Genomic DNA, 144,179 nt, shown 5'->3' with positions numbered 1-144,179 from the left:
GAACTATTTAATATGACTATATTGGAGTAGGTGAGTCCTTCATGGGGGAGGTGTGTTGTAGGCATAAATTTTTCACAGCCTACTTTAACAATGGTTCAGTCTCCCCTCTAGCTCACTGCTCACAGATGTAGTGGGAAAGAAAGGTTATTAGGATATAGGGTAAGTAAACCTGTTTAGAAATAGTTCTTTGGGGAGATTCCAATCTTCGTTGATCTCAGTCCAGTCCACATGAGCAAACACCAAACACAAATAAGCAGCTGTAGTTCAGTCCACTTGGCAGACACCATACACAAACAAGCAGCTGCACTGCAGTCCACTCAGCACACCTCACAGGAATCATTAAAAGCAGGTCAGTCCGGAAGAAACTGTGAGGCTTTCCAACTGGCCTGAGTCCGAGGAAGTGGCAAGAAGCTGCAATTCTTTGGCAATATTCTCTTTATGAAGTTACCACAAGTGAAGCTCAGGAAAAAAATGTAAGGCAAACCAATACATTCACATTGTCCGCAAAGAATAGAGAGGAAGAGCAAAAGGACCAATGATCAAGCTTTCACTGTCTGTGGGGGTCACATTTGTAATCTTTCTAAACATCACAATCCTTTCACATGCCTGCTATAACAAACTATTCTTTCGCCTGCGTCTGCTTCAGGAAGACATTCTTTCACCTGTGTGCCCAGCAAAACATCATTTGATATAACTGACTTTCCAAAGGAACCAGAAGTTTCCACTTCACAGTGTCAATAAGAGTGGGCTTTGAAGTTTCAAAAGCCCAAGACAGTCCCAGTGTTTTCTTCCCTCACTGCTGACTGCTTGCAGATCAGGATGTAAAAATCTCAGTTACTGCTCCAGCACCATGCCTGCCTCAATAATCGTGGACCAACCCTCTAAAACTGTAAGCAAGCCTTCACTTGAATGCATTCTTTAATAAGAGTTGCCTTTGTCCTGCTGTCTTTTCATAGCAATAGAACAGTAACTATGACACTGGATATGTACTCTTTCTTCTAGATCCATTAACATGAATCATAGTTATTTTAAATTAACAATCTGAACACTCCAATTTCTCTGCCATATTCAAGGATACTTGTTCTGTTTCTCAAACTTTCCTTTTTGTCCTTTCCTATGCTTTGTAATTTTTTTTTTGTACTAAAATCCAGACATAAAATAAACTGTGTTGGGGTTAGGGATTTAGCTCAGCGGTAGAGCGCTTGCCTAGCAAGCACAAGCCCCTGGGTTCGGTCCCCAGTTCCGGAAAAAAAAAAACTGAGTTAGTGGGCATCTATGTATTTGATGGTGAGGTGGGGTGGGGCAGGGAAGCATCCTCTATTCTTATAATTAACTTTTAGTCTACCAGTGATTTCATCCCCCTGGGCTATAAATCTCACATTTCTCCCTCAATCTTGAGTGAGACAGATTGACTAGAGTTAAAGACAATCTGTATTTTTGTTTCCCAGATAATTCAACTGTAATAACAGTCTAATAGGCCATCCTCTGCTAATAGTTTCTCTTGAGGACAGTCCTTGCAAAGAGCAGAATAGTTTGGACCTTTTGAAAATGGCTGCTCTTCCCTTCCCCCTACAGTGTACTCAGGGTCCCCAAACCCCATCTTCACTGTGAGAACATAAGAATGCCTATGGAATCTTATGGAATACTCAGGACATACATATATTTCTCTCCATCAATTACAATTTAGATTTTTTTCTGTTCTATAACAATGCCTTTGGAGGTTTCTGGGCTAGTCTTTGCATACGTAAATTGCAGTTCTCTGCATCCTCCAGGCCCTACAGTTTTGGAAACAATGGCTTTCTTTGGACTGTGCATCTCTGGTATCCAACAAGTGCTATTGATGTTTTTCCTCCTGTTTGTATAGAGTTCTACTTATTAGGATTGAGTGCTAACTTCCACACTCTTTGCTTGGCAGAGTAACAGAAAATATGTTGGACTTTGTGATAAAATGAGTACAGACATCTTTGCAACTCTTAGTCAAAATTCAGGAAAGTAGTGATCTATATTGAAGAGTAAAATATAGACAGACTAGAAAAGTTGACTATTCTTTTTTTTTTATTAAGATGAGTATTTCTTATATACATTTCGAGTGTTATTCCCTTTCCCAGTTTCCGGGCAAACATCCCCCTCCCCCATCCCCTTCCTTATGGGTGTTCCCCTCCCAACCCTCCCCCCATTGCCGCCCTCCCCACCACAGTCTAGTTCACTGGGGGTTCAGTCTTAGCAGGACCCAGGGCTTCCCCTTCCACTGGTGCTCTTACTAGGATACTCATTGCTACCTAGGAGGTCAGAGTCCAAGGTCAGTCCATGTATAGTCTTTAGGTAGTGGCTTAGTCCCTGGAAGCTCTGGTTGCTTGGCATTGTTGTTCATAAGGGGTCTCGAGCCCCTTCAAGTTCTTCCAGTTCTTTCTCTGATTCCTTCAACGGGGGTCCTATTCTCAGTTCAGTGGTTTGCTGCTGGCATTCGCCTCTGTATTTGCTGTATTCTGGCTGTGTCTCTCAGGAGCGATCTACATCTGGCTCCTGTCGGTCTGTACTTCTTTGCTTCATCCATCTTGTCTAATTGGGTGGCTGTATATGTATGGGCCACATGTGGGGCAGGCTCTGAATGGGTGTTCCTTCAGTCTCTGTTTTAATCTTTGCCTCTCTATTCCCTGCCAAGGGTATTCTTGTTCCCTTTTTAAAGAAGGAGTAAAGCATTCACATTTTGATCATCCGTCTTCAGTTTCATGTGTTCTAGGCATCTAGGGTAATTCAAGCATTTGGGCTAATAGCCACTTATCAATGAGTGCATACCATATGTGTCTTTCTGTGATTGGGTTAGCTCACTCAGGATGATATTTTCCAGTTCCAACCATTTGCCTATGAATTTCATAGTCATTGTTTTTGATAGCTGAGTAATATTCCATTGTGTAGATGTACCACATTTTCTGTATCCATTCCTCTGTTGAAGGGCATCTGGGTTCTTTCCAGCTTCTGGCTATTATAAATAAGGCTGCGATGAACATAGTGGAGCACGTGTCTTTTTTATATGTTGGGGCATCTTTTGGGTATATGCCCAAGAGAGCTATAGCTGGATCCTCAGGCAGTTCAATGTCCAATTTTCTGAGGAACCTCCAGACTGATTTCCAGAATGGTTGTATCAGTCTGCAACCCCACCAACAATGGAAGAGTGTTCCTCTTTCTCCACATCCTCTCCAGCATCTGCTGTCACCTGAGTTTTTGATCTTAGCCATTCTCACTGGTATGAGGTGAAATCTCAGGGTTGTTTTGGTTTGCATTTCCCTTATGACTAAAGATGTTGAACATTTCTTTAGGTGTTTCTCAGCCATTTGGCATTCCTCAGCTGTGAATTCTTTCTTTAGCTCTGAACCCCATTTTTTAATAGGGTTATTTGTTTCCCTGCGGTCTAACTTCTTGAGTTCTTTGTATATTTTGGATAGAAGGCCTCTATCTGTTGTAGGATTGGTAAAGATCTTTTCCCAATCTGTTGGTTGCCGTTTTGTCCTAACCACCGTGTCCTTTGCCTTACAGAAGCTTTGCAGTTTTATGAGATCCCATTTATCGATTCTTGATCTTAGAGCATAAGCCATTGGTGTTTTGTTCAGGAAATTTTTTCCAGTGCCCATGTGTTCCAGATGCTTCCCTAGTTTTTCTTCTATTAGTTTGAGTGTGTCTGGTTTGATGTGGAGGTCCTTGATCCACTTGGACTTAAGCTTTGTACAGGGTGATAAGAATGGATCGATCTGCATTCTTCTACATGTTGCCCTCCAGTTGAACCAGCACCATTTGCTGAAAATGCTATCTTTTTTCCATTGGATGGCTTTGGCTCCTTTATCAAAAATCAAGTGACCATAGGTGTGTGGGTTCATTTCTGGGTCTTCAATTCTATTCCATTGGTCTATCTGTCTGTCTCTGTACCAATACCATGCAGTTTTTATCACTATTGCTCTGTAATACTGCTTGAGTTCAGGGATAGTGATTCCCCCTGAAGTCCTTTTATTGTTGAGGATAGTTTTAGCTATCCTGGGTTTTTTGTTATTCCAGATGAATTTGCAAATTGTTCTGTCTAACTCTTTGAAGAATTGGATTGGTATTTTGATGGGGATTGCATTGAATCTGTAGATTGCTTTTGGTAAAATGGCCATTTTTACTAAATTAATCCTGCCAATCCATGAGCATGGGAGATCTTTCCATCTTCTGAGGTCTTCTTCAATTTCTTTCCTCAGTGTCTTGAAGTTCTTATTGTACAGATCTTTTACTTGCTTGGTTAAAGTCACACCGAGGTACTTTATATTATTTGGGTCTATTATGAAGGGTGTCGTTTCCCTAATTTCTTTCTCGGCTTGTTTCTCTTTTGTGTAGAGGAAGGCTACTGATTTATTTGAGTTAATTTTATACCCAATCACGTTGCTGAAGTTGTTTATCAGCTTTAGTAGTTCTCTGGTGGAACTTTTGGGATCACTTAAATATACTATCATGTCATCTGCAAATAGTGATATTTTGACCTCTTCTTTTCCGATCTGTATCCCCTTGATCTCCTTTTGTTGTCTGATTGCTCTGGATAGAACTTCAAGAATTATATTGAATAAGTAGGGAGAGAGTGGGCAGCCTTGTCTAGTCCCTGATTTTAGTGGGATTGCTTCAAGTTTCTCTCCATTTAGTTTAATGTTAGCAACTGGTTTGCTGTATATGGCTTTTACTATGTTTAGGTATGGGCCTTGAATTCCTATTCTTTCCAGGACTTTTATCATGAAGGGGTGTTGAATTTTGTCAAATGCTTTCTCAGCATCTAATGAAATGATCATGTGGTTCTGTTCTTTCAGTTTGTTTATATAATGGATCACGTTGATGGTTTTCCGTATATTAAACCATCCCTGCATGCCTGGGATGAAGCCTACTTGATCATGGTGGATGATTGTTTTGATGTGCTCTTGAATTCGGTTTGCCAGAATTTTATTGAGTATTTTTGCGTCGATATTCATAAGGGAAATTGGTCTGAAGTTCTCTTTCTTTGTTGGGTCTTGTGTGGTTTAGGTATAAGAGTAATTGTGGCTTCATAGAAGGAATTCGGGAGTGATCCATCTGTTTCAATTTTGTGGAATAGTTTGGATAATATTGGTATGAGGTCTTCTATGAAGGTCTGATAGAATTCTGCACTAAACCCGTCTGGACCTGGGCTCTTTTTGGTTGGGAGACCTTTAATGACTGCTTCTATTTCCTTAGGAGTTATGGGGTTGTTTAACTGGTTTATCTGTTCCTGATTTAACTTCGATACCTGGTATCTGTCTAGGAAATTGTCCATTTCCTGAAGATTTTCAAGTTTTGTTGAATATAGGTTTTTATAGTAAGATCTGATGATTTTTTGAATTTCCTCTGAATCTGTAGTTATGTCTCCCTTTTCATTTCTGATTTTGTTAATTTGGACGCACTCTCTGTGTCCTCTCGTTAGTCTGGCTAAGGGTTTATCTATCTTGTTGATTTTCTCAAAGAACCAACTTTTGGTTCTGTTGATTCTTTCTATGGTCCTTTTTGTTTCTACTTGGTTGATTTCGGCTCTGAGTTTGACTATTTCCTGCCTTCTACTCCTCCTGGGTGTATTTGCTTCTTTTTGTTCTAGAGCTTTTAGGTGTCCTGTCAAGCTGCTGACATATGCTCTTTCCTGTTTCTTTCTGCAGGCACTCAGTGCTATGAGTTTTCCTCTTAGCACAGCTTTCATTGTGTCCCATAAGTTTGGGTATGTTGTACCTTCATTTTCATTAAATTCTAAAAAGTCTTTAATTTCTTTCTTTATTTCTTCCTTGACTAGGTTATCATTGAGTAGAGCATTGTTCAATTTCCACGTATATGTGGGCATTCTTCCCTTATTGTTATTGAAGACCAGTTTTAGGCCGTGGTGGTCTGATAGCACGCATGGGATTATTTCTATCTTTCTGTACCTGTTGAGGCCCGTTTTTTGACCAATTATATGGTCAATTTTGGAGAAAGTACCATGAGGAGCTGAGAAGAAGGTATATCCTTTTGCTTTAGGATAGAATGTTCTATAAATATCTGTTAAGTCCATTTGGCTCATGACTTCTCTTAGTCTGTCTACGTCTCTGTTTAATTTCTGTTTCCATGATCTGTCCATTGATGAGAGTGGGGTGTTGAAATCTCCTACTATTATTGTGTGAGGTGCAATGTGTGTTTTGAGCTTTAGTAAGGTTCCTTTTACGTATGTAGGTGCCCTTGTATTTGGGGCATAGATATTTAGGATTGAGAGTTCATCTTGGTGGATTTTTCCTTTGATGAATATGAAGTGTCCTTCCTTATCTTTTTTGATGACTTTTTGTTGAAAATTGATTTTATTTGATATTAGAATGGCTACTCCAGCTTGCTTCTTCTGACCATTTGCTTGGAAAGTTGTTTTCCAGCCTTTCACTCTGAGGTAGTGTCTGTCTTTGTCTCTGAGGTGTGTTTCCTCTAGGCAGCAGAATGCAGGGTCCTCGTTGCGTATCCAGTTTGTTAATCTATGTCGTTTTATTGGGAGTTGAGGCCATTGACGTTGAGAGATATTAAGGAATATTGATTATTGCTTCCTGTTATATTCATATTTGGATGTGAGGTTATGTTTGTGTGCTTTTCTTCTATTTGTTTTGTTGCCAAGACGATTAGTTTCTTGCTTCTTCTAGGGTATAACTTGCCTCCTTATGTTGGGCTTTACCATTTATTATCCTTTGTAGTGCTGGATTTGTAGAAAGATATTGTGTAAATTTGGTTTTGTCATGGAATATCTTGGTTTCTCCATCTATGTTAATTGAGAGTTTTGCAGGATACAGTAACCTGGGCTGGCATTTGTGCTCTCTTAGGGTCTGTATGACATCAGTCCAGGATCTTCTGGCCTTCATAGTTTCTGGCGAAAAGTCTGGTGTGATTCTGATAGGTCTGCCTTTATATGTTACTTGACCTTTTTCCCTTACTGCTTTTAATATTCTTTCTTTATTTTGTGTGTTTGGTGTTTTGACTATTATGTGACAGGAGGTGTTTCTTTTCTGGTCCAATCTATTTGGAGTTCTGTAGGCTTCTTGTATGCCTATGGGTATCTCTTTTTTTAGGTTAGGGAAGTTTTCTTCTATGATTTTGTTGAAGATATTTACTGGTCCTTTGAGCTGGGAGTCTTCACTCTCTTCTATACCTATTATTCTTAGGTTTGATCTTCTCATTGAGTCCTGGATTTCCTGTATGTTTTGGACCAGTAGCTTTTTCTGCTTTACATTATCTTTGACAGTTGAGTCAATGATTTCTATGGAATCTTCTGCTCCTGAGATTCTCTCTTCCATCTCTTGTATTCTGTTGGTGAGGCTTGTATCTACCGCTCCTTGTCCCTTCTTTTGGTTTTCTATATCCAGGGTTGTTTCCATGTGTTCTTTCTTGATTGCTTCTATTTCCATTTTTAATTCCTTCAACTGTTTGATTGTGTTTTCCTGGAATTCTTTCAGTGATTTTTGCGATTCCTCTCTGTAGGCTTCTACTTGTTTATTAATGTTTTCCTGTGTTTCTCTAAGGGAGTTCTTCGCGTCTTTCTTGAAGTGTTCCAGCATCATGATCAAATATGATTTTGAAACTAGATCTTGCTTTTCTGGTGTGTTTGGATATTCCATGTTTGTTTTGATGGGAGAATTGGGCTCTGATGATGCCATGTAGTCTTGGTTTCTGTTGCTTGGGTTCCTGCGCTTGCCTCTCGCCATCAGATTATCTCTAGTGTTACTTTGTTCTGCTATTTCTGACAGTGGCTAGACTGTCCTATAAGCCTGTGTGTCAGGAGTGCTGTAGACCTGTTTTCCTGTTTTCTTTCAGCCAATTATGGGGACATAGTGTTCTGTTTTCGGGGGTCTAGTTTTTCCTATCTACAGGTCTTCAGCTGTTCCTGTGGGCCTGTGTCTGGAGTTCACCAGTCAGGTCACTTGCAGCAGAAAAGTTGGCCTTACCTGTGGTCCCGAGGCTCAAGTTCGCTCGCGGGGTGCTGCCCACGAGCTCTCTGCGGCGGCAGCAACCAGGAAGATCTGCGCTGCCGTTTCCGGGACCTTCCGTGCACCAGGGTTCCTGATGGCGTTTGGTGTTTTCCTCTGGAGTCAGAGATGTGTGCATCGTGCAGTCTCTTCTGGTTTCCCAGGCGTGTCTGCCTCTCTGAAGGTTTAGCTCTCCCTCCCACGGGATTTGGGTGCAGAGAACTGTTTATCCAGTAGATCCCTTCAGGTTCTGGCGGTGTCTCAGACTCAGCGGTCCTGCTGTTCTTGGGCCCTCCTCCATGGGAACCCAGAGGCCTTATACAGTTTCCTCTTGGGCCAGGGATGTGGGCAGGGGTGGGCAGTGTTGGTGGTGTCTTCCGCTCTCCAGCCTCAGGAGTGCCCACCTGACTGGGCGGTGAGGTCTCTTTCCCACGGGGTCTGGGAGCAGAGAGCTGCTGGGGGCCGGGATCCATGGGTTTAGGACTCCTGGTCTAGTTGACTTTTCATTATGTGTTAATTGTACAACTGAACAAAGTTCTTATGTTTTCTTGGCAGTGTTAAAGTGGTCCCTAAGCAAAGAATATCAAAATCAGGGTGAGGCAACAATAATTGTTTGCTTTCAGAATACAGAAGCTACATCCCAAGCCACACTTCATTTATTTATACTTTGTTCAATTTCTACATCATCATTTCTTCTCCTTGTGCTATTAAAATGCAACATTCTTTTCTTTTCTTTTTCCTTTCTTTTTTCTTTTTTTTTTTTTTTTTCGGAGCTGGTGACTGAACCCAGGGCCTTGAACTTGCTAGACATAAAAGGCAATATTTTTGCTTGGGTCCTCTACATGACAATGAGTGGATGGAAACTCCCTTAATGATACAATATCCATGCTCAGATATATAAGAAAATCTAGTGACCTTTTTATCTCCTCTTTCATTGTTTACATTTCTAAGGTTCTGTTCTAATTGTAACTACTGAAGTCTGAAAATATCTTATCACTCTTATTCAGTATATTTTGCTCCTGTGAAGGCAACTTAAGTTTCCTTCTCCACACACTCTGTTCACTCCCAGTATCTAGTCTTGTTCATACTGTCTCTTCTGCCAAATGATTGTCCTGTCATCCTTTCTAGAGTTCAGCTAAAATTCAGGGGTTTTTTTTTTTCTTTTTTTTTTTTTTTTCGGAGCTGGGGACTGAACCCAGGGCCTTGTACTTGCTAAGCAAGCGCTCTACTACTGAGCTAATCCCCAACCCCTAAATTCGGGGTTTTTTAATGAAGCTCCCTAACACTGTAGCCTTTAGGGGCTACATTCTGGTGTTTCTAGTCTGCTCCTCAGCACCTCCCCATCTCCTCTGCACACATGCACACACATGCTTCCTTTGCATTATGTATTATGTAATGTAAGAGACACAAATACCATATGTATGTGACCCACACGAACTGGTACAGAAGAAGGTCCATGGCAGTTTGTGCATGTTCCCAGCACATTTAATTGTTGTCCGTCATGCAGGAGAATTACTTGCTGTGAATGGGAAAGCCTGTCATCAGAGAGGAGTCTTAAGGTTTTACTTTACCTTGACTGCACTGTACCTCTCTAGATAGAGGTTACCTGCTTGGGCTTGCTATGTAGAAACCACTGGAACATATATCAGGTCTAGTATAAATTCACTTTCTTTTATTTAAGACTTCTTTTTAGAAGGATCCTGGGTTCCATTTGATTTCATGAATTTCTTAGAGGCAATGGCAATTTAGTAAAGAAACTCAGGTCTCAACTCTGATGACCTTTATGTTTGTCTTAGTCAATGTTCTATTGATGTGAAGAGAAACCATGACCACAGCAACTCTTATAAAAGAAAACATTTAATTTGAGCTTACTTTTAGTTTCAGAGGTTTAGTCCATTATCATCATGGCAGGAATCATGATCACACATAGGTAGGCATGTAGCTGAGAATTAAATATACAGATCCACAGGCAATAGAGAGAGACACTGATCATGGCTTGAGGTTTTGAGTTCCTGAAGCCCATACCGGTAACACACTTTCTCTAACAAGGCCACACCTACTCTAACAAGGCCACACCTACTCTAACAAGGCCATACCTCCAAACCCCTGTCAAATAGTGGCACTCCCTAAAGATCAAGCATTCAACTATATGAACCTGAGGGGGACATCCCTATTCAAACCACCACAGGATTAATGTTGCTTTAATACCATATCTGTTTACTCAAATCCCCTGAAACATCCTTTTTATGATACAGTTTTCTGCTTTATCACAATCAAAATTGGCACTAGTGTTCGTTCCCTTGCCCATGTCCACAAATATCTTAGAATGATGTGTTAAATTCTATGGCATATACTGGTAACTCATCTTAGGATGTAGTACATCTGCACAACGTAATACTAGTCAGCCATTAAAAAAAGACATCATGAATTTTGCAAGCAAATGGATGGATCTTGAGAATATCACCCTGAGTGAATTAACCTATTCCCAAAAGGACATGCATATTAATTTGTAAGTAGATATTGGCCATAAATTACAGGTATCGTGCTACACTCCACAGACCCAAAGAAGCTAAACAAGGAGGAGGGCACAAGTGAGAAAGCTTTTAATCTCACTTGTGAATAAAATAGTCATGAAGCCAATGGAAGGAAATAACTGGATGAGAGAGGGGATGGGGAGAGGAATGGAGGTTGTCTCTCTCTATTGCCTGTAGTTCAAGATCAGGTTTCAGGAGAGACAGGAGGGACAGCCAGATGGCCATGAGAATGAATGGCAACTGATGGAGGTGGGGAGTTAGGGGGCATCTTCAGGAAGAAACAGAGACCTGGGACAAGGGAGGCACCCAAGAATGACTGGGGGCGACCTCAGCTGTGACTCACAGCACTGGGGATATGAAACCTGATGAGACCAGCTCCTGTAGCCAGGCAGAAACCCCAATGGAACAATAGGGATACCAATCCACCCACAAAAACCTTCGACCCAAAATTTATCCTGTCTACAAGAAATGTAGGCACAGGGTATAGAGCAGAGATGGAGGAAATGGCCAACTAATAACCAGCCCAACTTTAGACCCATCCCATGGACAAGTACCATTCCCTAACACTATTAATGATACTCTGTTATGCTTGCAGACAGGAGCAGGTGGTCCTCTGAGAGGCTCGACCCAGCAGCTGACTCAGACAGATGTAGACACCCACAGCCAAACAGTGGATGGAGCCTGGGTACTCTTATGGAAGAACAGGATGAAGGATTGTGGTCTAAGCTAACTCCACAGGAAGACCAACAGAGTCAACTAATCTGTACCATTGGGGTTCTGACAGACTGAACCATCAACCAAAGAACATACATGGGCTGGACCTAGGCCTCCATACACATAAGTAGCAGATGTGCAGCTTGGTCTTCATGTGGGTTCCAAACAAGTGGGGTGGGTGCTCTCCCAAAAGCTGTTGCCTGTACGGTATATGTTCTTCTAGCTGGGTTGCCTTGTCTGGTGTCAGGAGGAGAGGAAGTGCCTAGCCTCACAGACCCTCAAAGTGCCAGGGTTGGGGGATACCCAGTAGACCCTACACACTCAGAGGAGAAGGGGGTGGGGAAAGGATTGTGGGCAGGGATGACTGGGAGGGGACAGTGAGCAGAATATAAAGGGAATAGTAAAAATAAATAATAAATATATAATTGAGTCCTTGGTTTTCTGTATTAGATAAACAAGCCAAAAAGTGAGATGTAAAGCTATTGTTATCTAAAAGTAGTGAATGTCTGGGTTCTCAGATACCAACTCTCACAAAAGAAATACTATTAACTGAGAGAAGCAAAGGGGCTCACTGCACAATGTGTTTGTAGAAGAATAGTCAGCTTATGAAGAGGGACAAAGGGAATATAAGATAGAGGACTTTTCTGAAGGCAGAATATCCCTATTGATTTAGGAGACTATGTGGCAAACACTAATGGAGTGGTATTTACAGAGGATTAGAACAGTAGCCAGTTATTATGCTGTTGGGCAAGATAGCGTGAAGGGCCTTCAGAGATGGTAATGGCTCAAGAGCCACATGGTATTTCTTTCCTTTTCTTTCTTCCACTTTCTCCTCCTCCTTCCTCCTCTTCTTCCTTCTTTTGAAGAAAGGGTCTCACTATATAACTTTGGCTGGCCTAGAATTATGTAGACTGAACTGTCCTCGAACTCATAGGGATCTACCTGCCTTTGTCTCTCAAGTGCTAGGATTATCAATGTGCACTACCATGCCTGACCAATATTTTTCTAAGCTCAAGCTAGATTGTAGAAGTCTCTGTTGTTTTTAAGGCCTAGAAAACAAGACTCATATGACGACCTAAATATCCCAGATTTTTCTAGATGTCAAAATGGGATCATATGGAACCTAGATTATATCAGTTGCAAGCTTCCATCCAGTCACAAAAGAAATAGAGCATCATCCAAACAGACTCCAGTTGTACTTTTTTTCCTGGCTCTCTTCAGCTGGCTAGTTTAACCACATGTGTTGCAACAGGCTTACTTAGATGCTCAAGTAGAGTCTGCTAGCTGTCACTACTTCTGTTCCTGATGCCCCTGGTGTAAACATTATTGTCTGTGTCCAGGGCACTGGCTTCCAAATTCCACACAGTTCCTAGCTTCTGAGGTACTGTAATCTGGGGGTTGCTCATCCAACTGTATCATTTTTTTATTATGAACATGATTATTTGATCCCGGCATCATGGAAAGTTCCTCATAAAAATGGTTTGTAGTGAGAATTCTGGAATTTTGGTTTCTTTTAAAAACACAGAAATATTTTAAGAATATATTTTAATTTTAATCCCTGGCGTGGGTATATGACACTGCTTCAAATTGTAGCAGCTGACTATGATTTGCCTCGTGCTCTAGCAGAAGCATGGTTTTGTGCAGATAGTTTCTGTGATTGTGTGATCACTTAGAATTCTGAGTACTTTTCAGATGGTATATAAATGCTAGGGCCACAAGAGGTAGGATGGGTGGTTGTTGGTCATTGGTGGTGGTGGTGGTATGGTTTCAGTTTGTTAGTAGTTCTCAAAGAAAAACCAAGAAGAACAATTAGTTTCCTAGATCTCTGTCTCTCTCCCCTCTATCCTTCTTCCTTTCCTATCTAGTGACAGGGGGTGAAACTGTGGGGGTAAAGGGTAGGGAAAAAGAAAAACTCACAAAGAAGAAAGACCAGTTATAATGGTTCCCTCAGCATTTGGTTATATGAAGTTCTTTTGGGGACTCAAGATGAAAGAATCAGCCAAAATATGAACCTCTTGCTCCCCCAGTTTGCTTTCTAATTTCCTTTCATTTTGCATAGTCAGCAAAGAGAAACACTAAGCAAAATTCCTCTTATCAGTCTTTCTCTAGCCTAGTCCCCAAAGTCTTATTTTAGAGTCTTATGGGTAAAGAAAGGCATAGAGGAAGCTTCATTGATTTAAGACGAGCTTTCATTTCAGTACTGGCCTCAGCTTAATAGATACTGCACTACACAGAAGGAAGAATAGGCTTTTTGTACTGGAGAGAGGAAGGGCAAATCAAAGAGGGAAACTGTAATATAAAAGGAGAAATCACTCCACAAAGATCACCAAACCTTAATTTAAAGCTTATCTACTAGTTAAGATGGCTTTCTCTGCACAAATACTATAGAAAAGGACTGAAAAATCGCTGGATTTGGCAGACATCATTGATTTGAAAGAATCCTATTTCATTCCTGTAGTTGAAGCCTTCTTATCCACAAATGAGTGGACTGTCTTTCTGCAACAAAGAAGCCTTAACAGAAAGACAGCATTATTCTTAAATTGCACTTATTGCAATGCCAACAAAATATAAAAAGTTCTTTGTAATCTGTAATATAAGTATGTAGACTCCCCAAATTGAAAAAAAAAAGTTGAACTATTAATTTACACTTTATAGTAGACAAATTTGCAAACTTGTTCTGTTAGTGTTCTGGTTAGTTTTTGTGAAATTGACACAAACTAGAGTCCCCTAGGAAAAAGTATATCAATTGAAGAATTGTCTTTATCAGACTGGTCTATGAGGCCTGTCTGTAGAACCATTCCCAGGCAAGTTGGCCTGGCCTTTAGAAGAATGGTAGCCGTGCAAGACATGGAGAACAAGTGTTCCCCTCTGGTTTATGTTTCAGTTCTTGCCTCCAAGTTCCTGCCAGGAGTTTCTGTTTTAGCTTCCCTGATGATGGACTGTAACCTGTAAGGCTTTCCTCCTCACACTGCAACAGATAGTGAACTAAGACAGATATTATTACCCAGGAGGAAAATGACATTGAATCACTGACTTCAATTGTTGTGAAGGGCTAGACAAAATTGAAAACTGAGGATGATCTTGAAACTGTTGGTGAAGGAGTCACAGAAAGTTGGAAGAACAATCCTTGAACATTGACCATCAAGAGGTTTTTTGTTTTGTTTTGTTTTGTTTTGTTTTTTTGACAACAGGGAAAAGCTGAAGTTAGTAAAAATATTGTCAAGGTTACTATAATGAAAAAGACAATAACATAATGTAGCGAGTCTAAACAGAGTGGGATTTATTTTCACCCCAGGGAGGACATTTGGCATTAATTGAAATGTTTTCATTCTGTCTCTCTCTGTCTCTGTGTGTCTGTGTCTGTGTCTGTCTCTCTGTCTCTCTGTTTCTCTGTCTCTGTTTCTCTCTGTCTCTGTCTGTTGCTCTCTCTCTCTCTTTGTGTGTGTGTGTGTGTCTATGTCAGGGGGTGTTTGTGTTATCAAAGGGCGCCTTGCAGAATTCAGTTCTCTCCTTCCATCATTTAAGTCCTGGGGGATCAATCAAACTCAGGTCATCAGGCTTGGTGACAATTAAAACAAAAGATCTGTAAGTAAATTTGATTATCTTTTTCAAAGTAATTTATGAGTGTTGAGGTAAATAATTTAAGAGAATAATATATAATGTGCAATTATGTCACATCTCAAAATACTCGTATTTGACATTATATGTGAGTGAAGAACTCACTGAAGTGTTTATAAATTCAGTGTTGTGCGGCTGCAAACATGAATCAGTGGCTAAGACTGATTGCTGCCCCCGCTGTTCCTGTCTCCACTTGCTGCAGCTATCGTCAACTGCATCATGTTCTTCAACATCACAACTGATGGTGACCCCTTGCGCTGAGTCCCCTATGAGCTGTTTGCAGACAAAATTCCAAAAGACAGCAGAAAACTTTTGGGCTCTGAGCACTGGGGAGAAAGGATTTGGTTAGAAGGGTTCCTCCTTTCACAGCATTATTCCAGGATTCATGGACCAGGGTGGTGATGTCACATACCATTACCATAATGGCACTGGCGAAGGTTTAGCTACAGAGAGAAATTTGAGGCTGAGGACTTCATCCTGATGTAACTGGTCCTGGCATCTTGTCCATGGCAAATGTTGAACCATTCCATGTTTTGTGTTGTTGTTGTTGTTGTTGTTGTTGTTGTTGTTGTTGTTGCTGTTTTCCAAATCTGGACTGTGTAGTGGGTGGATGGCACATAGACTTTGGGAAGGTGAATGAAGCTGTGAGCATTGTGGAAGCGTTTTTTGTTCAGGAATGACAAGATCAGTAAGAAGATCACCATTTTCATCAGTGGACAACTCTAATTCCAATTCTTTTTATTAACTGGTATCTTACCTACTGGATCATTTTTTCTGTAGCTCTCAGGAGAGCACCCCCACCCCATCTACTCGTAATATTCTCTATTCTCTATTCATAGTGATATTCTTTAGGTTCCACATTTTCCTCATTTCAAGTCTAGTTAGATTGCAGAATTAAGTTTATGTATATAAATAAAAACAAAATAAATGATATACATGTGCATATCCACATTTACACACATCCACATCCACAAATGCATACATATACAGATGCAGATATAAGTGAAAAACAAGCCAAGGTCAATGAGCTAGACAATCATTCTAGATCTTAGCGAGCACAATTTCATCCCAAGAAAGTTACTCTTCTAAGTTTTATTATCTGAAGGATTATTATCCATAATATCTTCTTGGACATCTTTCAGTAACTATTGGTTTTTGAGACAGGGGTTTCACTTTGTAGACAGCACTGGCTTGGACCTTTCTATGTAATCAGGCTGACCTTAAGCTCACGGCAGTGCTCCTGCCTGAGCCTCTTGTGTGCTGGGATTATAGGTCATGTGCTATATATTCAGATTTTTGAGAGCTAATAAAAGTTATAAATCCAATGCAATTCTTTTCGTAACTCATTATACAGGTGAAGTTCAAATAGTATAAAATTAAATATTTTCAGAGTAAACAGTATCGTGACTTTGTAAGTCACCAGATCTCTCATTCTAAAACCTCCCCAAAAGCCCAAAGCAAAAATCCTTGCTTATTATGCAATCTTGAATTTACGATTTCCCATTGTTATTATGAATGTATTTTAGATGTTCTACAAATGGAATCATACTACATGACCCTTTGTTCCTGGCTTCTTCTGCTTACTACAATACTTTCAAGGCTCATCTATTTCCTCGCATAGATCAGCATTTCATTTTATTTCATTTCTATGGATGAAAATATTCCATTGAATAGGTACAACACATCTGGCTGTTCACTCACCTGCTGATAGATATTTGAGTTAAAAAAATATTTGATTTAGTTTTGCATTTGTGCTCTTATAAATAGTGTTGCTATGAACATATGTGTACATTTGTTTTCATATTCATTTTCAGTTAGTTTGGGTAAACATTTGGAAATGAGGTTGTTCGGTTATTCAGTAATTCTAGGTTTAACTTTTTTGAGGAGTGGATGAACTACTTTCTCAAGCAGCTGCACCATTTTGCTTTCCTGGCAGCAATGTAGGAAGATTCCATTTTTAAAATAGTCTTGCCAATTCTTGTTATTTTTGAGGTAATATTTCTCAATATTTTTTAGCCATCCATGTGTATATGAAATGATATCTTCCCCTGTTGTCCTTTTGATATATTTTTCTCTGATGGATAATGAAGTAGAATAATCCTTTTTGCATGATTCCTTTTCTTTTCCATTTCAATGTAGCTAACTCCCTATTTTGGAGTGTTGCTGAAACTTCACAAGTTCTTTTATATAGTTCAGAAGATGAAAAGATGAGAAGAAAACAAGAATGAGAAAGCCTGTGCGAGGAAATTATATTTACAGAAGCACAACAAATGTCCTCCTGTCCCTAACTCCCAAGAATTCTATTTTTTAATCAACATTAAAAAGTCTCTTCTTGCGGCTGGGGATTTAGCTCAGTGGTAGAGCGCTTACCTAGGAAGCGCAAGTCCCTGGGTTCGGTCCCCAGCTCCGAAAAAAAGAACCAAAAAAAAAAAAAGTCTCTTCTTGATATTAAGCATACACCAAGAATACGATGACACATGAGAGATAATAGAGGCAGTAGCAGTTGGGACAAATTGACTATGGAGAAGATTAATCGATTGCACACAAAGGCTTCTGAAACATGGAATGAACCTTTGTTGCGCTTGTGCAGATAGAACGAGAACAAACCGGGAAATTTCGGGACATTCCTAAAATTATTTGATTTCAGGTGGGTATGGTGGCCCAAGCCTTTAATCTCAGCACTCAAGACAGAGGCAATCAGATCATTCTGAGTTCAAGGCTGGCTTGGTTTCAAAGAAAACCCTGGTTACAAAATAGAGACCCTGTGTCAATGCAAACAAATAATTTATTTGCTTCCTTAGACGCATTTCACATAAAGCGAAGAGACTGTATTTTCCTTAGCTTTTACCCATTTAAAAAATCTAGGCAAGCTTAATATAGAAATGACCTTGTAGAGATTTTGCTCATGGTTAAATTGTGAAGGCTCTTGGACACTAGTAGGAGGTAGGCAATGTCGTCCAGTAGGTTGAACCTTGAGCCTAGAGTGCAGAGTGCTTCCTTTTCCTCTTCTGAAATAAGCACCGTGTAACCTTGCATATATTACGTACTTTCGTGAACTCTCTTTCTAAAGGAATAAAGAACTTGAACTGTAAACAATATTTCAAAGTATTTCAGCCCGAAATTTCCACTTGAGAAGTTTACTGTTAGTTAGTTCACATAGCAAAGGCAAATGAGTATTGTTTCTTACTCATAATCGTAAGAAGTTTAAACTTGTTTAGGTCAAACCTGTACCAACAAAGCCCAAGCCTAGAAACACAGACTTGGAAGTACCGTGACCTTCTTTTGTTTCGTATACTAGCAGAGTGACTTGATACAATTGTATTGGTGATGATCTGCCCTTTGTCCTGAGGTTCCTAATCTGTGTTTTGCAATGTGACATATTTGTTGGTTTATCAAACATAAAGCAACTGGTTATGACAGGACATACTTCTATATTCTAGTCAGTTGATAAAGTATTTTGCATCTTCTAGAACTTTCCCAGTCTTTGAATTCCATAACTTCTATGACATTAAGTGATGTCACATTGATTTTCATGTAATCTGAGGGTGTGCTTTTGTTCTTTACCGCGAGATACTGGGTTTTTTAATGCTTTCTTCCCTTCTTGCTTGTAGGAGAAAAAATAAAAAATGCTATATGTGGTTCCCCCCTACACACTAACAATCACCCCAATGAGGCCTCTCTATACACCTTCTAATGCCAGTCTCACAGATCAGGGTCATTACCATTAGCTCTCTGTTACAATACGAAGACTATGCTTTTCTTCCACTGTACCTGAATGTAACACAGTCCTTCCTTTGTAGTTCCTATGTAGTCCTCCAGACTGCTTGCTCACCAGAGGCTCGAATTGCCAATGGAAAAGACCATCTCAGTGGGATGTAATTGGCATGGTTGCCACATGAGGTAGAATGGTTTCCCAATTTTCTTAGGTTTCCATATCTTTGTTTTGAAATTAAACACATTTTCCATACAATATATTTTGATTGTGTCATTTCCCCTACCCCAACTCCCAGTGTATCAGATAAAGGAGCCATTAAAAGCCACAATCAGGTATGTGTACGGGGAAATTGATTTCCTTTAAGTTATTTGTAGACTGTATCAGTTCTCAATACTTTTATTACTTCTTGGCTATTCGTCTATGTTCATTTCCAGACATGCTTTCTATCAGTACTTTTCTTGTGTTTCTACAAAGTCTTTCTTTCAGCCCTTGGTCAGTGTCTGCTTATGTCCCCAAACATAAGCTTTCTGAAGCCGATGAAAACAGGGTGTAGGAGAGGAAAACATAATTGTAGCTGACCTGTCATTTGAGGACAGTGACTTCTGTGTAAGATCTCCATCCTCACAGTTTCCTCCATATAATGCTAAAATATATTGTGCCCCTAGGAGGGAAAGCCAACACTCCCAAACTCAAATATAAACAAGAAAAATTACTTTTCTTTGCTCTGAAAACAAATACTATTTTTTCACTGATTTTCTTTTTGGAGACAAGGTTTCTCTATGCAGCCCTGTCTTGGAACTCACTGTGTTAGACCAGGCTGGCTTTGAATTGATAGAGATCTGCCTACCTCTGCCCCCTAAGTGCTGAGATTAAAGGCATGCACCACCAGGCTGGCTGATGGAATTTTTGTTGTTTTTCGTTTTATTCTTTAGTCCTTACAGTCCAGACTTCATCCCTCTCTAGGTCTGCCCCACCCTCCCACCGCTCCTCATTCCCATACCCTACCCCCCACTTCTCCACAAGGATGTCCCAACCCCACCCCCATCCTACCAGACCTCTAAACTCCCTGGACGCTCAAGTCTTGAGGGTTAGGTTCATCTTTGAGTCCAGACTAGGCAGTCCTCTGCTGTATATGTGTTGGGGGCTTCGTATCATCTGGTGTACGCTGCCTGGTTGGTGGCTCAGTGTCTGAGAGATCTTCGGGGTCCAGGGCAGTTGAGACTGCTGGTCTTTCCATGGGCTAATAGAGTTTTTTAAAGTTGATGTTTAGTTTGAAAATTGCATATGAAACTTTATAGCATCACAGTGTAAATCTGTTTTCTTATTGGCCATTTACTTATTAAGATTGGAATGAAGAGTATCAGTTCAGGATCCCCAAGAACAAGTTCTCAGCAAAATGGAGATTTATTTGCCCCAGAGAGACAATGGGCAGGGAATTAGAGACAAAGACAGGAGATAGAGGTGGAGGGAGAAGGGACAAGGGAGAAAAGGGGGAAGGAGGAGAGGGTAAGGACTATTTGTGTCAGAGTGAGACAAGAGATTGCCTCTGGATAGAGAGGAGACAACAGACAGACATGGCACATAGGAAAATGGTAGTTTATAAATGTACAAGGGGAAATCCCTTGTTAGGATGAGATGTTTAATTTTAATTGGGTACGTTAATTAGGTGATCAAAGGAGGCTTTTGATCGTGGGCTCCAATACTTTTGATAGTATTTGGTAGTTGGCCTCAGGAGGAAGAAATGGCCAAATATGGGACTGGACCTTGGAGGCTAGCTTCAGAAATGTAATCTAACATTTTTTTTTAAAACAAGCCAGAGGGAATGGGGGAGAAGGGCAAAGCCTGCCAGGGTCATGCTTGCCACCTCAAGCTGGCCAGAGTCTTTTCGAAAACGATTCCGAATTATTTTTCAATTTCTTTTGAAAATTAGAGGAAGAATTTTTATTTTTGTTATTCTTAAAGGCAGGGTGCACTGAAGTGCTAGGTGTACTGGAACACTCTTTAGATGAGGCCTACCTCTGCCTCCCCAGCACTGAGATTAAAGGCAGGCACCACTACACCCAACCAAGTGCTCTGATAATGTGTCAATTATCTTAAAACCTCTTATTTTATTCAGTGAGTTTTAAATATTCCAAAAGTAAAGAGTCATAAATTTATTAACAAAGATAGACATAACTTACAGTTTATAAGTTGTGCACATTTTAGAGACAAACTCAAATATCCCACAAATGAAGCGGTACGGGAATAAACAGATCGTGTGACAATACGTGTTAGAGAATTATGAAATGCTAATGTTACATACAAAAATTTTAGCATTATTTAAAGAGCACCTTGAGCTGAGTTTAGTGAAGGGTGTAGTAGCATATGCCTTTAATCCCAGCACTCGGGAAGCAGAGGCAGGCAGATCTCTGTGAGTTTGTGTGGTTTAGTTTGGTCTACATACTTAATTCCAGAGTTGGGAAATAAACAAAAGACACTTACTCTAAGTACTACCATTTTGTTTTCAGACTCCATTTAATCATAGGGAGAAGCTAAATTCGAGGTCCCAGGGCCGCTGGGGACTTCCCTACACCTGAACAGCTTCTGTTGCAAACAGTTGTCTGAGTCCCGCCATCTAGAGGACAATGTCTACAACTTGCTGGCAGGGTCAAACAAGTTCATGTTCCCAGGCTTAGGAATGAACACCTACCCCACTTCTCCAAATGTTTTGTGATTGTCTGTTAACTAGTAAAGATTATGGAAATTGCTGTTATCTAAACCGAGGTGCATAAATTACAAAAAATAAATAACCAATTGCCTGCTATGCCCTAATTCACTACGCGTGCAGCTGACCTCCTCTGTCCCCTTATCACTCTGAGTTCCCGAGCTACTACCCCTTATCACTAGACCAAAAGTCTAGGAGAACTAATTAAGGACCTTGACCCAGGGTCCCTGGATAAGGCTCAGCCTCCAACGTCTACTTCCTTAGATAACAACTCTCCTATCGCTTTTTGTTACCATCTTTTAAAAATGTTGCACAATCTCCTTTCTGTGACCAGGTTCAGATCCCGGGCTGGCTGCCTCCCTGAGCACTCAGAAAATAAAGCTTTCCTTTTTAAGCTTCTGTATCAAAAGTGAGTTGGTTTTTTTTTTCTGGGTCAAACTAACTTCTACCCAGAACCGTCCAACACTAGGATAGCCAGAGCTACACAGTGGGACTATGTCTCCAAACAAACAAAATAAACAAACAGGACAACTATTTGCAGGGCGGTGGTGCTCCCCCCGTTTTTTGCATGCCCTTAATCCCAGCACTTGGGAGGCAGTGGCAAGTGGATCTCTTGAGTTTGAGGCCAGCCTGGGCCTCCAGAACAGCCAGGGGCTACACAGAGAAACCTTGTCTTAAAAAATCAAAATAGAAAAGAAAAGAAAAATCCTTGTTCCTCTGTCTCTGGACTTCTAGTATAAGCATGTGAAAGCCCCTTAGACAACAAGGAACATTTTTCTGTCTATCAGAGGAGCAAACCTTTCTGATAGATATCTTTCAATTTTGTAAAGGATATGAAGAAATGGTCTCTCACACACTCTGGCTGAAGCTTTTTTCCCCAGACAGTCTGACAAGATCTTTAAAATGTAGCATGCACATCCTCTCTGACATCATTTCCACTTACTGAGGTCTCCTAACAAAGAAGTTTTGTTTTCTGATATCGAAGTGGTGGTGATTAAATCTTGGCGTTATTGTGTAGGCTGGACAAGCCTTACCATTAAGCTATATCCAAAGCATAAATAAAGAAGCCTAACCAGATAACAAAAAGATACTCGTGCAAGGATATTAATTGGAGCATTATTTCTAAGGTTGAAAAACTAAGCAAAAATATTTTATTGGTTTTTTAAAATTTCAGTTTTTGGGTGACTGTTTTGGCTGCTGTACATGTGTACATGTGCGCCATATGTGTGCATGTGTACCACATGCGTGCTTGGTGCCTGCACAGGTAAGAAGGCAGCATCAGATCCCCCAGAACTGGAGTTGTGGTAGGTTGTGTCTCATCCCTTGGACGTTGGGGATTAAATCACGGTTCTCTGCAAGACCAACGTTATTATAAATGACTGGGCCATGTTTGCAAGCCTCAGACCAAACGCTTAAATGTTTTTTTTTTTTTTGTTTTTTTGTTTTTATTGAAATAAGCCTCTCAGGTTGAGGTTCTCTACAGAGTCTAAAGCTATCTCCCTAGCCAGCCTGGAATGGAAATGACTCTCTTACAATGTATAGGTTCACCTTCAAAATACTTGTTTTAAATGTCCTTTCATGAAAAAGGTCTAATATAGAAGTAGGATGGTAGGGGCTGGAGAGATGTCTTAGCCATTAAGATTGCTTCTGCTCCTGCATATGACCTAGGCTCAGTTCCTGGATGTAGGCTGTTTGTAAAGAGGCATTGCTTCTCTTTTAGGTGCGTTTATGTGATAATGATCTTTTTTTTTTTGGTTCTTTTTTTTTTTCGGAGCTGGGGACCGAACCCAGGGCCTTGCGCTTCCTAGGTAAGCACTCTACCACTGAGCTAAATCCCCAGCCCGTGATAATGATCTTTTAAAACATACTTATTCATTCCCATTCATGTTTTCTTAAATTGATGAGTATCCAAGATTTTTGTCCCATTTTTTTTTTTTTACTTTTAGAAATAGATATGTCCTAGTTTGCTTTTTGTTTCTATGATAAAACACTGAAAGCAGCTTAGGGGATGCAAGGGTTTCTTTCAACTTCACATAATCACGGGAAGCCAAGGAGTGCACCTACAGACAGGGACTGAAGCAGAGGCCATGGAGGAATATTATGTTCTGGCTTGTTCCCTATGGCTTGCTCAGCCTGCTTTCTTTTTTTTTTTTCTTTTTTTTTTTTTTGTTGTTCTTTTTTTTCGGAGCTGGGGACCGAACCCAGGGCCTTGCGCTTCCTAGGTAAGCGCTCTACCACTGAGCTAAATCCCCAGCCCCCTCAGCCTGCTTTCTTATACCACCCAGAACCATGTGCACATAGGTGCACCATCCACAGTGAGCTGGGCCCTCCCAAACCAATCATGAGAATGGAGTTGAAAAGATAGTTCTGTGAGTAGAGGCTGTCAAGTTTGACAACCCAAATTCAAACCCCAGGCCCACATGATGGAAGGTTGTCCTCTGACTTGTACACCCACTCAAATAAATAAACAAACAAACAAACAAACAAACAAACAAGTCCTGAAGCCTCTGATGGGGGCATTTTCTCAGTTAAGGTTCCATCTTCTCAGATGACCCTAGCTTGTGTCAAGTTTACAACAACAACGAGCCTTAAAACCTAACCAGAAGAACATGATCTACCTTATAGGCCTGTGTAAGCGTTACAGGAAGTAATGTGCGTAATGCGTTTGCTTTTGTGGCTGGCACATAGTATATGGTCAATAAATGGCAGTTTTTACGATTTACGTTTACGATTTACGATTTATATTGCTAAATGTTCTCTATTTGAATAGCAGACACTTTCGTTATGTCATGTGTCTTATAGGGCCAAGGTAAAGCAGACAGTTTTTTAATCATAGTATTTTAATTTGAAGAATTGTACAGTGACAGTTTAGACATACTTTATATAATTCATAAGCTAAGGGAATATTTGGACATTGTAGGAGATTGGGGCCTTTATGGTCAGACAAAATCTTGTGAAGAAAGTGGCTCAAGGATTTTAGACTTCAGATATATCAAAAGGCCAGATGGTAACTAAGAACCTGAAGAATGGCTGTTCTTGGTGTAGAGTCTTTCATTTGTTTCTTTTTAAATTCTGCTGTGTAAATGAGGCAGTTGCATCTGATAATTGTCTCAGACTTTTCCTCACTGTGTAAAAGTACCTGACAAACAAGTTGGGAGGAACGACTTGTTGTTGTTTCTGGATTCTGTTCATAGCCCTAGGCTTTGTTGATTCTATGTGGAGAAGGAGAACATCACTGAGGTGGGAGCGTGTGGCAGCACCTCACAGCAGCCAGAAATCAGAGAAAGAAAGGAAAAGCTCAAGGAGCCAGGATGACCAATGGCAAGCCCCTCTGTGAGCTACTTCCTCTAGCTAGCCCCTATGGCCTAAAGTTCCTACTGCTTCCCTAAATAATGGCACCAACCAAGGGACACGGTTGGACACTTGACCCGGGGTGGTACATTTCATATTAAAATCACACCAGTAATCCCTAGCTGCCATTTCTACACAAATGCTACCAGTAGATATTTCATTACATCTTTATTTTGTTTTCCTTCTGATGGGTCTTGTAAGTGAGGTACATTATTACCTCCACTTTGCACGTGAAGAGGTTGAGATTGAGAAACAGGTTGCATGACTTGCTGTAGGATGGTTGGGTTGGCCCAAGTCCATATCCCAGGTGCTTTCCCCTCCTACTTTGTTGCCTCTGTCACTGACCTACCAGCTATAATAGTGGGTGATTCTGAAGAAAACACACTTAAAGGTCTTAATGTATTAGCCACTTAAGAATATGACTTATAGGACCTTCTTGTATGTTAGAGGAAAAGGATAGAGGGTTTGAGTGAAGGGCAAGATTGGTGGTCTTTCTATCTAATATGACCAGACTGGAAACACAAAATAACTTTGTTATATATTTAATGACTTCTAGTATCTGTCCCTCACCTCTTCCTCCTGGCTTTATGAACAATATATTTTTTCCTTCTTTGGAAAGTTGCTAAAGCATTTTTGTTTCAAGGAACACTGCCAATATTTATTTAGGGAACTTTGGAGTTAGCTTTAAAAAGGATTGGAAGAGGGGACAGGGAGTGGATGGGTAAATTCAGGAGGGTTTGTGGCTAAGAGTGTGTGTGTGTGTGTGTGTGTGTGTGTGTGTGTGTGTGTGTGTGAATATTTTCAAACTCTCTGTTTGAAATGCTCCAGAAATTAATTACAATGTTATATTTTTTTAAAACCTAGTGTCTTTATAGATTAACTTGGGAATACCCAAGTCATTATACAAATAAACATCAATAAAGTTCCTAGTTTAAGGCATTAGATGGCTTTCCATTTGCTTAGATTTGTTCAATGAGTTTGAAGACTAATGAAGTATATCAGAATAAAAATAAATGACTACGGGCAGGGCTGGAGAGATGGCTCAGTGGTTAAGAGCACTGACTGCTCTTCCAGAGGACCTGAGTTCAATTCCCAGCAACCACATGGTGGCTCACAACCATCTGTAATGAAATCTGATGCCCTCTTCTGGTGTGTCTGAAGACAGCTACAGTGTAATTATATATAATAAATAAATAAATCTTTAGAAAAAATAAAAAAACTACAAGAAAAGATAAAACAATGTTCAAAATAACACTTATATCTAACCAGTATACCTTTGGTCATTTTTTTGTGTTTTTCATTTGATAGAGGGGACCAAACCCAGCAGCTTACACCTACTAGGCAAGGGCAGCATCACTGGACTGTGCCTTGAGCCCTGATTTTGACCGCTTTTGAAAAGTCACTTAGTTTATTATTTTGTTCACAGTGAGATCACCTCCTGAGGTTTCTGGTTTCACTCGTTGCATCATACACAGCACTAAAGAAAAATATTTTGCCTGGTTATCAGGTCTGTAAAAATAAAGTTTGTTAATGGCAAAGTCTCATATAATTTGTATATTCAAATATTATTACAAAGTCCTGCTGCTTGTATTTGGGCTCCAGGAGGAAAATTATTATTCTAGTAACTCAAGAAGGAAGTTTAAGATGCAGACTTGGTTCATAGTCAGTGAAGAACAGTTGTTTTCTGTCTTTCCATAAATAACTAATGCCAAGAGCAGCCTGGCTATCTATTTCGGCTTCTTATTACACGAGACCAAAGCTAGCAGGCACTAAATAACCGTGTCTGCTAAGAGAGTGGCCCTGTTCAATTCCATTTAGCTTCTAGAAGCTTTATTTTTCTATACCTTTTTAAAAGGGGGCTTTGAAATGAACTTTTAACATCAGCATACTTAGAAGTAGGTTTCTTTAGGACATTTTTATACATATCTGTATATGTATAAAATATGTAGCTGCACTTATTTGTCCTTCTACCCTACTCTCCTCACTCCTCCTCACTGGTGTCCCCTCCCTCCCAGTACCGCTTCTGAGTTTTTTGTTTTTTTTTAATGTGTATGCCTTTTTTGTGTGTGTTGTATTTGAAATCTTGACAGTTGCACCTTATATCCTTATATTTTCCTCCCTTTTCCTTTGTCTCGAACTTGCTTTGGGTGGGATGTTACTGAGTGTACTTCACAGCAAGCCCCTGGGAGTGGCAGGGATTCCAAGCTCTATTCCTAGTTAGCTGTGTGACTGGACTCGTTGTTTCATTTGCATCTGTTTCTTCATCTTTCAAACACAGTAATCTTCCATCCTCAAAAGGCATAAAAAAATCTGTAACCGCTCTAAAACGTCAGACAGCTCCTTGGGGAAGGAGGAATGTTTTGCTCCAGGGTCAGAGGTCTTAGATGACTTTTCTTGCTTCCCTCCTGCCCTTCCCTCCTTTGCTCCCTCCCTCCAGTCTTTCCTTCCTTCCTTTCATTGTTAAGAGATATAGTGTGATCTTGAGATAGGCTTTTATTTTGTAGCTCAGGCTGGCCTCAAACTTAGATCTACAAACTTAATCTACCAAGCTGGAATCATGGGCCTGCACCACTATTCCCTGCTCTTGGTTTCGCTCTTGGAAAAAAAAGAGCAGGTCCAGAAGTACTATGGAACATAGTCAGTGAGTGTTTTCAGTTTGGGGATTTTTCTTTCCGTTTGTTGGTTTGTTTATTTATTTAAGATGGTGTCCCCCCTGCATTGGTTTTCAAGACAGGGTTTCTCTGTGTAGCCCTGGCTGTCCTGCATCTCACTTTATAAACCAGGTTTGGCCTTGAACTCATGGAGCTCCACCTGCCTCTGCCTCCCAAGGACCAGGATTAAAGGAGTCTGCTCCCACGTCTGGCTGTTTTTTCTCTTGTTGGAGTAGTTTTTTTTTTTTCCTTCTTTCTTCTGGGTGTGGTTAAGTGTGAAGGAAAAGATCTGGTAGATGATAAAGGTGACTAGAACCAGAACCGTGGGCACTAATTAATAGTTTAAGTGGTAAAGATTTTGAAAATATAAATAACTTCATATATTATGTGTGATGTATACACACACACACACACACACACACACACACACACACACACGCAAACATTCAACCTGATAGCTTTTTCTCCTTTATGTCTTGTAAATTTTGAGGGACTTCTGTAAGCTGAGGACTATTGTGTTCAGAAGAGTTCATCAAAAATACTGGGCTACGTGATGGATGATGAAGGAAAGTAGAAAAAGTATTTAGATTACAAGTTCTTTTTCTGCTTGGGTTACAGGTTGACTTCTATGGAATACTGGGTCTGTGTGGTACTTTTGTTTCAATTCCATAACTAAATTAAACTAAGTTTGTTGGAGAAGTGGATGGTTCATTCCTTCAATTTTTTTTTTTGTATTAACTCTAGGATAAATGACAGGTCTCTGTACACTGTAGGTACCTAGTGGAATATATAGCCAACTAATAATTATGTTTCTGGCATTACTACAAGATCTCATAAAAATAAAGATGACAATTATGTTTGTTGTTTGAAGTCCTGAACTTTCTAGGTCAATCTTGAGAAAGGAAAAGTACACGAGTGTGTAAGCAATGTTTATAGGCACATTATATACAAGTTGGTGGGCCTATTGGAAATAAAATGACCACTACAGCTTTAGGATAACATTAAAAAAAAAAAACCCTGAAAGTCTCTGCTCTCAGCCAGGCACACTAACAGTGTTATTTGGGGGGCTTCTTAAAAATCCAAAACTAAAACATTTCACCAAATTAATATCAAAACATCTGAGGATTATTTCTCTGGGTGTTCACATTGGAACAAACATCCCAGATGATCAGGATACACGAAAGCTAAAGCATTACTGTAGCCAGCAATCTGAGGCGAGCAATTGTATGTGTGAACATCACATACAGTCATTCTATAAGGAAGATGAAAAGTAGCTAGTAAAACAGCCATAAATAGGCCGAAAAAAGCAGCCAATCCACTCTGATGTATCACGGAACTGGAAGAATAGATTACATTTCTTTTAGAAACTTCTTGGCAGTTTGTTGTAGCTTATTATTCGCTATTGCAGTCTTGTTTTGAAGTCCTGAGATAGCCTCTGGAATTTATTTACAACAATAATTTCTCAACTCTTGGGGGGTAAAAAGGCCTTTATCAAGAAGTCTCAGAAGCAGTAGAATCTCTCAGTACTACCCTGACTTTTTGCTTATCAGTTGTGGGCTCTTTGGCTTAGACTGAGTGACGCGCAAAACATTGCCTTCAGGAGACATTTCCAGAGCCTGAGGGAGCAGGGATCTTAATACAGCTCAAGGCAAGAGATAAAAGAATGGCTTTCAGGAGCTAGAAGCCAGCTGACTCGGCTAAGAGTTCTCCTATAGGAAGCACGAGGTAGTCCAAAGATAGGTATCTAACTAAGAGCAGCTGAAAGATGACCCCCGGGGGAACTTTCATCCTGGGTGGAGTCCCGGGTAGCCCGCTAGGGCGTGGGCCTGTTCTGCAGCTCTGGGATACAAGGCGCCAAGCCCTCGCGGGCTGTTCTGCCCAGCACTGCGGGAGCAGCATGGTGGCTGTGGGCTCTAGGCGCCTTTAGCGACCTGCGACCCCTCGGGAGCAGCCCTCCTCCTTTGCAGCAGCTGCTAGCTCCGCTGGGCTCCGCCTCTTTGGTGGTGACGTCCTTAGCGAGCGGAGGCGGGCGTGTGGGTGGGCCGAGCCGGCGGCCGCCTGCGATTCGGCAGGCTCAGCCACACCACTGTGCTCCCCCTCTCCGCCCGCCCCTCCGGGCTCGTCTTTTCCGGGCTCGCGCTGGGCCACGCCTCTTCTGGCTGTCCGGGCTGCGCGCGCGTCGCTGCGGCTCTCTTTTTTTCCACTGGTCGCCGAGGCTCGCCCCTCCTTGCAAGGCTGCTCCAGAGCTAGCGGGCACGCGAGCTCCTCTCCGGGAGCTTCCTTCCCCGAAAGGCCGGGACCCAGTGGCGGACTCGTGGTGAGCGAGGCAGCACCTTCGGTGAGTGATCCTAGGCTGGGGAGGATGCGGCTGCTGCGCCCATACCCGGGAGAGCCCCCGATTCCTGTCGGGAGCCGCGATCCTCACCTGAGCCGGTTGGAGGGAGGTGGGGGGGGGGGCGCTCGGCTTTCTGGCCGCAGCCGTTGGCTCGTGGAGAGAACCACTGTCACTATGTCCTCTTTGGATGCTCTCTGGGATCCTCTAGAACCCTACCTGGGTTTTCCCTGTATCCCGCTGTACCCTGAGAGCCCTGAGAACTCTTCCTCCCGGGGGTACCAGGCTTTGCCACGACTCAGTTGACTTAAGCACATCAAGTGCCTGCTAGACCTCCAAACGACCTTTAGGTCGCCCCTAGACCTCCACTCCATTTTGTCCCCTCCCCGTCACTCTCTAACAGGGTCGGGGCGCCCGCGGGTGGTGGTGGTGGTTGGTGGTGGTGGTGGTTGGTGGTGGTGGTGGTTGGTGGTGTTTGGCTCTAGAAACATCTGCCTTCTCGAATTTGAGGAGGGTGCCTTCGCTTTCGATAGATACCCTCGCAGCATCCATACCTTTACGTATGTTAGCAAACATCTGGATCGTAGCTGAAGCTTGTACCCAGTGTTCTTCCCGTCTTTATCTCCGCGATCAGTAGGTGCAGTATATTTAATATTGGGTTTATTCACTTCCTCTTCCTCTCATTCGAATACCAAAAAGAACTGTGGCTGATGTCTATAGACAGAAAAACCTAGGAGAATGTGATTCATTGCCTAACCGGTTACATATTTGAAATCAGACGTCATTTCTCCTTTTTACTCTAGCATCTCCTTCTAAGACATGTTTTCCCCCCATCCTCTTGAAAATTAATTTGCTCATTCGTACTTTTCATCTTTAAAACAAAAGTCAATCCTCATTCAACAGAAACGACAGCAAGGATGGGAATAAGGGGAAATGAACCTTGCTGAAGAAGTCAGCAGTTTGCTTTACTGGTTCATGGTTTAATCAACCACTCAGTTTCCTCTTCTGTGGAAATATGCCCTGCTGTCATGCAGTTGGATTCAAACATAACCGAGGTTCTTTCTCATGTTTTGTCTCTTGAACCTGTAAATTCATGCTTGGTAACATGTCGTTACAGATATTTAAGCCAAGAGAGTCGTTTCCTGTACTTACTTGTAACTTTAGGTTTTTCTTTTTTGTGCTTGCAGCAAGCAAGGCTTTCCGATATTCTCAATGCGTGAAGCAGCAAGTGGATAGCAGTTACAGTGGTGCTACTGAGCAGGTCAAGCAAAATTTGAAATGGAAGGCCTCTTCCCTTAAATCGCAAACATAGCTCATCTTTTCAGCCGAGTCCGAGAAAGCGGTAGATTGCTGTTCACATTTACGCTTTCTGTCATTTCCAATGGAGGAACCAGTATGATCTTGTCAATATGTGTGCAAATTGGGATATAAAGATTTTTACTGTATTGGGTACCGATGTGGGCAGAGGAAGAACAAAATTTTACCCATTTAGGTGGCAAGAGACCTGAATCCAGACTCCGGAGATGCTCCAACTCCAGTTCTAGCCTCTCAGCTATACTAGCTGTGTACTCCTAGAACAAGGCACTTTTCTTAGTTTTCACATACATAAATTAAGTGACTTTATGGTTGGCAGGATGATCCATAAACCCCCTCATTTTGGCTTCCGTTTTTTAAAAAAATACAGGTTTTTATGAATATATATGAATTTAGTGCACTTTACATTAAGGACGCAGCTGCATCAGTTTAAAACATCTTCTCAACGTTTTCATAAAGTAACTTTAATCAATAGAGTATTCTTAGCTAGGGTAGTGGCCCAGGACTTTAATCCCAGCACTTGGGAGGTGTAGGTGTGGGTTTAGGCAAAGTTATAGGTGTAGGCCGAAGCAGAGGAGGAGGAGGCCAAGGAGGAAGAGGCCAGGGCCAAGAAGGCCAAGGCTAAGGCTAAGGCAGAGGAGGCGGAGGACTAGGCCTAGGCCAAGGTGGTGGGGGAGGCAGAAGTGGAGTCTTAGGCGGATATGGAGGGAGCAGAGGCAGGGAAATCTCTGAGTTTGAGGCAAATAACTAGCCAGCCTGCTTTACACAGTGAGTTCTAGGAGAGCCAAGCCTACACAGAGAACCATTGTCTCAAAAACAAAACAAAATAATAAAAACAACAAAAGCCAAAGCAAGATGATTAATTCTTAAATTCATTCTGACTGTTCAAGTGCATACATTTAGAAGCAGTTTTACAAATGTTAGGTTTATTTACACTTGCAAATGAAAGGTGTGGGTACCACCCTGAGTTGTAGATATGACCAGAAGTGGTTAAGAGCAGTGACTGCTCTTCCAGAGGTCCTGAGTTCAATTCCCAGCAACTGCATAATGCCTGACAACCATCCGTAATAGGATCAGATGCCCTCTTCTGGTGTGTCTGAAGACAGCTACAGTGTACTGAATTGTAAGGGTGTGAATAAATTGCCTTGAACTTTAAAAGTGTCTACAGAGGGCCTGGAGCAATGGCTGCTCTTCAGAGGAACCAGGTTCAATTCTCAGGACCCACATGGTGGCTCACTTCCCCCTGTCTCAAGGGATCCAGCACCCTCTTCTGGCCTCTGAGCCCTAGACATGCCCGTGATCCATAGGTAAACATGTAGACCAAACCCTATATACATAAAATAAAAATGTTGGTTATGGTGGTACATGCCAGCACTTTTTTGGGAGGCAGAAGCAGGCAGATTTGTGCTGCAAAGCCAGGCCAGTCTATGTAGAGAGTGCCAGAATAGCCAGAACAACATAGACCCTGTGTCAAACAACCATAATAATATATGTAAAAATCATGCAGACATCTCAGTAATTCTATTTATAATTCATTCCACTCTCCTGTTCTTAATGGCTCACATATTTAGTGGTAAATATTCAGGATGTGATGGCTAAGAGGACAGCATTCTATGAAATTGTAGCCTGAGAGGATGGTGTGGTTTTAGTGAGACAAATGGACATATAGTTTATTATATTAACATAGTAAGGCTCAAGGTCTCCTTGAAGTTAAGCCTCAATAGGGTAAGAGTGTTTGTGATGGAGTGTTTGGTTTCTCTGTGTAACAGCCTTGGGTGCCCAGGAGATCCACCTGCCTTTGCCTCCTAAGTGCTGGGATTAAAGGTGTGTGCCACCACACCTGGGCTCTCCTGTTGGTCCTTTGTGGCTCGTGGCATTTCTTGTTCTCCTTCCCTTGACTTTCCTTAGGAATAAAAATAAGCTTTCCCACTCCGACTGGCAGATGTCAGATATTTTATCCATTTTTCTTTTTTGATTATGGATTCTGGTATTGTTATAGGTTGTCATACAGTTATAAGGCTTAGTAATACCCCACATCTGATTTCAACCAATGTTAATATTATAAATTAGTATATAACAGGACAACTAAGAAGTCGAAATGAATACAGTGTGTCCATGTTCACAGTCTACCATTTTTCTCTTATTTTTAAAATTTTATTTTTCTTCTTGATTTCTATGCATGCGAGCATGCTCTAAGCCAGAAGAGGGCCTAGATGCCTTGGAGTCAGGCATTGTGAGGTGCCCAATACAGGGACAAGGAACTAACCTGTACTGTGCAGGAACAGCAAGCTCTCTTACCTACTAAGCCATCTTCTAGCCTCCCTATTTCAGCACTTGTAGCATGCACTTTGTGAGTATTTAGTTCTGCACACTGGTAGCATGTGTAGGTCTCTGTCGGCAAAGTCATAGAACAGTTCTATCTCCAAGGGCTTTCTATGTTGCCCTTTTATATTTACAGCCATCTATCTCTCTGTCTCTTGTCATTTCAAGAATGCTAAGTAAATGGGGACAGAGACTGTAATCCTTTTAGACTACCTCCTACCACTAGCATAATTCTTGGAGGTTCGTGAGATTTATATCCTTAATCAATAACCTGTTTCTCTTCATTAGTGACTAGGATGGCATGTCATAGATGTATGCTTAACCATGTACCTATCAAAGAACCTCTGGTTCTTTCCATGTATGGGCATAACTTTTCACTAACAATGCAATTGCCAGGTTCTATAGTGCTTGCATGTTTAGATTTCAAAGTAAATGATTTCCACAAGGGCTGCCATTTTACATTCCCATTAGGAACTATCTTTTCCCTTAGCTACTGATTCTTTGAGGTGATATCTCCTTGTAGTTTTAATTTGCAATACCTTAATGGTTCACAATCTACATTTGCTTTTTTTTTGTTTATTCTCTGTATGCTTTTTTTCTTCCCCAAGTGCTGGGGACAAAGGCATGGTAAGGTTGTACTCTTTTAATTTAAATGAGTGCACTGTCGCTGACTTCAGACTCACCAGAAGAGGGCATCGGATGCCCATTACAGATGGTTGTGAGCCACCATGTGGTTGCTGGGAATTGAACTCAGGACCTCTGGAAGAGCAGTCAGTGCTCCTAACTGCTGAGCCATCTCTCCAGCCACCCCCACCTCCCAAACCACTCTTCTTTCTTTTAAAGATTATTTATTTACTTATTTATTCATTTATTTATATGAGTACACTGTAGCTGTTTTCAGACACACCAGATGAGGGTATCAGATCCTATTACAGATGGTTGTGAGCCACCATGTGATTTCTGGGACTTGAACTATTAGGACCTCTAGAAGAGCAGTCAGTGCTCTTAACCACTGAGCCATTTCTCTGGTCCCCAAGGTTGTACTTTTAATTATAATGTTTTTCCCTTCCCTTTTCTCTAAATGTGCTCATCTACTCAACCTTATTCTCCTTAAAATATGTGGCCTCTTTTTATCATTGTTTTATATTTCTATATTTGTGCTTGCGTGCACACACATACACTTAACTATAATCTGTTGAGTCCATATGTTACTTTGCTTATGTTTCTGTCCCAATACACACAACACTCCCCAACCTAAGGCTCAGAGACTATTGCCAGAGGAGGGCAGAAAGTTTGTATGAGCCAGAGGATCATGGACTTTGCTAAGTGATTGTGTCTCCTAGTAGCAACAGAAGCTCTATCCATAAAGTCACCATCATGACCACCTGAATGTGAACTGAGTAAGGAGGACACTAATGAAAATACCAGCGTGGGCAGGGACTCAGCCCTGCACACAATTATAGGCCACTGAGCAGGAAAGGTAGTCAGTCCTTCCCCGGGAGGAACACACCAACTGGTTTTCTAGTACCTAATGGTCAGTCCTGAGAATACACTACTAAGTCTTTTAAAGTATAGCCACCCCACTTACCCACTCCCTCCTCCTCTATCTCACCCCACAAACCATATAGCCCTCCCACTTTGTGTCCACTCCCCCTCCCTTTTTATAATCCACTGAGTGCCATGAATGTGTGTGTGGTGCCATCCACTGGTGCTTAGACAACCTACCAGGCTGCTGCTGGGTCTTGAGTATAATATCAGTTATCCTTTTGTCTGCTTTTGTGTTGGGTTCTTTGAAATTGTCAAGTTTTAAAAGTTCCTTGTATATTTCAAATACTGATGTTTGTCGTTATATGGCTCGCAACTATATTCTTTCGGTTTGTGGCTCGAATCTCCTCACAGGGAGTTTGTAGAACTTCACTTTTGACTGCTGAGACAGCGACTACATTGATTGCAGGAAAAATTAATTAAATTATATATATATTTATATATATATATATTTATATATATACTATATATATAATATATATAAAACCTGTGCTTCTGCTCTCAAGGGGTCTTATTTAATTGTACTCCTTTGTGTTCTGCCTTGCATCCCTTATTTATATATTTTTACTGTAAGCAGTGTGTTCACTGTTTGAGTTCTGGAGCTGGGAGGTGTTCTGTGGCAAGTGGCTTTGTGACTCTGGTTACACATGGTCTTACCATACTAAGATGGCTGCTATCCTTAAAATAGAGTGCCTTATAACTTTACCAATTGTTGAATGCAACATCGAATTGACAGACACACAGTGGGTTTCACTCTCCAAATTCAGATTGTTTTGTCAAAAGTATAGTTTCTTCTTAGCAAAGATTTTTTAATTATACAAAGCATAGAAGTTCTCATTTAAACAGTTTGAAAGTATATTTCTGCATTTTGAGTAGTGAAGTTATCTCAACCATATACTTAGTAGGCTTTTTAATTTACTCTTCGAGAGTAAAACACGATTAAATTTGTCTACACTATATTTTTCTTCTATAGTCACTACTTGTTATTTCTTTTAAATATTATTTATCTTGTATGCTGCGGGGACAGAGCTCAGAATATGGTACGTGCTGAGCAAGTGACCACTGAGCCAGCAGCCCCAACCCTTAACTTTTTTACAGCGAATATTAATTTTAGGTGATGCTTGCACTACCTCTATTTAAAAGTTGTGTGTGTCTGTATTATGATAAGAACTTGTTGGACTAGTGATTATTTTTAAGAATACTCATTTTTATGGTGGTGTGGCAGCGGTCACGTGTGTCTTTGCTGCTACCATATTTGTGCCAGTAAGTGTGCAGTTAGGGTATCAAATTCCTACGAGAAAAAAAGAGCAAACTGGTATAAGTCAGGGGACAGAAAAACACTCCCTGTGGCCAAATCCTGTCCACCACCTGTTTCTGTAAATAAACTTGAGTTGGAACACAGCCATATGGCTCCATTTATGTATTGTCTGGCTGTATTCACAGAGACCCTGTGGTCTCCCGAGTCTATTTACTCTCTGGACCATTAGAGAAAAATTCTAATGAACTCCCAGATAAGGCGACCTCAACTAGGATCAATCTCTTTTATTTTGTAAAGGACATTTTACAGCCTTGGGTTGTATTTTGGTTCAGAAGACTGCATTGAGTTTCTTTACTGGCAGTAGAATTAAGGCGTAGTTAAGAACGGTGAGGTTGGTTTTCGTTGTTGAGGTGTGGTTATTCCAGCACGAACGTCCACTTACAGGTATGGTTAACTAGTGTGGTTCCGATAGAGGCTTACACAGTTGGGTTATTCCTAGCCAGACTGGTAATGAGAGAACTGGGCATGGCTGCTGTTTTTGTACCAGAAACTGCTTTGTGATCTTTAAAGTGCATACTAGGAGCCTACCAATTTGAACTTCCACTGGGGTTTATTATTTTGTTTGCACAACTTCCTTCTTTTGTTAGCTTGACACTTCAGTTCTTTTAAATGTCCTAAGCATCAGACTGAAGATGGAAACGAAGTTGGGACAGACACTTGGCCGTACACTTAGAAGGAAGTGGATGTCATCATGCGCAGAAGCATATGCGATATATTTTAAAAATATAACTGCATATTAAAAAAAAGTCTTGTGAAAAACATAAAAAGCATAACAAAGCCAAAAAGGAAAGTAGCAGATTTTGGCAGGGGTAGCATCTAAGTATGCTGTAGAAACGTAGGTTTGCCTGATTCAGTGTATTAGCTGATGGTCTTCGTTTCTTTGGTAGAAGACACTATAAACCAAAGAATTGCTCTTCGTCCAGTGTGCTTGCACTGCCACCTTTCCAGTAGTGTTTTTAAAATATATGGTGTATTACTTTTTTTTCTTTTTTTCGGAGCTGGGGACCGAACCCAGGGCCTTGCGCTTGCTAGGCAAGCGCTCTACCACTGAGCTAAATCCCCAATCCTGGTGTATTACTTTTTTAAATGGATAAAATACAGATGGGCAGAATTGGCAATTTTCCTGAAACAAGTGAAATGAAACAGGGTGTGGGATTTGCTTCGCATCATCCAGCCAGGAGGCAATGGAGGTGGGGCGTGGACATCAAAGCAAACAGTTCAACACCTAGGTTAAACCGGTGACGATCATATTGGGTTCGTTGTAGTGAATGTCAATGAGTTGTTTTTTTAAGAAGAGTCAATGAGTGAAAATTGCTAAAAATAATAGCTTAGTTAGGTATAGGTTAGACATTTTATGTAAATACAGGAGTTTGGAAGTTGTCTACATGCTCATGGCTTTGCAGGTATCTTCAGTTCCTTGACATTTTTATCCCAGGACGTCAGGTTAAATTTGTTTGCAATCACGAGGAACATCTTGGCTTTTTGGCCCAATGTCAGGAGTTTGGCCAATGAGTGTACCTTTGCCTCTGATAAAATGGAATGAAGATAACCCGAAATGTTTGCTCTGTGACTCGACACATTAAGAATAGTTTTTTAGTTGAATTACCCAATTATATTAACTGTTGTAATTCAAATTAGATAAAAGGATTTCTGCATAAGAAGCATAATATGTAGTGAGCCTATTGATCCATGAGAAAGGTGTGCAGGAAATGTATTTTTTTAAGTATGGATGTACATTTAAGAAAAGCAGTGGAGGGGCGTGAATTGGAATTTTCCTGACAGATAAAAGAGTGATGAACACAAAAAAGATCTAATTGTTTAGATCTTTTAATTGTTTAGATTTTTAAAAGATCTAAGTTTATCTAATTAACTAGGGAAATACAAACCATTTTGCAAAAGATACATTGCTAGAAATTAAATATAATACTTTGAGCAAATGGACAGTACCTGAACCTCTCAGTTAAAAACGCACACACATTTTGCTAGGTGTAGTGGCGCATGCCTTTAATCCTAGCATTTGGCCGCAAGGTTGGCAGATCTCCGTGAATGGAGTTGCAGGCGGACTGACTAACTACATAGTGAGCTTCAGGCCACTCAAGGTTACGTAGTGTTTCAGAAAACCAATAAATAATTTGAACAAATATTTTTCTGTGCTATAGAGTACCATAGAACAAAGAGCGAAAGAAAAAGATTCCCATCAGAGAGACCTAGATGAACTGACAGTCATTCTAGAGTATTATAAAGGAGTCGTGGAGCATTTATACATCATCATTCCACTTATCTAAAGGCAAACAAAGCTTATCATGTGCAGATAATAAAAAAGGTACGATAACATGCTGCAGAACAGTTATCCCTAGAGGAAAAGGGAGTGGCTTTAGAGGAAACGTGTTATTCTGTATAAATCTATAGTGTATTTAACACTTTAAATTGCTGTTTTCTAGGTAGTTGTGTAAGTTAATAAGAAACATCTTCCCACTGGAGGATACTTACGACTATTGTATGGCAAATGCAATAGCTTGTACTGAGTAAATATTCATGTTTTGATAAAACATAACTTTTTCCCATGGAGATCTTCTGCATTTTTCTACTTTGAAAATATACATACAAGAATATAAAATACCATACTCAGAGCTGTTAACTTTCTAATGTAGATGCTTGCTTATACACAGTTGCATGCATATAGACATTTGGCATTCATAGATACAAGCAGGTATACTGTCTTTCTACAAAATTTCTTACTATACGTACTGATTTTATAACTTTCTTTTAATTTTACACCCTATTGTAGGAATCTTTGAGGATCCTATGTTTTTGAAAAAGATGAGGAAAAAAGCCAGTGCTGTGTAAATATAATATTTTTATACAAAGAGCTGGGTTTTTTTTTTTTTGACAAATTGTAATCTTGGGAAAAGCCATAGTCAACAAAAGGACATGGCCAGTGAAGTTTTATGTCCTCAACTTCAAAGCAGTTCAAGTGGTTTTGGATTAAAGTCTGAACAAGTGGCAGAAGTGTGGCACTTTTTACATGTTCTGAGAAATTATGTCAGTTGGTTTTATCATTGTGTGAACATCACAAGTTGGATTTATGCAGAACCAGGTGGTCAAGCCTACTGTATACATAGTACCCATAATTCTTTGCATTTTGTCATTCAGATATGACTGGAGCACAATGGGCTTGCTTTTACACCAACATCCTCACAAATGTAACTAACAGATTTTGCAGCAACCTTTCTAGGCAATAGGAATTTGTGAAATTCATTATAGCCGTATAAGACCACCATCATATATACATTCTTTTCATGGTTTTTCTTTTTTTTTTGTTGTTTTGTTTGTTCCTTTAATCATTTTCTACAAATTCAGTAGGACCTTTTACTTAAAAATTCTGTGTGGACAAGGTTCTTCATGTGAATATTTGTTATACTTATATTTTTGGTTGTGATCGAAACAGCCCATTTTCCAAGGCTGTCTGCATCTTAGTCTTTTGGAGTTGGATTTCATATCAGGTGGATTTTCCACTCATAGGTGTGGTTAATAGGGTCACAGATTTAGGAGAATAAGAAGGTGACAGGTATAGGAGAATTAACGTAAAGGTTCTGTAGTTGTTACTTGACTAATGAGAAAAGGTGTTGAAAAGTTTCTGGTGATCTCCAGTGGTTGTGGATGAGGCTGATGCGGGGTGGAGGCATACTGAAGCACCTGCTTTCTTTTAGTTTTTCTTCTTTCCTTTACTGTATGGTTACATTATCGCAGTGCTATGAAAAAGTCAGGACAGACTTCTGCAGGATCACTCATCTAAGGCAACCTGGAGAAGTGAACGGAGCTGTTACTGTGGAGAGGAGGGTGGGTGGGCATTACTTTTGCTTAGGCTATGGTAGTCATTGCTGCTTCAAGGTTGACCAGAAAGCTTCAACGATCTCTCAGAAACAGGAACTTGGTGAGTGAACTTAAAAACCTGTTATGGCTTAGAAGACAAGAAAGAAGGCACAGTAATGTAGCGCTGGAAAGAATCTAAGTAAAAGGTAACTGCATTCTACCTGGCCACAGCAACTATGAAGTCAAGAAGGAAGTTAAAAGAGAAGTTGAAAAACCAAAGCTTTACTGAAGGATAGACCTGAAGGGTAGTCATGGGCTGGTCAGGTAAAGATGTTTCAGAAAAGTAGAGAAAAGTAGGCCAAGCATAATGGTGTTCTTAGAGTTGGAACCAGAGACTTTCCAGTTTGAAAGTTCAGTCTAGGGCTGGAGAGATGGTTCAGTGGTTAAGAGCACTGACTGCTCTTCCAGAGGTCCTGAGTTCAAATCCCAGCAACCACATGGTGGCTCACAGCATTTTATATAGGGATCAGATGTCCTCTTCTGATGTGTAAGAAGACAGCTACACTGTACTCATATAAATAAAAGCAAAAGATTAAAAAAAAAGTTCAGTCTAGGATGGTTTTAAAGTCTTTTGGTGGAATATTTGGGGTATGGAGAGTACAGGTACCAAAACAAGACCAAAAAGTTTTCAGAAATTATTTGGATTTGCTAGGCCCAGACAATTTTTTTTACAAGATGTATTCGTTGCTTTTTCTGTTGCTGTGATAATGTGCCATGATCAAAAGCAACTTACTGAAAAAAAAGTTCCCCTCTAGAGGGGTAGGATCCCATCATGGAAGGCAGCAGGGAAGCAGACACGGGAAGCAGACACGGCAGCAGGAGCAGGGAACTCAGATTCTTACATCTTCAACCTTGAACATGAAGCAGAAAGAGTGACTTGCCTCTCAGAGCCCACCCCAGTGCTATAATTCCAGTAGGGCTGTATCACTTTCTCAAACCAACTGGGGGGCCAAATGTTCAACTTTCTGACCCTCTCATTCAAAGCATCACACAAAGGTAGGTTAGAATTATTTTGGAGACAAGCTGTTTCCAGATTTGGAACCTAGAAAAGGCAAGACTCAGGTGCACCTTTTGTGAGTTATGCAACCCTTAATTGGGAAGCCATGTGGGGTTTATTTCTACAAATAGAAATGTCGATCGGCACTAACATCTTCATTTAAACACAATTATACATTCTATACTTTTTATAAAAACAAAATGACTGATCTGAGGATGTTGTAGTTTTCATTTTTAGTGTCAAGTATATAAGGCCAGGATTTTCATAAGCAACTAACTTTTAAAAATTATATGGGTTAGGGTTAGGGTTATGTTATATAATCTATAAATAAATGTATATTACTTTTATTACATTATATTATACATTATATTATATATAATATATTTTATATTATAATAAATATATGTATTACTTTTTAATATTTTGTTGATTACCAAGAGATAACTATTAATTTTTATATGGAGTATCTTTCTTTTCCAAAGAATTCCTCTTATCTGTAGTTTCACTTTTGAGTTTTCAGTTACCCACATCCAGCTAGAAAATCTTAAATGGAAACTTCCAGAAATGAACAATTCATGGGTTTTAAATACATTTTACCGCAGTATTTTTTGTTATAATTACTTTACTAGTCCCTATTGCTGTTAATCTTTCTCTGCCAAAATCCCAAACTAAATTTTATTATAGGGATGTTCCACAAGGAAACACGAGCATGGATAAAGTGTGGTACTGTCCACAGCTGCAGGCATTTAAGGAATGTCTTCTATTTTCCTCCCTGGATAACAGGGGTGAGCACTATACCTCCTTACAGGTGGTAACACCTTAAAGTACAGACTGTTTCAGAAGAGATGACTGAAAAACGGACACCTTTGCAGTGACTTTCCTACATTCTTTTTAATCCCTGATTGAGTCATTTATGTTTTGAGACCGAATCTCAATATGTACCTGAAGTTATCCTGGAGATAACACTCGGCTTGTTATTTGTGTGCATGCGCCTTTGCACACATGGAGGTCTGAGGACAGTATTTGAGAACAGGCTCTCTCCTGCAGCCTTGTGGACTCCGGGGTTCAGACACAGTCAGGTCTGCACATGGTGCCTCTACCCACCGAACCCTCCTGTTGGTCCTGTTGCTGTATGTAAGCCACATGACTTTTGTAGCTTAGCCATCTCTTTACAGTTTTTTTGGGGACTTGCCTAGGTAGAACTCAATGAATAATAGTGGGATTAAAAAGATATTTGTCCCCAGCACAGTAGGGGTTTAATAGTGGGGGAGAAATAGAAAAAAGGCCCCACGGATAGATGGCGCTAGCTGTAGTATTTCTGAGAAAAATTCTTTTGTTTCAGGATAGCTGCCCACTTCCTGTCTTCTGTGCCACCCTACATTTCTACCATGTTCTTTGGCTATATGAACTCTTTTCTCTTTAGTGGGTAGCCTAGTGCTGAAATGATTAACATTTAGTAAAATGGGGGATTATTTGTAAGTAACAACTTTTGGGTAGCTGGTACATTTCTCAAAACAACATTAACTGTAAGGACCATATTATTTTGGTTTTATCTTTAGAGGGAGAAACTTTCCAACTATATGTCTTGAACATGGGTGGGGGGCTTGTGATTGTGCCTGTCTTTAATTGAAGGACCACATTGCTCAAGACACTTGCCACAGGAAGGGGGAGGTAGATGATGTACAAGGTCATTACCAAAGATAAGGGGGAAGTGACAGGGAAGGTCTGGACTCTGGGTGTACTTTGAATTGTGAAAAGCATACATTTGCAATTCAGTTTGTTCTAAGATATTTAGAGAACAAGTTGAGTCAACCTAACACAAGCTGGAGTCATCTGGGAAAAAGGAAACTCAATTGAGAAAATGCCTTAGTTAGATTGCCCACTGGCAAGTTAGTTGGGTATTGTTTTGATTAATGATGGATGTGAGAGGGCCCAGCCCATTGGTAGGTGGTCCTGGATTGTTTCAAAAAGCAGGCTGTGCAAGCCATGAGGAGCAAGCCAGTGAACAGCGTTCCTTTATTTTTATTATTGTACTTCAGTTCATTGAGTTCCTGCTCTGACTTCCTTGAGTGATAGACTATAAGCTATAGATGAAACAAACCCTTTCCTCCTCTAGTTGCTTTTGGTCACGGTATTTATCAAGGCAATTGGAAGCAAAGTAGGGCAGCTTTCTTATGCTAACTAGAATGTGAAGCTCTGCAGTGTTAAACTTGATGAACGTAGTCTCCAGCAAATATTCGCTACCGTAACTATAAAATGAGTATTGTGTAAGATTCATAATGGAACTGAGATGACTTGGACGTAGTGACTTTGATTACAGTTTTTTTTTTCTCAGCTGACGTTTATTTCTCTAGTTTTGCATCATTCCTAGCTCAGCTCAGAAAACAAACCATTTAAAATATTTTCTGGATGACGTAACACATTATTACGAAAAATCATGGGAATTATTTGTTTTGTTTAGGAGGAGAGACTATAAATTTAAGATGGAAAATTTTTAGGCTTGTCAGCTGATTTTGGGGAGAGGAGGTTGGAGAGATAGTTCAGCAGTTAAGAGCACTGGGCAGCTCTTCCAGAGAACCCAGGTTCAATTCCCAGCACCTACGTCAGCTCACAACTGTAACTCCACTTCCATGCGATCTGTCAGCCTTACACAGATGTACACACAGGCATAATTCTACTGCACATCAAAATAAACAGATCTTATAAAAAAAGAAAAATGGCAGTTCAAAGTTGGTCTGAGGGTATGCAGATTCTCTACCACATGCCCACCTTTTGGACCATGGAACAAGATGTTGTCATTGACAGAGTTTATGTTTGAGAACTGGACAATTGAGAGTCGCAGTAACAAATTGTAAAATCGGTTCATAATGTGTATGACTTTATGTTGGACCAGATTTCCAACTCTGCTTGCCCACATCCAGCCCAGAGGCTGCAGGCTGTTACTCTGTTCATAGTTTAGTTCTCAGTCAGGTCTGAGGGTACTCCTTCCCTGTGGTTTCACTGACACTGCCTCAGTGCTGAGGAAAGATGTGGATTTTACCTGGACTGGGCTCTTGGCTCTCAACCTCAGTTCTCCTTTCAGGCACGTTTGTCCTGGAAATTGTAAGATAATGGCATCAAAAAGTACCTTTCTCCTCTTTTAAAAGATCATCGGTCTGGAGAGAGAGCCTTGGTAGTTAGGAACCCTTGTTGCTCTTGCGTGGGACTCCTGTTTAGTTCCCAGAGGCCACATAGAAGCTCACAAAACTCCAGTTCTGGGGACCCAGTGCTCTCTTCTGTCCTTCATGGGTACTGGGCATGCATATGGCGTACAGCTATATGTGCAGGCAAAACACAAACATAAGAAAAATAAATATAAATCTAAATAGTTATAACTGCAAGTCACTCTGACAGACAGCAGAGCTTAAGGGGTTAGTTACGTAGTTAAGAGGTAAGAGAACATTTCACAACATCCTATCAAGCTGCTGACCTTGGCCTTGCTTTTGAAGAAGGGTAAGCAGCAGATTGCTCCACACACATGAAAAGGCAAAGTACTTTTCTTTGCTGCTGTTGACATTGGTTACAGATGCTGCAAGGAGGATTGGATTACTGCCTACTTTCAAGATGACATTTGACATTAAATGATCATAGGCATAAATGCAGAGGGGCATCTTAAAGGCACTTTGAATTTCCGATCCAGCAGAAGCTAAATGTATTTGGGTTTATGGACAGTATTTATCAGCACTGAATACCCCTTTTAAGTCTGGCAGGTTTTGTTTCTTAGCTGACCACTGTATGTGAATTCATAGATCACTTTCCTTTTTAAAAAGGTCATTCATTGAGATGAAAGAAGGCTGTGCCTCTGCTTGGTATCTTCTAGTACTCTGACACTTCATTTCGAACTGGTTCTTATGTAGTTTTTACTTTATTTTTCAATGCCTGAGAGTATGCTATGAAAATGCTATACCCCCAGCTGTGTACACCCAGCCCTAAGCTTTTATTTTAGCAGTCTGCATATGTGTCATGTAGTAAATACCTAGGTAATAAAATCTCCCTTGGCTATGTTCCACCATGTATCTAAATTATTCCAGATTTTACACTTCCTAAAATAATATAACCAGGTGGGGGCGTTGTTTGTAATGGTTGACTGGTCAATATATGAGATGGGTCAGGACCTTTAAGCTTGTTTGTATCTTTTTAAAAAAGATTTATTTATTTTATGTATGTGAGTATACTGGCACTGTCTTCAGATACACCAGAAGAGGGCATCAGATCCCATTACAGATGGTTGTGAGCCACCTTGTGGGTGCTAGGGATTGAACTCAGGATCTCTGGAAGAGTGGTCAGTGCTCTTAACTGCTGAGCCATCTCTCTGAGCTCCTTATTTGTGCTTTTTGGCATGACATTTTTCATTCCTCTGTGCTCTTTTAGAGCCTCATTCACTCTTTATTGTGCACATGTTTTCATGGCCTGACATTTCAATGAACTTTTAAAATAAAATTGGTTTTAAGTAAGCAAGCCAGATAATCCTCCTTTTTTAACAGTAGCAGGTATAACTGGATATTCAGTAGCTGCTATTAATAATTAAAAAGTCTGTAACCATCTAGTTGGCTGAGAGGATTGCCTTGTTTGTGACCTTCTCTTGGTGTACCTCTTTATCTATATCAGGCTGCTGTCCTAAAATGTTGTTTATTGAACACCAAGTTCCATTAGGGCAGAGTACAGTTTATGAAATATTTCTTGAACAAATGCTTGCACATGCATTTGTAACTACTAAGGATTTGGGAAACTAGATTTTTTTTTAATGTGAAAGAAAAGAGTTTTCACTGACTGTATTTTAACTTTAATTCCTCTCCCACTCAATTCTCCATGTTGTGGTAGTTACAAACCCATCAGGAAATCCTTAAGGATTTGTCTCCTGCTTCAGTAAACTTGGTCCAGCAGAATCACATCATGTATATTTAAGGGAAACCAACAATATCATCGTCTCTACAATTTTGTGTTGTAATGTTACAAGGTGTGATGGCTCAGTGATCAAGGGTTTGGTTTATGTGTTGTTAGCATCCTTAGGGATGGTTTAATCAAATGACTTCTTTCTTAACCACTGAGCCATCTCTCCAGCCCTGTAGTGAATGTTTAACTGTTTTCTGTGGTTCACCTTGAATTTTGCAAATGCTCTCCAGGTTTTTCTGATCCGCCTTTCTCTACTGAGAATCTCCATATTTAGAAGAGTAGGCTGACAAATCTTTAGGCCGAAGTGCTAACTTCCACAAATCTCTGATAAAAATAACATACTTAAGACACATGATTAGAGAACCTGAACTTCAATGCCTGTCAGTATGGAAATTGACTGGGGCTTTCAGCTTAAGCCCTGTAAACCAACCTGATAGTTCTGTCTCTAGGGTTCCTTTTTGTGTTGTGTAGATAGTGACAATGCTGCCACCCAGTGGCAGTTTATAGACACTGCTGTTACTGATTCACTGTTTCCCACCATTTCAAATACTTTTTCTTATAGGTTCTTCTGTGTTCATGGTTTCATGTTCTGCTTTTGTTCTCTCCTCATGCCACTGATACTGAAACTCAGGGTTTCAGCTGATACTCAGGGAGCTGAACACGAGCTGCATAATGTGGTTCTGATAGTTTAGTTAAATAAAGACTTTGGAATATGGGACACGATAATAATACGAAGCGTAAACATATCGGAGTGGATTCTTGTTTGCTCCGCTTTATGAAGTTATGGCCCTTTGCACAAAAGGGCACATGCTTGGGATTTGTAAGAACATGACACTTCCTCTTTTGATATTTAGTGAAAAGCTTATTATATAAGCAGAAACACTCCTATAAATATATGAAGATGCTCACACTTCAGCGTAGCAGGAAAGATATAACTTAGAAATTCTTCTCCCTATATTTCTCCTTGCCGTTGTCTGCCTGGTCACTCGCATTCAATAGTCACTCAAGGAATACTTACTAAGCAATCTACTTGGAGCCTGCTCTGCACCTGTATGATGCTTTCCAGTGTAGAACGGTGATCAAGACAAGCAGGGGCTCCATCTTCAATGAGAGCGAAAGCAGAACACGAGCAGAAGCTTAAGTGCGGACAGAACTCAAGGGCCAGTGTCAATTGCATGTGATGGAGATGGACAGTCAGGGAGGGCTTTCTACCAGTACTGCTTAAATGAAGACTCAAAGGAAGCCAGAAAAAAGAATAGAGTGTTCATGGCAGAAGAAAACATATGTGGTAGGAAAGAAGGTAAAAGACAAAAGTTAATCCTTTTGAGAAAGTGTAAGTTCATCATGGCTAAAGTGATGGGCACTAGTTGTGGTCTCTCCATTTTATAGTTGTGGTCATGAGCTAGGAGATCACCAACCTCCAGTAAGTGTCCGAGCCAGCAATTGAAGATAGGCTGTCTAGTTGTGGCATACTGACCCGCTCGCTGTGCAGGCTGCCTTTCAGCTGGGCTGCAGTGTCATATTGGAGACTTAGGCTTGGGTGAAACACTGCCTGCGAGCCAGCGCTTTCCGCTCTCGCTCTCCTCCGCTCTCCGCTCTCGCTCTCCTCCGCTCTCCTCCGCTCTCCGCTCTCCGCTCTCCGCTCTCATTTCATAGCATGCTGTTAGGCTGCATTGCAGACACAGTTTATTCTATTTCAGCTGGCATTTATAGGATCTGCATTAGTTTACAGACATTCAGATTTGCTTTAGTCTTTTCGTCTTTGGCTGGCAGTCAAACAAGCTTTGTTTGACATGCATCCTAAGGTTTCCAGAAAATTGTAGATGGGAAATTATAACCAGTCATGTATTTTTTTTTACCACTACCCCTCCCTCACACAAGATGTTCATTATTTGCAAAGGTAGAAATTTTAAAGGTTGATTTCCGAAGTTAACTTACCAACATTTTGTCGTTGATTTTTAAAGTTAAATTGGAACTCGGTTTCAATATTTTGAACTATTGTCTTTTAAGCGTGTACGAATGTAAAAATCAAAACGACATGGAGACATTTCTTCCAGTGCGCCTGTTTTTTTTTTTTTATTTCATCTTAAAATATAAACCTTTAAGATGAAGAATTTAATTTGGAATCAACAAGGCGTTATTCTAGGTTTTGGCTAGATTGTAAATGTTTACTTATATATAAACTAATATTGTAGATTTTGGAAGATGCGAGCGTATGTGCACACGTGCGTGAAGGAGGAAGAAGTCGGGGGCGAGAGGCAGACGTGCCAGTGTGTGTAATGCTATATAGCTAGTGTTCTCACTCTTTACATAGCATACATGGATTCAAAGAGGAGTTGGAACCTGTAAGTGGCTTTTGTATAGTGAAGGCTGGCTTTGCTTACTATGGCCATATATCTATATTTGCTGTATGTGCAGCTAGGCCCTGTTGGGGTTATTGCAGGACACTTTCATAGACGCCTTGACCTTACAGGAAGTGAGATTACTTAATGGTATTTTACCGCTGCCTGAAACATTGTGAAATGAAAACTTTGAGGGAGTTGAAATGATTCAGCCTTTTCTGCATCCTACTTTGAGAAGTCAGCCAGGACACATTTGTAAGGTATCACATTTCCTTGCAAGGTCTAAAGCAAGACTGTTTGGTAAAGCGATAGTGTCCAAAGTTTTGAGTATCTGTTACCAGAGGCCCGAGATTAAGCACTAAGAAAGGGTTCACTACTGAAATCCCTTCAAAGACCCTCTGATTACTCTGTAGCGATACTCTGTATTCTACACACAGACATTAGAAGGGTTAGCCAGTTATTATGGAGTCGTCTTCTATTTTTTGTATTCTTGTTTGGTTTAATAGGAAAGGTAAGTGGAGCTGTGAGGTCCACAGACATTAACACTTTTGTTTGTGTGTGGAATGTTTCATACTTGGTGGCTTTTTAATGCCATTTATTTATTTAGTTGTAGTTGAAATGTTTCTGGGGTGACTCACGTGGGACCGCAACAGTAATATTTTTTTCCTAGTATTTATTTACTTATTTGTGCTGAGGAATGGAAGTAAGGCACTTGGCCTACTAGGTAAGCACTCTTCCACTGACCTGCACTTTCCACTGACCTGTAGTAACACAGTGATTCTGTTAGCCTCATTTTAACATAGGAAATGGCTAAGATACTTAGTTTTAGCAAAAAGCATTGTAGTTACAATAAGGAGAAAGGTTTCACTTTGAATCTGGTTTAAAAATGGAAATACCGGGTGGTGGTGGTGGTGGTGCACAATTAACTTTAATCCCAGCACTCAGGAGGCAAAGGCAGGCAGATCTCTGAGTTTGAGGCCAGCCTGGTCTACAGAGTTCTAGGACATTCAGAGCTATAGGGAGATATTCGATCTTGAACCCCCCCCCCAAAAAAAAAGAAAGAAAAAACAAGGAAGTATTCAATATACTTGTATGAATATTTGAAATCTGTTTTGGCTTTTAAGTTTCACTTATTCTGAGTTGGTTCAAATACTTTGGGGACATAATAATTGTCACTTATCAACACACAGAAATCTATTAGCATACATTAGAAATAACTGAAAGACCTCCTTATTATTAGTGAAACGTGGAACATGTTCTCTGTGGAAAAATCTAGGACAAATCTAAGGATAAAATTTTAAAAAAGCCACCTATCATTCTACAATCTGGACATTTTGACGTGTTGCATAGATGAGTTTCAGAAAGTTGCCTTTGTCCTTGATTTTCTATCTATAAACACCATTTTTTAACCATTCTGCATTTGGTGATTGTATAGTATTTGATACCATGAACACGTTATTTTACTAGTCTCCATTCAAAGTCTTTCCTAGTTTACCTCTTATCTCTGTCACAGTGGCTATATTTCACTTTCTTGTGTGTGTGTGTGTCTGTGTGTGTGCGTGCGTATCATTTCCAAAAGACATTCCTATAGGAAGGTCATGAAATGAATTAATAACAATGTGTGTGAAGGCCTCTTTTTTTTTTTCTTTTTTTCGGAGCTGGGGACCGAACCCAGGGCCTTGCTAGGGCCTTGCTCTTTCTAGGCAAGCGCTCTACCACTGAGCTAAATCCCCAACCCCGTGAAGGCCTCTTAATACACATCGCCAAATTCTTTTTTATAAAACATATTTAAGTTTATACCTCACTCCTCTTTTTTGAGACAGGGTTTCTCTATAGCCCTGGTTGTCCTGGAACTCACTCTGCAGACCAGGCTGGCCTCGACTGGAGGGCTCTGCCTCTTTGAGTGCTGGGATTAAAGCAGGTACCACCACACCTGGCCACTCTCTATTCTCTTTAACATCATATTTAACAAAAGCTCCTTTTTATCTGACTCGGGTATCAATTTTTGTTGTCCTTATATTTGATGAAACTGTCTTACCTGTTTTATCAAATAAAAATTGTTCATGCAGAACTGGAAGTAGGTGCATGGGAATGGAAATACTAGACTGTAAAGCGCCGGGGACACTTTCAGGAATAGGCTGTGTTTTAAGACCTTGTTTCTAAAGATTTTCTTTAATAATTTACACAGGAAGTCAGAAATATTTTCCTAAAATTCCAATCACTTATTGCTCATTGTATTAGTCATTTTTATGTGACTTTTTATAACTTCCTGGATAATTTTTTTTTTTACAAGTTTTGTGGAAAAACATGACTGTAGTATTTTCTCACCAAGTAACAAGCATTTCCTGGAAGTATTAATCAGGTTTTTACTATTTTAAGTGAAAGCTTGGGAAACCTGGACTCATCCCCGGGGTTAGCACACTTCTTGAGTCACCTTACCAGGCAGCAACTTCATTCAGTGGCTACCGTCCTGCAGTTTATTCTCTAGGATATTTGAGGCGGTGTGATGTAATAGCAGTGTTCATCTATGAAAAGCTTCTCCCACCTAGTGCCTGTTTCAAAACAGTCAAGCTGGATCTGCCACAGGTAGTAGAACAAGTCAGGCTCCTTCAAGTAAACCGACTTAAGAAATGTGTGCTCAAAAGCCTTCTGGTAAAGAAAGGAGTAGACTTGTTTTGCATACTCATTGCTACACATACTCATTTTGATTCATTATAAGTTGGAGAGCCATCATAGCTACACACACAATTATTCTACAAATAGACAGGAATTAATATTCTATCTTTTAAGGGTTCTGAGGCATGATTGACATATATAAGTTGAATGTGTGTGTGTGTGTGTGTGTGTGTGTGTGTGTGTGTGTGTGCATTGGCACTTGTATGGTATGTGTGTGTGTTTTAAGACAGGGTTTCTTTGTATCTTGGCCATCCTAAAACTAGCTCTCTCTAGATCAGGCTGGCTTCAAACTCAGCGGTTCACCTGTCTTTGCCTTCCTGGCTGGGATTAAAAGCATGAACCACCACTGCCCAGCAGAAGTTAAATATATTTAATGTGCACAGCTTGATAAGTTTACTGATAAGTGTACACTACAAAATCATCAGCACAGTCTGTACAATAAACCAATCCATCACCCTCTGAATTTTCTAATCTAATTATTGCATATAGCTGACATCAGTACTTTGCAGCTCTCTCTTTTAAGTGTACAAGACAGTATTGTTATCTATAGTCACCATATTGCAGAATAGATCTTTAGGAAATATCTTGCATAACTGAAACTTTGTTCTTTGACGGCTGCAACCTTATTTTCCCCTCAGATCCTGGCAAACTACTGTTCTATCCTTTCTCTGTCTCTGTCTCTGTCTCTCTGTCTCTCTGTCTCTCTGTCTCTCTGTCTCTCTGTCTCTCTGTCTCTCTGTCTCTCTGTCTCTCTGTCTCTCTCTCTCTCTCTCTGAATTTCGCTCATTTTGATTCTGTGACACTTCTATGTCTGGCTTATTTCCGTTAGCTTAATGCCCCGCTGGTGTATCTATTTCCTTTTAAACTGAGTTTACGTCTATCCTGGTATTTTTTTTCTGGTGTTGTGTGGTCTGTAATCGTAGCACTGAGGAGGATGGGTATTAGGATTGCCAAGTCTGAGGCCAGCCTGGGCTACACAGAAAGGTTATACTTAAAATACCTGCTTCTTTGGTCTCTGAATCCCCTAATGTTGCTAATAAGGAGAGGAATTTGTCTACAATTTGTCTCAGTTGAAACCTGGAACTCATCTTGTAGCTTAGACACTAAAGCTGTATCGTGCTGTGTACTAATTGCCTGGGGGAGGAGTTACATAAAATAATAGGTAGTAATTGGCTTACTAGCTTGGATGAGTTTCTCTTGGCATTAAAACTAGATTGTCAGTAGAGCTTAGATAAATATATGGTTCTAGTATATAACCAAATATGGCTTCAAAGTAAATAATTATAAATGTCATGAGTATACTACAAATTTAGCCCTGCAAAGAAATATTTACTGCCATGATATGCAATCCATATATAGTTTTACATAAAAAATAACATTTGTGAGTCAACACTAAAGATCTAAAGATTGCTTAGCTAAAATGAATTTTCATCTTCCTAAACTATAGCAAACAGCTTTTGTCTTAAGTGTGTTTTCAAAATGCCCATTGAAAAGAATGGGAAAAGCACCTAAAAAAATAGTTTCGAACAAATGAAGAATGATGTGAGCTGTAGGGAAAAAATAATGGCTCCTGCCAGGAGGTAGTTTCTGTTATCCATCTTATGAAATATTTGATGCTTTTTACGAGACTGTCAGGTACAGACATAATTCGACCTGGTCCTTGCTCTTAAGATAACACCAGATAATATCATTCAACTATTTGGAGAGCTTTAGGAGTTCAAAGAGGAGTAGGCATTTTAGCCTAGCGAAGCTTTGGGACACAATTCTGTGTAGGGCATGAATTAAAATCCCTCAAACAAGAGCACTTCCAAGAACCAGAATTTTTCAGGTAGTTAATGATAGATACTTTTGCTTTTAAAGTAACAAAATATTACATCTCTAAATTGTTTGTTTGTTGGAAACAGGGTCTCACCACGTAACCCTGGCTGACTTGGAACTTGCCATATAGAATAGACTTGTCTTATACTCACGGAGATCTACCTGGCACCTCTTCTTTAAGGTGTATGCCACCATACCTGGCTTTTGTTTTACTATTTGTAATAAATATTAACATTTTATCAATACATATTTGAGGCCATGCAATATCCAGTTTTTTTTTAGACTTATTGTATGTATATGAGTACACCGTCACTCTCTTCAGACGCACCAGAAGAGGGCATTAGATCCCATGAGCCACCATGTGGTTGCAGGGAATTGAACTCAGAACCTCTGGAAGAGCAGTCAGTGCTCTCAACCACTGAGCCAGCAATAGCCAATTTCAACTCCCCTTCCCCGCCCCCTTGGTTCTGGCATTCACAGATTTGTGGGTTCAGGCAGTGTACATGGAGTCCAGAGGAGGACATTGTGAGACAGACCCCCACAACTATAGTTACAGGTAGTTGTAACCTACCCAGTTTAGGTGCTGGGAACTGCACTCTGCAAGAGCAGTAAGAACTTTTAGCCACCCCTAGGCCTTCTATCCAGTATATATTTCTTATTTTATGGAAAAATTGGAAGATACTGAATTTGCATGAAAATGTGAAAATCATACAAATATTAAAACAGCTAGACTTAATATTGTGGCATAAATGTTGTGAATATGTAAAACTAAAACATGCACGTATTTCATGATGGAGATTTTTTTTTCATTCACAAGTTTTTATCAACATAGGATTATCTATTTCCTTAATAATATGTATAAAACACCACTATTGCTAAGGAATGTGTTTTGGATTGGCCTGGTGTGAGTTTACCTTTAGGTTTGAACACAATGTGCTGCTTTCTGTAATATTTTCCCACTTGTCTCTGAAACATCTTATTTTCAACCTAACATTGATGCGTGAGATATGAAATCCAGGAGACCAGCTCATACCTGGACCATGTCCAGTAGATGCTATCACGTGTTTAGTATTTACTTGACTTTTCAAAGAATGTTTTTAAATTATTGGTTAACAGACTGATTTACTTACAGAGAGGGTCCAAACCAAACACTGTAATGGTTTGTTTGTTAAGTCTGTTTCCAACTATGAGGTTATCTGAAGTTTAATAGCACTGCTGTGTATTAGTAACACTTTGGGATCATGTTTGGAAAAAAAATCATTTGTTAACCTCTCTTGTTAGCTTTATGGATGTGGTTTTTCTCCCTTGTATTTGGTGGATTAAAATTTCTCAGTTCTTTCTCTTGTGTAATCGTACACATTTGGCACGAAGTTTCCATACTACCAAGCTATTATTCAGTAGAAACAAACCATATTCTATGCTTTCAGTGTGTGAAAATTTTGCTAGGCTAAGCCATTTCAACTTCCTTATTAAAAACACTTGTGTATTCATGAAAAATTCTGAGTAAGGTTTACTTCAGAATGCCCCTTGCTTGAACTCCTGTAATTATTCCTTTGAATCAGGCACTCATCTTAGTAGTTAGTAGTTTATCCTTGGTAACTGGCGTATCCTGAGCTAAGGGGAAAAGAAAGTGTGGGCTCTCACCTGGTTTTGTTTGGCAAAGATGGATGTCCCATGTCACTGTACCAATAAATGTTTCTCACTGCAGATCCCAGGAGATTGACCTGTTCTTAAAAGTGAAAGAAGAAATCTGTAAGTATGACACATACTCATTCTTCAGGACTTATAATTGTATCCACATTTTGAGGCTATTAAGGGAAGAAGTTACCAATATCTATAATGTTAAAAAAAGACAATATTGGGGAAAGAAAAATGAGAAAATATACTTACTTTATGTAATTTCTAGAGTTTCACCCATATGTCACTCAAGGGGAACAGTAATTAAATCCTTTCTTTGAGTCTTATTCCAAAGTGGAGTTGTACATCAGAGTTTCAATTTTGAGTACTAATGTGGCCAAGCTAGTTTTGGCAGCCTGCATGGCTTTCTTGTCTGTAAAATGGGCTGAATAGAAAGCGCACAACTGCCGATGGATTGTAGCCATTTTTGCGCATCTCAGAGATTGACGCTTCTTGTACCTTAGTGGTTATTTGTCAAATGGATGTAAATATCTCTCTGGTGTACATACGCTTACATCTCAGCATTGTCTTTAAGGTGTTTATTTCTGGACCATGATGTGGAGAGTCAGATGCAACAGAGCAGAACACTGGAAGTCATACTGTTTGAGATTTAGAACTTGAGAATAACCTGGTTCAGTGGTTCCCAAATAAGAGATTTTTAGGCTAGTGTTACCCAATGGAGAAGTTTTTACTAGTCTGCTCGGAAGCAGGGCCCAAAGGAACAGTAGGTGTGAATTCTCTTTTTAATACTGGCCATCTGCAGTGTAAAGGCTATACAGGTCTCAGTTCGAAGGGGTAAGCATTTACTTTTATAAAATGACGGTGAAAGTAAGTGGTAGGGGGTATTTTTAACACCCACACCTGACAACAAAAAAACTCTGTCATTCATTGCCCTTTAAAAGCAAAACTAGACTTTGTGTTGAAATCTCAACCCAACTTTCTAATTTTATAGATGAGAAATGACTGGCTCATTTGTTTCTGACAGCTCAGCAGCTCTGACGTTGCCTGTCTAGTATTTCTGGTCTTTTGAGAATCAGTTTCATTGTTCATAAGCTATGAACTTGAAACAGAAGATGAAGTAGTTCTTCTTCTCTCCTAATGACTGATTTCCAAGCCTGAAGAAATTCAGCAGATTGAGGGTTCTTACATGTTTAAATCAATGGCCACTCGTTAGTTTGCTTTAGAAGGATCTTAAACATGGCCACAGAGGAAGCCAGAACTAGCTAGCTGTTTCCTAAGGTTCTGTGCTGCTGCTTGTTTGACAAAGTAGGTTAGCGTATCAGTAAGCTTAGCATTTCCCTTGGGAAAGAAGATAGGGGTAGGGGGTGGTCAGTATATCAAGCCTCTATAGTTATCTCTCAGAGAGGACTACCTTCTTTTTTTCTTGTTGTACCCCTATCTAAGCACACAGGTGCACATTTATAGCAACCGACACACAGTGATTGATCTAGGCTGCAGGAGAAATGCTCTCAAGGTGAGGAGTAGGAGTTTTCAGCAAGTTGGCAGAACTCCTGACCAGTTAATGCTCAGACGTTTTCAGACCCTGCTCTGTAGCACTTTGGAGGCTGTCCATCATTCATCATAACTTTGCTCCAGCTATCTCAAAATAGGTTTCAAAATAAAAATAATTTCCTTATTGCCTTTGCCTTACTCACCTTGGTGAGACATGGGCCAGGTAAGCAACATGAATGTAAGAAGAAAGAACCAAGTTGTCTGGAGTCCTGACCTTAATGTGGACATGCTAGTAGTTTCTTTTCCCATGGCTATTTTTCTTTTTGTATGTGACTTTGTGTAATTTTTTTTTTCAGTCAAGAACTCATTTTTTTTAATGTCCAAAGCACTTGTAATGAATAGTTAAAGTGGCATCCAGAGGTTATCTCTTGTACCCTTTTCTCCTTTACTCCCATTGACTGGCCATGTTTTTCTGGTTAATCAACTTGGGTTGTAATAGCACGCTTTGCTAAGTCGGTGCCACCTTCTAGTACATTTCTCCTCCACATTCTCCTCCTTAACTATGTCTTAAATTATCCACAGTCAATTACCAACTGAAGAAATAGACATATTTAAAAATCAATTCTGTCTCATCACTTAAAATGAGTACCAGACATCTAGTCCCACACAGTATAGCTGTGCAGTGTGTAGGCAGTAACATTGTCTCCTAAATCTCCACGTTTCAACATACAGATAGGATCCCGATAATATCAACCTATGACCTAGATGAAACATCTGATGCCTGCTGGGGATCTTTTTAAGGCATTATGGGAGGGAGGGAGCTCACACTAGATCATGAGCAAGCATCTTCACCATGGCTGCTGGGTTGCTTTCTTTCCTGGGAAAAGCTGGGAAGAGACTGGCAGGATGGCGACTTCAGGAGTTAACGCTTCTCCAGGTGATAAAGGAAATAGGTTTGGTTAATCTTGTGAGGGATGTGCTCAAAGATCAATTGTGATCATAAAGTACTTTAAAGCAAAACAGTAACTAATTATCTGTATATGTTGGTGAAGGGCATTGTATGCTTGTGCACACACCCATTCTCCAAGGTTTTAATTTGTTGTGCTTTCTTCAGTTTTTCAAGAGTTTCAAATTTGAAAAAAATTATTTTTATTTTTTAATAATGGTCATCGTAGCATAGCAATTTGAGTTTGGTGAGACTGACCTGGGAGTCTGAAATAGATGTAGATAGATGATAGATATTTTTTCATAGAATGATTTGGGGTTGCAGATGATCCGATTGCAAGAGATCTTGCTAGCTAATCTCAATTCATTTATTGTCTTAAAGTATTAACATTTTCTAAGGTTTAATCTAAAGCTCTGAAGCAAGTTAGATTGTAATGTATCGCCATAAATCTGATGTTATTTGCCCAATGTCGGTAGGTATTCATTCTGTAAGGTAGTGTGTGAACATTCGCATGTCTCAAAGTTACAGTGTAATAGTGTATGAAATTTTCTATAAAGCACTCCACCCTTTTATAAAAATCTTGGTGATGCAACATCATTATTTAGAAATATGATCTTTTAAAGTACAGCAGGTGCTCTTATCTGTTTAATCTGTATCGAATGTTGAGTCTGTTTAACACGATTTAGTGTTGAGTAGATGTAACTGTGGGCAAATTTTCTCTAGTTGATGTTTGACTTACTTATAAATATGTCACTTGAACATGTGAGCAAAGTAATATTTGTACAGTTGACTGTTGATTTTTCAAGTTGACTTATTTAACCATTTTATACAACCTCAGCGCAATGGTTTTCAACCTTCTGAATGCTGCAACGCTTTATACAGTTCCTCATGCCTTGGTGACCTCAGCCATTAAATTGCTTTTATTGCTACTTCATAACTGTGATTTTGCTACTGTTATGAATCAAAATATTAACATCTGTGTTTTCCAATGACCATTAGGCAACCGTTGTGAAAAGGTTGTTCAGCCCCCAAAGCTTGCGACCCACAGGTTGAAAACCACTGCTTTAGTGTAAACGGTCCACACCGTGGCTAGTTTCTTTCTCTGGTGGCAGATGCATTCATTGATCCCTGCTTGGTTTGGTTCATTTTCTAAAACTTTTTTTTTAAAAAAAGTATCTTGGCATTAATCATTGTAAGTTGGTATTGTGTGACATGCTTCTGGTGGAGAAATTTCTTCTTTTAAATTCAGATTTTAATTAGTATGGAGTGTTTACTTTGGGCCCTGGAGCTGAATGTACGGCTAATGCTTTTTGCGTTTAACCTGTTTCGGGGTTTTTGAAGTAACTGGAATGAAATAACTAAATTTGACATGGAACAAAAGTAAATAAAAGTGTATTTGATTCTTCCCTAAATCTTCTGGGATTTGCTAGATATCTAAAGGGCTGGTTTTTTTTTTTGTTTTTGTTTTTTTTTTTTGTTTTTTTGTTGCTGTTGTTGTCTTGGTTTGGTTTTTGCTTCATACAATGCCTTTGGATGAAAGGACAAATCAGTGCTCAAAATGGCTGCCCAGTATTTCTTCCTATACAAGATTTGTCACTCTTAGCAGTATGAACAGATGATAGAGATATAGCATACAGACTTGGATTTTATAAACCTAGAGTTTAATCACTGCTCAGGTGGGCTTGGCAAACTCTGTACTTAAAGTCTCTGAGTTTCTTTGTCTGTAAAGATACAACCTTAAAGAGCTTCTCAATAACTATTTATGGAACGGCTTTTCACCTCAAACAGCAAAACTTCAAAAGCACAATTAATTGTCCCATAAGTGGACGCTATCCCGAAGCAGAAGTCCATTCATCACCTGACTTCAAGGAAATGCAACTCAGTTTGCACCCTAATAATATAGAGGAGCAATATGCTTTTCATATGGAAAAGGACAGCGTACTTTTCTAAGTCATTTTAAATTACCAAGGCTTTTAAGAACACTTGTTTCCTAGAACTTTGACCCATTTTTCTAAAAAGTTAAATATATTCAGGTTATTTTGTTTATGCATATTCAGTTTCTAATTCAGACCAGTTCCGTATACGTTCTTCTTCAATACATTTATTAAGCAGCTGAGGTGCTGTTCTGGTTGGTGAGTTTTCAGCACCAAGCCCCCTCACAAATCTTTTATTCTAATGGAGACACAGACAATAAACATGAAAAAAATACAACCCAATACTATATTAGTGAAAGGTGGTAAAGAGAAAAGGGGGTATTGGAAGAGTAGTTTTAAAATAGCTGGCTGAGAAGGTCTGGCTAGAATGTTGTTACTTGTTTAAAGATGGAAAATAGGCAAAGAAGTAACATATAGGGAGAATAATTGAGGCAGAAAGATTAAGTGCGAGAACCCTGAGTCACTGTTTCATATGTCCCAGAGACAGTAATGAAGTTGTGGGAGTACCGCAGTGTGCCAGAGGAGGGCATAGTAGGATGTAAGCTCAGAAATCCAAGGAGCAGGGCATATACCCAAAGAGGCAAGACTAGGTAAAATACAGTTGCAGAAGGATCAGTGACTATGCTCTCAACATGCTCACCTTGAGCTATTTTAATTGGCTTCTATATATAACCATTGAGGAAGCCATTGATTATACAAATTTGGAGTTTCAGGTAGATATTTGGGAGTCAACACCATATGAGATATTTCAATCTGTGAGACACCATGAGATCAGCACAGGTGCAAGTGGAAGGAACTAGGGAAGCAACTAGAGGATTGGAAACTGTAGTACTGAGGGATCTGGGAAATGAGGACAAAAGAAGGAAGACTGACAGTGCCAGAGAATAGGAAGACAGTTTTAGTCTGGTGTCTTAGGAGTGAAGAGAGAAAGAAAACTGCTGTATTAAAGGAGCATGGCCACCGAGCTTTTCTGGTCCAATGGTGTGGGCTTCTGTGGGGGGCACTGATCAGAGCACTTTAGATGTGTAGTAGGGGACAAAGCCATTGAGTATAGTGAGGACCTGAGCAAACAAGTGGTGGGAACTGGGTGACAGACTATACAGAGAGCTCTTTTTAAGGATTTCTCACGAGAAGAAGAAATGGGATAAGCCCAGAGTTAGGTACAAGAGAAGGAATGCTTTTTGTTTGTTTGGTTTTTGGCTTTTTGGGTTTTTTTTTTTTGAGGCAGGGTAGCACTGGCTGTCCTGGAACTTTTGTCTATAGACCAGACTGGCCTTAACTCAGAGATCCATCTGCCTCTGCCTCCCAGATACTGGAATTAAAGGTGTGTGCCTTCAATTCCAGAATAAAGGAATGATTTTTAGGATGAAATGAATGCTAGACTGTTAGAGAAATGTGGATGCGAATGATTTAGTAGAGCAGCACAGCTTCAAGAATGGTCAGAAAAGCACACAGCCTACAAAGCCGTGATGTCCCTGGTAAAGAGGGAGGAACATTAATAGTTCATCCAGTCACAGAGGACACATGAGCATGTGGCCATAGATAGTTGTGGGGTCCTATGGAGTTGATTCTGCATCATTCTTGATTTATCTACAAAGTAATAAGTAAGGACAGCACTCAGTAAGCACCTAGCGGAGTGAAGGTCTGAAGATGAGGCAGGAAACTTAGAAGAGTAACATAGTGGGTACACTAGTTCAGTATGCTGTGCGTGGACACAGGGGCAGATTAGGTAGAGACTTGGGTTGACCCAGCATGTGATTGAGCTGGGGCAGTAAAGCAACAGGAGACTAGAGCAGAGGCTGATTCCGATTACCCATGGATTTTAGTAAGGAAGACAAAAGGTTGCTCTCCGAAAACTCTAAAGTAGGCAATTCAGATGGCATTTGCGTTTTACAGGCGAAGCTGCCGATACAGAGCTTTTCAAGTCCACACTGAGGTTAGACCTGAGATCTCCTGGCTCCATCCAGCTCATTGCCTGCGATATGAGCTTTATAGAGGATAGTTCACTTTAGCACAGTTGCAGAGTATTTATCTGTATCTCTGAATCAAGCACTAGAGATTATGTAGAAGGTATTTTCTTCTACCAAGACTTATATCTGTATTTAGCATATATAAGTATAGGTCTGTATCTTGCGACTGCCACCTGGCTCCATGGAGTGATTTTAGGAGAAGCAGGGGTTTATGATACCCTAGGAACTCAGAACTCCCTGGAACTATACTCAGAAAGCACTATCACTTAGTGTGGTGAAATGAGTAAGAAACTTAAGTCCCTGGGTTTCAGTCTGTACCTCTGCCACTACCTCACTATGTAACCTTGAACAGTCTTGTGATCAGACTAAATCAGCAGGCCTTAGTTTCCTTTAAGGAATTAATCCTTTGAAAACCCAGTGAAACTTATGAACTCTACTCACAGATTCAGGAGTTGATATACATGATTTCAAGATAATCCCCAAACCATCTCAAGAACCCAAATGGATGACATCATCCTTTACCCACAAATCTTACATCTACATGATTGATTTGGGACTTTTCCAAGTTTAAATTCTGACTTACACTAAACAGAGAAATTCCCTTCTTGGCCTTCGGACAAGTCTGTCTAGTCACTTCTTCAAATAAGTTGTCAAGGGTCTTTTGCAAATCACAGCCTTCAAACATCCAAGATCACTTTTCCACCAGAAATTTAATTGCCTAAGTCTATAATAATCTTTCTTTATCTACTTTCCTATATTACTAAAGATATCTACCCTTTACTCTATTTGGACACATCTCCTCTCTCTCTCTCTCTCTCTCTCTCTCACACACACACACACACACACACACACACACACACACACACACACACACACACACACATCCTGGCTAACCCAGAACTCACTATATAGACCATACACCAGGTTAGCTTTAATCTTGGAGATCTACATGCCTCTAGTTCCCAACTGCTGGGACTATTAGGTATATGTCACCAGCCTTCTTTCAACATTTCTTTCTTATAACAAAAGGTGCTTGGTTACTCCTTTATAAGCCAGTCACAGGCAAGCTATCCACATTCATAATTTTTAAAAATACATTCTTAATGTGTGGAGGTTTGAAAGAAAATGGCCCCCATAGGCTCAGAGAGAGTAGCATTTTAGGAGGTGGGGTCTTGATGGAGTAGGCTGTTTGGGGGAAATGTGGCACCGGGAAGGCTTTTAGGTTTCAGATGCTCAAGCCAGGCCCAGTGTGACATTCCCTTAGAACTTTCAGAGACCTCTCCAGCACCATGTCTGCCTGTGTCCTGCTGCAATACTTCCCCCCCCCCCCGATGATAACAATGGATTAAATCCCTGAACTGTAAGGCAACCCTAATTAATTTCTTTATAAGAGTTTCTGTGGTTATGGTGTTTCTCCACAGCAGTGGAAACTCTAAAGACATAATGGACGTATTTTAAAAGTACAAATTGAAAAGAGTTTTTTTTTTTTAAGATTTATTTATTTAATGTATATGAGTACACTGTCGCTGTCTTCAGACACTCCAGAAGAGGGCACCAGATCCCATTTCAGATGGCTGTGAGCCACCATGTGGTTGCTGGGAATTGAACTCAGGACCTCTGGAAGAGCAGTCAGTGCTCTTAACTGCTGAGCCATCTCTCCAGCCTGAAAAGAGAGATTTTTAAATAGTCCTTGAGTATGTCCCTTTCCTAGGGAAAATTGTTGAAGACAAAGCATGTCTTCACATGTATACAGTATTCCTAAAGAACAGTACCGCCCCATTCTCAAATTACACATTGTGGAACTTAGGCCAGCAAATACAAAGAAATAGAAAGTGACCACTGGCAGTTTTTGGCCATGAATTGATTGTATGCTTTTAATCATTTATGAGATGTACTTATAGATATATCTATAATATAATAGGCCAGGGCTAGGACTTAACGCTGTTTCAGATTGATAGTCCTTCCAGGCAGCTGACACATTTTTGAGCACGTGTAGTCACTAAGAAATACCTATAATTGTATTGTTTCCATTTAGAGAAGATGGTGATCAGTACTTTAGAAAGTTATCGTAACAAGGATAATACTTTTTTTTTTTGCATCCTCATGCATTGATGAGAGCATGAAATTGCTATTACAGGCCTGTTATAACTCAACCCAGAACAAGTGAAATTCAGAAGTCTTTGCACTAAAACTTGTTGCTATTATCAATAATGACCAAACTTGAACATGTTAGCATTTCATGCCAGTTACTTCATCTTTCCATATTGAATCAATTATATACACTAATAAAAAGGTCTGAGTATTTTAATTAATTGTGCTATCAACTTGCTAATATTCTTTTGTTTTTGTTTTTTTTCCTATTCTCTGCCTGGTTCATTGTCTTTATCTACAGGTGTACTTTATTGTCGGCTTCCAAAGATTACTAACTTTTATCTGTATCACTAAAATTAAATTACCTTGGCTATACTGCTACTCTTACTGCTGCTTCCGTTACTGCCTTCTCCAGAAACCTAAGGCTTTAAGAAGCCAAAGAATAACAGCATATAAGCACCATAGTAGAAGCCTTGCCACTATGAAACTTAAGCTAAATGTGCTCACCATTGTATTGCTGCCTGTCCACTTGTTAATAACAATATACAGTGCCCTTATATTTATTCCATGGTATTTTCTTACCAATGCCAAGAAGAAAAACGCTATGGCAAAGAGAATAAAAGCTAAGCCCACTTCAGACAAACCCGGAAGTCCATATCGCTCTGTCACGCACTTCGACTCACTAGCTGTCATAGACATCCCTGGAGCAGATACTCTGGATAAATTATTTGACCATGCTGTAGCCAAGTTTGGGAAGAAGGACAGCCTGGGGACCCGGGAGATCCTGAGCGAAGAAAATGAAATGCAGCCAAATGGAAAGGTTTTTAAGAAGGTAAGGCCTTTGTGTCCTTTTTATTGTTTTAATGACAGAGGTGCCGTTTACTTAAATCAAATGCATTTTAAGAATGCTGGCACTATATCCTGGTGCTTGGTAACAGAATCTCAGAGGTCTCATAGCTGCACATCCTGCGATTTTTGAGAGTTCTATGTTTTGAATAGTATTTTAATTGCTTATTTGAATAAATATTCTGATAGTGGAAAACTTCTCCCTCTTAACAGTTAATTCTTGGGAATTATAAATGGATAAACTATCTTGAAGTGAACTGCCGAGTGAATAACTTTGGAAGTGGCCTCACTGCACTGGGACTGAAACCAAAGAACACCATTGCCATTTTCTGTGAGACCAGGGCGGAGTGGATGATTGCAGCGCAGACCTGCTTTAAGTACAACTTTCCGCGTAAGTACCTTGGGCTTTTTGCAGGGCAGAGGGAGTGTTTTGCTGATATGCAGAGTGTTAGCGCGCGCGCGCGCACACACACACACACACACACACACACACACACACACACACACACACTATTAGCTCCAATTAAGTAAAGATGGCAACACCTTAGAGTTGGTTTAGGAGCTAAGACCTTAGTAGGTATAATTCATAGTTTTATTTTTTAATTAGAAATGAATTATACCATAAAAATTTAGAAGAGGAAGGTTTAGTTTCTGGAGATTGTACAAGAAAAGGGATTGCTTACACTGTCAACTCTATCTTGTTTGACTTCATTTTCCATATGAAATAAGCACGCGCCAGCTCCAATTGGCACCAGAGAGTCAAGAGTAAAGGTGGGTCTGTATGTTTGCAGTTGGCAAGCTTATGTTTTTGTCACTGTACAGAAATCATTTTTTTCAGATTTAAAAAAATTAATTTTGGCATCTGAGTATATGCCTGCATTTATGTAAATGCAATGCATGAGTGCTTGGTGAGCAGAAGCCTGCGACTAGAATTACTGGTGGATCTTAGCAGCCACGTGGATGCTGGGACCCGAACCCTTATTCTCTGCAAGAGCACCAAGTCTGTAGCCACCGAACCTCTACAACCCAGAGAACTAATTTGTGAAAATTGAGCACAGAAAGATGCCTTGCTGTACCCTAAGTATTTGGCTGTTTTAGGACATAAGAGTTGTGCAGGTGAAGTAAGCATGGGGAGCAATTTTTATTTCAAACAAAGATAGATGCTACAAAAAATGTCCCCATAGGTTCTTGTCACCCACCTTCACCAAGCAATAAGAAAACTGCTAGTTTCTGATGTGCAGGCTATTTCTAGTTACCGGAGGAAAGCTGGTTTATCAGATGTCACTCAATTCCAACTGATTTTACTATTAGTGTATGTTAGTGTATGCTGTTGTCCGTTGGGTCCTCTAGAACATACCTACTACCTTGCTAGGAAAGGCAGGAAGACCACCATTAGAAATTAGAATTAGAAATTGACCCACTGAAAAAACCATCTTAGAAGTGTTAAGGACATTATTTGAGGTTGATCTGACTTGAGATCCTGAAATTTATTAAAAAATCTGGCTTACCTAGTCTTCGGGACAATGACCAATGAAAGTATGTGTCATAGGCAAGTTGTTTCTGGGCTGCACCCTGACACAACTTTTTCCAGTTGGATTCCTGGGAATTTGTAAGGCCAAGTTTGAGGTACCCAGACAACTTTGAAATCAACTCATATCATAAAGTGATTTTGTGTCTGGAAAGCCTGCCTTAAATCACATATCCTCAAAAGGTTTAAGTATACGGTTTTCATGTTTCCTTCTTGTAGTTGTGACTTTATATGCTACCCTTGGCAAAGAAGCTGTCGTTCATGGATTAAATGAGTCTGAGGCTTCCTATCTGATTACTAGTGTTGAACTTCTGGAAAGCAAACTGAAGGTAAATACGAAACTTTTTATTTTAAGTGTATGTTTAATTTTCAACCAATTTGTAAAAATATATGTGGCACCATGTGATATTTCAATGTCTGTTTATTGTTCAAATCAGCTTAAAACGTGTTTCCACAAAGTTTTATTTCATTACGAAAACATTGAGTATACTCAATTTTATCCAAGAAATAAGTATATGGTCTATTATCAATATAGCCCTCCTCCCGTGTAGTAACTCCATATCTTCTTGCGCCATATGCAGCTGTAGCTTAGAATCCATGAGTCAGCTCCCGTCTTCCCATTCCTCCTGCTTTACGTAGTCTCTGGTAGCTACAGTTCTACCTTTAACTTCAGTTTGATCAGGTTTTCTTACGTTTCACATGAATGAGAGTGTGTGCTACTTTCCGTGCCTGGCTTATTTCACTTACAGAAATGACTGTTAGTTGCAGCCAAACTGCTGCAAATGGTAAGCGCTCCTTCTTTTTATGGTCGAATAGTATTTCAGTGTATTATTTGTAGCACATCTTCTCTATCAGCTCGTAGCCTGTATCCATTCCTTGGCTATTGTGAATAGTATAGTATTGACTATAAATGTCATTGATATGACTTCATCTCTTGGGATTTCCAATATTAAGATTGTTATGGTCATATAGTAATTCTGTTTTTAAGTTTTGGGGGCTCTTCTGTGCTGTTTTTGTATGACTACATTGATAGAAATTTTCAAACACTGTGGTGCAAGGGTTCCCCATAGACTTACTGCCTTTTGCCAGTTAGATGATAGTCATGTTCTTGGGAATTAGACTTACACTTCCCTGATGATTAGCAATGCTGAGAATTTTTTTCATTTATCTGTTGCTTATTTATTTCTGTCTCCTTTTGAGAAATGTTGATGTAGATCTATGGCCCATTTTCGTTCGGGATCTTTTGACTTTCTTGCAGAGTCTCTGGATATGGATCGTGTCACATGTAGGCTTTGCAGGATTTTTACCCTGTCCCATAGGGCCTTCCTTCCTGTTCTGATGATTGTAACCTTTACTGTTCAGAAACTTTTTAGTTCCCCACAATGCCACGTGTCTGCCTTTGCTCTGTTTTTTATGCTTTTGGAGTTTATCCAAGAACAAAACAAAACAAAACAATTGAGAAAACCTGTTCCACTTCAATGCTCTGGAACATTTTCCCAGGCTGGGCCATCTCCCCAGGCCCTGTTTATCTTCTGAAGAACCAGTTCTGGGTCTCCTTCATCTTTTGTATTGATGTCTGTTTCATTTAGCCATGATCTTTGTTATTTCTTTTCTTCTGCTTTAGTTTTCTTTCTGCTTTTAGTTTGGTTTTTTGATACAATGATGGTTTATTGAAGTCTGCCTTTTAAAATGTACACTTTGAGTGCTATAAACATCACCTTTGATACTACTTTGGTTGTATCCTGTATGGTTTAATATCTTGTGACTCCACTTTCATTTGTTTCAAGTTTCTTTTTTGGTTTCGTCCTTTATCCATTGTTGGGTTGTTTAACTTTCATATGTTTGTGTAATTTATTACAGTAATTTTCTAGTTTTATTGTACTGTGGTCAGAATAGCTATTGGCATGACTAAGTTTATTGGAACTTGTTCATGTCCTAGTCACTTGTCTGTCGTGTAGTACGTTCCATATATTGGTAAGATGTGAGAAGCAGGTTGGTAGTGTCTGGGGGAGATACAGGGAGGAAAAGTGCAAAACCACATTCTGTTCAAAAATGTCATCATAGCATAAAATATTCATACACTGATTTAAAATAATTTAAGTAGAAAACTGGTAGCTGTTTAGAGTTTTGTAGCTACCTATTAAGTCTCTTGTTTTGGGGTACAATTTAAATTTTGGATTTTGTTGTTGCTGTTGCTGACCGACTTCATGTATGGGTCATGTGCCCATTGTTCAAAGTGGGCTTTTTCAGCTGTCTATAGTGAAATCTATCACTGTATTTATGAATGCTTGTTTGATAAAGTATCTGGGTGCTCTGATATTTGTTGCATATATATTTAGATATTTTTCTTTTTGTACAGCTTATCCCTTTAGTTTGTTTGTTGGTTTATTGGGGTGGGACAGACACGCCCACATGCCACCATGTAAATATAGAACTCAGAGAACAATTCGAGGGAGTTGGTTCTTCCCTCCATGTAGGATCTGGAGGGTTGTGGATCTCAGGTCACCAGGCTTGGAGGGAAGCACCATTACCCACAGAGTCATTTTGCTGACCCCAGTCATTTTACCATCATTATGCATGGCCTTCTTGATTTTTTTTTAACTGCTTTTGATTTAAAGTCGATTTTACCCGATACTTGGTATAGGTGTGCCTTTAGAAATGTAGTAAGTTGATTGTATGCACCATATAGTTAGGCAGTCTTAATCCGTTCAGCAACTCTATGAACATTTTGATCTGTGTACATTCCAGTTACCGATTGGAGTGTAGGGCCTCACTGCGACCAATTTTGTTGCTTGCTTTCTTGTTTGTTGAGGTCTTATCTACCCCGCTTATTGTCTCATGTTCGATTAAGTGGTTTATTCTAATGGGGGATTTTGATCCCTTGCTTTTTATTTTTGTTCGCCTATCATTGGTTTTTGCTTTGTGGTTACCAAGAGGCTTCAAAAAGTACATGTTCGTGAGAAGCAACATGAAGATATTAAGAGACAGGCGTATGATTAGAAGGATAAGAAACAGAAATAGAAAATACACTAGTAGGAAAACCAAACTTGCACTCCTTCCCTCTTCCATTTAAAGTATTTGTCAGGTTGGGGAGCTGCGATGGGGAGTGGGTGGGTGGGTGAGCACCCTCATAGAAGCAGAGGGTGTGGGATAGCAGGTTTCTGGACAGGAAATGGGATTAAAAAATGTTATTAAAACTATTTGTTATGTAAGTCTTTATATCGCCTGCCTCTTAGCATCTTATTGCAATTGTTATTATCTTTAATTGTTTTGGTTTTAGTAGTTTTTATCTGAAAGATACGGATGTTTTAGTTAATTTTTATGTTTACATTACTAGAGCACCATGCATTTTTCTATAATTACCATTGACCGTGAAATTTACTTAGTGAACATTTTTCCAGTCCTTTCAGTTAATAACAGTTTCTATAGTGTGACAAATTGAATGGCTGACTTTGATTTCTGTTCACCAGGCGGCATTATTAGATATCAATTGTGTTAAACATATCATTTATGTGGATAACAAGACTATCAATAGAGCGGAGTACCCCGAGGGGCTTGAGATTCACAGCATGCAGTCAGTAGAGGAGCTGGGATCCAAGCCAGAAAACTGTAAGTAAAGCAGTTGAAACGAAGTTCTTTGTGGATTCATATTTGTTCTTCGACATGAGTAAAAAATGCCGGAGCTGTTTGATTTAAAAGGAGTCAAGACTGCATAGGACAGAACATTTCTTTTTCTTTTTCCTAAAGAAGGCAGTCCTGCCTGAATTTCTTGAAGACAGCAAGCCAACTGTAGGTTAGAGATGAGGCAGATTTTTTTTACCCCTAAGCAACAATGGTCAGAATTGTAGTGTGAACTTTGGGTTTTAAAACACATATATATTATAAGAATGTGATTTCATTTTAAAACCCAGGTGGGGGATTTTGCACGGCAGCTGACTGTGATTTGCCTTGTGCTCTGGCAGGTTTCAGGTTTCGCCAGCTGCTAATCGTTTCTGAGAGTATGTGACATTGGAATTCTGGGGACTCTTTACACGATATATAAATGCTAAGGTCCTGAGAGATGTTGTTGTTGGGTTGTGGGGTGTTGGTAGGTAGCTGTTGGTGCAGATTGTTAAGTAGTTCTGTGCAAAGAAGAAACGAGGAAAATAGATATCCTGATGGGGAGGATCAGACTTGCCCCAAGGAACTCACTGTCCCTAATCAGCAGGAAGTAGTCGAGCAATAGTGACACCCCCTTTCCGCTTTATCCTTTTTTTCTCCCTTATCTAGTGTTTAGTGGGTTGAAAGGGTAGGGGAACTAAGAACCCACAAAGTAACCAAAAGTCTGGCTCCAACAGAGTATCATGTTAGCATTTGTATCATAGAAAAGAAGCCCCGGGGTCAAGTATGTTACTATTTTTACAGTTCTGGGCAGTAAGTGTGCCTTTTCACACAATCCAGAGCAAATCAGTATCTCTTGGCTTCATGCACAGAAATACAGAGAGCCATGGAGAATTGCCTGTTATTGCCAGGTTGATACTGCGAGACTGGTGCATGCTTGCCAGGGAAGTTGGGATCCACTGGCTCTATTATTGCCAGTTCTGATGATTCACCAGAATGTTTGACACACAATTTTAGAAAATACTTCTCAGTCCTTATAATTTTGATTTACTGACATGACATCTGTTTGTTTCCAGGATAAATAGGATCCGTATATTTTTGTTATTATGAGTAAAGAGTCATCATGTGTCAGTAGATATTATACGTAGAGAGCTATGGTATGTTCTAGTGATAGTTTACCTGAGTGGGTAAATACAATGAAGATACATTTTGCACGCTTATTAAAAAATAGGCAAAGATGAGAAATGTCATATTGTGTGTTTGGTCTGCTTCTTCAGTTGGTCCTCAGGTGAGTCCTTTTCTTCCTTGGATCCTACCAATGACTATGGAGATACTGAAGGAGGATTTGATATAGCCTGGTTGTTTCAGCGATATGCTTTCCCTTACCTTCATACAGGGTTTCTGTGTAGCCTGGGCTGTCCCGGAACTTGCAATGTAGATCAGGCTGACCTCAAACTCCACATGGCTCCGCTTCCAGAATTCTTGATTAAAGATGCATACTACCATCCCTGACCTGAACCATTATTTATTGTTCAGGAATCTACACAGGATGCTACCCTTCCCAGTTTTCAAAGCCTTAGGAATTCTCCCCAATTCTGTATATAACACTGTGAAGAGGTTTAGTCAGATGGGGCTAAAAATCGGCTGGATTGAGTTCAGAATCTTTATTTCAATCAACTGGAAGTTGGTAATCATTCTTCATGATTGTTAAACCAGACTAGTTTTGAAATTTGTATGATTATGTGAAATGAAAATAACTTTCTTGTCAAGTAATTCAATGTGGAACTGAAGAAAATGTGTCTTTTCACTTATTTAGCAAGCATTCCTCCAAGTAGACCAACTCCTTCGGACATGGCCATTGTCATGTACACCAGTGGCTCTACTGGCCGCCCCAAGGGAGTGATGATGCACCATAGCAATCTGATAGCTGGGATGACAGGCCAGTGTGAGCGCATACCTGGATTAGGGTAAGAGACTCAGTAGAACTCAGCTTGGTCCGAACTACAGAGTTCATGTTTAAATTCTTCGTTTAAAAGTGCCTTTCCAAAGTGGTTAGCACGTTTCTCTTCTTTGTTTTAGACCAAAGGACACATATATTGGCTACTTACCTTTGGCTCATGTGCTGGAACTGACAGCAGAGATCTCCTGCTTTACCTACGGCTGTAGGATTGGATATTCGTCACCACTCACACTGTCTGACCAGGTGACAAATCTCGTCTTGGCTCATGATTGTCTATTCAGTTAAAAGTTCTCTGTGGCACCCAATATAGCTCTCCATTGGTAATATGGGATTAGCCTTGATTTAGGCCCATGTTTTAGAGTTACTTTGAAATAACTACTTTTTGTACTAGATTTTATTTTGGAGAGTTATACTAGGAAGTATATTCACTGGATCTTTGACATACTCTTCTGGACCAGCTGGTTCTCTGGAAGAAGTGTAGGTTCTTTTAGGCTTTGTCGTGCTTCTGGACCCATATCACAATAACCATGCCTTTAGATAAAAATTGATTTAAAATGCAGATTATTTATTTTCAAGACAGGGTCTTTCTGTGTAGCCCTGGCTATCCAGGAACTTATTCTGTAGAGCAGGCTGGTCTTGGATTTAGAGGCCTCGACCTCCTGTGGTCTGGGATAAGAGTGTGGTTCCCTGTTTTATCTAGTCACATTTCAGGCCACATTACAGGTTCCCGATACCAACTGCTCTCGTGCCAGACAGCACGGATAATCAGATAATTACACCTTTGCAGAGACTTCTGTTGGGTTAGAAGTACAGCATCTCCAAGAGCAGTCCTCATCTTTAGGCTGAGCCGGGCGTCCTTTTCCTCTGTTGTGCATAGCTGAAAGCTCCACAACAGGTGGCACTAAGTCATAGTTGAAGCACATTTGAGGTCACACAAAGAAAACTGATTTAAGTAAAGGAAAAGAAAACAGTCGACTTCTTACGGCTCTTACTGTTTCTTGAGCTACTTTTCTTTCCTGTTCACATGATTCATCTAAATTCATGAATCACTTTGTAGGAGATTCTTATTTTATCTTTGTGTTTCCAGCAAATGCCCTTATCAATCTTCTACCTTTGATTAATTTAACATTTTTTTATTCATGCAAGAAATTCTACACATTGGTGTGTCTATATGCACTTGGCCACTAGCGTGGTCCTTATGTTGCTACCGACCAAATTGTCAAAATTATTTCCCTGCGATGCTAGTCAATGTTTTATTGTAGTCATTTTGACATATATCTTTCCCTATTGGTTAATCAAAGTTAAAAATTAACCTTTACTTTTGTTTTAGTGATAAGTATGCTTTAGTGGGGCATTGTTAAAAAATGGACATTTTCTTGAAAGTGCTGTCTGTTATATTTGGTGGTACATTATTGACACAAATCTTTAGTTCACCAACATGTCCAATTGTCTTGGTACCCTGGATCAGTTTCTCCGCTATGGAAGACTGAGATGTGCTAGAAGCTAAACCAAAAGGATAAAACCAAATCATGTACTCTGGACTTGGCAATAGAAGGAATAGAAGATTGTATCCCATATGCAAATTCTGTCTTCCTTATCGGTATTTGGATTAGCCCCATTTGGGCTAACATCTTCTTCCCTGATGAGTTTTGTTTTTTCATTAATGCAGTCCAGCAAAATCAAGAAGGGAAGCAAGGGTGATTGTACTGTACTGAAACCTACACTTATGGCGGCCGTTCCGGTGAGTACAGAGCAGTCATGCAAAGAGCAAAGGGTCACCTGTCCATGCTCTTGCTTAACTTCTAAGTTTTAAAATGTAATACTTTTAGTATATGTGTTCACTTGAGAATAATTTTACTTTGAAATGTTGACATAGATGATCCTTAAAAAAGTCATTGTTTTGTTAAATCTTATTAAAAACAATTAAGGAAGTCCTACACCATCATGCAGAAGGGAGGCAGTGTCTCTAATGTTATGGGACAGGTTGGTGACCGATCTGGGTGTAAAAGGCAATACTTCTCACTCACTACAGTACACAAAAGTACAATCTAACCTGAAGTTCTTCTGGAAAGAAATGTATCTATTAGCCATTAAACCATCAACTAGATCAGAGCCCTCCTGACCATGTGACATGGAAATAAACTCACAGAAACATCTAGACTATTAAAGGGTCTCTCAATCCCCATGATTGTTTGTTTGGATTTGTACAGCTGAAGACCCTCTTCAAAGACTGATTTTTCTAGTTTACGTCCTGCCTCCCTAGAGTTCAGCGGCTGGTCCAGGACTTGATGGCCATTCTTTCCCATGGATGGAACCAGGTCTTTTCCACGACCTTGTATACATGCAATGAGTCTTTTTAAAATTAAAATTTTATTTTATTTTAGGTTGTGTATATTTATTGGGCATGGTATGCTAATTAATATGTATTCTCCTTTAGCTCCTAGAAGTAGTGAAAAAGTCAGTAAAATATTATCAATTATCCTGGAGATAGTAGTTCTCAACCTGTGGGTTGTAACATCCACAGGGGTCGCATATCAAATATCTTGCATATCAGGTATTTACATTATGCTTCAGAACAGTAGCAAAATTACAGTTATGAATTAGCAATGGAATAATCTTATAGTTGGGGGAGTCACAAAAACATGAGGAACTATATTAAAGGGTCACAGCATTAGGAAGGTTGAGAACCACTGCTCTAAGAGGTTTTATCAAGTTATTGTCAATTTGAGACTGTTTTTAGTGTTATAATTCTTTTTTTGATTATTTAGTATTTTGTTTGTCTTGTAGGAAATCATGGATAGAATTTACAAGAATGTTATGAGCAAGGTTCAAGAGATGAATTATATTCAGAAGACTCTATTTAAAATTGGGTATGATTATAAATTAGAGCAAATCAAGAAAGGATATGATGCCCCTCTTTGTAATCTGTAAGTACATTTCAGAGGCCCTGTATTTTAAGCCTGTTTTGTGTTCTATTTGCTATATTATGGTATGGCATACAAATATTGATGTTTTCCAGTCTGGCTTTAAACTTTTTAACCCAAGTGACCCTCCTGCCTCAGCTTTTCAAAGTCTGGCACCATGAATATGTGTCTGTGCCTATGAATTTCTTTGTGTTTTTAAATCTGAAAGAAGACCAAACAAATGGCAAGTTCATCTAATTGAATATTATCACCATGATTGAAACCTTGATTTATTCTTTATTTTCTATCCTATTGTTTATACAAGAATGAAAAGACAGTGGACTCTGAATTTGATAATTTAGTTTTAATGATGAGTAAATAAGTATTAATTGGGTCTCTTAAAAACCTAGAATACAGTTTTAAAAGCTTGAAAGTAACATAATGTGTAATTTCACTGTATACACACACACAGTGGGGGGGCGGAGATTTTTAAGACGTATTCTATGCGACATCCTGTGTTTTATTGTGTTCATAAAGTTACGGTGAGGCTATGGGTATAGCAGTTAAAGTGTAGCAATGAAATTTGTCATTAGGAGATTTTTAAGTTGACCTAATATGCCATAGAAAGCTTATAGTTTTCCCTCAATGCCATTTTCTATTGTTTAGCATGAGGCAGAGCGTGATCCCAGCACTGCACACTTGGGTTTGGGGGAAGGCTTGAAGTGCTGGCATAATTTATAGGTGTTATTTGCTGTTCTGCTCACCTCCCCATTACTATTGTGATTTGAAAATGTCTGCGTTGGGCCACAATTTTGGGAATTTTATCACGGTTTATAAGTTGGTCAGGTATCAAGAAAAGTGTGTGACAGTATAAACACCATTGTCCCCCTTCCTTTCAAGGATACTGTTTAAGAAGGTGAAGGCTCTTCTAGGAGGAAATGTCCGCATGATGCTGTCCGGCGGTGCCCCACTGTCCCCCCAGACACACCGATTCATGAATGTCTGCTTCTGCTGCCCCATTGGTCAGGGCTATGGGCTGACAGAATCATGCGGTGCTGGAACAGTTACTGAAGGTAAGCATCGGTCATGTATTAGCATCACTGGGAAAAGCAAGGTTATTTTTTTTTTTTTTGGTTCTTTTTTTCGGAGCTGGGGACCGAACCCAGGGCCTTGCGCTTCCTAGGTAAGCACTCTACTACTGAGCTAAATCCCCAGTAGCAAGGTTATTTTATACCTCGTAATCTCAAAAAAAATTGAAGAAAGGAGTTATAGTTACATAATTTCCCTCCATCTCTTTGTATGCTTCAGACCCTGCCACATACCTCTCCTTGCTCACTTTCAAATTCATCCTTTTTTTAAAAATTGTTGTAACACGTGTGTAGTATTCCCAATTAGAACCTGCTCTTTCTGTGTAGTGTTACTCATATGTATGTGTAGCCCTGGCTGTCCTGGAACTCACTTTGTAGACCAGACTGGCCTCAAACTGCCTCCCTTTACCTGCTAAGTGCTGGGATTAAAGGTGTAAACACTACCACCCCACACAGGGTGACCATTTAGTTTGGATATCCGAATAGTGTGCTTTCCTTGCGGAAGAAGACCTCTCTCTGACCCAGCATTGCCTTGGTCCTCTGTTGTGTAGGGTTGGGGCCTCCTTGTCTTTTCCCCATCCACTTTGGCATTCATGTTATTGTCCTTGTTCAGTCATATTGGTGAGATCTTAAGGATCTCACTGTAGCTTCTGACATTACCAGGAGATACAAACAGCAGATTCCCTCCTTGATCCTCTGGCTCCCTTCCTAGCCCTTCCCTGTTGCCTGAATGTTAGGCATAAGAATTGGTTTGTCAATGTATCCATTTGGACTGGGTTCCACAATTTGGTTTCCAAGTGTTGGAAAGAGAAGTTTTGTTGATGAAGTTGAGAACTACACTTACCTGTGGGTATTTTCATTGTGCTTAGAAATGATGCTGGCTTAGAACATTACTGGTTGTGGATTGTCCTCCAAGATCCATGACTTCGAGCCCTGGCTAGTTGGCTATGTTTCCAGAACGGGGAATGGGTACTTTCTTGTTGAGCAGGTTTTATATCCAATTAGAAAGCTGTCTGTTACCACCAAGACATGCATGCCAGCTTTGCACCCATAGAGTTATCTTGTTATGCTGGTCATACTTGTGGTTCATGGGTACCATAGTTGGGTAGGACTATTGGTTTCTTCATACCTTTGGAAGCTAGCGTAGCAGCTTCTGGTACCAGGAAAGCTAGTCCTCAGGGAAAGAGGCATTGAGGTTAGTTCCAGGTCCAGTGGTCTCTGGGCCTTGTCTCTGAAATGGCGTTTTCAGCAATAGCAACATATCTTATAATTTCATAAGCAAAAGAGTTTGTTATAAGCCTACCTTGTATTAGTTTTATAAACACTTAGTTGAAAGTATCATATGTATCCTTTAGTTTTAAGCCTCATAATCCTGTCATGATAGTTTAATTTTCTTTCTTTGATCGATTTTTAAAATACTATGTTTATTCTTTCAAGATGTCTTAATTAACGCAACAGATTTTGGTCACATCCATACACCAACTTCCCCTAGGACCCTTAATTCTCTTTTCTTTCCATTACTTAGTATGCTAACCCTTAATCCAGTTACTGCTGCCCATGTGCATATGCACATGGTATGGAATTGTCTCCTGTGATGTGGAGGCAGTGGATGATTTCCCATCTCTGTCTCCTGTGATGTAGGCAGTGGGCAGTTTCCCATCTCAGCAGCCATCAGTTACTAGTAGCTCCTTTGCCAAGGTGGGGTCTTGGGGCCCTTTTGGGATTTGGACGGCTGGTCCAGGCAGGTCTTGTGTAGGAAGCATAGCTGCTGTGACTTGATCTGTATATCAGCCATGTTTTGTTCAGAAGTTAGCATTTGACACATCGGATGTTCTTTCTACTCCTTCTGAGGTATTCCCTGTGCATTAGATGGAAGAAAGTTCTAGCTCAGTGCTTCTATACCTTCCCAATGCTGCGATCCTCTAATACAATTCCTCATGGTGTGCTCATCCCCCAAAACCATAAAATTATTTCTGTTGCTACTTTATAACTACAATTTTGCTACTGTTATGAATTGTAATGTAAATAGTTTTGGAGATAGGAAAATTGACCCACAGCTTGAGAGTCAGTATTATAGTTCTGTGCATTAACCATTAATTTTTCTAGCCAAAATTGAGAGCAACATACATCTATGGCTGTGCACACAGAGACAGTTTGGTGAGAGGCTGACCTCAGTACTCGCATCCCTATTTTTTGTTTTGTCTTTTTGTCTTCTGTTACCTTCAGTTCCTAAAGGCAACTCTTCACATTTTGAACCACCTAATTCTTTGATTTTTACATCTCTTTCATGTACTGAGTGGTATTATCAGCCACATTACTAGTAGTAACTTGCTCACCCATGCTGTATAAATGAAACATATCTCCACATATCTTCTGAGCACATGACAATCCTGCCATGTTGAGAAACACTAGGATTATATGAGTATCATTTTTTAAAAGTTGTTTTTCTGGTTTGAACGTGTATAGGTCCTGTGCATGCTGTCCCAGTTTCTGAGTTCATATCCGTATCAGCCCAGTTGATACCAACTGGTAAAGGGAAAATATTTTCTTCAATGGACTATTTTACGTAAGGACAGGACCTACCCAGGAGTAGTTGGTCAACACAAAACAGACTGTGTGTGTGTGCGTGTGTGCGTGCGTGCATGCATGCTCACTTTTTTGGGGGGTTGTATTGCTGTTTTTTATTTGTTTTGATTTTCTTTTTGGAGTTGGGTGGATAGGGAGGCGGGAAGTTTTTGGAAGAGGAAAGAATCTTTTTTAAGTCTCTTTTTGCACATGGACGCGCGTAGTGCAAAAGTTGCTTAGCATACACAACACTTTGAACTCAATTCCTAAGAAAACACACACACCACACACACACATACACACACATACACACACATACACACACACACACACACACACACACACACACACACACACACACAAAATAATGCAAGCATCCATAGAACCTAGAAGATGTTGGATCTCCTGTGGGTAGGCTTACAGGTGATTTCAGTACTGGGTACTGAAATCTCGTCCTCTGGAAGAATAGCAGGATCTCTTAACCTCTCAGTTATCTCTGCAGCCTAGGAACTTTTGTGAATCAGATTATTATCGTGTATCACACTGGCTGTAAAGTAACCTATTTCAAACTATCTGTTGCTAAATTATTTGTTGTGTCAGTGGTATCAAATCTTTGAAACCATTCCAGTCGTTAATCAACTTTGAAGTCCTCAAACTGTTTTCTATCTTTAATTTCAATCAGAAGTCTACATTCTCTCACTAGACTTCCCTTTCCCTCTGGGCCAAAGTTGTCATCCCACCTTATATTTCGCCAGCTGTTCTGAACTGACAGCCCTTTAGTCCTTTCTCCCTAGCCCACCCACTGTTTGATGGATGTGTAAAGTCTAAACATGCTGTTACCTAGTGTTTTTTTGAAGATATATTTGATCTAGTGCAATTGTACCTCTCTTATACACCTGTCCTTTCCTCCCTAGGCAAGCCATGTCTCTCTCTTGGTAGATTTGGGGGCTTAACCTCACTGTGATTTCTCTTTTCTTCTTTTGGAATACCCTTTCTGTTGACTAGTCATAGCCAGTCGTCATTGCCCAACTTTTATAAGGCTCCTTCGTTTTCCGTGGGTCCTTCTGGTATCCAGAATACTATGGTACTTGTAGAAGTCTCCAGATGAAGGGCACAGGGAGTTAGGAAAGTAATTCAAGTACTCCACATAGAGATTGGAGTGTGGAGGTAGTAACCCAAGTCCTTGTGATTATTGACTGAGGTGAATAGCATACCTATGGGGGTAAGATATATGTCATTGTAGAGTGGATTTCTTTCTCTTTATTGTCATTTAATTAAAATCATCTATTTAATCATATCTTCTTGATGGCTTATTATAAACTGAGCACTATAGTAAACATTGCAAGCTAACTAGACACAGTGTATATGACACTGCTGCAGTTTTCTTATCTTGCATTTCTTGGTTCTCTCATATCTAACTCCTTTTTGAGAGGATTTAAGAACCAATTACTGATTTCATAATGCTGGGATAAGACAACCAGTAATCTTTGCAATTAAAGCTGTTTTGTGAAGGCTGCTTTCTGTGGGACTGACATCCTTCTAGCTACTTGGCTCATTTCTGTCATCATTTGTACGTGTGGATAAGGATTTAAGTGTTCTCTCTACTATTTCTCATACATATTTCCCTGGATCATCTATTAGTAAGGCCTTTGAGGACCAGGTCAAGTCATTCTTTGTTTGTTAGCTTGCAGTGTTTAATATAGTGCTGGGTTCATAATAAGCCATCTATGAAGATGTGATCATACTACAAGTAGTCACAGATTGCTAAGGAAGGGCTAATGACACAATGACGATGACGAAGAAGATGATGATGATGCCTAAGAACAGTGGTCACAGTTCCTTGAACATTTTATTTGTGACAAGTAGCAGCAAGTGCTGCTTTCATTATCACCTTTGTTCCTCACTGCATGAAGTCGGTGTGTTTATAGGTGAAGAAATGGAGGTCAAAGACAATAATTTGATGCATACAGTAGGCGATAGAGCAGGAATTATTGCCACAGTCCATCTTAGCAGAATCCTGGATAAGATACTGGTAGACCTCACCTTTTGCTTAGAGCAGATTTTTGAAAATGAAATTATTGAAAATGCAGACCCGAGGAGCAGATTTTTGAAAATGAAATTATTGAAAATGCAGACCCGAGGAGCAGATTTTTGAAAATGAAATTATTGAAAATGCAGACCCGAGGAGGAAAGCTATCCTGTGGAAACAGGAGTCGAAATGCTGAAAAATGAAGAGTTGTGTGGCCTCTTCTTCTGTCATCACTCAGTATTTCTAGTGGCTTGCTGTGCACATTGGAACTACTGTATACTAATGGTTTGATTGCCGTTTCTTCTGTAGTTACCGACTACACTACTGGAAGAGTTGGCGCTCCTCTTATTTGCTGTGAAATTAAACTGAAGGACTGGCAGGAAGGTAAGGGTTTCACGTAGGCTTCCTTGACTCTAGACGCACTGCAAACTACCAGGAACCTCGAGACTTGGATTGCATGGTAGCTAGAAGCTGCAAGTGCTTCTTGGTTTCTGCCTCTTCCCTATGATTTCCTCATGCGCAGCGGGGAAATGACTAAATTTGAGCCACTGTCATTTTCAATTTAGGAAATACTTGATGGCAAGGTGAAAAAACAGTCTAATTGGAGCTTCCCTTGGGCGAGGCACCTTTTGAAGCTCACCTCTGCTAGTGATGATATTGGGGATGCGAAGGAGCAATCCTATAGTTTCAGGTGACAGGGAGACAGTACACACATTTATACAACAAGGTCTTGATTCTAGCAGATTCCCATAGTCATTATTCATCTATGTAGTTATTTTGTGCAGTAGATACTTACATACATACATATAGGGGCAAGACATTTAGAGGAAACCAGAACCATAAACACACTGTTGATAATTCTTTTCACAAAGATCTGAAGTCAGATATAAACCAATTTCCCTCCGATGGCCAGGATAAAGGATGACACATACACACTAATCACAGTATGGTGGATTATTAAGTAAAATATTAAACAGCCTTGCCATGCTGAAAAGAATTAATGATAACTACCAGACTGTAATTGTCTGCCCACTGTTTAAGTTTGTAAAGTTTGTCCCCATTTCCCATGGCCTCCCCTACTCACTCCCTGAATGCTATGGCCTTTCTCAGTACTTCCTGTCTTTTGTCTCTGCCTGAAACTTTCTTGAGCATAAAATTTTGAAGACTTACTTAAAACAGTTTTAAGTATTGCTCTTGTTTATGTTAAAGAGTCCTGTAAACTCCAAGTTTTAATTATGTCCTCTATGTTTTGTGTCATGGGAAGGTCTGGGTAGAAGGTTTGCAGGGGTGGCTGTCATAGTTTTCCTTGGTTTCCCTCAAATTATTCCCTTATTATAGTCACATAACTGATGAAATGTAAACCAAGATTTTCCCATAAACATGATATAAAATTTAGAATAACAAACTTGAAGAATTTACCAAGTTCAGTGGTCTGAGTTTGTTCCTTGGGACCCACATAGTGGAAGGAAAGATTCAACTGTTGGAAGTTTTTCTCGGACTTATCTGTACTGTGGCATATGGGTGTGCACATGTATGTGCGCGCGCGCGCACACACACACACACACACACTGATCGTAATAAAGAATTTATGAAAGATGAATTTTGTTTTAGGATAATAACTAATCTTTTAAATATAGGTGGTTATACAGTTCATGATAAGCCAAACCCCAGAGGTGAAATTGTGATTGGAGGCCAGAATATCTCCATGGGATATTTTAAAAATGAAGAGAAAACAGCAGAAGATTATTCTGTGGATGAAAATGGACAAAGGTGGTTTTGCACTGGTGATATTGGAGAATTCCACCCTGATGGATGCTTACAGATTATCGGTCAGTGTGTTCCCTCTTTATAATAGCTTCTATCATTTTGTAACTTCTGTGAGCCTGAGAAATAACGTAGGTCAGGCTATCAGCAGGGTCCATAGATTGATTTGTCCCAGCTCTCTTGTGTGTTCCTTTACTTATGACCTCATGCCAGACCTCCATCTGTGAAACAGAGGTTACACCAACCTCCCAGAACAGCTGCTAGCGTTAGATGACGTAAGAAACGAGAGATGGTCAGACAAGTAAGTGCTACTTCTTTCGAAGTAGCAATGGTAGGAGCAGTGTTGGAGGAGGGGAAGGGGAAAGTGGACAGGAAAATGAATAACAGATTCAGCAATGAAAAAGCAAAAGTAATTCAGGAAGGAGCACTTTCGCTTAACTCCACTGTGTGACTATGCATATGCGATTTTAGGCCTGCCTTTCCACTAGTTTCTCAGTGATCATCATGCACCCATGTTTTTCCTGGCTCTCTCTATAAGAGTTAGAAAAGGATCATTTCAATCTTCAGCACCAGTCTATTTTGAAAATGTGTATTGCTTTGGCATTTTTTAAAAACTGGACTTACGGAAGTAGACGTTTACATTCAAAACACAACTCTGAAAGTGACTCCAAAAGAAAGCCTGTGTTCACTTTAAATAGGCAAAGGTTTAAACATTAACTAGCTGTAAGGGCTACTGTCCAGGGTCTGCTCTGTCTTCTAGTGATACTGTCACTTGGTCATAATTCTAGTGACACATTTAATCTGTGGCTTGACTTCACAGTATCTGAGCAGAATGTAATCAGTGATTTCCTGGCAAGTTTTGTCCTCATCTTTAACGTTGATCTGCTGATTTACTAAAAAATCGATAAACTTTTCTCCTAGGCAGTCATACTCATAGTTTTCCCTATTCCCATCTATTGCGGAGTAAACTTAGGGCTTTATGCTAGAGGAGCACTATGGGTCACATCCTAAGCCCTCACCTATCCTCTACTAGCACAGCTTGGATTTGAGACCTGGCTGTATATGATGACAAAATCTTATAACATCTCCCTGAACCTGGAACTCATCAACTTGTCTGGGCTTCCTGGCCAATGAGCTTCAGGCATCTACCTGTGTGTCCCCTTCTCCAGCACTGACCTCAAACACACATGCCACTACCAGCTTTTAGGTGGGTGCTGGAGATCTGCAGTCAGGCCATCATGCTCTCATGTGAGGCACTTCATAGACTATCTCTGTGCCCCCCCAATGTGTATTAGAGGATTATTTTTATCCCATTGCCTTGTAGGTAAGCTTGCATTTGTGGATTCTGGAAAAAACGAAACAATTGTGCTCCAAATGTATTAGCATGTACATATACACTGCATGTGCACACTGTTGCTGTAGGTTTAAAATGGAAAAGGAAGCTGTTAAGGTTCTCACAGTACGTAGCACAGTGTTTTTCAGAAAGCCTATTTTTCATCCACGAGTACAATGAGTTTTGATTGCAGCCCTCCTCCCTCGTCCTCCTCCTCGCCTGTCTCCCTACTCTTGCTGTTGGTAGGCAACACATCACATCATTCATGCAAAGGATTTTAAGCAGGCTAATAATTACTCAAGATGAGTCACCCTATGACAGTACTTTCTTATAGCACTGTCACTTTACAAAGAAAATGTCAACTAGGGAATGTGGGAATTGGCATTTGTTGAGTGTGCTTTATATGGAATGGACTGAGATGCTTCTGTGGGGTAGGCACCATTGTCCCCAATATGAATGAGGTGGAGAGACGTTAACAGAAACGCCAAGCATCCCAGCCTCTACCAGATGATGCTCCCATTCCTAATCTAATGCTCCAGAGTTCTGTTCCTTCTCTTAATGTCACTGGACTTCTGAGTATGATAAGATCATTGTAATAGTCAGGAGTACGATAAGGTGTTAGAACCTTATGTGTAGTGGGTAACTTTTAGCTAATACTTATTTAAGTACTTAAAAGTTAAAGTTATTCTAACAATATATTTTGATCCTGTTTTCACCTCCCCCAGTCCTCCCAGATACTGCTCACCTTCCTACCTAATTTTGTGCCCTCTCAAACTCTCTCTCTCTCTCTATCTCTCTCTCTCTCTCTCTCTCTGTCTGTCTCTCTCTCTCTCTAAAGAAAAAGTCAAAACAACAAAAAAATTAATAAGATAAAAGGAAGCAAACAAATAATACCACGGGTGTGTGTGTGTGCATGTATATGTGCGTGCGTGCGTGCAGTTGGCTAACTACTGCTAGAAATGGGGCCCGCTCTGGTATGTGTTTTATATACCTGGTAACACTGCATTGGAGAAAACTGATTTGAGACCGAGTCTTGCATATACCTCAGATTGAACTTGAACCCACTAAGAGACCACATTGACCTAAAACTTATGATAACCTTGACTTATACACGTTAGTGCTGGAACTTTAATATTTGATGCATTTTTAGCAGTATGTATCAGAAAATTTTATATATGTAAATACTTATTACATACATCTATATGTTACAATATGTTTATATATTAAAATATATTTATATATTAAACTTTATATATTAAATTGTATAAGATGTATGTATGTATGCATATACATATATGTCAAGATTTTAGAGGAAATATTTTTATAAATGGAAACTAAGGCAAGAAATTGATGAAATCAGAATTAAACATGCCACAGTGCAACAAACCGAATTTGTATTTTTTAACTGAAAATAGATTCTTCTCTCATATAAGATATCCCATCCATAGTTTGCTCTCCCTCCACTCCTTGTAGCTGTCTCCCACCTTTCTTCTTCCCCAGACCCCCCTCCCCCTCCCCCTCCATCTAGGGAAGATCAGGCCTCCTAAGAGACAACCTCCAGTGTGTGATTTAGTTGAGGATCCATGTTTTTATGATTATAGATCGTAAGAAAGATCTGGTGAAGCTGCAAGCCGGAGAGTACGTGTCTCTTGGGAAAGTCGAAGCCGCACTGAAGAATTGTCCACTGATCGACAACATCTGTGCTTTTGCCAAAAGGTGACTCTTTTATCTCTCTGTCCATCTGCCTATCTGTGTGTCATTGCTTTTGTGCTTGTTGGGGGAAGCTCATGTGGGACAACTTGTGCTGCTTTTCTACTATCGCCATGTGGGTCCTGGAGATCAAATTCAGGTCATGAGACCTGATCGCTATCTTGTGAGACAAAGAGCAGTTCTGTTTTGTGTTTCATATGCTTACAGTAAAAGGAACAGTATAAAATAAATTCGATTGTGGGTAAACAGTCAGATCCCATCAGACTTCTCTTAGAACTTCGGTTAGGGTTAGGAAGATGAACATGAAAGTTCTTGTTGAATTTATTTAACAGCATGAAGGTCTTTTCCAAAATTCATTATTATAGTTCTTTATTAGACATCTACCATGCCTTGCTAAGTGTTTATTATCTAATCTAATTATCTAACCTACGCTACAAGTTCTTTAAAATTGAATCCAAAGTAATTGAGAGTTAGCACCAATATTTTTTTTTATTTTTTAAAATTTTTTAAAAGGATTTTATTTATTTATTTATATGTATGTCAATACACTGTCGCTGTCTTCAGACACACTAGAAGAGGGCATCGGATCCCATCACAGATGGGTGTGAGCCACCATGTGGTTGCTGGGATTTGAACTCAGGACCTCTGGAAGAGCAATCAGTGCTCTTAACCACTGAGCCACCTCTCCAGCCCAATATTTTTTTTTTGACATACATAGTACTTGGTGAATTTTCAGTCCAAGTTTTTCTAAGCCTGTGAGATTGAGCCACTTTCTTTTTTTATTAATGTCATTTAATATGTATATTTAGAATTACTTCTACTGCACTGTTCCATTGAATACCGTGAATACTTGCTTACTTCTTACTATGTATAATTTTTCAGTGACCAGTCTTATGTGATCAGTTTTGTGGTTCCCAACCAGAAAAAGTTGACTCTTTTGGCACAACAGAAGGGGGTAGAAGGATCTTGGGTTGATATTTGCAATAATCCTGCCATGGAAGCTGAAATACTGAAAGAAATTCGAGAAGCTGCAAATGCCAGTAAGTAAGATATTGCTAAGCGGTTGAAGTCCATAAAAGTCAACTAATAGATATTTAGATCATTACACTAAAAAATTCAAACACATACACTGCATCTTAAACTCCTTGCTACTCTCATCTGACTCCTTTTAAAACATTTCTCACCAAAATCTTTATATCCTTTCTTTTTCTAAAAATTTCTACTCCAGTGTTATGTGTGTGGATATAAGATCAGCTTACTAATTACATATACACCTACTAAGTCCTCTAGTGCTGCCTACATGGACATGTGTGTAGGACCATCCACTGAAGCCTGGGCAATCTACCAGTGGCCACACCCCGCAAAGCGGTATCAGCTGCAGCCAGTAGCTCCTCGGCTAAGGGTGGGGCCTTATGAGATGCTCTGCCATCCATGTTTTGACTGGCTTCATGCTGTATAGGTACTTGCAGGCATAACCATAACTGCCGTGAATTCATTTGCCCAGTGGCTATTCCAAAAGGCAGCATTTCACAGCACTCCTCACCACAGCCCCTATCTTTCCTCTTTTACATTCTTCCTAGGTTCTCTTCCCCAGTGCTCCTGGAGCCTTGGGCAGGGAGGATGGGATTTTGAGAATCATGCTATTTAGGGCTGAATACTCATTGTCACTTATTCTCAATTTTTTTTTGACAATTATAAGTCTATACCTGTATTCCTGCCTATTACCAAAGGAACTTCTAAGTGAGGTTGAGAGCAGTGCAGGTCTAGAGAGATAAACATAACTATTTAGAAGGCAGTTGGTAAGCGTGCCTGTTTTACCAAAAAACAAGTAGGATACCCCTAGGGCCACGACAGGTCTAGGCATAGGTTTTTGAGCAGATTTACAATGCCAGGAATGATTTTTTTCTAATGAGCAGCCCTGAAATCTAAATAGAAGGCAGTTACCGTTACCCCTCTTGTTGCTATTGCTCTGGTGGACACATCTTGCCTGTCAATTCAGTATTGAAGCATTTCTTTGAGTTTCTTCGGGTCCTTTTAATATTAAGGGATGTTGGATTTTTGTTTTGTTTTGTTTTTTTGTTTTATTGGTTTTTAGACAGGGTTTCTCTGTGTAGCCCTGGGTACCCTGAAACATATTCTACCGACTAGAATGGCTTCAAACTCCCAGAGATCCACTTGTCTCTGTCTTCCAAGTGCTGGCATTAGAGTCCTGCGCCACCACACCCAGGTAGAATGTTGGATTTGGCCTAGAGTCTTTCTGCATCTGTCAGCAACAGAGCACAAAAGGTCAGGCATCAAAACACTTTTTAAGCATATAGTCAGCACATCAGGCGGGTTCACAGCAAACTAGGGAAATCTCTGTTTTGCCATTCTTAGCCTTTGGATTTGTGACAGATACAGGTCTCTCTATATTTTCCAAGGAATTTACCTAATAGTTGTCAAGATGTCAGGGCACACAAAGAATTAGGCAATTAACGGCTGTTAGGACAGGGACATGCTGGGTTCTTAGTTTCTGATCTTTGTGCATTCATCCATATTTTAAAGGGGACTACTTCAAAACACTTGGACTCTTCCTAGGCTTTACTGAAAAGTTACTCAGTGCATCCATTCCCACTGTTGGCCAACTCCATTTCTCAAATGAAGCCTCCATCGTCTTGTGTGTAGATTCTCTTAGTTTGACTGCCAGTATTCTGCTATAGCCGAAGAGAACAAGGTAGTATCAGGGAGATGGACTGAGTAAAACCCTTGTCCTCAGAGGCCTACAGTGCTCAGGGCTCCTTGGCCTATGCCTTTCATTGAGGGTGCTTGGCGTCCTTTCTGGTTTGAAGTTATTATTATAGCCTTCTCAGAGTCAGTTAGCAGTGAGTGGTTCTTTTGTTTTTCTTCTCTAGACATAATTGAACTTTCCTACCCAGTGCTTTTTCCTCATTACATTTATTTACTTCATTGTAGTTAATGAGTTTTTCATTAAAAGAATATTGAAAACAGTATCTCTTTATGTATTCCTGACTAGCCTAGAGCATACCAATTAAATCAAGATATCCTGAGTGATCCTCTTACCTCTGCCTCCTATGAAAAGTTAGTTTTGGCTATTAATTTCCTAGGAGCAGTCGAGAGGAACCTGGTACTCCCTTTGTAAACTTTCAAGCTATTTATCTGTTTTTTTTTTAAATCTATTTTTCATTGTAACGATGAAAGCAATAATTTTCTTAATTACCAGTCAGCTGTAATCATGAAATATTGGACAATGCAGGAAATTAAAAGGAAGTCCTCTGGCCGGAGTTCCCTCTGCTTGCCTTCTTGTGTCAACGCCATTTGTCAACCTATTTGTCAAGTTAGTTAGCTACATAATTTCATCATCACCTTTGACTTGCAAGTTTTTTTTCCCTAGAAAATAAATATTTAATCTGTTCTATTTTTAGGTGAGTAGTACTTTCCCCCACTTAAACATCTTTTCTACAAGATTATATTCTTGGGTGATACCCTTTGGTTTGTATGCATGCATGTTCTGCATGTGGAGGACAGAGCTCATTCCTTGGGGACCATCTATTTGCTTTGAGATAGGGTCTCTCAGCAAGACTTAGGGCTCTCTTAGGCAATTCCTGACTCTTGCTCCCCAACTCTGAGACTGCAAGGGGCACAGCCCAAGCCCAGCTTTTTATGTAGCTGTTAGAGATCAGGCCCAGGCCTTCATGCTCACGAGGTAAGCAGTTTTACAACTGAGCCATCTCCTCACCCCGTGTGATTGTCTTCTTGGTGTGAATTCTTAGACATGGAATTTGGAGGTCAAAAGGAAAGAGCATTATATAGAAGGTTTCCCCTCTTCGTCACTGCGGTTCTTATTTCATCAGGAAAGCTCCACTGGCTTTTATTTCTAATAATTTTTTTCAACCTCAATATCTTATTTCCCTAAGAACTTTCTGAACTCTTAGCACCCCAAATATTTTAAATTTCAAAGTTCATTTTCCTATTAATCACATTGTAAAGTTGCTTGGGTTTGTAATGCTTTTGTCAAGGTTATTTTATTATTTATAAATAAGTGTTCTGTTACTGTCACGTGGTTCCCAGAACCTTCTTTGATCCATACTGATTTTTCCTTGAATATGGCATCTCATAAACTATTTCAACCAATAGCCTGCCCAGTATAGGGATCTCCCCAGTTATCCTTAGTTATTGAGATGCTAATAAAGTAGAAGGTTACTTGACTATCTCTGCATTTAACTGTATGAAGGTAACCGGGGAATGTCAAGCTACATTGGAATTGCATCTAGAAAGCAGAAAGAAGAAAAGTCCCAGGTCTCACTAGGCTCCCATAACTTTCCTGTTCTTGCAGTGAGACATGTAATTAAGATATATATTATTTGGACACAGAATAATAACCACGATACTAGAGCTCTAGATCCAGGAAGTCTGGTTCCTTCTGCTGTGGTGCACACTTTAAAGACAGCAACAGCAAAAGCATTGATATGCCGCCCCCTGCAGGCTTATTCAGAGAAAAAACGCACTGGTTCTTCAGTCCTCTTCTTTCTCATTGGCTTAGGTTACTTCCTTCTTGTTTGAATCTGTCCGTTTCTCCCCTGAATGTGAAATAATGATGGGGAGTTCTCAGAATGACACCCCAACCATCCCTTTTTGTTATACCTTAAATGGTCATGTAGCTAAGGGTGATAGGACATTTTAAAACACACTTTTATTATTCACTTGTGTACATCTGAAATGGTGTACTAATACAGTAGTGTTTCTGCAGTTAGACCTTTTTAAGGAATTTCCGTTTTAAGTAGGGGGAGTAAAAGGACATGAAGCAGATCTATGGTTGAGATTTCCCTTGATCCAGATGAGCGCCAGGGGGCAGGCATCTCAGGTACTTTCTGTAATTGAGCCGCAATGTGCGAAAAGAGTAGATATTGTAAATTCAAGCAAGTTTTACGTTCTTTCACTACCTGTTTAGTCATTACTTGAAGTAACATGATATTACATAATATGTAAGGAATTTTTTTTCATATTCAGCACCATATTCTGTCAAAGCATTTTCTAATGTCACAAAGGAAGTACCTTTGGAAGTATGCACAAGTTTTCTATTTAAGTGATTCTATTAAAAAAATCAAGCTCACATGCAGAGTAACATATCTGGCCTTCAGAATTTTTATAATGAGTTTATATTAATACATACCTTGGGGCATTGTAAGAAATAGGCTAATGTGATTGAATACCCCATTCTTTTTTTATGTTTATGACAGTCTCACTGTATAGCCTTGGCTAGCCTGGAGCTCACAGAAATCCACCTACTTCTGCCTCCTCTGTACTTTGATTAGAGGTATATGCCACCCTCATCTATTTCTATTTCTTTTTTTTTTCTTTTCCTTTTTCGGAGCTGGGGACCGAACCCAGGGCCTTGCGCTTGCTAGGCAAGCGCTCTACCACTGAACTAAATCCCCAACCCCCTATTTCTATTTCTTATATTTGTCCCAACATATACTGAGTTGTGTAACCCCCACATAATATGTACTGTATTTGCACTTATACTGTTTAAACACTATTATTTAAATACTATTATTTTACTAAATCCCATGTTGCTTCACATTTGATCATATAATACAGCTTTTAAGAAATATTTTTCTATTGGCTTATTTTTTATGGAATACTTAATAGATTTGTATGAATTTATTGAGGACTCTTGGTCTAGTCTGTAGGTGACAGTCAGCAAAACAAAGACCTTGCATGGAGCTTACATTATAGTGGTTGAGACAAACATATGTTTGGAAGGAGATACATGCATTGAATGAAGTGTGGTCATAAAATATGAAGGGAGATGTGTGTGTGTGTGTGTGTGTGTGTGTGTGTGTGTGTTACAAAGAGAGGAATTCTGGATATTAGTAGATATATTTGGAAAACTACTCTAGGCAGAGGAAGGAATGTATGGAGGATCTAAGGGGAAGATGGGGTGTGTGAGTGAGTAAAGCTGCCTATACAGACCTTGAAAAAGATTTTTATATTATTAACATACTGTTAAATTTTGTTTTATTGTATCATCTAGGCCGTCAATTCTGAAAATTCTATGTTGGATTCATTGTTTTGTCTGTTTTTCCTCCTACTTCTTCCCTCCCTCTTTTGCCCTTTTCTTCCATTTTTCTTTCAGTGAAATTGGAACGATTTGAAATTCCAATCAAAGTTCGATTGAGCCCAGAGCCATGGACCCCTGAAACTGGTTTGGTAACAGATGCCTTCAAGCTGAAAAGGAAGGAACTGAAGAACCATTATCTTAAAGACATTGAGCGGATGTATGGGGGCAAATAAAAGGCAACTGTCTACTTCACATTTGCACAGGAGGTGGCCTGATGGTTTTTTTAGTTCTAGAGTTTAAGCCTTTGTTGATCTCTCTGTTAAAATGTAAGGTGAATCTTCTAAAGACATGAAACAAAAAAACAACCAAAAGTGGTTACAATAAATTGCATAGTCCTAGAGAAGCTGAAATTGAAGACATTTCCCTTTAGCTGTGTTATTAAGTTTAGAGCAAAAATTCTGTTTTAGAATATTAGCCTTAGCTACACTTGTTTTTCTAAAGATACTCCATGCTAAAGTAAACAAATTGGACTTGGACTAGGTGTAGTTGAAGAAATCTACAGCTTCCAGTGTCTATGTCTTCCTAGTTCAGAAGTTTCTATCGTAATCATTAGGACAAAATTACGTATTAACACTACTCAAAGCCGAAGTTCCACCAGGCTTTGAAATCCTCTTCCAACCATTTCTCTTGAAGGGAAAAAAATCAGTTGTAATAAATGGATTCAGTATCTTAGAAGGTATTATTTTAAGCTCATAATTGCCATGTAGGTGAGACATAGAATCATTATAATATTGTGAATAATTACAGTGCCTGAAGTTAAAACTAAAACAACACACACATACCAAAAATATCTCATAATGTATTTGAAGGGAGGCTGAATTGCTCCTTTGGATGTCTAAGAACTTAAATCAGCAACTGTAATTATTGAAATGTCTTCAGAAAAATGTCCACTTTGTAAAAGTGACCTTTCTGTGTGTGATCTAGTCAAAGGCTGAGACCAAGGGGAACATGTTAGAAAGTCAATCAGAATTCAATAAGATACATTGCTTTTCTGTTAGAAAGTTCATGGCATCCTAAGCATTCAGAATTACGATCCTGGCATAGCACTGAGCCTGGGAAAGAGATTTAGCCTCTTTAACTTTGATACCAGGGCTTGATTTTAAAATGTGCTTGTATTAAATTACATTTGTAATTTATGGTCTGTTTGCTGTTGCTGATTGATTCTTGATCAGTAGTGTGCATTTCAGAGAGCCTTTCATTTTGCTTTAATTTCAGCAAAGCGGGTTATGATAAATGACTTCCTCGAATCTTGTTCAAACCTACGGGTGATTAAGTGTCTTGGATGAGTCTGAGGAAGTTAAAGGGAAGAAAACACTGTTAACACTTTTCCTGTTTGTGAAGAGTTTAGAAACTGGAAATGCTAGATTTGGGAGAAGGGCAGAGTTACTTGATTAAGGACTGTCTGTGCAGTAACTTGGGAGTGTGAGTTTCTTTTTAAATCTTCAGCTAAAATCTGGAATTATATATTCTTGATAGATATTCGCACTTGAACCATAGTTACTGTATGTAAAAAGCAAAAATTCTTAATACTGTTATTCTTTGCACTTTTTTCATAGTCATTTTATACACACACACACACACATGCATGTGTATGTGTGTGTGTATATATAATATATATATGTTGCTTACATTGTGTTGTACAGATGTGGGCCACCACTACAACAAAATGAGTTCTTTGTGCTCTAAAATATTTATAAAGAAATTATTTAAATGTTATGTATATGGTGGTAATATTGAGAAAAAAAATCATCTGGTATTCTGAGCAACAGCGAAGGTTTTTGTAAAAGTTTCTTTTCAGTGTTGTGCAAACTAAAATTTGAGGCAAGTTTTCCCTGAAGTTCTATGTGAGTATTCTCATGCTTCCCATCTTGCCTTTGAAGTGTGAAAAGACATCAAGTAGACTACTAGTCAGCTTCTACCTACTCCTAGTGCACTGTTTATCCGTTTTTTTTTAAAGGCTTTTCCAATATATGTATCCCATTTGAAATGGTGATTTTAAAATGTGAGTGCATGCAGACTATCTTACTTAAGATACTTGCACCCCACCCACAGCCATCTCCCAAAGCTGGAACACTGCCAACTAGGTCCTTAAGAATCACGCATTGAATACAAGGTCGGGTGCTGCTAATTCTTCATGAAAATCCTAACACACACGTTAAGGGACCAGGGAGATGCCACTGCCCTCTGACTTTTCATCAAAAAAAAAATATATATATACATGTTTATGTAAACAGAACTATTTTCCATATTCATAGTGACTTTTTAAGTATTTGAGCCTAAAGGTTTTGATCTCCATTTTATACCTATTTAAATCGTTCACAATTTCATGTCAGCCATCAATTAAAGCTGTGCTTACTGTTGATTGTGTGTGCATTTCTAAGGTGAACGCTCCTAATTTTTTGCTTTAATTACATGAAAGGGTCTTATTTCTTTGATATTTGTGCTCTTTTTTTTAATGTAGACTGAAGGTATGATTGTGTGACTTTTAAGAAATGAAATACCGATGAATGATCCATAGAGTCCAAAGTGAGGGAGAATGCTGTTTCTTTGTTCATAGAGACTGACTAGTAATCTTTGCCTATATTTTCCTGGTAGCAGATGACAAATGTTTCTACAGTGACAAGCTGAGAAGAGGTTAAAGGTTAAAGATTGTGTGGCATTCGGGAACTGGAGAGATACGTTTTAATTTTGAATGTAGTTACAAATTTTATATTCATATTTGTACTTTCTGTTAATGCACGATTGTAGAATTGTTCTGTAGATTTTTTGTGTTTACTCTTGAAAGGCTTTGTTTGTTCTTCTTTTTAAGTTTGCACTTGAATCTTATAAAATAAATCCACCCATGTTATCAAGCCAATTTGTTTTTCTTATATGTCAGTATAAAAATCTATAAATTTGAATGTTAAGTAGTATGTTTGGGTATCTGGAATTAATTGATTAACTTAGCTTTTTAAAACCCTCTTCATTATGTTGATTTATTTTGAACCCAGAACTATTATTTTAATACACCAAGTTGAATACCTTGTAACATGGGAACTGTAGGACAATGCATCCTTAGGGTATATTGGTGAGGTCTAATAATCATTATTTTTAAGCTAATGTTTACATAGATATACCTAAAGTATATGAGGACGGACACACACACACACACACACACACACACACACACACACACACACACTATGTTACTTGCCTCTGTTTCTTGGTTCAGCCATTGGTCTAGTCCTGCTAGATGCTACAGGAGACAAAATGTCTTGTACTGTTTCATGTGACAAACACTGCTTGTGTCTAAGCAGTACTGTGAGCTCACAGTTCTGCCTATTGGAACTTGGAAAAAGCAGAGGACCGTTTGTGGTTCAGGATCTGGAAACACTTCTTGGAAAACCTCCAGTATTAAACTAACTCAAAAGAGGCAGGAGTGAATCTTATCAAACTTTACTGGAACAAGGAGTATAGATTCATTCCCAACAGTCTTCTAGGACTGCGTGGAGTAAGCTCATACCCCAGAAATCTCCGAGATTCCATGTGTACCTGAGATGTTGATACCCTCTGCCTTCAGAATGGCCCAAACTCCTGGCAGCTATTCTTCTCCCCCTCCCCCGGGAATCAATTTTTATTATCACATGTACCATGCAGTTAAAAACAAAACCCTGAGGGGTTGGGGATTTAGCTCAGTAGTAGAGCGCTTGCCTAGGAAGCGCAAGGCCCTGGGTTCGGTCCCCAGCTCTGAAAAATTTAAGAGCCAAAAAAAAAAAAAAAAAAGGAAAAAAAAAAAAAACAGAACCCTGTTGAAAGCACTCCTTTAGATGGGCTCCTGTTCTCAGCCTGGTCTCAGCGATCCTAGGTAGGCTTTGTCATAGGCTCTTGGCAAATAGGCACTCTGCTAGTCTCATATACTGTCACTTCTGTGCTGGCCACAGCACAAATGAGGACAAGTAGACTTAGGGTGAGGTCCATGTGGGTGCCCTGGCATGTTAAAAGATTTGCAGGGAAGGGGACCATTAGATCTGCCCATGCTGTGTCCTAGGCAGCTTGGAGAGCAGCAGAGGTACCCAGAATTGTTCGTGTTTTGAGGCAATGGGAAACTATCAAGCGTCATCACACATGTAACATTGTTGGATGACTCAGTTACTGAAGCATTGCTGCTTAATAACCAAGTTAAAATGCAGGCAGATGGCAGTTGACAGAACTGGTCTCATTTTCTCTCAGTATTTCGTTTCAAGGTAGGCCCCGTCTACTCAATGTGGGAACAATTCCTTTCATGGTCTAGGGCCTGATTTCAATAATCCCTAAATGTTCCTGGGTCATTTCCCAACTCAAAGGCACTCAGAGACCCCTGCTACTCTGGCGTGGAGACCTTCCCTGCTGATGTAGGAGTGAGGGGAAGTGATCTCTGCTTGTTCCTTGAATGTGCCAAATGTTGGCATGTTCTCTTCAATGTCTTTTGCCCTTCTCATCACCTGCTAAAGCAAGGGAAGAGTACATACAGTGCATATTACCTAGGCTATAATCCTACACTCTCCGGGGAGAACCTGTGGGCTGTCTTACTGGCCGGGTAACAGCAGGAAAGTTAATTAACTTTCTAAACCTCTTTTCAAATTTGTAAGGCAAATTTGTGTGTTAGCTAGTACCCACTTCCCCCAGGGGTCAGCACAAAGATTCAAGAGTTAGCGTAATGCCTAGCTTTTGGTAAGGGTTGAAAGTGACTGTTCCAGACTGATAAAGCTTCAAGCTCATTTTATCAGGCATGCGTGATACCTTTGTGACATACTCTTGAGTTCTCCCAGGTTCAGTAAAAACACAGCAGCACAACCTTACTGTTGAGAATGAAGTGACCACAACAGCATACACAGCATTATGAGCCAGGCTTCGTGGGAAGTACATGCATTTTCATATTGGGCCTTTGCCTCCCATGTGAGAAGGGGAATGTGTAGCCCTGTCCTGAAATTCCCTTTGTAGACCAGGCTGGCCTCAAGGTCCATCTACCTCCCTCCAGAATGCTGGCATGCACCACCACCACGGCTTGGCTGAATCTGTTAGTCTTAAGCCCCATTTTGCTTTTATGTCTGTAGACCTCTACCAGCACTTTTTGCACCCCTTTGTTAAAATGGTCTGGCTGGCATCTGTCCTTTCCTTGCGCTTTTGGAAATTTTAGCTCCATCATATCAGGAACCATCTCATAGTAGGGGCAGAGAATGTCCTCTCTTTGGGCCCCAGTGACTAGAAAGATTTCTATTTTGTTATCTTTTTAATGATTTAAAACAAATTTTCAGTTTTTTCACTTTACACCCGGATTGCTGTCTCTCCTCCTGGTTCTTCCTCATAAATCCCTTCCCCCATACCCACTTCTGCTCTGAGAAAGTGGAGGTTCCTCTGGATATCCTGTGACCTGAGGCTAGGCACATCCTCTCCCAATGCGGCCAGACAAGGCGTTCCAGTTAGGGGAGCAGCTTCCGCAGACAGGCAACAGCTTTAGAGAGAGTCCCCGCTCCAGTTGTTGGGGTACTCACATGAAGACTGAGGTGCACATCAGCTACATATGTGTGGGGGGCTATGCCTAGCTCATGTATGTTCTTTGGTTGGTAGTTCAGTCTCTTGCGAGCTCTCTCTTCCTGAGGATTTCACATCCCCTTTGGGGCCCCTCAATTCTTTCTCCAACTCTTCTATAAGAGTCGCCGAGCTCCAGCCGTTGGCTGTGGGTCTCTATCTGTTTCAATCAGCTGATGGGTAGAGCCTCTGAAAGGATAGGCTAGGTTCCTGTAACTACAAAAACATTCTGAAGAGAAATGAAAACTCCAGTTTGCCACCAGGTGGCGCTGTGGGACTCCCAAGAGAAAAGTGCTTATAACCCTCTCACTTCCCACTCTTACCACCGGATGCTCCAAGTAGCCACACACATTTTCTTCCCTTATTCAAAGAAGAATGGGTGGGTAGGTGAACCATTTTCCAGATAATGCCGAGGCAGGAATTGCCAGAAATCTAACAATTTCATGTATGACCTATGTCTTCCCCAAAGAGAAAGTTAGCCTTCATTCTTTTAGAGGCACTCACTTCTTTCAAATATCTCCAAGTGCTTTGTAGGTCCTCGGCACTAGTAACAAGCTATAAATAAAATCAAGAATTGCCCAAAGCATGGAAGGAGGTTGAGCAGTGGAATGGAAATACTTCCTGCCTGGAAAATGATATATTTGGATTCCAGTGACTTCCCTGTTAACCGAAGTAAGTTCTTTTTCTCTCCCCCTTCGTTTTCTCAGCTATATGTAAAACAGGGAGGCAGATGAATCTTTATACTTGGAAATGATTCCCCCAGCCCCGCTATCCTTTGTACACAGACAATATGTAGCAGTATTATAAAGCTATGGCAATGGAGATTTGGTTCAAATCTCAGATTGGCCACCTGTGTGATTTGGAGCACGTTACTTAATATCCCAGTTTCTTTATCCACTGGGCTGCAGATTCCTTACCTCTATAGTGGGAATGGTAGTGTTCACACTGCACAGAGTTGTCATTAAGGACTCTCTGAGATTCTTCGTGTAAATTGCTCAACACACCTTCAAGAAAAGCAAGTATTCCACAGAGCTGGTGCTGACATTTTAGCAACTTATGTGGATGTTCATTTAGCTGTCATCAAACTTGGGGGCAACTAAGAACTAAAACCAGGCTTCCCGTTAAAAGTACGAAGGCAAATCCATTTCCTAGATGCAAGACACGGTTGTGACTATGAAGGAAGCGGAGGGCTGTAAACGTAATCTCATGTGGTTGAATTCCTCATCCATTCCTTGTGGGAGCATAAAACAATTTTCAAAACCAGTTTGGCATTTCCTGATAAAACTAAACCACATCTTTTCTACAACCTAGAATTTCTACCCCTAGGTATTTACCCAAGGAAAAGGGACACACGTACCCTGAAGAGGATTTCTCTAATACCACTCACAATACTGTGATCTCTAATAGAAAACAGAAACAGTTTATGTGTGCATCAGTAGGAACGCGAATAAACAAACATCATGGAGTCCTGCAAACAAGCACTGCTCAGCGATACTGAAAAACAGACTGCGGAAACTTGCAAGAATGGGGATGGTTTTTGAAAACATTGGGCTGAATAAAAGGAGTCTTATTTTTAAAGAGTGCTATACATTGTTGGTGGGAACTTAGAGCAGCCACTGTGCAAAATGAGTTTGGAGTACCTGGAAAAAACCCTATCTGTATAATGACCATGCATGCCTCCAACTATCCCATGCCTGCATATGTAGCCAAAGGAACTGAAGCCGACATATAAAGAAGATACCCATTTTCCTTTGTTTATGCTATTCACAACAGCTAAGCTAGGACCCAGCCTAAATGCCTATGAACAAGTGTATGGATAAAGAAAACGTGCTATATGCCCACTGTCTTTGTTACTATTTTATCGTTTTGAAGAGACACCACGATGAAGGCAACTTATAAAATGCATTTAATTGAGGACTTGCTTGCAGTTTCAGACGATGAGTCCATTATCATCATGGTGGGGAGCATAGTGGTAGGCAGGCAGTTATGATGCTGGAGCAAAAGACTTGGTCTGGTCTGGACTTTTGAAACCTCAAAGCCCACCTACAATGGCATACCTCCTTCAACAAGGCCACACATCCAAATCCTTCCTAATCAGTCCCCCAACTGGGAAACAAAGTTTCAAATATTTGCGCCTATGGGGGCCATTCTTTTTTTTTTTCCTTTTTCTTTTTTCTTTTTTTTTTTTTCCGGAGCTGGGGACCGAACCCAGGGCCTTGCCGCTCTACCACTGAGCTAAATCCCCAACCCCTATGGGGGCCATTCTTATTCAAACTACCACCATACACCATACTAAGCCATTCAGTACGGGGCCGGGGCATAATCGGGTCATTTCAGCAAGGTGGCTGGAAACAGAGGACTGTGTATGAAGCCAAAGAAGGCAGACATAAAGACAAGTGCTGCTTTCCTTTGCTCATGAGGAACCCAAAAAGTGACCTCAAAGTAATGTTTACTAGAGCAAGGTGGTAGGATTGAGATTGGAAGAAAGGAGGTATGGATATGATGAATGTACACTATCTACAGTGTGGAAACACCACACTAAATCCCTTCTATATGTACAAGTAGGATCATGGGATTAAAAAAAGATTTCTCAGCTAGGAAGAATACTCATTTAGTAAAATACCTGTCTTCCAAGTGTGAGGACCTGAGTTCAATCCCCAGGATTTACAAAAAGAACTAGGTGTGGGAGTACACATACATATTTACATCTATACATATATATGCACACATGTACATATGCATCTATACATATGATCACACATATGTACATGCATACATACAAAAGACATCTCTTTATTTTATAGATATAGAATATATATGTATGAACTGCAAGGTGGGGCACGCCTTTAATTCCAGCACTCGGGAGGCAGGCAGAAGGATCTCTGAGTTCAATGCCAGCCTGATCTTTAGAGCAAGTTTCGGGACAGCCAGGGCTGTTACGCAGGGAAATCCTGTGTTAAAAAACCAAATATATGTATATGTGTATACATATATGTATGCATGTATAAAAATCATAGTATCTTCATTATTCTCTTTATCTGTTTATTGTTCTTCCTAGAATTTAACATCCCCTCATATATAATTATTTGTAATGTGTCTCTTCTGGTGCTAACATATACAGAACAGGAATTTTGGCAACTATACTCCAGTCTTAATATGCCTGGCACTTATTAGCACCCAATAAAATTTTTATTGAAAAACATGGACATTTAGAGTGTTGTTATATTATCCATCTCTTTTGCAAGATGATTGGTTTGTATCAGGAACCACTAAACACCAAGTGAAACACGCAATTTGTTTTCACTCATAGCGCCTGTGTTTTCCGTATCTATCAGGAGGAGTCAGAGACAGGTTTATAGAAGCTTCTGCTACAGAGCTAGAGAGAGCATACAACACACCAGGTGAGAACAGCCTGGTGGAAAATCTGGGGCTCTACCTGGTTGGGGAAGTGATACCGGGCAGATGTACATCTTGGGCCCATTCACAGTGTTTGTGTCTTTAAGGCAATGCTGTGTAGCTGTCTGAGAATAATAAGGCTTACCTAGAAGACTTCATGCTGTGTGAGTCTATTTATTTGAACCTCCATCAACAGGCAAGACTTTAACATCAACGGAAACACTTTACAAAATACTTGCCTTGAATGATGCTCATGACATTTTAGCATTTGTCAATTTCTTGAAAATGCGCAATTAATATTTGTAGAGTTGATTGTATGTGTATTTCAATTCAAAAAGGTGAAAAGAAATAATCAGTAAATATTGAGATGTGAGCGAAATGCTTAAGAGTGAAGTGCATTGATCTTGGATAATGGATACATTGGTGGAAGGATGGGTAAGTGAGGAGTGGATACTGGCAACACAGGATCTGACAAGCTGAAGGGCTTGTGCTAGGCCGGACCCTCCAAGTGGTACTGTTGGGAGCTGGTCGGGTAAGATGCAGCATAGCAGACAAGCAGTTGAGAATGCCTGCAGGGTTCTTCAGTCAGGGCTCTGCAATCCAGTGCTGCTTAGAGCTTTGGTCCAGAGACACAGTTCTTTCTCATTCAGAGTTTTGTCTGCCTTCCTTGTCCAGTGCTCATTCAGCTCCATGTCCTGGCACTCACTGCTTGTTTCCAATTCACAAAAAAAAAAAAAAAGGAGCTGGAAGTGTTATAAAGCCACAGACTGTTAATCTATGTGACTCGTTCACCGGTGTTTCCCTACCTTCCAATGACTCGTTCACCGGTGTTTCCCTACCTTCCAAAACAGGGCACTGCACGGAGTGGCATGCAAAAACTCTTAGATGAATGCATGCTTGGAAGAAAGATGGAATGATGGGTTCACAATCTACAGTCCATGAAGTTTTCCCAGCCTTCTGGACTCCAGCAGTGTTTGCCATCTGTGCCTGTCCTTTGGCACGTAGCCAAACCCAACAAAGTTCCATTCAGCCAACTTGCATGGAGCTGCTCTGTTAACAAGAAAGACCCAGTTTTAAGGAATGGGGGAAGCATTTCCTAGACCATGGTGCCTCGATTTTATTTTATTGAATTGTTTTATTTTTAAAATTACTTATTTACATTCCAATCATTGTCCCCTGCTCCAGGTTGCCACTCCCACAGTTCTGCATCCCATTCCTCCTCCCCCTTGCCTCCATGAGGGTGCTCCCCCTCACTAGGCATCCCCTTCCCTGGGGCCCCAAGACTTTTATTTTTAAGACAACTTGGACATGGATCAGAACATTTCCTGTACAATTTTAATGCCCAAATATATGATTATAAATGACTTCCCTTGCCAATACTTGTGATTACCACTCAAGAAAGAAATGACTCCCAGATGATGGATAAACAGAAGATTGCTTACCTGTTACGGGACTGGGGGCAGGGGCGCTGTAAGGGTGGAGAGGATTAAGAAGGATTCCTGTCTGCTACAATCAGTTTCATTAAGTGTGGAAGGGAAGCCCATTTAGGGCTGTCCTGGGACTAGGATTTGAAGGGATGCCCTGTAGTCCCTGATGTATAAGGAAATCAGACACCCTCCCCCACGTTTCTCTTTTTCTGAGGATTGACCTATTTAAACTTTATGACTATTCATTTCCATTTCCATTCTCTTATGCACATCCGCCATACTCGGCACAGAACATTAGTAATTTGCTTTTGTTTTGGTAATTCTTTCTTTTAATAGAATTAGGCCTATCCTTGTACATCTTCAACACAGCACTCCTTCCAGGGTTTTAAGAATTATTAGTATACTGAGTGACTTGTGGACATTTTCATTCAAGTACATAATGTACTTTGAGCATATTCCCCTCTATGTGGCTGCTCCTCCTTTTCTCCCCTCTCCCCTGTTGGTTTGATTCTGTTAGTTCCCTTAGACCGCTTTCTTCTTCTTTTGTGTCATCTACACATACATGATATTATGAATCTATAAAGCCTAGGATCAAAGGTGAAGTTCTTGGTATAACAGAACTATTACAACAATGACTCATTCAAATACATGATAATAGCTCTATTGTCTGGAAGGTTCTGTAGATAATGAAATCATGTTATAGGAAAAGAGAAAGTGGCATGGAGAAATGCCCACTATATTAAATGAGAAAGGTAGGTTACTGGGGCAGCACGTGTGCAAACATGTCTATATACATATGCAGGTGGAAGAATATGTACAGTTGATTTTGGAGGTTCTTTGTGTTTTAAAGGATTTCTTCATCTTTTGAATTTGGACCTAGTCAGGAGGGATACACTCTAAGGAACTGGATTGTATGAACAAGAATATGGAATAAGACTTCCTTCAGTCAGTAACATTAATTTTGTTTGCTTTTGAGACAGGTTCTCCCTATATAGCCCAGGTTATCCTTAATCCTAGATGCTGAGATTAAAGGTGTGTGCCACAGAATCTCACTCTTTTTTCATTTTGCACAAGGCATAATGCACAGAGTTTTAGAGAGAACCCCTGGGAACATGCCATTTTTCCAGTTCAAAGGGAGAAAGGCTTTTTATTGATGATGCAACCTTAAGGCCCACCAAAGAACATTGAGTTCCATTAAAGAAGCCACGAGGACCAACTCTGACTTCATATTTTAGAGTAAATTGATTTCAGCGATATTGGAGAATTATTCTAGCCAAAGCAGGGAGGGTTGGGTTGTAAGCAAGGAGATTTGCCAAGAGACTCTCAGTCTGCATTTGACCTGGGTAATGAGAGCATGGATTAAGCTCATGGCAATAAAACCAGAAAGGAAGAAGCGGTCGGATCTGAGAGATGCTATGCAGAAAGAATCAGAGCTGGGGATCCAAATTTGACTAAATACTTGCCAGGTAGCAGGTGAAGCTATGTAAGGAGACACTTTCCAAGGAAATGGGTATTAAGAGAGAATAGCTGAGGACTTGGTGTTTGCAGATTCCAACAGTTAATTGGAGGACAGAAGAAGAGGAGCCAACAGAGAAGACAGAGAATGATGGGTCATGGAGATAAGAGACACTTGCAAATGCAATGCCAGGAGTGCCAAGGCAAAGATGGTGACAGGAAGAAATTGGTACATGCAGTGTCAAATTTACCCTTGAGGTCAAAGAGGAAAACTGAGGGAGGATAGACCCCTGAATTTGACCAGGAGTTCATAGACCCTACCCAGGTAGGGAGAATAATTTATTAGAAGGGAGACTACACACACACACACACACACACACACACACACACACACACACACACACAATTTTTTTGAGTCAGGGTTTTCACTACATATCCCTGGCCTGGTTGCAATTCAGTATATAAACAGGCTGGCCCCAAACTCACAGAGTTCTGCTTGATTCTACCTCCCAAATTTAGGGATTAAAGACATGTGTCACCAATACTAGCCAAAGCTTACAGTTTCAACATGTCTATTTGACTTTCTTAATTTGTTTCCTTTTTGGAAAAAATGGAAGTCATTTTTTTACAACTTTCATAAGCCACTGAGAAGTCCAAGGTTAAGGGGTTATTCTTTACGTTATGGGGAGGAGCCTTTCTACCTGTAGTACTGTCCATACCTTGGTTTTTTTTTTTTTAAAGGAATGTTAAAAAGACAGGAGGAGTCTTTCAGTTGAACAGCTTTATCTCTGGAGAGTTACTGCATTGCCAAGTCCCTAGTGGTGTCTTGTGGCATTCATCACCCAAGTCACATTAGCAGCCATTCCCTGATTGAAGCCCCCCTGAGCTTAGAAGCCTGAGGCATCTGTCCAAGTCATATAAAAGGTCTCTGAGGGGTTGGAGATTTAGCTCAGCAGTAGAGCGCTTGCCTAGCAAGCGGAAGGCCCTGGGTTCGGTCCCCAGCTCCAAAAAAAAAAAAAAAAAAAAAAAGGAAAAAAAAAAGGTCTCTGAGACCTGTTACAAGTTGTGAAGCTAGGAGAGAGTGATATCAACCCCACCCAAACACCTATAAGGCTCTGGCCCCTGAGGAAAATGGGCTGAAGAGTGGCTGAAGCAAAGGCACCAGCAAAGCTCTTTTAAACTCCATGGCAAGGCTGGAGAGATGGCTCGGTCGTTACGAGCACCTGCTGCTCTTCCAGAGGACCCAGGTTCTACCTCAGCTCAATAACCATCTGCAACTCAAGTTCCAGGGAATCTGGTACCCGCTTCAGGCCTCTGCAAGCACCAGTCATACACGCTGTGCACAGAAACACACATGGATAGACTACTCAAACACACAAAATAAAAATAAATATTAAGACCCCATGCCACTGACAGCTTGGCTTCTGGATCAAATGGATTTTATTGATCAGGCAGCTTAGTTCGAGGCATGTCCAGAGGGCTTGGGCTTTTCCTGCTGTTCTCTCATTATTGTCTCCATGCAGCCAGACGTGACCGCCACTACCTCATTCTTTCTACTCCTCGTGTCTACAAACCTTTTTCTTAGTCTATATTCAATTGAAGACAGCCTTAAATTTTGAAATAAAACATGACCGTCATCTACAAAGTGTTTGACTGAGGTCATATTTATCTTGTGAAGCATGTGGCCCCTTCTTCAGCTTAGACATGCCTGGAATTGACCTTAGTCTGATTGCTTTATTTCCCCTACCAGAACATAAGTCCCCAAGAAAACATGGCTGTATCAGAAGCCACCAGACACTAGAGCTATTATCATGCCTTGGACAGTCCCACAACTGTGCTCTGCTTTAACTCAGAATACCTACGTTTTCTAGAAAGGGCATTTTTCACACTCAGAAGCATCTACAGAGTATAGCCATAGATTTTTTTTCTTGTTGTCCCTGCTCCTCCTAATGGTAGAATTAGATGTCTTTTCTGGGAGATGGCTTAGTCAAAGGAAACAAGGTCACGTTGTGCATAGAACACACACATCTTAAGGCACACGGGTGACTGTCAAGGTATATCGGAGCAAGACTACTTCCCTGCAGTCTGTTGTACCGTTAGCAAGCATTTTGAATAACCTAGGAGTCTTCCACTGTGTTGGCCTATCTGATCAATAACTCTGGCACCAAATACACACTAAGTAAGATACTCTCTTTAGACCACAGGTGGGAGAGTGTGAGAAAAATGTGTGAGGACTAGAAAGGAAATAGGCCTTGACTAACGGGGGTAGGATGAGAACGAGGGGTCTCAGCTGCCATAATCCAGCTAGAGCTGATGGAAGACATATGAAGTCTTGTTTGGGTGTGCTCCAGGGCAGGTTCTGCCTCAGGGGAGGCAGGCGGCTGCTGTATCTGGGCCAAAGCCAGGCCCGCAGGGCTGGTAGCTAGAACTTGGAAGGAATTCTCTTCCGCAGCCCAGGGTCCAGGCTTGGCCCCAGCATGCGGCCTTGCCAACCTCTGCTGCCTGGAGCCTCGCGCATTCCGAGCCCCCACCCTCTCCGCCCCTCCTCTGGGCTTGCCCCAACCCTTGTCCCCTTCTCCTCCCCCTACCAGCTGTCCCCTTTCCCCTAAGTGGCCAGACAGTCTGAGCCTGGAAAGAGGCGGCGGCCGGCTGGAGGGGGCGTGGTGGGGAAGGGGAGGAGGAGCGGGGGTGAGGGGATAAGGAAGCCCCGGTCCGTGCCCCCAGTCACTGCGCGCCTGCTGGGGAGCTGGGTGCCACCTCGCTGTCGAAGTCTGTGCACCCTGCCTGCTCTGCTTACTCCCCTTGCTCGCTTGCTTCCCCTTGTCCAGGGGGAAAGGTCAACGGCGTCCTGGAGCCTCCGTGCCACTCTCCAACAGCCATGAACTGCAGCGAGAGCCAACGGCTGCAAACCCTCTTGAACCGCTTGCTGCTGGAGCTGCATCATCGTGGCAACGCCAGCGGCCTCGGTGTCGGATCCGGCCCGAGCATGGGCATGGGGGTCGTCCCTGACCCTTTCGTGGGCCGTGAGGCGACCAGCGCCAAGGGTAACGATGCTTATCTCTACATCCTACTCATCATGATCTTCTATGCTTGCCTAGCCGGAGGCCTCATCCTGGCCTACACTCGCTCCCGCAAGCTCGTCGAGGCCAAGGATGAGCCACCCCTGGCCTGTGTTGCCGAGCAGGAATGGGTCCCCACCGCCGTCGCATCTGCTGACCCGGAGAATGGCCAGGGCTTGCTGGGTGAGGGCAGCCACCAGCTCGCACCAGGGGCTCTGCCTGCATTGGCCCAGTGCGCTGAGAGGGTCTAGATTCGCTGCCCTCCTCATTTTGTTTATATCTGGGCCTGGCTCCCGCGTTTTTATTGCCTTTCCAAAGCTTGCTTTACCAGAGGCCCAGAAGATGATGAGCGGTCAGAACCCTTCAAGGAAAAGCCCTGGAAGGAGAAGCAGCGCCTTACTCACACCCGACCACTTTCTCTCTCCCCTCCCTTCCACGCCAGCACCCCTACCCCGCACATCCAACTGAATTAAATTGCCTCTGCTCTCTTGTCTTCAGCCAGCCCCAATGCCATGCTCCAGCCTTCTGGGAACAGAATCCAGCACGTCCAACACTTGGCATTGAATCGAAGCAACGAAGTCTAGCAGAACTCTGGGCCGTTTAACTGGCAGCTGCTCTGGGGGCTGCCAAGGACTGCTCATTCTGCACAGCTAATGGGGTTAGCCATCACTGCCAGGCCGGCTGCAGCAGCCCCGGCTTTCTGTTGCCTTGGGGACAGAGACAAAGAGCACCAAGAGACCTCAGACATCTTTTCCTTCAGCAGGCTATTAGGGAGACACTATTGTTGATAGAATGGACTGAAGGGGAAGGAAGGTTCAATGGGAAAGGAAGATCTCTGGTCCCAGGGGTATGGTGTTCTTGTTTCCCTATCCCCCTAATTGTCATCCCAAAGGTCTGAGTATTAGTGATTTGGACATCTGGCTTGGATAATCATTACTAGATGCTTAGCCTTAGTGTTTCCAAATGCTTCTCTTATATTGGTTCAGTCATTACTGCCATGTGTACTTCATCCGCCATGAGGCTCAGTCTTCCCCAGCTCTGTAACCCTGGGGAATCTTACAGGCAGGTAATAAAGTCTGTTAAACAGTAACTCAAGATCTCAAAGTGTCTCAACTGGATAGGCAGGACACTGTATATTGTTCATTTGGAGAGGATGGTTGGGAATTGGGTGGTTGTGGTGATTTCTATATTGATTATAAACCAAATATGATAGCTGTGGGGTTGGGGGTGGAAAGGAGAGAACCTATCTAGAGTCCCAGCTACTGAGGAGCTTGAGGAAGGGAGATCATTTGAATTCATGAGTTCAAGGCCTGCCTGGGCAGCACAGTGAAGATGCTTCTGTGTCTGAATGGTTTTCTTTTTAAACGTGTTTCTGAAGGTCTGTTTTATCACCTCTTCCCTTTTTCTTCATTCTTCACCACTTTTAAAAATGACAAGGCTAATTTTCAAAAGCCTTCAAGACACGGAAGAAGTTGGAAGGAAGGGGTGCTGCAGATACGGTACACATATATAAAAATTTAAAATTAATGTAGTTAAAAAAAGTCTCTAAGTCCTGTAAGTACTAACTGTATTGAAAGGGAATTTTAGAGTTACCTTTATAATGAGATGAGACTTGCACAAGGTAAAATTGTAACAAAGAACTCAGAGGTCTGTGTTTTCTTATGAGAGATTAGAGACAGGGTTTCATTATACAGTTAAAGCACACCCTGAACTTATATGGAGCCCAGACTGGCTTTGACCTTCTCCAACCTGCACCCTCATACATAGCTCTAGAAGTAAATCCATCCTGACTCACTCCCCTTCTGTCCAGGTTATCAGAAAATTGCTTAGGGCTGAAATACTTACAGTTATAATGATAGTTTGGACTTCATCAAATATCCATGGATTAACTTCGTTAGAGTCAGCCAATTTGCTTCCGGGCAGCTGATTTCTCTGAAGTAGCATGATGAAGACATTATGGGTCAGTTCCACGCATTGATAGTCCAGAAGATTCATTCAAGTCATTGCCCTTGACCTTCCAGTTCACCTGGTGTTTTACGGGCTCTATTAATAAGTTAAACGAACTTACTTTCATTCCCAGACTTCATTCCTTGAAGCTATGCCGGCCTTGCCTCATTGGTTCCTCTCCAGTTCCAGTTCCAGGCCTAAGGTTACGGCCTTCTCTTGAAGGTGGGGGATGAGAACTGGGCAGGTATCCAGGGCAACGATGGGAAGATAGAAGATGCTGGCAGAACCACTCCAGCAGTGTAGGGAGACCTGAGGAGGCTGTGAAAGAAGGGTAGAGATACATGACCATGTTGAAGGACATGGGACATAGTCCGTAACGCTGTGTGTTAACTGCAATCATTCCATTTACTTCTCTGGCATAAATGGACAAAAGGGGTGGTTTTGATAATGAAATGTAATGGCTTCTTTAGGTATTAAAACCTGGGAAGTGTATTTGTAACCATTACCACTATCCATAAGTATATATTGCTAAAAGTAAAAGAAATAAACTAGACAGATTGGAAACAATACCCACAGAAAAGCATTATAATTCTAGTAGTGGAAAACAGAATTAAATCAAGTCAGTCCCGGTTTTACATAATGTTTTTAACCTTTTTAAAACTTAGGTACCCTTCAAGAATTACTACACACAGTAGCAATACAGAAGGCTCCTTTCTAGAAAAGTGAACTGGCTGGAGGGAGAGCAAACTGCTTTACTGTCCAGTGGGTTTTGTCAAATGCTTTCATAATTAAGAGTTTGTCCCAGTTAATGGAGTTTCACACAAGTTTGGACACCCAGATATCTACCAAGCAACAGGGTATCCATAGCATCAAAGTGATCATGTCACAGTGGACAAGAGGAAAGCTAGAGGGCATGAATCTCCAGGCTTGATAACATAGCCCCAAATAGCATGAGGTTACTCTTTAAGTTTGGAAGGTTTAGACTTGCCCTTAAGTGATTTTGAAGGTGGTACACAACTTATTTTTTTTTTTAACAAGCGTGACCATCCCCTCCCCCACATTATCACATAGATCCTCTTTCCACTTAGGTTCAGATCTTTGCTCTGTAACAATGGAGAAGCAGAAGAACCAGGCTTCCCTGTAACTTGAGGCTCTTAACAGAGGAGTCCTAGGCAATGTTTTGAGTCACAGTATGCTGAAGTCTCATGACCAGTAAAGAAATGAGCAGAAGCTTTTCTTCCATTATAAGAACACTTCCGTGTAGTACAGTTTAGTTTTTTACAGGGATATAAATGGAACCTTTTATTTGTTTCTAGTTAGCATCTTCTTTTCAATTTGCAGTTGCTTTTATAAACCCATGACCTGCACACGATTTGAATCCACAAAGAGGAAAGGACTTGGGCTGCTTTCCAAATAGTTTTGCCTGGTGGTTAAAGTAAATGTACTATGATGTCTTGAAGGGAGGCAGAGGACCAGGAAACCCAGGAACTGGAGTCTACCCATGACTTTGCCAATTACCCAGTATTCTTTACCAGAGCGAGTTACTCAGCCTCTCTGAGCTTAAGTGCCCATGCTTTGGTAAAAATGAGGCTGTAATGAGGTCATGGATGGGGAATAGTTAGAAACACAGCAGCCACAGATGTATAAGTGTTCACTTTATGCTTTCTTTACCCTTCTTTAGGAAGATAAACAGGGAAGGAAATTAAAAGGAAGAGAAGATTCCCTACTCTGTAGAATTGCCCAAAGAACATTAGCAACACCTTTCTGAATTAGCAGCTATCACAGTTCTTAGCTCATCTCCCCCATTCTCAAAAATCTCCGCTGAGTAGGAATCCATGCATAATGGTCTCACCACTCTCCTCTCCTTGGCTTGCAGTACCAGAATTCCCATTTAAAATGGCCATGATACCACAGGTACAGGGGCTGCACCAGGCACAAGGCCATAGGGAGTGGTAGAGCATAAGAAAGAAAACCAACAAAAAAGGCAGGATCTGGGGGCTTCTATAGTTCTTCCCCCAAAGTGCCCTGTTTATTTGCCAAACTTCCTCTGCCAAGGAAGGGAAATGAAAGCATAAACCACACATCTCCCACATCTGTAGCTGCTGCATTCCTCCTAGCTCTTTCCCTGAAATGGCAGGATCTCATTAGAGCCTAAGTGACAGTCTCAAGTAATTGGCACTGTCCCTTGGAAGTATGGATCTGGGGAGACAGGTAAGAGGAAGAATAGTCTAGCATGCTCTGTGTAGGTAAGGAGTATGACTGCGCAATCAAGGGTGAATAGATTGGATGAGTCAGCAACCTTAGCCTAGGGAAACTTGAACTCTTTACTAAAAATGGCTGTGGTAGAAGAATTTAGATGGGAAGTGACTGTTCAGCCAGTCTGTTATTTAACTTGCAGTGTGCCCAGTAAAACAATGTGGTCAAGGTAATACTATTTTTTTTCTATACTAAAATCTCAGAACAAGATAGCACATGACTCAGTGTCCTGTCAACTGCATTTTGAGGGGTGACAGAGTCATAGTCAAAGCTGTGTCAAGTGTATTTTTCCTCTGAAGGAAACCCAGCCAGAGCAGATTAAAGGCAGCTTAAGATATGTTTTGTACAATTATGGTAAAGTGCATATCCTGAAAACTTTACCATGTTGTGCCACACTGCTCTTTTAAGCCAGAGAAAAGGGAAGCAGTTGAGTTATACAGAAATAATTGAACTTTGTCATTGCTTCAGATGACCCCCCTGGGGGTATTCACATCACCTGGAGTGGGGAATGAAGTTGGCATGAGATGAATTATGGGTAAGCAGAATATGACTGAAACCTTTGTCATGTTCTCTCTTTAATCCCCAGTCCACTAAAAGGACACAAAGGGAAAGACGAGTCAGCAAAGAAATAAAAGAACATGTCACAGTGCACAGACCCAGAGAGGCTAAGTAACAAGGAGGGCTCAGGGAAGGATGCATAGGTCACCTTGGAAAGGCAAAGTAAAGTATATTTTGTGAGTGAACTGGGAGTAGGTGAGAATGGGAACAGAAGGGATCAGGTGGGTGGGAACAGAGGGAAAGAGGACTGGGGGAGATGACTGGAGTTGAGGACAGGCATTTCTGGTGCAATGTAGAAACCTAATGGAATGGAAACTCCCTAGAATCTACCAGGGTGACCCAAGTTAGGATTCCTGGTAATAACGGATACATATGGAGCCTGAACTGGCCATCTTCTATAACCATGCAAGGTTTCCAGTGATGGGACTGGGACATCAATGCAGCTACAAAGCCTTCAACCTAAAATTAGTCCTGCCTGTAAGAAGTGCTAGAGTAACAGAGTAAAGCATAGAACTTGTGGAAGTGGCTGGTCCAACTTGAGGCCTATAATACAAAAGGGAGCCCATGCCTGACATTGGGTGGCAAAGACCCAGAGACTGGATAGCCCAGAGACCTAGGATAGGATCAAGAACAACTGGAAAAAGTCAATTAGATGGTTCCTAATTACATTCTACTATACTCAGAGAGTTAACCCTAGCTCCATACTCATGAGAGAGGTTTCATCCAGCAACTGATGGAAACAGATGCAGAAACCCATGACCAAACACCAGGCAGAGCTCAGGGAATCCTTTGGAAGAGGGGCCAGAAGGATTGTAGAAGCCAGGGGGATCAAGGACACTATAAGAACATGGTCCATAGATTCAACTAAGCAGGGCTCATAGGGGCTCACAGAGGCTGGAATGATAGTCATGGAGCCTGCATGTGTCTAAGCTAAGTCCTTTGCATTTAAGTTATGGTTGTGTACCTTGATGTTCTTGTAGGACTTGTAACAGTGGGAGTGGGAATTATCTCTGACTCTTTTGCCTGCTCTTGGGACCCTTCTCCTCCTACTGGTTTGCCTTGTCTGGCCTTGATATGAGGGTTTGTGCTTAGTCTTATTGTAACTTGTTATTCCGTGTTTGGTTGATGTCCTTGAGAGGCTTGCTTTTTTCTGAAGGGAAATGGAAAAGCAAAGGGAAGAGAGGTAAGTGTGGAGGAACTTAGAGGAAGGGAGGGAGGGGAAACTGCAGTTGGGAGAAAATGATATGAGAGACTTTAAAAAGGAGGGGGACCAGGCGTGGTGGTGCGTGCCTTTGATTCCAGTACTTGGGAGGCAATGGTAGGCAGATCTCTGAGTTTGAGGCTAGCCCGGTTTACAAAGTGAGTCCAGGAGAGAAAGCCTGTCTTGAATAACCAACCCCCCTCCGAAAATAAATAAACAAAAAGAAATATGAGATTGTCCTCCCAGGGTTGTGCGAATGAAAATTTTGACATCTTATAAGCTTATATTGAGTCAAGGCCACAGCCAAATAACAACCCATGCTTTGGGATAGACGCTCCAGAATCAGCTAGATTACTCTGCTGTATCTCAAGTAACCGACACCATCTTTTGGGAGTTGGAGCGTTTCCATTAGCAAGCCTATTGGCTGGTCAGTTAGAGCGCCTATGTCTTTTGCCTTTCTCATCAAGCAAGCGCAAGGGTACATACAGTGCACAGAGCCTAGGCTATAATCCTATACTACCAGGGAAACTGGTGGGGTGTCTTTTACTGGCTGGGTAGCACCAGGAAAGTTAATTCATTTTCTAAACTTCGGTTCAAGTTTGTAAAGTAGGTGTATTAACTAGCACTTGCCTCCCCAGGATCATTATGAAGATTCAACAGTTAGCTAGCATTATACCTAGCTAGCTCTTGGTAGGAGTTGAATAATAGTAACTAAGTTGCACGCATGCCTTTCAACTCAGCTTCCCATAGCTCTCTCACCACTTCAGAGCCACGAACCACAAGTCACCTCCTGCCTCCAGTTTCCTCATTCCTGTCAGTATAAAATGTTAGTTTCACCCACTTTGATGATAACTATCTTCCCCTCTTCCCTCTGCGTGCATTGCCCCATTCCTCTATCCACCCTTTGAGTAAAACTCCTCAAGTGAATGGTCTATCCTTGCTTTATTCCCTTCCAGTCATAGCTCAGTTCATTACAGTAGGGTTTTTTTGTTTTGTTTTGTTTTTTGCTTGTTTGTTTTTTTTGTTTTGTTTTTTGTTTTTATGGTCTAAGCTATTGCTTGCTGGCCTTTGTGTGGCTACTTCGTAGCATTTAAAGAAATTGTTTGGTTCTTCCTGGCATTGCCCTCCTGATTTCCATATCCCCTCCCCCAGTTTCTTTGTAGACCTCTTTCTTCATCAGCTCTTTTCTTCTCAGTCTCTTTCGTTGATTCTTTAATTACTCAGTGGCTTCATTTTGTGAGTCCCAACACAATAGCGTCTTCCCCTATTAATACCATATTTCCAACAATGACTCCCAAATTTGTAATTCATCCTGATAATTCTTTCTCTGAACTCCATATTAACATATCTGTCTACTTGACATCTTTCTGTGGCTATTGTAGTCTATCTCAACCTTAACACATCCAATTTATTTACTTTTTTATTTTATTTTTCTTGGGTTTTTTATGCATTTAACTTCAAATGTTATCCCCTTTTCTCTCTCCTCCATACTCCTCCCTTATTTACTTTTTAAAGAATTATTTATTAATTTATTTATTTTATGTATATGAGTACACTGTAGCTGTCTTCAGACATACCAGAAGAAGGCATCAGATCCCATTACAGATGGTTGTGAGCCACCATGTGGTTGCTGGAATTGAACTCAGGACCTCTGGAAGAGCAGTCAGTGCTCTTAACCACTGAACCATCTCTCCAGCCCCCAATTTATCTTTTAGAATTCCTTCCATAATGTGTGATTGAATTTGAGAAAATAAAAGCAAGTAATAACACCTGGGCCCTGCCCTGGTATTTACATTTAAACCTCATACTGTCTAGAGGTTAGACTGGTGTTCACTGACAGTTCATGTTAGTATTCTCCTGTAAGGAATAACTGCATAGAACACTGATATTAGGCAGTCTAGGAATAACAGTTGTCTCTGTGACCGTGATGAAGCAAAACAAACCAAGATGGCTTTCTAACTTTACATAAGCACATTCCAAACCAAGGGTATCATGAAACTAAGAAATACTACAGGTCTTGCATTTCCAGTTTATCAGAATAATCGATCCTCCTCTAAAATCGACAGATTCTCTAGCTTCTAACTCTTTTTTTTTTAAAGATTTATTTATTTATTATATATAAGTACACTGTAGCTGCCTTCAGATACACCAGAAGAGGGCATCGGATCTCTTTACAGATGGTTGTGAGCCACCATGTGGTTGCTGGGAATTGAACTCAGGACCTCTGGAAGAGTAATCGGGTGCTCTTAACCGCTGAGCCATCTCTCCAGCCCAGCTTCTAACTCTTAAATAAGATCTCTAATTAGATTCACTCTCACTTTCTGACAGTTTACAGTTTTGTAAATGGTCCTGCCATTTCCTCTTCACTTGCTTCTGTCACAGCAGTAGTCATACTGAATCTCCCCTTTCCTTTACCTTCCCAAATTCAGCCTAACAGCCAGAGCCATTGAATCTTACCTCTACGGGGTTTGTATACATGATCATGTCTAATGAGCTCTACTTTGAGGACCTCAGTCTTTGCCTCCGTCATTTCCCCTGCACTACTAAAACACTACCTACCTGGTGCCCGAAGAATGGGACACCTAAAAGCATACCATCCCCATCTACTCAAGGCTTTTTTACATTATCCACACGATTAGAATATAATCGCAAGCCACTGGGGTGATTGTAAAGCCCTGCCCAATTTAACCCTTGTCAAGTTCTCTAAACATCATTTTCAGCTACAGCAGTTCTTCTACACAGCTTTGCTTTCCATGGTTTCAGATGCCCGTGCTCTGAAAATTTTCAATGAGAAATTTTACAAAGAAACAATAAGTGCAAAATTATCAGTCGGTCGTTCTGAGTAATGTAATGGAAAACTTTGTGCAGTCGCATGCAGACCCATCGGGATGTCAGTCATTCGTTTGTGCACATGTGTTATCTGCCCTTACTCCGCTTACGCTCAGTTATCACATCGGCTATACGATTGCATAATTATCACTGTGCATCTGCGGGCCTGGACTAGTGCTTGCTGGCTGAAGGTGGGGCACCAGTTTCTTCTTGCGCAATAAGGACCCAGGGCACAAGAATAGTGATGCTGGCCATTTGAGTATGCTACAGACAAATAATAAGTTGCAAGGGAAAAATTTCAACGTATTAAATTTTCTTTCTCTCTCTCTCTCTCTCTCTCTCTCTCTCTCTCTCTCTCTCTCGTTCTTTTTTAAGGAAGCGCTAGAGGTCAATAAGATCTATGTTAAGAATAAATCTATTCGCAGCAGCTCTCTGCTCCCAAACCCCGAGGGAGAGAGACCTCACCGCCTGGTCAGGTGGGCACTCCTGAGGCTGCAGAGCGGAGGAGACCACCAACACTGCCCACCCCTGCCCACATCCCTGGCCCAAGAGGAAACTGTATAAGGCCTCTGGGTTCCCGTAGGGGAGGGCCCAGGAGCGGCAGGACCCCTGCACCTGAGACACCGCCGGAACCTGAAGGAAACAGACCGGATAAACAGTTCTCTGCACCCAAATCCCGTGGGAGGGAGAGCTAAACCTACAGAGAGGCAGACACGCCTGGGAAACCAGAAGAGACTGCACTCTGCACACACATCTCGGACACCAGAGGAAAACACCAAACGCCATCTGGAACCCTAGTGCACGGAAGCTCCCGGAAAGGGCGGCACATATCTTCCTGGTTGCTGCCGCCGCAGAGAGCTCGTGGGCAGCACCCCGAGAGCAAACTTGAGCCTCAGGACCACAGGTAAGGCCAACTTTTCTGCTGCAAGTGACCTGCCTGGTGAACACCAGACACAGGCCCACAGGAACAGCTGAAGACCTGTAGAGAGGAAAAACTACACGCCCGAAAGCAGAACACTCTGTCCCCATAACTGGCTGAAAGAAAACAGGAAAACAGGTCTACAGCACTCCTGACACACAGGCTTATAGGACAGTCTAGCCACTGTCAGAAATAGCAGAACAAAGTAACACTAGAGATAATCTGATGGCGAGAGGCAAGCACAGGAACCCAAGCAACAGAAACCAAGACTACATGGCATCATCGGAGCCCAATTCTCCCACCAAAATAAACATGGAATATCCAAACACACCAGAAAAGCAAGATCTAGTTTCAAAATCATATTTGATCATGATGCTGGAGGACTTCAAGAAAGACGTGAAGAACTCCCTTAGAGAACAAGTAAAAGCCTACAGAGAGGAATCGCAAAAATGCCTGAAAGAATTCCAGGAAAACATAAATAAACACGTAGAAACCCATAGAGAGGAGACACAAAAATCCCTGAAAGAATTCCAGGAAAACACAATCAAACAGTTGAAGGAATTAAAAATGGAAATAGAAGCAATCAAGAAAGAACACATGGAAACAACCCTGGATATAGAAAATCAAAAGAAGAGACAAGGAGCTGTAGATACAAGCTTCACCAACAGAATACAAGAGATGGAAGAGAGAATCTCGGGAGCAGAAGATTCCATAGAAATCATTGACTCAACTGTCAAAGATAATGTAAAGCAGAAAAAGCTACTGGTCCAAAACATACAGGAAATCCAGGACTCAATGAGAAGATCAAACCTAAGAATAATAGGTATAGAAGAGAGTGAAGACTCCCAGCTCAAAGGACCAGTAAATATCTTCAACAAAATCATAGAAGAAAACTTCCCTAACCTAAAAAAAGAGATACCCATAGGCACACAAGAAGCCTACAGAACTCCAAATAGATTGGACCAGAGAAGAAACACCTCCCATCACATAATAGTCAAAACACCAAACACACAAAATAAAGAAAGAATATTAAAAGCAGTAAGGGAAAAAGGTCAAGTAACATATAAAGGCAGACCTATCAGAATCACACCAGACTTTTCGCCAGAAACTATGAAGGCCAGAAGATCCTGGACAGATGTCATACAGACCCTAAGAGAACACAAATGCCAGCCCAGGTTACTGTATCCTGCAAAACTCTCAATTAACATAGATGGAGAAACCAAGATATTCCATGACAAAACCAAATTTACACAATATCTTTCTACAAATCCAGCACTACAAAGGATAATAAAGGGTAAAGCCCAACATAAGGAGGCAAGCTATACCCTAGAAGAAGCAAGAAACTAATCGTCTTGGCAACAAAACAAAGAGAAGAAAAGCACACAAACATAACCTCACATCCAAATATGAATATAACGGGAAGCAATAATCACTATTCCTTAATATCTCTCAACATCAATGGCCTCAACTCCCCAATAAAAAGACATAGATTAACAAACTGGATACGCAACGAGGACCCTGCATTCTGCTGCCTACAGGAAACACACCTCAGAGACAAAGACAGACACTACCTCAGAGTGAAAGGCTGGAAAACAACTTTCCAAGCAAATGGTCAGAAGAAGCAAGCTGGAGTAGCCATTCTAATATCAAATAAAATCAATTTTCAATTAAAAGTCATCAAAAAAGATAAGGAAGGACACTTCATATTCATCAAAGGATAAATCCACCAAGATGAACTCTCAATCCTAAATATCTATGCTCCAAATACAAGGGCACCTACATACGTAAAAGAAACCTTACTAAAGCTCAAAACACACATTGCACCTCACACAATAATAGTGGGAGATTTCAACACCCCACTCTCATCAATGGACAGATCATGGAAACAGAAATTAAACAGAGACATAGACAGACCAAGAGAGGTCATGAGCCAAATGGACTTAACGGATATTTATAGAACATTCTATCCTAAAGCAAAAGGATATACCTTCTTCTCAGCTCCTCATGGTACTTTCTCCAAAATTGACCATATAGTTGGTCAAAAAACGGGCCTCAACAGGTACAGAAAGATAGAAATAATCCCATGCGTGCTATCAGACCACCATGGCCTAAAACTGGTCTTCAATAACAATAAGGGAAGAATGCCCACATATATGTGGAAATTGAACAATGCTCTACTCAATGATAACCTAGTCAAGGAAGAAATAAAGAAAGAAATTAAAAACTTTTTAGAATTTAATGAAAATGAAGGTACAACATACCCAAACTTATGGGACACAATGAAAGCTGTGCTAAGAGGAAAACTCATAGCGCTGTGTGCCTGCAGAAAGAAACAGGAAAGAGCATATGTCAGCAGCTTGACAGCACACCTAAAAGCTCTAGAGCAAAAAGAAGCAAATACACCCAGGAGGAGTAGAAGGCAGGAAATAATCAAACTCAGAGCTGAAATCAACCAAGTAGAAACAAAAAGGACCATAGAAAGAATCAATAGAACCAAAAGTTGGTTCTTTGAGAAAATCAACAAGATAGATAAACCCTTACCCAGACTAACGAGAGGACACAGAGAGTGTGTCCAAATTAACAAAATCAGAAATGAAAAGGGAGACATAACTACAGATTCAGAGGAAATTCAAAAAATCATCATATCTTAGTATAAAAGCCTATATTCAACAAACCTTGAAAATCTACAGGAAATGGACAATTTCCTAGACAAATACCAGGTACCTAAGTTAAATCAGGAACAGATAAACCAGTTAAACAACCCCATAACTCCTAAGGAAATAGAAGCAGTCATTAAAGGTCTCCCAACCAAAAAGAGCCCAGGTCCAGACGGGTTTAGTGCAGAATTCTATCAAACCTTCATAGAAGACCTCATACCAATATTATCCAAACTATTCCACAAAATTGAAACAGATGGATCACTCCCGAATTCCTTCTATGAAGCCACAATTACTCTTATACCTAAACCACACAAGACCCAATAAAGAAAGAGAACTTCAGACCAATTTCCCTTATGAATATCGACGCAAAAATACTCAATAAAATTCTGGCAAACCGAATCCAAGAGCACATCAAAACAATCATCCACCATGATCAAGTAGGCTTCATCCCAGGCATGCAGGGATGGTTTAATATACGGAAAACCATCAACGTGATCCATTATATAAACAAACTGAAAGAACAAAACCACATGATCATTTCATTAGATGCTGAGAAAGCATTTGACAGAATTCAACACCCCTTCATGATAAAAGTCCTGGAAAGAATAGGAATTCAAGGCCCATACCTAAACATAGTAAAAGCCATATACAGCAAACCAGTTGCTAACATTAAACTAAATGGAGAGAAACTTGAAGCAATCCCACTAAAATCAGGGACTAGACAAGGCTGCCCACTCTCTCCCTACTTATTCAATATAGTTCTTGAAGTTCTAGCCAGAGCAATCAGACAACAAAAGGAGGTCAAGGGGATACAGATCAGAAAAGAAGAAGTCAAAATATCACTATTTGCAGATGATATGATAGTATATTTAAGTGATCCCAAAAGTTCCACCAGAGAACTACTAAAGCTGATAAACAACTTCAGCAAAATGGCTGGGTATAAAATTAACTCAAATAAATCAGTAGCCTTCCTCTACACAAAAGAGAAACAAGCGAGAAAGAAATTAGGGAAATGACACCCTTCATAATAGACCCAAATAATATACAGTACCTCGGTGTGACTTTAACCAAGCAAGTAAAAGATCTGTACAATAAGAACTTCAAGACACTGAAGAAAGAAATTGAAGAAGACCTCAGAAGATGGAAAGATCTCCCATGCTCATGGATTGGCAGGATCAATATAGTAAAAATGGCCATTTTACCAAAAGCGATCTACAGATTCAATGCAATCCCCATCAAAATACCAATCCAATTCTTCAAAGAGTTAGACAGAACAATTTGCAAATTCATCTGGAATAACAAAAAACCCAGGACAGCTAAGACTATCCTCAACAATAAAAGGACTTCAGTGGGAATCACTATCCCTGAACTCAAGCAGTATTACAGAGCAATAGTGATAAAAACTGCATGGTATTGGTACAGAGACAGACAGATAGACCAATGGAATAGAATTGAAGACCCAGAAATGAACCCACACACCTATGGTCACTTGATTTTTGACAAAGGAGCCAAAACCATCAAATGGAAAAAAGATAGCATTTTCAGCAAATGGTGCTGGTTCAACTGGAGGTCAACATGTAGAAGAATGCAGATTGATCCATGCTTATCACCCTGTACAAAGCTTAAGTCCAAGTGGATCAAGGACCTCCACATCAAACCTGATACACTCAAACTAATAGAAGAAAAACTAGGGAAGCATCTGGAACACATGGGCACTGGAAAAAATTTCCTGAACAAAACACCAATGGCTTATGCTCTAAGATCAAGAATCGACAAATGGGATCTCATAAAACTGCAAAGCTTCGGTAAGGCAAAGGACTCTGTGGTTAGGACAAAACGGCAACCAACAGATTGGGAAAAAATCTTTATCAATCCTACAACAGATAGAGGCCTTCTATCCAAAATATACAAAGAACTCAAGAAGTTAGACCGCAGGGAGACAAATAACCCTATTAAAAAATGGGGTTCAGAGCTAAACAAAGAATTCACAGCTGAGGAATGCCGAATGGTTGAGAAACACCTAAAGAAATGTTCAACATCTTTAGTCATAAGGGAAATGCAAATCAAAACAACCCTGAGATTTCACCTCACACCAGTGAGAATGGCTAAGATCAAAAACTCAGGTGACAGCAGATGCTGGCGACGATGCAGAGAAAGAGGAACACTCCTCCATTGTTGGTGGGATTGCAGACTGGTACAACCATTCTGGAAATCAGTCTGGAGGTTCCTCAGAAAATTGGACATTGAACTGCCTGAGGATCCAGCTATACTTCTCTTGGGCATATACCCAAAAGATGCCCCAACATATAAAAAAGGCACGTGCTCCACTATGTTCATCGCAGCCTTATTTATAATAGCCAGAAGCTGGAAAGAACCCAGATGCCCTTCAACAGAGGAATGGATACAGAAAATGTGGTACATCTACACAATGGAATATTACTCAGCTATCAAAAACAACGGCTTTATGAAATTCGTAGGCAAATGGTTGGAACTGGAAAATATCATCCTGAGTGAGCTAACCCAATCACAGAACGACATACATGGTATGCACTCACTGATAAGTGGCTATTAGCCCAAATGCTTGAATTACCCTAGATGCCTAGAACACAGGAAACTGAAGACGGATGATCAAAATGTGAATGCTTCACTCCTTCTCTAAAAGGGGAACAAGAATACCCTTGGCAGGGAAGAGAGAGGCAAAGATTAAAACAGAGACTGAAGGAACATCCATTCAGAGCCTGCCCCACATGTGGCCCATGCATATACAGCCACCCAATTAGACAAGATGGATGAAGCAAAGAAGTGCAGACCGACAGGAGCCAGATGTAGATCGCTCCTGAGAGACACAGCCAGAATACAGCAAATACAGAGGCGAATGCCAGCAGCAAACCACTGAACTGAGAATAGGACCCCCGTTGAAGGAATCAGAGAAAGAACTGGAAGAGCTCGAAGGGGCTTGAGACCCCATATGTACAACAATGCCAAGCAACCAGAGCTTCCAGGGACTAAGCCACTACCTAAAGACTATACATGGACTGACCCTGGACTCTGACCTCATAGGTAGCAATGAATATCCTAGTAAGAGCACCAGTGGAAGGGGAAGCCCTGGGTCCTGCTAAGACTGAACCCCCAGTGAACTAGACTGTTGGGGGGAGGGCGGCAATGGGGGGAGGCTTGGGAGGGGAACACCGACAAGGAAGGGGAGGGGGGAGGGTGATGTTTGCCCAGAAACCAAAGAATTATTAAGTATTAAATAAATTTAAAAAATATATATATTTTAAAAAAAGAATAAATCTATTATGAAGCTGTGAATAAGGAAGTAGAAACATGTGCTGGTTTTATTGTCATGCCTGAGACTGCAAAAGTTACAGCCACTGTCCATGGTAAGGCTGGTATATTTATACCCACAGATAAAGGTTACTGTTGGCTTCAGTCAGAGAAGCGTCTCTCTGCAGTAAATGGTGTTGAAAACAGAGACATGCGGCTGCTCGGGGAGCAAGATTGAGTGCTCACGTCCTAAACAGGGCATTTATGCCACTCCCTCTAAGGCATAAAGGACATGGTGGAAGACAGTACAGAAAGAATCTAACAACAAATAATGACAAACAGAAGCCACACATTTGAAAGTGAGCAATGACGGGTATATGGAAGAGTTTGGGGAGGCAGGAGGAAAGGAAATGGGGGAAATGATGTGATTATATTATAATCTCAATGAGTGTAAGAGTTGTGGAAAGCTGCCTTCTGGATACAACAAAGCCATTGCAGTCACAAACTCACTGTATCCATGGTTATCTCACTATGCTTGTAGAAGTGTGGGCCTTGTAGTTGATGCGGACTCAGGAGAGGCTCACGGGCCCTAATTCTCTTTGTAGTACTATAAGGTATTGGTGCATTCTGGGGGAGGAGGAGTCATAGTCTTCAGTTGTATACCCACTAGTAAACATAACATGGACACACAGATGACCCTGGTTAAGCTCAGTGGGTCAGAATATGAGAAAGGGGCTTGTGGGGGGGTCAACAGTTGGGGGAGGTAGATGAGAGATGTTGGGGAAAAGTAATCAGAAAGCATTATATACATGCACAAAATTGTTAAAGAGCAAATGCAATTAATAAAAATGTTAAATAAAAGATGGAAAAGGAGATCTGGCATAGATACGTGTAGTTCCAGCCAGTCAGCAAGCTGAGGCAGAAGTATCAACTTGAATCCAGCCTGTGCAGTATAGTGAAACCTTTCTACAAAGGAAAGCATGAAGATCTAAAGGGCACTGTGTGTGTGTGTGTGTGTGTGTGTGTGTGTGTGTGTGTGTGTGTGTGTGTGTGTGTGTGTGTATCTGTATAGCTAGGAGATAAAGACTTGTGTAGGAAGTGCAAATGCATTCTTTTGTGATTTCAGGAAACCACTGAGTATATTAGAATATTTTTCTCACAGCAAAGGGCCACTCTGCTCTTGTCTTTCTGCCTTGCATCCATCTTGTTGCTGGTCTCTGAGGATATAAAGCATTCTTTCTGCCTCAAAGCCTTTGCATGTTTGGTTTCCTTTGCCTAGAACATCCTTTTAGCACATCTTTCCATGGTTGCTCCCCTGTCGTCATTGAGTCTCAGCTTGGATGTCTCGTCCTTGACCATCATATATATATATATATGCTATTCCTTCTGTTCCCATGTCATTCATCATCCTATTTCCCTATATATTCACTTTATAGCAGACATCGCTGTCTGAAATCATTGTTTGTTTACTTTTTACTCTGTTGATAGTGCCACCTGGGCATGCTGCAATTTTCATGAGGGATATAGAAGGTGAGTTCTTAAAACTGTTGCTTTTGTATAACTCTTGGAGGTAAGATTGATGCTAGAAAGTGCACACACAGTTTAAAATCCTCTGACGTGACACATTTTTACCCGAGTGGAATAATCATCAAAAAATCAAAACTATACCTCACCCTCACAGACCCTCACAGGTTTTCATTCTTCCTCCAGTGTACCTCTCTCCATCTAGACAAATAAGCATAATCCACTTTCTGTTGCTATGGATTAATTTTCATTTCCTCCAAGAAGTGTAATCATTCTGTATGCATTTCTTTCTCTCTGTATGAAGATAAGGGTATTCATCTACATGTTGCGTGTCTCATGAGTTCATTTTTTTTCTTATTGCTGAATAATTGCAGGGATGTGGCACAGCATGCTTATCCAGTCACTTGTTAAGGGATTTCTAGGTCATTTCCAGTTTTTCACAATCATAGCTAGATTTGTATGTGATGGATATTTGTGTGAGAACTGCATGTGTAGACCCATGCAGACTGCAGACATTCTGTGTGTCTGCTTCTTTGCATCATCCCTTATGCCCAGCATGTAAAAAAGATTTATAAGATGTATAGTCACTAAATGTCTTCTAAAGGAATAGATCAGCTTCTCCAACCCTGATCCATGGAGAGTTCATCCTTAATGTGCCTGCAGGGCCCTCCCTTTTCTCCCAGTCACCCCCACTGTCTAATCTGCAGCCCTGAGTGACTCCTTGGAGGTGCCTCTTTCCACTGTTGGCTCATCGAAGAGATCCTGCTCACCAGGTTCTCTGCCAATGCTGCTCTTTACCCTAAGCTGGCCCCTCTGGCTGTTCAGCAATCCGTTCATTCCTCGCTTGCTGACTCCCTATCACATTCCCTACAGCAGCTGCTCCTAACTTCCTGCCCTCTCCTCAAGCCCCCGACCCCAGTCCTCCCCCTCATTCTCAGGAGATGACTTCATCTCCTTCATCACTGGGAAGATTGAGGCCAACTGACAGGCGCTCCTTTGGCTTGCATCTGAGTTGTCTCTATACAGCTCTCTCTAATGCTTCCGGATCGCTAGAAGAAGTGCCTCTTCACCTTGCCAAGGTTAAATTCTCCATTGGTATACGCTAATGATATAAAAAACAATAACAAAATGGAAAATATAAAAAGCCTCTTTGCTAGGTGCTGTGCACGGAACTAAGTGTGGAGAAAACAACTCTGATTTGTATTGAAAACTGTGCTCAAACCATATTTATTATCATCATCATCATCATCATCAACATCATCATTGTTATTATTATTGCCTATGCTAAAAGACTCTCTTTTGCTTGCTTGCTTGCTTGCTGGAGATATGTCTCTCTGTGTAGCCTGGCTGTCCTGGAACTTGATATATAACACAGGCTGGCTTCAAACTGACAGTCTTTTGTCTCTGCCTCTCCAGTGCTGGGACTAAAACCATACACCACCATACCTGGCCTAAGACTCATGGTTTTTCAACAATGTTGCAAATGCATAAATAAATTTGGCCTTCCATATCTGTTGGCTCCAAATCCGTAGGTTCAACAAATCAAGGATCAAAAGTAACTGAAAAAAAAAACCCGCATTTTTATTGAACATGTGTGGATCCCCCCCCCTTTTTTTACACAGAATTTCACTATACTGCCTGGGCTGGACTCATGTGATTCTCTTATCTCAAGCTCCTGAGTAACTGTGACTGTAGGCACAGACAACCGTACTTGATTCCTGCCATTTTATTTATATAAGATATGGCAGCAAGTGCAGATTTTGGTACTCCAGGTTCCTGGAACTTCTAAGGTGAGGATGCAGACGTTGTGCAGGCTCAAGCTGTATTGATTACTCTCTTTCTTTGTCTGAGTGTCTGCTCACCTGTCACCTCCTCAAAGAGCACTAGGCGCTTCTCAGGAGTTATCCAATAAGTTGGTATAGTTGTATATTTCTTTTAACAGATAAGGAGACTGAGGATCAGAGAGGCCAAATAATTTTGGATCATCAGACTTGTAAGTAGTGTATAGTTAAGACTTGAGGTGAGGTATAATCTAGAGTATCCCCTCTCCATGCTTCGTCCTTGCCACTCAGGGGCTTATCTTAATCTCACTCCCCACTCTGTGGCAAATTATAGTCCTTGAATAAAACATGAAGTTTTTTTTTAAAGTAAAAGGGAAAAGAGACAAACTAGGGGAAGCTATAAAGGATTTTCCCAGACTAAAGAGTTTTATTCCCAAACTTTAATAAGTACACCATAGAATGTTTGTTAAAAAGACAAATTCTCAGGCCTAAGTTCCCTCAGACTTACTATGGGTAGAAAGAAGATGAAGCAAAAAAATTCTAGTTAGATTCTGTGACATTATTCACAAGAGAGCAAACATTGGCCTAGACTATTTCAGGGCAATGGAAGTTCAGAGACATGTTCACATTTTTCATTATGACAAAAATATGTAAAAAAAGATCTATAAAATCTATAAAGATCTATCTATCTATCTATCTATCTATCTATCTATCTATCTATCTATCTATCTACCTATCTATCTAACATGAAACACTTTAAATTGCACAGTGCAGATGGAATTTAGTGTTGATTCTATTCATTAGTGTCAATTTTGCAACAGTTTTACTTCTAGGAGGTGGAAGTGGTAGCAGATCAATTAATGATGTGTGAGAGTCAAGTTCATGAGGTTCATCAGGTTATTGCTGTGTGTCTCGATGGGTATAGTAGTCTTAACTAATCAAGAGAGGTGAACTAATAAGTGGGATCATTTGAAAGTAGAAGTGAAAGAGACATAAAGCTAGCAACATGAAAATGAAGGCAATTGATTATTGATTGATTTGTCTTTGATAGAAATTAGTCAAAGCCTTTTGAGTCATGCAGACGGGCCAGACCTCCTCCTCTTGTTTTGTAACTTTGCATGACTCAATGTTTTGTTGTGTTTTCTTGTTGTCTGCTGTTTTGTTTCTGAGATGGGGGGGTTGTCATTTAGTAGTCCAAGTTAGGGGGTCCTCATTCAGTAGTCCAGGCTACCCTGGAGCTCACAATGTGGTCCACACTGGCCTCAAACAAGCTAAGCTGGCCTCAAACTCAGAGAAATTCTCTTGAAACTGTAACTACTAGGATTACAGGCATAAACTAACAAATCTAGCTTTGGTTCACTTCTCATTGTATAATCCAAGCAGATCTTGAAATTATAATCTTCCTGTCTCAGCCTCCCAAGTACTAAGATTACAGGCCTGTGTCACCATACCTGGCCTGTGATTTAACTTCTCAAAGTCTCAATATCCACAGAGTTTTACAGTGAAATTATATGTATAATATATAACCTAAGAAAGGTGGTACACGACAAGCCATTATTAATAGTTGTTTAATAAGTGGCAATGAAGATGCCCTTGAGTGTCAATAGATTCTTGAACTCGGTCTATATACTCTTTGAAATCAGTCATGACTAAACTGGAGTCACCAACTGCTCTCAGTGAAGAGCAGTACTCTCGGGTTTACCCCAAGTGGAGCCAAGGAAGCGTCAATTAAAACAGTTTAAAAGAGATGAAGTTCTAGATGTTACTCCTCTGTGGAGTGAAATGAACAAATCTACATAGGTGACTAGGTAATGCATCAGTGGTTCCCTCTGAAGGAGAAACAGTCTATAATGGGCACACCTAAGTGTCTTTCTTTGCACACCAAGGGAAACACAGTATTAGCAGTAGCAGTAGCAGCAGCAGCATAACAATAACAGCAACAACAACAAACAACAAACAACAAATGCTTATTTGGAGTCTTTGATGTTGGTGTACAGTGCTCACTGATAATACAGAAAATTCCCCATTTCCTTCCTCTTCTTTCTCTATTCACATGTGGTGCTTAGTTTTTGTTTTTTGGGGTTTTTGGGTTTTTTTGTCACCTCAACACTAGTATGGTCGTTCGGGGAGAAGAAAGGTCAGTTGAGAAGATGCCGCCAGCAGACTAGCCTGTGGGAAAATCTCTGATGCATTTTCTTCATTGGTGATTGATATGCGAGTGCTCAGTTCACTATGCATAGTGACACCCCTGGGCCGTTGGTCCTGGGTATTGTAAGACAGCAGATTGAGTCAGTCAGTCATGCAGAGCAAGTCAGTAAGCAACACTCTTCCATGGCTTCTCTCTGCATCAGTTTCTGCCTCCAGGTTTTGACCCTGAGTTCCTGCCCTGATAGTGATGGAGTTGACCTGAGAGTTATAAACTGAAATAATCCCTTTCCTTCCAAAATAGTTTTTGCTCCTGGTGTTTTATCACAGAAACAGAAAAATCTGATTCCCAATACTCCCGAAATGCGAATGTTTTCATTTTAAGGCATGCATTGCCAAAAGCTCTCCTAAATATTCCTGGATCTTTCAAGGTTGGGAGAGCATTTCAGAACGTTACAAAATCACAGAGGTCAGAAACCTATTGCTCAGGCCTGCATTTGACAAGCTGCAGGAAAATTTCCAGAACCTATATGGATGCCAACTCATGCTTAGAAAGTTGCTTTTAGTTTACTTTAGGTCATTATTCATGTCAGTTGCTTCTCCTTAACGTTCATTGTTTGGTGACCTCAAGACAGATATGTGCTTATTTGAGATTTCCATGTATATGAACAATAGGTATTTCTCTGAAACAGAGGAAGATTCCACTAATGCTTAAACCAGTGCTTCTCAACCTTCCTAATGCTGTGACCCCAAGTACAGCTTCTAGTGTTGTTGTGACCGTCCCAAGCATAATTATTTTTGTCGCCACTTTGTAGCTGTAATTTTGCTACTGTTAGGAATCATAATCTAAATACTATTGGACACAGAGGTTTGCCTAAGGAATCAAGACTCACTGGTTGAGAACCTGGCTTAAACCATGCAGTATTGATGAAGAAGCCCCCAGTGCTAGAATGGCAGCTAACTATGATGCTCATCTTTCCAGAGAAAGTGTTGGCTGAGGGTTCCTTTGTCAATACAATGACTCTGGCTCTTGAAGGGTTCTGGATACAGCAACACATACAGAAAGATTTTCTTCGTGTTTCATCATGGTTCTCCTCTACTCTTCCAAGTTTCATGATATTTTTGGTCTTTGTTCCTATGTTTCTTCCCCTCGAAGTTTTGGAGTTATCATCCCCAATTCTATGCTTTCCCGTTTCTACGCCTCAGTGTATCTTGGGCTGTCTGAAAGTTGGAAAAACTACCTCTCCTTAACTGGAATCGCTGTCTAGACATACACTTGCCATTCTGAAATGGGAGTCCCTTTCAATGGGAGTCTCTTCCAGAAGAGAATTGGATGCAAGCTAATGACCACTAGAGAAGAAACGGGGATGTAGGGTTTGTGGAGCTGATTGAGAGACGCCTGCCATAGTGTCCTGCCAGGCAATCAAAATGGCATCCTTGGCTTCAACAAAAGAAGCCCGTTCTTATCCATTTAGAGAAAAAGCAACTTTTCTCCTTCAAGTCCAAGGCCAACTCCAGTACAGTCAGCTGTTTAAACTACAGGCTTAACACTCACAGATGGCATTACCAGTGGATCCATACATCTGGCAAAAATTGAACACATGCCGAGCATCCACAGACTTTTTTTCCATGTTCATTGTTTCTCACAGAATATGGCCCAGAACTGTTTATATTTATTCACACAGCACAACACAAGAAGTGTCATAAATTGTCTAGAGATGATTGAATTCACCTGGGAGGATATGTGTGGGTTACCTGCGAATTCTGTGCCATTATTCAAAAGGCATTTGAGCACCCATAGAACTGGGTTCCAATACCAATTTCCTGTGGATACTCGCAGGATGACCCTACAACAGAACCTGTGGTTCCCTTCCCTCTTCCCTTATACAAAAAGCGGGTTACTCCACAGGCTAATGAAGAATTGAAAAATGTGATCATCATTCTTTGGGACAGAAGAACAAGTGTTTCAGGGGACAATTTTTGCCCTTTCTGAATGACTCTGCATGGGTGGACCTATAACACAGAAAACCCTCTGAGCCCATCTAGCCTATGACACCAGGTCACAACATTCACAAGCATGTTCGATTTTTATACTTCCCTTTCTCTCAGCTGCTCTGGGTAGGAAGTTGGAGCTATCAGAGAATACCCTGCTTACATCTAGAGATTTCCCAAAGTGATGTGTCCTATATGCTCTTGAGTTGGCATGTCTGTTAAGTTGACCTGTCTGTACAACTAGTTACTTTGTTCTTTTCTTTCTACTCCAGAAATCGTACATATTGGATGTTGTTGGTGAGGGTAGCCACGACGAATGCACTGCTGTCCAGGCCTAGGCATCAATCTGTTTGGTAACACTTGTTTCAGCAGAGAGCTAAGGCACTTCATCTGAACTCTATGGGCCAGAGGGGAAACTGGAGCCGTGGCGGTCTCTTAACTCAGTTTTTTCTCTCCTCAACTAGACCCCATTTTTTTTTGGTGCAACCTTATCTCCTTGATACAAATACCCGCCCCCCATGCCATCGTCTATTTGAGACAGATTGGTCACAGTTTAATACCACGTGCATAAGAGTTCAGACACCTTTATGCCAAGGCACAGAATTTGACTTCACAGATGCATAATTAGAAGGGACACTTTGGAGTGGAAGTGATGGTGGTGAAGCCAGGTTTTGGATTTTTTGTTTTTGCTTCCGTTTCTTGAGAAAGGAGAGGCTTGGGCATGTTTAAGTGGTGATAGGAGGGTCTGGGAGGAAGAAGACATTGATTGACGTTACAGAAAATGCAAAGGAATAATAGTTGTAGCCATATCCTAACCTGGAGGCCTGTGAAGGAAGTTTTAATAAGTGATGTAAGACAAGATAAGCTGTGTTTAAGGTGGTTCAGTTGCCGTCAAGTAGCTACAAAGGAAACCATCAATATTATGTGGTGGCGGCACGGACTCAGGTGAGAAGATCCTTCACGAGTGGACAGTGAAAATATTTCCATAATCTTAAGTGGAAATAACTCTGCTCTTTCTGGTAATAGAAAAGGTATTGAAGTGATCTGTTCTTGAGGTCTAGCTTCATCGTGGCCTCTGTGAGTGCGATACTGCCAAGGTGCCCTTTTCACATTTGTGACTCCCACCTGAACGGGTTGCTATGCCATCCAAAAAGGGAAAGGATGGCAAGGCATGCTCAAGGCACGAAAACAGAAAGACCAAAGAAAAACAAAACTATTCGGCTATGTGCATTTTGATTTTGATTTTGCAGTATTGAAGATTGAACCTACATCTCATACATGGAGCCAAACGTCGCCACTGGGCTACACACTCAGCCCTTACCTTAATCGCTTGGAAAGATGAACAAAGGAAAAGGGGGAAATGGAAACATTTGGGATGTGTAACTGAAATAGTTGAAGAGGCTAATTCTAGAATAGTTTTAAAGTTACAAAACAATTGTAAGACGGGGCAGGAGTGATTGCTCAATGGTTAAGACCATGGCCCACTGTTCCAGAGGACGCACGTTTTGAGCACACACATGGCAGCTCACAACCATCTGTAACTCCAGTTTCAGTGAATCTGACATTTTCTTCTGGCCTCCAAGGGCACTGTATACATGTGATGGACAGACAGACATGCAGATGAAATGCCCACAAGCATAAAATAATAATAAATTATAAGAGAAATGGAGAATTTCCATACATATTGCGCCTAGATTTCCTTATTACTGACATCTTTACCACTGGAGTACATTTATGACAACCCTCAGGCTACCACTGATATGCTATTGTTAACTGCAGTTAATACCTTAGTAAAATTTACCCCCTTCTGTCTCGATGCTTTCTTGTTCCTGGATGCCACTCAGAACACCACAGCACATTTTGTTGTCATGTCCCCTTAGGTTCCTTCGGGGTAGAGTTTCTCTGGCTTCTTTCATTTTTAGATGACCATGATGGTTTTGAGGAGCAGTCAAAGTATTTGTAGCATCTAGGCTTGTCTTCTAGTTTTCTCAAGGTTTTGTTGGTTTTGTAATTTTGTAACATTCATGTCTAACTCATATAAACAGCTTCCATAACAATATATATTCACTTGAAGGTAATCTGTTAAGCAATGATGGAGAAGAATGAGGAGTTGGTTGTCAAAAAATGGAATGTCTACTTGGAATTTCTTGGTACATGTGAACTTGCAAAGTAACAGTTAGCCATAATGGTCCAAGTTGACCCAATGCAGGCTGGGAAAAAAGTGCTACCACCTGACTGAGGAGGTGCTGAGTGGAACCAAGGCATGAAGGTGTGGGGAAGGTCTCCATGAGGAACTGAGATCTTTTCATCACACATGTCTCCTAAATCAAGAAGCTTTTCTAATCATGAAGGACTGGCCATTCAGCAACACATCAAGTGAGCATTCCTCCCCACCTTCTGTGTAGATAGCATCTTGAAGGTGAACAGAGAAACCCATTCTGAGAATGCTCAGGCATGAATGCTGTCGCAGCACTGATTCTATTTTGGGAACATTTCCGCCCATTCTGCAGCATTATATTTAACTTTGGCAAAAACAAGCGAAGGCTCAAAGAAATCATTCCTGCCTTTCTCCCTTGCACCCTGCATTTTCGACTAAAGGGAGGCTTATTTTGAGCAGGGATAGCAAGCAAACAATGGCTGGTTAACTAACCGGGATGACACTTGGCAATTTGTAGGAGTCACCTCAGATCTGAAAGAGCAAGTGCCCACAATGTTGGGGGGGGGGTTAGTGGAGGCAGAGAGAGATCAAGTCAGTGAAAAGTGAGAAATAATACATAGAATGTTATGTTATAGTGCACATTTCATGGAAGAAGGAGGATTGGGTTACGCGGAGCAACTGCAAATGCTTGTTGAAAGCAAAACGAAAACAAAACAACCTTAAGCACTGGCAATCTGCTGGTTGCCTTGTGCATGCCACAGGGCCTGACAAGCAGGTCCCTGATCTTGCTATCCCTTTGCTGTTTACTCTCTGTGGTTTAGGACATTCTCCCCACCAGGCGCCCTGTAGCTTCCCACGGTCAGATTGTACATGAATTGGGCCTGGAGGAAGAGGCTTTGCTCTCTAAGAGGTGTGCCCCAAGGGGGTGTGTATATATGGCAGGAAGGCTGGCCCACAGCCGGCTGGTGGAAAATGAGCAAACGGCCGGAAACACTCAGGCAGGATAGAATTTTAGATCCGGAGCTGGTGGGGGCAGGAAGAAGAGACAGGGAGGGCCAGAGATGAAGGAAAGGGAAGGAATGTAGGAGCCTTTGGGGACATTAAAGAGACACACCTGGTCTAGGGTTCTGCACAAAACCGACACATTAATTAATGTCCTAATGATAAATAGGATTTGTTGGACATATTAAGTTTCCTCAAACAATATACTCTTTTATACTCTCATCTTTAATAGCTCAACACTCTGTGGGAGGAATCATTATTATTGTCATTTTACAAATAAGATATTAAATTCTTGACCGAGGTCAAGGCCTTGGTCCTGGGTCTCAATGGACAAATGGCAGACGGCGACTTGAATCTACATCTTGTGCAGTCCTCTTCTCAACTTGGTGAATCAGGCGTGTCCGAGAAAGGGGCCCAGTTTCACAGCTTAAACCACAAGCTCCACACAATCTCTACTTTCTCAGGGTGAAGCCTCCAGCTTTGGCTATTAATAAGAATAATACCTCACCCACATGTCCAGAGTGTGAGGAGTGGGGTGTGGCCAAGAGATGTTTTCCACCACTAGGCTTTAAGGGCAAAGAACCATGAGCAGTGTAGCCAATACAGATGGCTAGTCCCTATCCTGTTCCCTGCTCCCTTTCCAAGAGATTGTATAGCTTTACCCACTGCTCCGGATTCTCACCCTCTTGTAACAAGAGGCCCTTACTATGTCTGCCTTTAATGGGTCAAGTGATAGGTAGTGCATCTAATGCTTCTGCAGGGTCATTTACCATCAGATGAATCTCCTCAGTAACTCTAGATGGGCTGCCTAACTTTCCTTTCTGATCACGATTCAGCTGCTGTCATTGACATATTAATAAATTTAGAAGTGTAAATATAAAGATTTGTCTTAGGAACTGCTCCGTGAGGTTCTGCGTTTTTCCCACATTACTGGAGCAGCCACTGGGCCAGGCTGCTGCTGACAGCTGGCTACAGCCGCTCAGGGATTAGCAGCTGCCAGACTGCAAGGCTGCAGCTGGCCTCCAGCACCAGGTTCCAGGAGCTGCTCACTCCCATCCTTTGCCTGCTGCTGTCCCTCCTGTATCCTCTTCCTTCCCTCTTCTGTCTGTCTACCTGTTTTTAGTCTTTCAGGCTTGTTCTCCTATGTCCGAAATTTTACTGCTAAGGCTATCTTAAAACTGTTTCTTTTTAATCAATACACAATATCTGCAGTAAAATCTCTGTTCTCTTTCTACAGGAACCCTCAAATACAGACACTGTTTACAATTTGATGTTTCTTGATTGTTCTCATGACTAATGACAAACAAAAATCATAGAAATATGTTGGCTTGCCCTGAGCCCTTGAATGACGCCGAATAACTCAAACCAAGATGATGTCACCTTTGCTGAATCTGGTTATCTGCTGTTCTAAGAAATCAGAGGAGGGGGAGGGAAAGGGAGCTAGAGGGGAAAGGAGATGACAGAAAGGAAGGAATCTATCTATAGTATGATGTATCCATGACAACCTGGAAATTTGAAAATGTCTCATTTACTTAGAAGAATTTTTATTAGGACTGTTTTATGTGTGGGGGTGTTTTGTGTATGTGCCTCCTAAAATTGGTCTGTGTGCTATGTATGTATGGTGTCTGAGGAGGACAGAGAGGAGGATGTCAGGTCCTCAGGGACTGGAGTTAGAGATGGCTTTGTGCCATCACTTCGGCACTAGAAGTCAAATCTTCTGCAAGAGCAGTTGCTGCTCTATAAGCACAGCACCATTTCTCCAGCGCCATCATGGACTTACTGATACCTGGATTCCCACATCTGTTCGACTGCTTACAACCTTTGTCATAATTTAGGGTTTATTCTGTTTTCTTTCATTTTAAATATTGAAATTTTCTCTCAGTGAGGTGTTTCTGGTGTGTGTGTGTGTGTGTGTGTGTGTGTGTGTGTGTGTGTGTGTGTGAGAGAGAGAGAGGGGGGGGGGATCACGTGTAATGAGCATGTGTGTGTTTGAGTGTTTTCACCCATATGTACATGTGGAAGGTTTCTGTTTCAGTAATACTCCACCTTTTCCCCTAAATTTGACACTCTTTTGGCTAGACTGAATGACCAGAGAGACCCACTCACCCCTAGATCCATAAGGGCAGCTGTATGTGATTCCAGCCCCAGCTATGGTTACAGAGGCATACCACACCACCAGGTTATCACTTAGGCACTGTCAATCGAAATTCAGGGCTTCATGCTTGAGTGGCAAGTACTTTCCCCACTGAACCATCTTCCAAGCCCCTCAGTGAGACTTTTAAGGCATATTTGGCTCCACAGAAGGCTTTAAAATTTTGTCAAATTGATTTACCTTTTTAAAAATTTTTATTTTTATGTATTGATTTTTTTATTTTCTTTCATTGGATATTTTCTTACTTTACATTTCAAATGTTATCTCCTTTCCCCGTTTCCCCTCCAGAAACCTCCTATCCTACCTTCCCTCCACCTGCTTCTCCCCACCCAACCACCCACTCCTTCCCACCTCCCCAACCTGGCATTCCCCTACACTAGGGCATTGAGCCTTCACAGGACCAAGGGTCTCTCCTTCCACTGATGCCAGACAAGGCCATCCTCTGCTACATATGTGGCTGGAGCCAAGGCCAGGATCACAGGTGAGGAGGCAAAAATTGGTTTACCTTTATCTTTTCTGTGGTTTTTATATATTTGGTTGTGAGCCTAGCCTTTAACGGCTGAGCCATCTCTCCAGCCCGATTTTTCTGTGGTTTTTAATCTCCCTATCTTGCTAATGAAGGCCTTGTGCATGCAAAGGTTACAAAATACCCTTCTTTATGCTCACCTTGGATTTCCATGTGAAATGCTATATGTCTAAACCATCTGGATTTTATTTTATGCGTGGCACAATGTCTAAAATTTTATTTTAATTACGTTGTCTAAGCGCATTCCTTCTTAATGAAGTAAATTGTGTGGGTTGATTGATTGCAATACTAGAGATGATGCCTAAGCATTGCACACAGTAGCTAAGCACTGAGCTGTATGCCCGGGCCCATTTTTACTTTTTGTTTGGAGGTACACCTTTGCTTTGTTGCCTAGGCTGGACTTAAATTCACTTCGTAGCCCAGGCAGACCTTGAAGTTGTAATCCTTCTACCTCAACCTACTGAGTACCTGAGATTACAGGCCTGGACCATGAGAGGAAGCCTAGATCTTAGATTGTGGTTTTAATTCCAGCCATGCAAGCCAAGGTCTACAAGGATGCTTACAGAGAACTCAGTTTAGAGACAGTTTCATTCAATCACAAAGACGGACTCAATGTTTTCCATTTGTCTTTTTAAAAGGGGTATGTTTACAAAACTCATTGAAAAGTAAGAATTAAATCAGGTGCAGTGTGTGCCTTTGATCAAGGGACTTAGGAGGCAGAGGCAGGCAAATCTCTATGAGTCTAAGGCTAGCCTTAATCACAGAGCAAGTTCCACTATGTATATTTATAGTGTGTGATGTGATAAAGTGGTGAATGTGCACACTGCACACAAATCAAAATTAAGTTAGTGTACTCATTACCTCACCAAATGACGACTTTTTCCTGTGGTGAGAACATTTTAAACCTACTCTTCTAGCTGTGCTGAAATATTCACTGTATTTACAATGACTGCATCTGCTGCATTTTACAATAGATCATTTAAAGCATATTCCAACTCTCCAGGTAAAGCTTTGAGATCTTCTTCCTCCACAGTCCACTCCCACCACCATCCTACTTGCTGCTTCTCCGATGTCAACATTTTGACATTCTACACTGCACTCATATCAGCTGCTGTTTGCCTTTCTGTGCCAGCCTTATTTCAACAAACAGAATATCCCTTGGGTTCATTTCTCTTAGCTTCTCTGTTTCAGCACCCTGAGAAGCTAAGATCACTTCTCAGTTAAACAATATTTCTCATATGTTTCATTGGATTTTTGGTCATCTATCAGAATAACATAGATGCCATCTGTATTTGTCTTAGTTGTTATAGCAACTACTTCTCTGCCTTTTATAGAATCATTGAGGTTGTTTTCTTTAATTTATAGGTACAATGAAGTATATAAATAAAGTTATTCAAGAATATTTACATTACTCAAATAAACCTGACCTAATTACTTTTTACTATGGTTCTAGAATGGATTTGCTAACATTTTTATTAAGACATTTTACATTAGAATTAATAAAAGTGGTCTATGGGTTTTTCTTTGTTCTAGTCTTCTCGGCTTTTAAAGGTTATGTTATGCAGTGTTGTCACCAGCTATGTGATTTATTATTTTATTTGCACATGCACTTGCAGATTTACCAGGGGCTACTCTGAGAGAAAATTGATTCTCCCTCCCTAGACAACTATCAATTATCAATAGCTCCTCAGCTAGTGTGAGCATTGCTTGTGTATGGTGTGTGCATGCATGCATACATGTGTGCACGTGTGTGTGTGTGTGTGTGAGTGTGTGTGTGTGTGTGTCTGTGTATATTTGTGTGTCATGGTGCACTTGGGGAAGCCATAATACTGGCTCTGTGGTTGATTAAAAACTAAATTTAAATATATATGGATATATTAGTTTTTGAAGAACTTGGTGTGTGTGTTGGTAATTTTCACCCCTTCCTTCAGCTCCTTCCATATTCATCCCCACTTCCTCACCCTCCCAATTTTGTGTCTTTTTTATTTTTAAAAATGCACCAAGTCTGAGTTATGTTGTCCAAATATTCTTGGGTATGTGGCCTTGCAGTCTAACATGGAAGATTTACCAGGGAAAATTGATTCTCCCTCCCTAGACAACTATCAGTTGTCAATAGCTCCTCAGCTAGTGAGAGCATTTCACGCCCAACTTCCTTCTCCATGCTGAGATTTGGTCATGCTTGAGCTTGCATAGATCTCATGCATACTGTCTCGTTGTAAGGACAGGATTCTCTAAGACAAAACACCAACTCATAGTGATGAATACAGAGACACAAGATGTCCAAGACATAGAGAAACAGTAATGAATGTCGGTCCTTCCCTAAACCCAAAACAATTCAGAGAGAGAGAGAGAGAGGGAGAGAGAGAGAGAGAGAGAGAGAGAGAGAGAGAGGGAGAGAGAGAGAGAGAGAGAGCTGAATATATAGAGTGAAGGGCTAAGCAATTCTATTCCCTAGACTCAGTACAACTACTGTAATCATTAACTCACATCAACTGTAGTTAACTGCATTGAATCCATAAAAGACTAGCTCTATCAACAGTCAGTCAAGGAAGGATGGGGAGGGCTCACAGGGCCCTCTTCTTTACCTGTGAATTACTGGCTATTGATATATTCTATTCTAGCAGAAGTAAAATCACAATGGTTAATTGTATACCATCTAATCCCACCATTCTACATTGGATATCTCCAAACAGAGTCCTGGTCAAAGTTGGTGGGTTGTGGAACAAAAGAAATAGATAAGGAGGAACCATAGAGATTTGTGAGGAGGGAAGATGTGTACATATGGGTGGTATGGATGTAGGAGGTGATCAGGCAAAGAATACTTATGGGAAATTGTAAAAAAAAATAAGAAAAATGAATGCAAATAAGTAAATATTCTAAGGATATAAAATGCAGGATATATTGAGTGTTCAATTCAGATTTTTCATATCCTGCTACTTACTTTTTGATATACATTTCACAAAGTATATAGATTTTCTTGATGTAATTATGGATTTCTACTAAATTCGATTGTGTTTCTAATGTATTTCCTACATTGTTCAAGATTTAAGGCAACTTGTCTGTACAACGTGTCCTTTCTCACTAGGAGAATATTTCCTTCTTTCATTTCATTCTTTTGGTCTTGAATTTTATTCATTTTGCCCTTTAATTGTCTCCTCTTCCCTTACTTTTGTGTACTAGTCAGACACACTTGTTTTGTAGTTGTATTTTTTGACGTTCTTTGCCCCACTTCCCCAGGAAATATTCATTATAAGAACTGTATCATCTAAAAAACGAAAGTCCTTTTTATTGACTTACATTTTTTTGGTTATTTTCGACAATATAGTCCATTCTTACTTATCATAATAACAAATATATTTGGTCTTGGACTTTCCACTGTATTTTGTTACATTTCTTACTTTAATTTTTTTTGTTTTTACTTTCTTTATATTTATAACAGATTGATATACAGCAAAGAGGGCGACCATTTTAAGGTTTTGGTTTTGCCAGAGGAATGAGTTTTCATTATGGACCTACACATCTGAATCCCTTGAATAGTTTGTTTAAACAGGGTTCTCGGTTGCAGCACCAGAGTGTCAGAGTCAGTAAAATGTGGGCCAGGACCTGATGATTGGATCTCTAGTAGGTTCCCAGATGATATTTAAGCTACTGTCCCACAGACCCCACTTATAGCTACAAGCAAAGAAGAATTAGCCATACCACTTTCATTGTTCATGATTTCTATGGCAACATGTTTGAGTTCTATGACATCCCTCTACTCAGAACAATCGCAAATGCAAGAATTCTTACCTAGGGCTGAGGACAAGTGTATTTGGTTTTTCAAAGGAGTTCTTTCCCATTTAGATGATCCATACTACTTTTCCCTTAGGAAGAATTCCCTGAGTTGATACATGACATCAGTCACTTTGATGTAGCAAACTCAATCAAATAATAGAACCATAGCAAAAGAGATCATTCTTTTCCTTGTGACACATCAGGCCCCTGGAGATGGAGTTTGTTTTATTACTCAGTTCCCTGTATGTATGTTCTTTTCTGTTTTAACTCTTTCAGTGAGTCTAGAGTTACAACAGTGAATCAAAGAGGGAAAGAGCCTTACTGTCTTTCCAGTTGAATTGAAATCCACAAGTAGAAAATCCTTGTAACCTTGTCACCCATAGTTGTTTGCAGGTAGTCATGAAGCCTCATTGTCCACAGAACCAAGCTGCTTGGTGTCCTGGAAGAAAAAAAGGCAATTAATCCCTCTTTGCTTTCCCTGAGTTTCTGATACAGGTCCCTCTGTAAGTATATCACACATCTTCATCCTTGGAGAGGGGTAAGCAGTTCTCAGAGAACTCAGCATGTTGAGAGTAAGAGAGAGGGAGGACAGTCATTGTGGTGTTAGCTTAGTTACCTTATTCCCTCACAGAGATACACTGCATCACTGCCTTGGTGACTGGGGACAAGACAGGCCTGGGGAAGTTGGCTATCCTTTGATAGGCCCCTTTCTTTATCCCTTCCTTAAGTCCTCCCCTTTCACTGTTTCATTTCCTCCATGTCCCTGTTTCCTCTTTCTTAGGAATATGCCCCACCCCTCCCAGTCTTTGAAATTTGCTGAACACTAAAAAAAAAAAAAAAAAAAAAAAAAAAAAAAAGTGATCATGGCCCACGTCTCTGCTATTTCCGGTGTCTACTGAATGTCAAGAACTTTTCTCTGCCCAATTTCTGCTGAATCTGCAGAAGGAAGGGATGAGCTCCAGTCATTCTATCACATTTAATTTTTAGATCTCTGTCACATGTTAGTTAACCATGGTAAATGTTATAGAGGTTATAAAGAAAAATACAGATCTGCTTTGCACTCCCATAAGCATTCCAGCCATTCTGTATGCATCCTTTTCTAACTTTATCTGAACTCTTACGAATATGTGTGCTTTCCTTTTCCACTGTGGTAGGTAAAACATTCATATTAAGCATTCTGCATTAGTCAGCAGCTTGTTCCTGCAAACAACATTTTCTTTAACATAATTATCTTAAATATGGGAGGAAGTAATTTATGGACAAGAGAGACGTGCTGGACATCTCTCCCATCATCTGGTTTCCAAGAGAGGTACATGGTTCTTTTCTTTTCTTGTCTATTTTTTATGCAACTGATCATTTATTTCATGCTCTAAGAGGGTTTCACCTGACCTCTCCCTTCTAATCGCCCAATGAGCAGATGATTATAGCAGTACATCACCTTCTCAGCTGCTTCTCTCTATTCCTGGCTGGCCTAAGGTTGGGCTTTCTATGTGAGCCGTGATCCTTGTTGCTCTCTACCACATACGGTGTGACCTTCCAAGCACTCAGCTATCTTACACGCAGGATGCCCAGTTTCCGAAACTGGACCCAATCTCCGGTCCTTGACTCCTGGCACCACACCTGGGTATCAAGTGCTTTTTTGGTCTTGCTAGATTATTCTGAGCCACCTTATCCTTCGGCTCAAATGCGTATCTGTTAAGCCTGTTTCCTTCTTCACTCTAGCCCCCCCGCCCCGCCCCACTCCCAACCCCAAGGCTGAGGTCAGTGGACAGCTGAGGCTCCTCTACAAATATCAATAAAAGGAAAAGAAGGCTGGCGGAATTCTTCCTGGTGACATTGTGGGAACACTGCCAGGAAAGGCATGTGCTGGATTTATTGCCTATTTTGCCCAGGGTTAGCATTTCCACATGTCTAATAAAGCTCTGTAATTATGAGGTCCGCATTTTCCTGACCCAGATTCTAGTACTCTTTTGGTGTGGGTTCAGTTCCTCTCAACTGCAAGCACAAGTGCAGGCTACTCCCTTCCTTTCCATTAAAGTGCTTCAAGGTTCGCTTAGATCTTGCAGTGGTTGTGGTAAATGTATGCTTAGGGAGGGGTCACATAGTATTACACTGAAGAGTCACAGAAGACAAACTGTCTTGAATGAATTTCCTAGTTTACCTGGGTGGCTGGGTGGGGGAGCACCCTCTTAGAGGCAAAGGGGATGAGGTGGGGGGTTCATGGAGAGGAGACCAGGAAGGCAGAATACACACACACACACACACACACACACACACACACACACACACGCGTCTATTCACTACAAACAGAAAAGCCATGATAAATAAAAGTAACATTTATGCTAAAGTCCAACTTGGTGAATAAATGAGTTTCTGTAAGGATTACTAATAGGAGTATAGGGGAGAGGTAACATACAGTAGAAAACAGCTACATCACTGAAAAGCCCAAACCAATAAGGGCAATGATTCACAAAATTGGGGACCCTGGAGTTTGCTACGTAGCTTGTAGGCAGCCCCACATAGTTAAGAAATAGCTCAGCAGCCTGGTGACCTGGCTGGCCAGCCTCCTCTTCTACCAGTTATTTCGTGCTTCTGAAAGTCTGGGAGGAGCTGTTTAGCAAGTTTCAGTTTCTGCAGACAAATTCAGATGATCTATTGAGTCTCACTAACTTGTCCCCTCCCTCCCTCAGGGAATGTTTCAATTTGGAGGAAACTGCTAAACATCATTCATTCTTTTTTCTTAGACCAACCTATAGGGATATCCATAGGGACTTTTTTTTTTGCTTGTCACATCTATACAGGGTCAGTGTTATTCATAAGTGTGTAGAGACCGTGGATATTCAAGCAGTATTGGAACGTTCTCACAAAACAAACAACTGTCCCATAATACACTGGAAGACTGGATGGCTGTTCAAGCGGGTGTAAAACTTAATAATATAAATCCAGAATCTAAGTCTATATACCTACAGCTAATGTACCTTTGGAAACATTTAAAAGTACTGAAATTTCCAAGAATAGAACTGTCGTGTAAAATGAGAGAAAAATTGTGCCTTTTTAAAAATTGAAACTCCCATGGCTTTTGAACACTCTGGAAACCATAACATGGGTCAGTACTGTGGATATTTAACTCTTGTGGCTGTGCACTCATGGTTCTTTTTTTTTTTTGCCATAAAGGTGTAAACAACTGACTCCATCAATATTTCTTTTGAGCAACCAAGTATACACACACTGAGGTGTGAATAGTCGTCATTGTTCTTTAGACACTTTATACATGAAGCATATGTAACATTAAAGTAGATCAAAAATACAAAGCAGCACAATAATTACCAAATAAACAGAACATAAGAAATAAAGCACTTAGCCACCCCATCTTATTCTCTCCCTAAAACCCAAGTACCCTAACCTGGAAGGTTGTTTTATTTGTTTGTTTGTTTTTGTTTTTGTAAAGGTTTTTATGTATATGTGTGTTCTGCATGTATGAGTGTCTGTGTACTACATATGTACTTGGTGCCTGCAGTGGTCATAACGGGATGTCAGATCACCTGGAATTGGATTTACAGACAGTTGTGAGCTACCGTGCGGTGCTCACAACTAGATCCTCTGAAAGAGCAGCCGGAGTCCTCACCCACCCATCTCTCTAGCTTTCTGAATATTGTTTTTAAATTTTATTTTTACTTTAAGGAAAAGTTTTGCTGTATGTAATGTCATAACTAAATCCATTTTTTTGTGCATTGAATTTAAAAAAGAATAGGTTTGTTGTATAAGTATGTATGCCTAAAGAATGAATTTAAGGTTTAAAAAATGGACCTATCTTGTAGTTATTCTCTGGTTTCCTTTTCCATAAATTAATTATTTTAAGTTCCAGTCGTGTCGTTTTGTGTGATGACATTCCGTTTTTGCTGCTGCGTAATACTCTACAATGTATTAATGCATCTTGTTGATGAACATGTGGGCTGCCATTGACTGTTTGCTATTAAAATATATTTTATCATTCCTTTTTATGTTTCCTGATGAACATCTGAAAGAGAACAGATCAAGACTTGGAACTTCTTGGTTAGAGAGTATCCATAGACAAGATATTTACAAGTAGTTTCTTAAAGGAATCATACCCATTGGTTAGCAGGTCTTGAATATATAAAATTCTTAATACAAATATTCATAATTCACTATTAACAGACATTTTATTTTTTGCCATTTACTTAAAATACTGCTGATGATCTTAGTTTGTAGTATTTAGAACTTTAATTTGTATTTCCCAGATTTCTAATGAAAGTTTTCATAATTTTCTGTTCTGATTGTCAAAAATATGTTAATGGTCTTTACTTATTTTACCTTACTATTTAAAAATTGGCATTCTTAATATTCCTATACAGAATTTTCATTTTGTAGCTCGTCTTTCTGTCTTCTTATGTTATCTTTGAAACACATAAATTCTCATTGTAAACCTATTGGCCATTATTTTATGGGTCTTTATTTTTGCTAGTAGTACAACTTTTTGTGCAGGAAATGCTTTATTACTTTGAAATCAGGAAGACACTCTATACATTCTCCTAAAAGTTTCAAGTGTTTGCTTTTTCACGTCTTCAACGTCAATCTATCTGGACTTTTTATTGTATGTACTGTATAGTAAGTGTCTATTTTTGGCACATGAATACCCTCAGTGATCAACTACACAATCTCAGCTGCATAAATGTGAGGATCTGTTTCTTTTCCTACAATTTGTTTCAGTGATAAGGTAAGCTATCATTAAAAGTGCAATAGTGGGGTTGGGGATTTAGCTCAGTGGTAGAGCGCTTGCCTAGGAAGCGCAAGGCCCTGGGTTCGGTCCCCAGCTCCAAAAAAAAAAAAAAAAAAAAAGAACCAAAAAAAAAGTGCAATAGTGTCACTTACAGCTTGATGGCAACCAATAGCTGTCAAATTGGACCTAATGTTTACTCAACAGGAGGAAACCTTGGCAAATATATCTGGGGCTGCTGAGATGGTGGGTCTTAGAAGGGAATCTATTTCTGCTACTTTCCTAAACCAGCATAATTCCTAGTTGCATTCTAACTCCCCTTCTGAATACCCACAGTTAAGTCCCCACCTCTCATCAAAGAAACTTTCCTATGCAGGCGATGGAGACTGTTACAGGAAGTCACACTAGTTAAAATGCAGAAAACAACTGATCAGGGGGTTCCCAGCCACAGTTGATAAATGTACAGCACAACCCACACACGTACAGCTCAGGAAACGTGGAAGAGGGGCGAGAAAGATCCTAAAACAACAGGACCAGGAAGTCAGCTGTGAGAGTGCACCTCTTAGAAATGAAAGGGAGAAGGGGAAGATCTGCTATGCCAGAGAGGTGGTGGAGAAATGTCATATCTGCGAAGAGTGGAGGTCAGGGAGACAGAACAGCCATGTGAAGGAGCCCGCAGAGTGTGGCTCAGAGGGCTGCCCAACTGGGTCCAGGGCAGCCAAGCCAGGCTGGCAGGCAACAAACCCTAACAATCCTCTTGTCCCTGCCCCCTTGGAGCTACAGCTAATTTCCCCTTGGAAGTGTAAGTAGGTACAGAGATCTGAATTCAGGTCTTCATGCTTACACAGACATATAGAAATCAACCTGGGGCTGACCTGGAGACTTCCTCACAGACAGCTTATGTTCACAATGCTGGAAGGTGCTACACAGGCAGGTTGGAGAGTTGAGTCATCAAAGGTATGTATGACCCAGCAATGAATCCTGGTCATTACAATACTAACTTACCAGATGAGTGCTGCTCTCAACCCTGACCAGAGAAGCTGTTTCTATAGTGAGAAACAATTAATACAAAGAGTCATAACTAGGTCAAAGTACCGAGGTGGGGGGGAAAGAACGACAGTTAAGTACTCAAACGGCACAACTCCTCCGCTGTCCTGCCATGCTCCAGCAACACAGTGAAGAAAGGGGAGAAAGAATGTACAAGTTGAAGGATGAGGTAGAAACCTGCGAGGTGCAGCATGCTGGGCATGACATGGCTGCTACATTCACGAGCTCACCGCAATGATTCCCTGATTCCCTGCACAACAAGATCAGTCCATATTCTAGTCGGTAGTACTACCTGGACTCAGTGGGCTTTCTGTTGTTCTTGTTTTGTTTAATAAAGGAAGGAGAGGGCATAAAGACGGGAAGGGAACAATGATAACACGTAATATGGAAGAGGGATGTCTTTTCTTTTTTCCTTTATTATTTTTTCTTTTATTGGATTTTTTAATTTACATTTCAAATGTTATTCCTTTTCCTGGTTTCCCTGACATAAGCTCCCTATTACCCCCTCCCCTTCTTCTATAAGGGTGTTCCCCTATTCACCCCCCAGTTCCTGTCCCCCGA

At 40.6% G+C, this 144,179-nt stretch overlaps 2 protein-coding genes and 1 long non-coding RNA gene across 11 annotated transcripts; 2 read left to right on the top strand and 1 right to left on the bottom strand.

Moving 5' to 3' along the window:
- The first annotated feature begins 29,329 nt into the window (after window positions 1-29,329).
- Acsl4 (acyl-CoA synthetase long-chain family member 4) lies at window positions 29,330-93,113 on the top strand. 9 transcript variants are annotated; one of them, XM_039099394.2, is made up of 17 exons: window positions 29,330-29,613; window positions 30,795-30,868; window positions 54,453-54,496; window positions 63,116-63,646; window positions 63,874-64,051; window positions 65,408-65,517; window positions 68,659-68,797; window positions 70,605-70,755; window positions 70,868-70,991; window positions 72,418-72,489; window positions 73,536-73,675; window positions 74,552-74,724; window positions 79,643-79,717; window positions 80,971-81,162; window positions 84,032-84,146; window positions 85,023-85,180; window positions 90,277-93,113. In XM_039099394.2, exons 4-17 carry the CDS (start codon window positions 63,296-63,298, stop codon window positions 90,432-90,434), a joined length of 2,136 nt encoding a protein of 711 aa, XP_038955322.1. In that variant the 5' UTR covers window positions 29,330-29,613; window positions 30,795-30,868; window positions 54,453-54,496; window positions 63,116-63,295; the 3' UTR covers window positions 90,435-93,113.
- Window positions 93,114-104,896: 11,783 nt separating this feature from the next.
- Window positions 104,897-105,512, top strand: Kcne5 (potassium voltage-gated channel subfamily E regulatory subunit 5). The gene has a single exon (NM_001101003.1). It carries the CDS (start codon window positions 104,965-104,967, stop codon window positions 105,394-105,396), a length of 432 nt encoding a protein of 143 aa, NP_001094473.1. The 5' UTR covers window positions 104,897-104,964; the 3' UTR covers window positions 105,397-105,512.
- A 1,064-nt stretch (window positions 105,513-106,576) lies between these two features.
- LOC120099292 (uncharacterized) lies at window positions 106,577-138,610 on the bottom strand. Its single transcript, XR_005498363.2, has 4 exons — window positions 138,453-138,610; window positions 138,159-138,275; window positions 107,214-107,410; window positions 106,577-107,077 (listed from the first exon to the last, which is right to left on the bottom strand). It is a non-coding gene; the product is annotated as an uncharacterized LOC120099292 (long non-coding RNA).
- Window positions 138,611-144,179: the final 5,569 nt, after the last annotated feature.

The sequence above is a fragment of the Rattus norvegicus genome, chromosome X, assembly GCF_036323735.1.
Source record: "Rattus norvegicus strain BN/NHsdMcwi chromosome X, GRCr8, whole genome shotgun sequence".
NCBI classification, from domain to species: Eukaryota; Metazoa; Chordata; class Mammalia; order Rodentia; family Muridae; genus Rattus; species Rattus norvegicus.
Note: the sequence above shows the minus strand (reverse complement) of the source record. Positions and strands in the feature narration are given on the sequence as shown.

What these genes read in the sequence shown, in the direction of transcription:
- Acsl4 (XM_039099394.2), top strand. Translation starts at nt 63,296, where the DNA reads ATGAAACTTAAGCTAAATGTGCTCACCATTGTATTGCTGCCTGTCCAC. An exon ending in TTCTGGAAAGCAAACTGAAG is followed by an intron (nt 65,518 to 68,658) that starts GTAAATACGAAA and finishes TCTGTTCACCAG; the next exon opens with GCGGCATTATTAGATATCAA. An exon ending in GATGCCCCTCTTTGTAATCT is followed by an intron (nt 73,676 to 74,551) that starts GTAAGTACATTT and finishes CTTCCTTTCAAG; the next exon opens with GATACTGTTTAAGAAGGTGA.
- Kcne5 (NM_001101003.1), top strand. Translation starts at nt 104,965, where the DNA reads ATGAACTGCAGCGAGAGCCAACGGCTGCAAACCCTCTTGAACCGCTTG.